This window comes from Corvus moneduloides, chromosome 3 (assembly GCF_009650955.1).
Source record: "Corvus moneduloides isolate bCorMon1 chromosome 3, bCorMon1.pri, whole genome shotgun sequence".
Lineage (NCBI taxonomy): Eukaryota > Metazoa > Chordata > Aves > Passeriformes > Corvidae > Corvus > Corvus moneduloides.
The window spans coordinates 68872336-68989640 of NC_045478.1; the positions used below are offsets into that span (position 1 = coordinate 68872336).

A 117305-nucleotide genomic window follows, 5' to 3' on the forward strand; every position below is an offset into this window, starting at 1 on the left:
TTTACCAATATGTTCTAGGCCAGGCTGCAGCATGGTGGGATCAAGTCACCCAATTCCCCCCAGCATCATGCCAGAACTGTGCCAGAGTGCAGAACAGAATACAAGTTTCATTGGCCAGAGAGGGAAAGCATAACAGAGATGCTGATGGTGAGATCTGGAGACCAGGAGGCTCATGGTTGACAAGGAGCCTGATAGTGTCCTTTCTGCTCTCCAGGATGTTTTTGGCTTGTTAAGGCTCTTTAACATAAATTTCTTTCACATGCTATACAGCTCAGCATCTAGGGCCACATCCTGGGAGACACAGTTGTGAAACATTGTGGGTGGAATTTTCTAGGCCAGTATTTCAAGCCCTGAATAATTGCAATGAGCACTACAGCTATCATCCATGTCCCACCACCCTGATAAACAAGCAGGACTCAGCAACTTCATAACAAGAGGTGTCTCCTCCAGGGATGATGCTAGGCCTCATATCCTGGGCAGGTTGAAGTGTTTATCAGAAGTTCTCCCCAGCTAGGGACAGGTACCAAATTTGCCTCTGACCTCTGATTTTCTATTCAGTATCTCCAGGTGACTCCTCTGTCAATATGCAGATGGCTTATAGGGGCTAGGGACACCAAACAATATAGCTTCAGCTGGTCCCTAAAAGCCCTAAAACCTCTGTGGTTTGATGAAGTTTTTCGCTGGTAATTTAAAAAATTGATTATGAAACTTCTTGCTGTCTGCTCTGTGGCTGGGCTATTACAACTGCAGGTCATGCAGAAATAAAGCTTTGGGGAAAGGGATGGGAACAAGGACTTTATAAGGCATTAGCCATAAACATGAGAACCTTTATTCCTTTAAGTTATCCTCCATTACTTCTAGGTCTTTTATCTGTGCATTTATGCATCAGAATTTTTACAAATAAAATAAATTACCAGAATTACATTAGTACAGGAACCCAGCAGAGCCACACAAGCAATGCTAATGTGATGATTGCATCCACTTTGTTGTTTAAGTACCTAGAAACAGCACTTGATGCTCATAGGAGTTCTACTTCTTCAGGCTCTGCGAGATGGTCAGATAAGTGTAGGTGCTCTTTTCCTTCTTTGTGCTGGTGGCCTCTGACCACAGGCAGTGAAAAAATGGAAATCAACGGTAAGGAAGAGTTAAAAGAATGAAAGTTATGTGGGAATGGCATACACACTTTGTTTAATAACATAATAAGCCAGAAGGTTTTTGAGGCAGCACATAACAAATAGGGATAGGGGGAAAAAGTTTGTCTCAAGGAAAGCAGAGGTTTAGAAGGGACATTTTAAATCTCTGCACCTAAATGAAGGCTCGGAGCAGGGAGTTCTGCTTTAAAACAGAAAAAGATTGGTTTAGCAGAGCTCCACAGCAATGCTGTTGGAGTCCTCAAGCTCAGCAAAGCATTTGCAGGTGAGATAGTGTTCAGGTTTGGTCTAAGGTTTTGTTAATTCCCAGTGGAGTTCATCAAGGGCGTAATATTCTGTTATGTGTGTGCTTAACAGAGCACATGTTCTCAGATGGAGAAGGTGGAGAACAGATTAATTACACTCTGTCTCTTCTGGTATGAAAACTTGGGGATATGAAATGCACTGCAAAACAAACAAAATAATGTGGTTATTCCTCCAGCATGTAGCAGACTCATGGAGCTCCTTGCCAGAGGCCGCTGTGAATACTTGAAGCTTCTGCACACTGAAGACAGCACAAGGACTTAAATAGAGATGTATTCTAGATTACTAAACAGAGAAATTACATCAGCTCTGGAAAACTCTTGAGCTACAAATGCTCAGAGCCTGGGGGCAGCACAGTGCCTTTGATGTTTGCCCTGGTCTCCCCCTGCCCTTGGCTTCTGCTTTCACCCACCATCCTAGTGGGGTGTTGGGCTGGGGTAACCCTCAGTGTGACCTCACACCACTGCTCTGTGCAGCCATGGCCTGCGGGAGAACAGCTTTATTAGCCTCACTTTAGAAGGACTTACGGAAAAATCCTGTTCAGCTGTAGGATCCGGATTCTTCAGTAGGAAGATTTCTATCTATTTGCTATGATTTCTGCACATCTCTTGTGGGTGATTCAGAGCCATGCAGAATCCTCACATAGTTTTTGTTTCTCTCCACTGAATTACAGAACTATGAAGAAACATAGGTGAAAAGAAGCAGCTGTGGCACCGAAGTAGGTATAGTATTGCTTTGTTTTTTGGAAAGTCTGGAATGAATAGTTACCAAGATAGAGTACAAAAGCCCATGGAGAAAAAAATTCCACAAGTCAAAGAATTTTCCTCAAGATTTCTGTAGTATTATCATAGTATATATGTTTCAAATGGGAGGAGTAGCAGGGGGAGAAAGTAAGCAGAAGAGTACAGGAGTAAATGGGTACACACTAGAGAAAATTATGCTCATGCATAACACAACAGAAATATTGCTGAAAAATGCAGACTCTCACCAAGACACTGCAGAGCTCAGTTGCATTTCCAGCCATTATGTATCTGACATGTACACCTCCATTCTTTTAATTTGCAGCCTTGAAAACCCTGATCTTGGGTAGGCTTGCGCTTCATTTTATTTATTTTGCAGGGAGGCATGTGGCACATGAACACAGATGCTCAGAGAACTCTGCTGGTGTGCACAACAGATATTGTCAGACACTGTTTGCTTGAAGAAGTTCCAACACTTATTACCACCCAATATCCTGGAAAATGAAGTGATTTCACTCTGCCACCTTACACAGCTTGTTTGAGTCACAGAGCCACGTAACAAGAGCATGTCCTTAGCCTCACAACTCATGGCATTTGCTGGGGGCATTTTAGTTGCAGCAATGAACTAATTTTTAACTTGTTTCATCAAATATCATGGTGGAGAATGCAACAAAGCACTTGGGCACCATGTGTAAAGTTTTCAACTTGAAATCCCTGTGATTATTCTGGCACTTAAATTTCCACAAACTGTGTGTATTTTGTTAGATCAGTTTGTAGCTAAAGGATGTGACCTGAGCAGAGCCTTTCAGAGCACAGGAGGAGAATCAGCCGATCATGTGCCCAAGTCCACTGCTAAAAAAAGGGAGGAAAGGTACAACGATGTGCACAGATATGTTTTCTCTTTGACTTTAACAAGTTTTTCCAAATCATTTTCTCTCCTGCCTTGCCAAATGAAAAGCAGGTAACAGCAGGATAACAGAAGATTCTCGTAGCTACTGCATTTCTCATCAATGTTTGTTTCACAGGTGTGGGGGTTTTAACAAAAATTTTAACACAGTGAACCTTGAATCTTCAAAGCAATACAAAAACAACAGTTTCAAATATAGTTTTACATTATCTGTGCTATTAAAGAATATATTTTAGTCAGGAATATAAGACAGTTATAAGTATAAAATATATACTGTTGAGTAAAAAGAAGATAAATGCACATTTTGAGTTTAGTAACACCTCAATAAACCAGACCTAAAAGCACAGAAATTACCCTATTGATACCATGTACATCAATTTCTGATACAATTCTTTGGGGGGTTGTTTTTTTTCTTTTTAAATCAGAGTGTCACTGAAAGATACCTTGAAATTACAGCTACTCAGGAAAGCAAAATAAAACCGTGTTTATAGCTAAAATTAAGTTATTGATTTTAGCTCCATAAGCAGAAATACACAAATGGCAGAGCTCAGCATTTTCTAAAGTGTACTCAAGTCATGTTCCCAGCAATCAAGAGAGACCTAATCAGATTTTTTCCTCTCAAAAATAATGATCTTGGCAAATTTTGTTAAATAGCTTGCCAAGCTTTGCTGTTCCCAAGGGTGTTGTGCGCTTATGGTGATTGCTGGGTGCTGAGATGCATTTGTGCCTCACTGCTGCTGAATGAGGTAATTCCGAGTGCACTGAAACCCCAGTGAAGATGGGACGCTGTGACTGTGGCTGCGGCTCTGCTGTCCCCAGGGAATGGGCTCTGCGCGCACCCCAGCCCTGAGCCTCTGCCCAGGAGTGCGGCTGCTTCCCAGCCACTCTTGCTTCACACAGCTCTCCCCGGACTGGCTCCCCTCCCCATCCTCAGCCTGTGCTGCCAGCCTCACTTTCTCCTCTGCTTCTTCTCAGGTGACATGAGAGCTCAGGAGGGAAGGCCACCTGGCCGCTTCCTCTGCCTTATCTCAGTAGACTGCTCATTTCCTCAGTTCACATATTTTCCTACTCCTGTTTCTCCATCTTCCTCTGCTGGCCTAGTATATCTAGTTATTGCCTTACAAAACATTTTGCAGTCCTTTGCATGAAAATTGCTGAAAAATAATGCATTTATTTTACCATACAGGAAGAGTGGAAGACTTCAAAAATTAAGAACAGCATTTCCTGCTTCAGTTGTCCACAGCTGTATGTCTAAATTAAGATTAATTAAAAAAACAAACTAACTAACTAACTAAAACCACCCCACAAATGAGATTTTCAGTGGTGTTCAGAATACCCTATCATGATTGCTTACACTATTCTTTGAAGAGGACACTTAGATGGAAAGTGCCATAAGGCACCAAAAAAGTTACACTGAGTCTGGCTAAAGATGACAGTATCTGTTCATGCATCCTTGTTCCAGGTGAGTAAGGTATCTCAGGTGGGAAGAAGGCATGGTCAGAGTCCTGGTTCTTATTGCTAGACTGTGAGCTGCCTGTGAGTGCCATCAAACTGCAGTACTCCCACATGTGGCAGGAAAGTACATAAGGGTCATGGACAAGTAACTCCAGTGAAATTTAAGGTGGTCATTTAGACCATATTGAGATGGAGCTCCAAAGAACCTAAAATACTGTCTGATCAAGCGCTCACAGGCACCCCCACAGCCACTGCGAGTGGAGGCACTGGGAACAGCAGTTCCCCCATTTAGTTACTGGTAGGGGACTGAGGTTGAATATCCTTTGTGTCATGTTAAGAAACAGAACAACTCAAGCAGAGAGATTAAACAATCCATTTCACCTGCAGAGTGTAGCTGGTGTCAGGGCTACTGCTACTACGTAAGGATTTCCCATTCTGGCTCTCTGGCTATAAGCACAAGTGTTGCAGGTCAGGAGACCTCTAAGAGGCTTGCCTGTTTCAGCAAGACACATGTGAAGAGAAAGACTTCATCAAGACATGTTTTTGTTTAGACTTCCCTCTGGAGCTATAATTTAAGCATATTTTAAGTGGTGCCCTTCCCATTAGCTCTTCTAAAGCACAGTCTTATCGATCCTATTTCCAAACCACACATCTCTATGCAAAGGATTTATGTGACTGCCAAACCACAGGGCACCAGCAACAATTTCTGTGCTCATGAAGCCTCACCAACTTGAGTACACTCCATGAATCCAACTGGTCTGTGTTCTTGAAAGCTTACCCTTTCACTTTTTTTTTTTTAAATATAGCTAATATTGCTAAATATTAGCTAAATACTGCAAACTGCATTTTAAGCCTAAATACAGTCTTTCATTCTTAACTTCTGTGTTTATGAATTTTATTGAATTTTTGAAGATTGGATTAATTTTCAGCATTTGATTTGTTGCAGTGACTTTGGGCTGGCTGCCCAACTTAACCATGGCTGTTACTCTTGGATGATGGCCTGACCATTAATTATTTCCCTGCTGAAACTGCATTACCACAAAATAAATTTTGTTATAATGACATTAAGTGAAGGCCACAGAAACCTGTCCAGCATTAGAAATTTCTTCTTGGCAGCTGTTTTATGGTTTTTCCCCACATTATCTAAATCAAGAATGAGATACCATTTAATATTTTACCAGCTCATGAATAAACAGGCCTTCTATTTTCCTTGATGTAAATATAACAACATCAGCATTGAAGTAATTATCAAATCACAGACATTATCCTGCAATCTTTATAAATTCAATCTCCCAAATAAGACAACACATTTAAGCTCAAAAAGATTGAATGATGTTGGGTTAAGTTAGTTGCCATCTTTATTTTACAGGGTATAACAGTTCTTACTTCGTAAGACAAGTCTCAGTATGTAAAAAGGGTTTAATAAAATACTCATTAGTCATCCTTACAAATATGGAAATTTTTAGCTGCAAAATTAAAAAGTAAACCATTTAGGACTGTAATGAAAGACCTTGAGGTGAAAGGAAGAACAAGAGGAAAATATGTATAATTAAGAATGAACACCCCATAGGTTCACTGTTAGCATAACTGAAGTGCCAACAATATGTATTTTGGCTGCTTGTATCAAAATCATGCAATTATGCTAATATATGATAATGTCATTGCCCTTGAAAATACTGCTTTCCTCTAATAATTTAGGAAGGATACCAATTATGAAGTCATGTGGTTTGGTCTTGCTGGTGGTGATGTCACTCTTGTTGCTAAAAACCATAAAAATTATTAATTCCTTTCCACTTCTACCATTCCAGTCTGCTCCATCAGAGCAGCTCCTTTCCCTTCATGTTATATTCATGAGGAAAATAAACCACAATTTTTTTCCCAGCAGAATATTCTTTAAGAAAGATCTGCAGAGGTGATTTACCACTGAGAATGTAAACAGAGTTGGAGACATTCAGCTATCCTTTGCTGCATTAATCCGATTCCATTTTAGGTAACAGCAGCCTGATGTTCGTTATCCTTCTAGAAGGTAACTCTTCCTTGCCAAATATATGCTTTTCCAATAGTTATTATGCTTGTAAGTATTTTCTGATTGTTTTCTGCTGCATAGTGTATTTTTCAAAAGAATAATTTTTTCTGTAACTTCATCATTGGTTTGAAACATCTCACTGCAATTTAATTGTGATGAATAAAAGGAGAAACAGGGTAATACAGTTACAGCAAATGTCTTTGGCTACTTCAAATCTTTTTTTTCCTCCCTCAGTTATAGACCAGTAAATTCAGTGGGTTTTATATATTAGAGCTCAAAAAGTCCATCATGATAGGTAATGGAATAAGTCTGACTTTTTGCATTCTTGTTTTAAATATGGATTTTATTACCTGCTCCTGCACAATCTACAGCCTTTTTTCTTTACCACTGCCCAAGTGAGCTTGACTGGCAGTCTCAAATTTTAATTTCATTCCAGAGCAGAGAGACTGTTTTGCACATGATTTTGTGCAGCACATAGATCTCAGCTGCCAGGTTTGAGACTTTTCAACCATGGAGAACATCCTGGTATCAAACCTGCAGCCAGAGCTTAATTGTGCTTGATGCTGTACAGAGAGGGAAGATCATAAAGTTACAACATAAGCAAAGGGACCAAAGTTCAAAGTGTAAAATAGCAAGTAAGGAGTAGGGAGAAAGGAAGGCAGTCAATAGTCACACCAGCCATACCCAGTCCCCTTTCATCAGGTTGCATCACCAATCTAAAATGTCCTGCAGAAGATTGTCTCTAGTACTTTTCTGATGTCCAAAGGAAAAAAATACTCACAAAACTATACCACTCAAAGCCTGACCTATCCCTCAAGGGGCTGTGCTTGTTCCAAAATCACTTGTAAGAGAATTGCTTAGCTCCTTCATGTGCACAGCCCTAGGAAAGAATATATACTCTTGTTTGGCCTTAAAATGACACTCAGATACTCTAACTACCTGGAGTTACAGATGTTCCCATTTCAAGCAGCAAATTCTACTTTAATTTAATGGAGGTAAAAACATGGCTGTAACAGGGCAGAGAATACTGATGCTCACAGCATCACAACCGTTTTCCCCAACTGATGCTCTTCTGTGATATCAAAATATTTCTACCTGGTTCCCTTTATTGTCTGTGTATCAGTTTGGCTTCTTGGGCCCCTGTTATAGACAGTAATAACCATTACTGTCTATCTATGTCTAATTCTTTTTGTAGGAGCTGTTCTTCTCTAAATTTTGTAGTGCTTTAGGACTAAAGTAGCAAGGAAATCTACAAGTACATAAACAAGAGCCTGTCTTGATCCTTTCATCCAAATTACATCAAGAGGCTAGTCTGTGGAAAGAGCTAATGATCCAATCAGCCTAAGAACACATTACAAATTTGAAATCTAATACATAATTTCTAGATGCAGATTTAATATGTAATTATACATTTGAAGAAATTGGGTATTTTTATATAGTTGATTTTTCTGTTGCTGTAGTCTCTTGCAATGATCCCTTCAGCATTTGATTTCCTAGTTGCACTCCACAGAGAAGGCTTTGAATGAATGTTGCTTGACAGAGTGTCCTTCAATGATGAAGGCAGGAAGGTAGCAATGAGGAAAAAAACGGATGCTACAAATAGGCTCAAGGGGATTGCAAGCCCCTAAGATCCCCCAGGATCTCTTTGCATTCTTTGTTAACGTGATGTTGGCAAGTTGCTTTCATGCCATGCAGGAGCTAATGCAATCTCTGTGATATGTGCTCCCAAGCAGTTCAGCAGAGAAGCAAACTGAAGTGGCAAGAATCAACAACCCCTTGCTGAAATGACAGTAAACAATGAATTAACAGCCTGCTAGGGCACCCTTGAATCTGTGACTCCTGTACCGTATGAATTCCTGCCCTACAAATGAAACATCAGTTTGCTTCCATTGCCAATAAAAATATAATTAGGAAGTAGCCGGTACAGAGTGGCTGTACTTACTTAGCCATATACTTACTTGTTTGTGTCATGTTATGCACTGCTCAATCCTGAGAGCCCTAAAACACATACATGTATAGAGCTACCTGTGGAACAAGAATCAAATCTATAGCTATTTGCCCCAACATTTATTACAAGTTGCATCTGACGGAAAGGCTGTCAGTGATGCTTGGAAACACATTTTAAGCTTGGGGTTTCAAACAGATCTCAACAGAAATGTAAAACTTAAGCAAGTTGTACTCTCTACTTCTTATGCCATTCTCCTTCTCTCAGCACTTGATTTTGAGAAGAACATGGTAGCAAAAGCTCGCCAATTTTACTTTAAACTCAGTCAAAATGAGGTAACTCCTGGGCAGGCAGCTGTAGCTCTGCACACTTGCACATGAGCCCAACAGCCAGAGAGGAGCCCTCACACACTGCCTCTGCTCTTTGCACTGGGCTAGGAGAAGAAACACCTGTTTTTGTCTTTGAAGGTACCAGAGGTGCCATATGATCCACACGCCTTTGCTGTGCTGTTTTTTTTCTGTCAAACTGACACAGCACAGCAGACAAGACACGGGCTGTTACCATTACAGTGGCTGGTTCCACTTCTGCATAGAAATATCAGTCATGACCCCTTCTGCTATTTGTGAAATTGGGAGACAAAGACATATGACAAAATGGGCTGTTGGAATTGTCATTTTGTCTTTATTTAACAGAGAACTTTTCTCATCCACTTTCTAAACAGGCAGTGTTATTTCAAAAAATCAGAAACAAAGTCATGATCAAAACCACACATAGAATAACTTAAATAAACATTTCTCCTTTTCAAGATTGAAGTATAGGATAAATAAAACTTATTATTTTGGACATTCTCTGTAAACAGTTCATATGTAATAGTTTCTCCATTAAGTATTCAGAAAATCAATATATATTGATATATTGATATATATCTGTCACTGACTGCTTCTTTAGAGAAACAAATTGGCTGGAAAAAAAGAGATTTCACTGAAGAATAAACCTATAGAAATTAGGTTTCTTAATGTTTATGCATCCTTAATCCTCTCTTCTCTCTTGAACTCAACCTACAGCAAATTGGTTTTATCTGAGTGGGACTGGAAGCTGTTGGTGCCACTGCTTAGTTTAGCTAAGGGACCAAGCAGCAATGGAAAACATTAGGGATCATCTGCAAAGCTAACACTGAGGCTGAGCTCCTGAGAAACTATCCTCTGCAGAGTTGCTCTTTGTTCCTATAGAGGAAGGTATTCACTTCATTCAGCCCAGCATTCACTTCACAGCCCAGCATTAGCTTCAACCAGCTAAACCTAACATACACCCACTGCTTGCACAAGGAGAGGCTTTTGCTGTACTGAAGACACTGATCTAGGTCAGCAGCCCAGAGGCTGTGATGCCAGTCATGCACAGACACTTATCACACAATTCCTATAGGTCCTGTCTTGCCCCAGTGGTTACTGCTCAGACTGACTTGGCACCTAAGGGAGCCCCCTGTACAGCACTGCATGGACCAGAGGAGCAAAATGTAGCTTCAACTCCAAGAACTCACAGCCTAGGATCATGTAATAAACAGTGGTCCTTCCCCACAACAGAGCAAGACTGCCACAGCTGGAGCTGTTTCCTCTCTCTGTGCCACATCCCAGCATAACCCCGATGTCACAGAAGGATATAGCTGGAACTCATAATATCTAACATTAACTAGAAGAGCAAATTTTAGTTCACTGCATTAGACATTAGCTTTTTGTTTTTAAACATTGAGTTGAAGAACTGGTTTCCTTCTGGTCTTTCTCATTAACACCACTTGTCTACAGAATTACTACAAAACACTGCAACAATCTAGTATCTGCCTAAAATAACTGAGCAGCTTTGATGATGATCTACTCCATCCTAACCTGAACCTTAATCCAGTCAATCTTTGTATTTTTTTCTTGTCACTGAAATATTGCCCACTCTATTTCACCTCACATCTTGTTTAGTGTCTACCCTAAAACCTCAGTTCCTATAGGCAAATAGTTAAAACAAAATCTTGTTTCACTTTGCAGAGTTTCTAGGTCTCATAATTGCACCAAAAGGCTTGAAAACATGAATCATATCAGCTTAAAGAAAGCAAATAAAAACCACTCAAAGGCACTTTTTAAACAAAATTCTCATCAGTTTTACAAGAAGCTCATAATCTGAAGAGGTGAGGTGGGTGCCTGAGTCACAGAAATTTCTTGGGGTTCAAATGTAAGGATTCCTCTTCTTCACCTTCCTTTTCCTCTTCTGATTTTCTACTCTTGTATTTGGTATGAGGAACGAAGATGCCCAAATTTCTGGTAGAAATCATCTTCAGCACGATTCAGAGCTTCCTCGTCTATGTAGACAGCTGGTCTCCGGGAAACCAAAAAGTACTGCACTTTCCGCAGGCTCCATCCCATCACGTACTTCAGCCAGCCACTGACAGCAGCTGTAGACCTGCCAACACCAGCATTGCAATGGACATAGACAGTGTGTCCATTCTCCAGTAGCCCGTGCAGGAGGCAGACAGCTTGTGGCAACATCTGTATTCTTCCTAAGATTAAAAACAAGACACGTTCATTTGCACTGGACAAAGTCAGTTCATGGCTGAGATTCTGCACAGCCTGATGAACTGTGAAATGTAATGGCAAACCTGACATATATGACTTTTTTCTTTCTTTTTTCAAATGACCTTCTAGGCTATCTTGGTTTTTTCTTGCAACGTAGATCACACAAAACTGTAAAATGCCCCTAGGCTTCTCTAAATATACATTCTGATTAACATCTGGTGTGTGTGGCATATTCATTTTCAAAGGAACTGAGACAAGGCAGCACATTATAGAGAACAGCACAACTTACATAGCGTTAAAGTTAGCAGGCCAAAAATGATATGGTTTTTTTTAATACCAGAGTTCTGTGAAGGTACCTACATACTGCTGATTTCCAAAACATTGTAATGAAGGCCATAAAGTGAGGGAGGGAGAGCAGAAGAACATTTTACTGTACAATTTAAAATTGCTATGATTTCATTGTATACTAAGAATACAGTTAAACAACACAGAATAGCCTTTCTCACTCCCAAAGGGATGAATATACTGTATTTTCTGACACTTTTCTTCCTGCTATCCTGGGAACCACAGCTGCAAACAGCAGAGCCCAAATTCTCCTCATGGCACATATGAGGACTGACATTAAACCCTTTCAAATCCCTGTTTTAAGGTCTCCTGTCTTCCCTGATGTCCTATTGCTGATATGACAGATCTCTATTTGGGGCAGCAGTATTTAACTGAGTTGAAAGCACTCTCTTCTGCTGGCAGGCTGCTCTCTTGAAAACACACTCACTTTCTAACCTTCTGGTTGGAAACAAGACTTTGAACTGAGCATTCCAACCAAGGACTTAAAAGTACTAGTAATTGATGTTACGGATCAGGTGCTATGAGTATTTTAAATTAATTGCAAATTATTATATAAATGTCTCTATGGAGTTTCATCAGACTGGGATACTACAGTTGAAGTATTTGTTGGGAAGGGAACAGCAGACACACAACACTGTTGCTCCATTTTTAATTTGCTAGGGTGGCAAACTGCCCTGCTGTGCAAACTTGCAGTCTTCCACCTACACAGCATATTTATATAGGCTGAATTCAAGCTGAAAGCAAAAACAGGCAAGCAGTTACTGACGTCAGATGGCTTTAAACTCAGACACACATAATACTGCCAGACACAAAGTAATTCAGATGGCCTCTCTGCCTACAAGAAAATATGAATAATTTGTTAAAGACAGCACACAAAGAAATCATGCCTTGTATGCTGGCTATATTTTAATGCAAAATGTACACAGAAACCCCCCCCCCCCCCCCCCCAAACTGTCATGAAAGTGACAGATTAGTAACTCCAAGTGTTTGCTATAATTTACTGCAAGAGTGACATGAGCATTACCTTCAGTACTCATGTCTGCAGTTGGCAGCCAGACATAGGCAAGGCCTTCTTCCTTATACAGTTTCATTAGGATTTCGGGGCTCATGGGTTCTGGGTAGCGGTTGCAGCCCCAGGAATTTTGAACAATGTCAGATTCAGTCTGGAAGTTCATCACAGCTGTAACACCCAGCTCATGCTTCAGCTTGATGGTCACATGCTCCAGCTGCCGAGGGCAACTTCCCAGCCAGATGTTTGGCAGAATCCTAGCATGGAGAAAACACTGCAGTGGGATTGATTACAGTATCTTAACAAGGAAACTGCCAAGTACATCGGTGTTCCAGTTCCAAACCTGCTCGACATCATCACACAAACACTGCTAAGCACAGCCTTTTCATGTCAGGCAGTAAGAAACTTCTGGTTTCATTACAGGTTCTTATTTTGTTACAGTTGAGTTGGTGATGTCTGATGCTGTGGATCAAGTTCCTAGCCTACCACAAAGAGCCAGATGAACTGAGAAAAAAATTCAGAGCATAGTGATAGCACAGGTCTCCAAGGCATCATTCATCACTAAGCTTGCAGTAGAAGCTTACTAATATCATAGATTAAAAAAGAAAACCCTGAAGATCCATGCAATTTGCACACAGACCAAAAAAAAAAAAAAAAAAAAGAAAGAATTCACATGATCAAGATCTGAATTACTTTAGTAATAGGTCAAACATAAAGAACTCTTCCAACTCTTTAGCTACCACCGTAATGAGGGAAGTAGGGAAAAAAAAAAGCAATTTGATCTATCCTTCTGTGATGAAACTTAAAAATTAATGAGTAATTTTCTTCTAATTTTCCTCTGATCTCTTGGAGTCTAGTGGGAATCAAATACAGAATTACAATATATGTCTAGCTATCCTCAAGGCTTGAAGGGTCAGAAATTTTTCAGGAAAACAAGAGGTTTATGTAGGATGCCTAAGTACCAGAAATAAGGTTGCTTATCTAAATCAAACTTCAAGACTTCTATGGTTTTCCCATTGCTAATTATCATGAAACTATTGTATACTTCAACAGATTTTGACATTATAAACTGGATATTAAGAAGATTGTTTTCAAATGAGGAGTTTTAATATGCACATGCAATTAAATTGGTGGTATCCACAATGGATTATCTAGATGGTCAAATTATTAGTGATCTACTTTCTTTTTTTTTTGCTTCCATAAACTTCCATTTTGAAGGTGCAATCCACAAACTACACAAAATATCCCTGCATGTAACATTTAACAACTTTGCAAACATTAACAGCAACAAATCTGTAACACTATTAACTGCAAATTTAGCAAACACTATTAAATGCAAATCTATAGCAAAAGCAAGATCCTCAAAAATAAAATGTCTGCCATGCCTGTCTTACGATCTTTCCCAATTTTAACCTCAGTAACAAATAAGGAAAGTTTTATGTTTTTTCAGGAGCCTATAAACCACTCCTAAATCACCAGGTAGCCATTTCCATTTCACTATCACAGTAGTAAGTGCTTACTGGCATTTAATTAAGACCTGTAATTGACTGTAATTATTAAATCCTGCTATATTAGTACTGAAATATTATCAAAAAGAAAAATTCAGATCCAGGAAGCATTAATTATTATTGTTTCCCGTTTGTCAGCTGCATCCATGGTGAGTTGCACACCAGCCACAAAGACACAGTCTTCGGCCTTAACAACCCCTGTTCCAGTGGGACAACACCCTTCATCTCAATATATGGTAACTGAGACCAATTTAAACAAATATATTACACAGCAAATAACCATTTCAACCATCTTCCAAGTGAGACCACTTGAAAAGATTTGACTTAGTTGTTGTTTCACATACATGTTCAAGAATTGCCCAAAATGCGACACAACCAGCTCGAGCATTCTCACTGATCTGAGGGATGCGTGAAGGTCCACTGCAACAACTGCTTCACTGGCTCCCTTCCCACGTGCCAGCCCCACAGCAACCCCCATCCCAACCTGAACGAGTGACCGCTGTCAGGATTCTACCACAGGAATCTGCCACAATGATTAGAGCATTTCAAGGTGGCAAATGTGAGTTAGAGTGCCCTAGCAGATGCTGACAAATGGCTGGAGATGAGCAATGCCCACAAAACTCCATTCCTAGGAAAGAAAAATGGCAATTTCACTAATACCTTGTCAAATTAAGAGGATATTATTTCAAGAACAAGAACATTAGTACCCTTCCTTCAAACGCTTTCCTGAAGACTCATACATATGTAATTCACTTGATACTCTGTGAAACATCTAATGCACTGAATTACCTTGATGTGAGAAAAAAAGTGTGTTTTCTAGGATTTGATCGAATTAACAATGACTAAAGCATTCCTGAGAGAAATAAAATTCTGGGTAGTACTCTTGCTTACTGATAAACCAATGCTTTATAACTTTTTCCCCCAATGATTTTTTAATGGGAAGACATCACAGCTGTGCTATTATCTGCAAGCCCCTGCGATACAGACCATTTGTTTATTTCATTCTTGTAGCCTAACACGTCTTGTACATGACAAGACCCCCTATATTGCACAACACTAATTGCATTTACTGAACAATCTGAAGAGTTTACCAAGTTTTTACCACTGTCTTTCCCTGTAATTACCCAAACTAGTGGAAGCATTCAGAGAATGACCTAAAAAATGTATTTAGGACAGGCAGCAACTCTTGTGAACTAATTTTATGATCAGGTCCTAAAGTTTAACCTTTGAGAGGATCAAGATGTAGCCTTGACCTTGGTCTCCAAGCCCCTTATCTACCCACTTGCAAATAACTGTAATTAATGGTCTTGCTGGACAAGGCTTAACCACCCTTTTATCACACAGAAAACAGTACTCAGAGCTGTCCTATCAGCCAATTTATGTAATAGTTCTAGGATAATCCTACTGCATAGTACCTATATTTCTATTTATCTAATTCATACCTCACCTTTTTCTGACATCAGAAGGAAGGAATAAAAGGGGTTTGTACATGTGCAAGTACAGAGACTAATGGAGAGTTTAGCAGCTATATTTTATATATTGATTTTTTTGATAGCCCTACTGAGGGTTTCATTATGCTGAGGACCAGGAAAACATACACATTGAACCAAGCAGGAATGTGGTAAATTCATTTTTACATCTCTTTTCTTAATAATATAACTTAGATTTCCTTTCCAATGTGGCCTTTCTTAAGTTGCCACTGTACTTCAGTAGGTAGTTAGACTTAAGCCACAAGACTATTTGACATGGGAAAGAGAACTCTTTTACCTTCCCCTCTAAACTGTCATGTTATAGTGCTCTGAGCTCTCTGATAGCCACTGCTTTCCAGCTCACATGTGGCTGTATTCCAGCAGCAGATTATATGATCCCTAAGTTCAAAAAACATTAGAAATTATTAGTGATCAATAGACCTTTAATCTTTTCAGCCATTAACCCCTTTGATGTTCCCCAAATATCAAAACAGGATGGTGTTTTAGCAAAATTCTACTTGGAATTCTGCTTTAATATAAAAATGGCACTTTGTCATTGTACATCTTAATTCTCTGCATTAAGGATAGTAAAATATGTCTGGCTCCAGAAGACATGGTCAATTCAGTCAGAGACAGTTTATAAATGAAGAAACCACCTAGAGTGATTTGAACATCAACAATATTCAGCAATACTCTGAGATTAAGACGTGCTGATTGTCTGCAACCCCTTTCTTTATAGGTACTTTCTGTCAACTACTTTCAGCCTGGCCTACGTTTCAGTTCTCCACTAGTAATATGGATACATTAAGGGGACTTCCAGGGGTCAAACGGATGAATTAATGTGAGAAGCTTGAGTTTGTGGCAACAAGGACTAAATGTTAGACAAATGTTACTCAATTTACTTTACAGAGCCCAGACTGAAGGCTGACATATTTAAAACCTGCCTTTTGACTTATAAACTGAGAAAACCAACCATTATTTATCATTACCACAGAATAAATACAGAACACCTGCAATCACTTGTACACTTCTTTTCCAGCACACTTAAATTATTTTTAATGATCTAGACATATATTCTATTTGCTGGCTTCCCCCCAGAACCCTGCACAGCCGGGATTAAAATATAACAATTCAGTGTGAATGCATCCAAAATAATAAACGCATTCCATTTAATCAATGCGTATGCAAATCGTCTTCCCATCCCTAAGGAGAAGATGAGTCTGAGGCAATGAAAAATTAGCATTGTAAAACTTTTTTTCTAATGGTGCAGACTAATTTTCAGGCTGGTTCACAAAGCATGACACACTGTACCTTTCAATCCTAGTACAGTACAAAACCAGCCCAGCAACTGTAATTGTAGGGATCTGATTCCCAGGGAGGGTGACCTGACCTAGGGGAAGACACCAGGTTACTGCATCAGGCAGTCAGCTCTTCCTCAATGACACCAGTGTCTACTCTGCTTCTTCAGCAGCTCCTGTCTTGCTTTTGTTAATAATGCTTTGAGACAGATGCTAAATTCAAATTTCCTTAAAATGCTGAGCTGTAAGCTGGGATGACTCAGGTACTGCTTCCAGATCTGAGCAATCATCAGTGTGCTAGGAGGAGGCATCTTAGAATCTACCTTAAAGTCAATCAACCCTCTAAAGAGTCACAGTTCTTATGGAAAAGGATAGGATTCGGCACTTTAGGGACACATTTCATCAGAGTATCTATCAGGTACAGTATTTTAGATGTCCTTCTATCCTGCTAGTTTCCAGCTTTAATCAAAAGAGAGGACTTTGCCAAGCTAAGGAAAAATAGTAGGGTATTTGTCATTGGTTATTGGCAACAGAGTGATCTATCAATGATGCCATTTGTTTGTACCACTAATATTTTTGACCAAGGTCCAGTCTATTATTTTAAATGAAAAGTGATGGATTGATTCATCCCTCAGTGCCAGGTCAAGGTGTAGCCTGTGTTAAAGCTTGCATTTCACTTGTCTACACCAGACTTTCTTAGATCCCGTTAAGCATCTGATGACAGGGGGATGAGTCCTAATATATAACAAAACAGAGCAATTTAGCTGAAACAACAAACAAAATAATGATTAAACTGACTCTGTCCTCCCTCAAGACTCTTATTTCCTTAAGGTATAGCATGCAATCACAGCTACATGGAACTTGCAGCAAAACTTATTCTGCATTCCCAGAAGAGCAACATATATAATTCAGTCAATTTACCCCCAGCATTTTGTGTTGCTTCTGGGCATACAGAGTGGTTTTTTGTACCAATGTAGTGCTCTTACCCTGGTGCCACTACAAGCTAGCAACCCAGAGGGAATATAGGCCTGAAGTACAACTCAGTTACAGATGATTTTTGCAGCACTTGAACTACTAGAGACTGTTTCAAATTACACTGCATTCCTATTTCCTCCCCTGATGGCACTGAAGTAGGAACTCATTCAGAATTTTTTTATAAGGTGGATTTTTAATGGAAAATTGTGATCTGTCTGAACCAAAAGCCTCATAGAAACTTTCAACTTTCAGCCAAATTTAAACTAGTTCAAAGATCAGATGTCTGTTCCCTGTCTCATTTGACACAAAAAAAAAAGAGATTTCCAGAAGTATTGCTTTGGGCAAAAATGAGAATATAGGAAATCCTACCAGCTATAGCTGAGATGTTCTTTCATCTTTTCTGTATTCTCTGCCTTGAGACAAGGCACATCACTTTAAATGGTGATACCACTGGATTATGATGACCCAGAAGTATCATCCTGCATGTACTCCTTCTTTTGCTAGCGGCATCCTTCTAACAACATATAGCAGCTTATTCTGAGGTCTATGTGTGCCTTCCCTGACGTACTGTCCTGGGGTGACGTAATGAAGCCGCTTTATTCCTTACCCACCGCTCATTGCCCAAGGACGCTGTGCCTTTAGGATGGACCCGGGGGCGGGGCCGGAGCCAGGGCCCGAGGGGGCGTTGAACGGTTCAGCCCAAGGGCTTCAGGCTCCGGGCAGGGCTCGGGAGGGAGCGCGCCGGGAGCGCTGTGCTGCTTTTTGGTTTCCTTTGGGTTCCAGCTAGCTGGGAAAAGGTTCTCTTGGCTTTTTTCCTTGTTCTTTTTTCCTTTTCCTTCCCCTTGCCTCGCTGCCTCCCTTCCCTCCTCGCTGGTCCGGGGAGCCTGTGGGGTGGCCCCAGCTGGTCTGAGCCCGTGTGTCTGTTCCCTCTTCGGGAATTTGTTGTATTTTGAGGGGTTTTTTAATCCTGTTCTACCCCGTTTTTTTCGTGTGTTAATAAACAGTTTGGTTTCTTTTTCCCACTTTCACTCCTTGTGACCCATTTGTCTCATTGATGGAGAAGAAGGGGAGGAACACTCATTCCGGAGTGTTTCCTCCTGAAGTTTTGTCTCAAAGACCGAGACAAGTACCAAATTAGAAACCTCTCTTCCAGGCCTTCCTTGTTCTTTTCTCTGAACCTGTGACAGTGAGCACTTGCTAGAAATCAGATGAGGTTCCTGTACTTTCGTCAGAGCAATCTAGAAACATTACTTAGAGTGTTGTCTAATGCCCTGAAATGCATTCACAAACTGAGAAGGATTTTCAAATGACCAAATTCTGTTCTCCAGTAGAAGATCTGAGCATGTTCAAATATTCTTTGATATGTAGAAAACACACTGATTACTATCCTCACCTCAGAAAAAAATTTCTATTGTCCAATATGAATAGTGCAGTCCCAGGTCATAGAGACACCTTCTTGTCTCCACAATGGACACAAAGAACAGATTATTTCCTTCCATTCTGTAGAATCCTTTTACTTATCTCTAAGTTACTAACACCATCCAACACAGCTTTGCATTCTTCACACATACACACACACTTGTCACATATTCAAAGCCTCTGATCATTCTTGTTTGCCTTTGGACTCCCTCTCTTTTTGAATATGTTATGCCCAGTACTGAAAAGAGTACATTTCTGAGAAGAACCAAAGATTACTTACTTCTTGTGCTTCAAAGGCTTTATCCCTCTTTATAGTTCCCTGGCAGTCCTTCTACAGCATGTCATTGCTGACCTACATTCAACATGGAATTCTTCTTTCAAGTTAAGATCTTTCCAAACAGATGAACCTACTCAAGGAGAGACAAAAGTTTGTCCAAACCAGAATTATTAGTTTCAATTGCCAGTGGTGTCAAATTAAATGCAGCAAAGGAGCAGATGAGATTCACAGCTAATGAATGCACCTCAGCAATATGTCTTGGAATAAATCATCTCACATGCACATCACTGTGTTTTAAGATAACTATATACAAATAGAAAGGGAAACAGTACCTGCTTGTAGTGATACTTGGTGAAAACATTGCTTTATAAAGAGGTCAAAGTGGTAATTTGAGCCTGTACCAAGAAGTGAACTGAAAGTAACAGAAAATTTATAGTAATGGTCTAAAAATCACTGATCCTATTCTATGCACTCAAACTTTGAACTTTCTACTAATATTTTATTGTAACAAGAAAGATACAGAAAAATGAAAACATTCAAAACACAGAAGATTCCAGATATTTCTTGTGAAAATACTTTCATATTAGAGCAGACGAAGAATTTAATGTTCTTAAGAGGGAATTGGACCCCTGCTTAAAGATAAAATTTATGGAATGGGCAAATCAACTGGCTTTATCTACATAAAAGAGGTAAAGAATATCAAATTCCATATTGTTTCACCTATAAAGCAACTACCAAGATATGAGATAAATGGCAACATTTTAAAATAATTTTTTTAGTCTTGTGTCTTCTTCCAAAATACAGACAACATAGGCAGATATCAAAACAGAGGAGTCCCTGGTTTGGTCTCGTACAAGAATTCTGGTTTCACTATAGTCTGCTTAAACAAATGACAGAAGAATCTCTCAGCAAAATGCCCCCTTACCAATGAAATAATAAGGTAGAATTGAGGGGTATGACACTGACATTTCATTGCATATTGCATAGAGCACAAGGGTAATGGCTGTGGTCTTAATCCCTTCTCCTATTGACTTACTGATAAAGTCTCCTTGCAGAAGACAAACTGATGGACCCTTCATGATAAGAGACCTGACTTAAGCAGGACTGACTGGGAACAGTTGGATGCACTCGATTTCCCGGCACAGAGTCAAGCAGTAGTAGCCAGAGCAGGAGAGCAAGGTTTGGTGATGCCATGGTCTAACTCCAAGATAGAATAATCGGGCTTAATAAGATCACTCTTTTCAAGAAAGATGGAGTAAATGGCCATAACCTTAGCAGAAGCCATCAAAGAAAAGCACTGATTAATGATAAAACTATATCCTACTGAAACAACACAGCTGCAGGCCTTGTAGAAACTATTTATACTCTTGAACAAAAAATTGCTCTTACCTAAATGTCAAACGTAGAAGGAGCACAAGCCATTGCTTATGAATTTGTTCTGCTTTACCACTGAAAGAGTGCTGTTTATTTTGAAGTTAAGAATTCTACCTCAGGGCTTTAAACAAGGAGAATTAAGCAGACTACAATGTAGTTTCAAGGTGGTTTTTTACTTCTTCTTATTTGGCACTCTGATGAAAAGCAATTCAAGTCTGGCAAATTTTCTTCTTAGATGTAATTTGAACTACTTATCTAGCCTCTCACATGGGAGCAGACTTGGAATGTAAAAAGAAACACCTGCTTTTATCACTTTAGAACAACACTTTGTCAGCTGAGCAATATGCAAAGTTTCTCAAGCCCCTGAATTCTAAGTCTTATGCTTAATAGTATCTTATTTAGTCCATGTTCACAACTCTGTGGCATAAAACTACCTCGTTTGCTGATTGCCATAAGCAAATAAGCCATTAAGGTTTGACCTCAAGCTGACAATGTGCTACAAGTAAAGCAGGTATAGTATCAAACCTGTAACTGAAATACAGTATTACCCAGACATTCAGCTACAAAGTAGTTCCAGTGGTACACTGCCCTCAGGTTCTGCTGTCTCAGGAAAAGACTTCCATAGCAGCAGCTTGATGGTACAAAAGGGCTTGATCGTCCTCACTTTATCCACCAAACTGCTCTTTCAGCAGGCGCCATGGAACACTCTTCAGGTTATGAGGCACTGAGCAACCATCCTAATGCCTAAGCACAGCACAGCTTTGAATTTACCAGGGATACAGGATAAAAAGATCCACGTGAGAAGAATTAGTCAGTCACATAATAGTTCAGTCTAGACAGATCCACAAAATTTTCTCTTTATGGCCCATTTTCCCCTTCCATAGCAATCCCAAACATTCCCTTAGAAGGAGCGTAAGAGCTTTATTAGAAGAAACTCACAAAAAACATTTCACAAGGACAGATGCAGAGATTGAGCACATTCCTAACATCCTATACCCTGCCACAGCAGGGAACTTACTTGATGAAAACACCTAGACAACTGGGAAGTAAACCACATTCCACACTGCAAAAATGACAATAATACTTGGCTAAGCCGTAGCACTATGCTTGAAAGTCACAAAATAATCCTTCTATTGTATTCAGTACTTACCAATACTGGACCATCATCAGGAGAAATAGAACAAAGGAAGAGAAACACCTGGAAAGCCCAGCAGAGAGTGCCAGAATAATCAGAGTTCTAGAAGACAAGTTTTCAGAGAAAAGAGTGAAAGATCCAAGGCCTAATATCAGAATGAACAAACTGAAATATTCCAAAGTCAACCACTCTGCGATTCTGGGAAAAAAGGAGTTTCCAAGCATATATGAAAGGGCTATAGAGAGGCAGGATACTAATTTGTTCTCCAAGTCTTCTGTGAAGAGAACAAGAAGAAATTAACTTAAATTGCACTAGGAAGACTTAAATTGAGGTTAGTAAAGCTTTTTCATGGTTGGAATAGTGAGGTAATTGAATGGAAGAATAACAGGCCTATAGAGCCTCATCACTAAGATGAGATCATATTTTAGATCAGGCTGGATAAACCTGAAATGATTCAAATGTAATTGAGATTAAGTTGGGGCAAGGAAATGGACTGAATACTTTCTGAGGTCTCTTTGAGCCTATGATCTATGATACTATAATCATAAACTTTAATTTCAATTTCTGGAATCACTACCTATATCCATTTATCAAGCTCCATCTTGAAATAATTTAGGTTCCTTGTCCTTCCTGCCCTATTTGAAAGGTCATGCTGGAATTCAGACATCATTCCTTTGATGACAGAAACCTTGTTCTAATTTACACTCCAAATTCATTGAGAAGCAATTAATATCCATTTGATCTTAAAACAGGTTCAATTTCAATATTTCTTCTTCTCCCTTTGTACCAATTCCCGAATGTCTTTTACAAATATTAATAGATACTCTTTCTTAGTCTTCATTAAACTATGCTGTCTATCCCAGGCACCAGAAGTAGTCAAACTATGGTAGCACAGAGCTCCTTTCAAGCCAATTTATCTTGCTTCAACTCCAGTGGCATAAAAGCTATACATCCCATGGAAAATGCACTCATTCATTGCATGTTTGTTCTCCAGACAAAATAATGGATCAAATTTATCTAATTTTGTCTCTAAACTAAGCTCACATACTCCAGTAAGTTCAGTGGAATTGCTGTTATCAACCTTGCAGTACATTCAAATCTATACAATGAAAAGACGCACAACATAAACTCTTCTCCCCTCTTTTTCACTTCATTCCATTAAGAAGCTTAAAGCCAATTAATTTATCTCTTATAAATTTTTATAATCTATTTTGTCTCTACTCTAGATATGATCTAAAATAACATGGTCACACAAGACTTTATGTACATAGCCAAAACTAAAATGTGGAAGATTAAATTTTATCCTCCCTGTATTCAAAGTGAAATATTTTATGTCATATTTCTCTACATATTTCTACTGTGAAGATAAGAAAGAAATTATTCACAAGCACATCAATGCCTTGTGGGACACGGTGTCCAGATCCAGACTTATAGGACTTAGCCAGAATTTATTTCCAAACTCACACACAAAGTTTCACCTGATGCCTAAGGAGCACACTGTATACAGCAGAAAGCAAGGTTTGCCGTTGTAAGAAATGACTCCTCTTGTACCTTCATTTTATAAACATTCTCTGAAAGCAGACAGTATGCCAATTACAAAAATACAGCCTGAGAAGAGAATCAGGTTCCAAGGCTTGTACTGAACAACCTGGAAAGGACTCCTCCATTGGCTCGTGAGTATTAATGCCTAAATGCTCCAATTATAGAATCTTGTCTCATGCAACCGCGGTTGCCAATGGTTACTTCCTACATATGTCTCTGTTAGACTGCCAACATTCCCGTTTGTTTTGAATTAGAACAAATACCCGGAAACACAAGAACAACAGGCTGCTAAACTCAGCCAGATTGCAATAAGCCATGAATCTCTTGGCATTAGGAATGAGAATTTCTAACATTAATGCTTAGCAATGGGAATGATGCCACTGCTGGAACCTGTAAGTTAAAGCATCTCAACAAAATTCACTTAAACTGCTACAAATGAACTCTAAGTTAGTGACCGAGAAGATTCGGGAATCACTGGCAAAAATATATTTTGTCTTCTTTCAGAGTTTACCTATTACCAGCTGCTTAGGAACCTAGACTGCAAAAACAGTAAAAAATAAATCCACTTTTGAAAATGTAGCATTTCAGATCCAATGGAAATACATTTCAAAGCTTCAGAAACAAGTATGTATTCATGAAAATTACATAATTGCAAAGCACAGATTATTGCTAGGTGGCCTTGGGATCCACAGGGCACCATAAGCACATGTACAAACTAATGGAATCTCTCAGAACTCCAACAGTCAGAGGAAGATGCACATTCATCCCTTGTGGTACCATCTGAAAACAGCCTTGATGAGCTCTGTATCCATGTTCATTCCAATTTATCCAGGATTTCTAAAACCATAACAGTTCATTTATTTGAATTTTAAAGAGGGACAGATACATACTAGAGAAGCACAGGCTGGGGGACAACATCTTAAAAATATGGAGAAAAATGGAATTAATGCCTCACCACAGTCAGCTACATAAATATTTAAAATAAGGTGTTCTCACAGCAAAGTCAAATCAAAGGAACGACAGCTGTATAGTGCTACCATAACAAAACTGTCAGAAAACTTCATTTTAGCTAACGTACCTGGTTACTAGATTCTAAACATAAGATTAATAACCATGGTGGATGAGTAGCCAACAACAAAGGTTGAGGCTGGGATGGTAATGGAGCTACTGAGAGGTCCCAGAAGAACCTATGTATGTCTTTTTAATTCAAAACTACAAAGTATAGTGGAATCTCTTGAAAAAGTCTTGGATGACAAAAGGGGAAAAAATCATGAGAGTTAAATTTATGAACAATCAGTGCTGCAGTTTTTATTGGAGCTCAAAGATTGACAAGAATTACCAGGGGTTCTCTGTTTTTTTAAAAATGTCTTTTTTTTTCTTTCCGATTTCTTTCTTTTCCTAGCAGTATCATCACATCTGCTTGGAAATCAAAATTCCAAGCATTTGAACAAATATATTAAAGTGATCTACAGTTACTAAAGTTTGTTTAAATGAGTTTACATTATCAGCTGAAGCTTGACTTTGTAAATTTGTTAAACATACTGGACAGCCTTATTACCAAGACTACAGATATATTTGAGAAGCTTTTTCCTCTTTTTATCTCACCAGATTGAAGCAACTCATTATTACAAGGAAGCTGAGAAATTCTTCTGCAGTGAAAGCAATATTTAACACTCTTTAGGACTGGTCTGCACATGGCTGGCAGCTGGACCACAGAAAGAAGGAACATTAGAGAAATTATTTTATTAGGGAAGCTGCATATCCTCCTTATCAGATCATCACCATGAGAAAATAAAGGCACTGGATATAACCGTTCTGGAGAGTTTTTAAACGGCAGTCCTGGAGAAGTTAGTTAAACTAAAAAATAATAATTAAAAAAGAAAAGGCTCTAGAAGCCCACCAACACCCACCCACATGTACTACTGCCCGGCATCCAGCCCCTGGAATAAATGACGGAGTCATGGAGAGTCTTGCTGCTAACCCACAGCTGATAGATGGGAGGGGAGAGGAGGGAAGGAAAGGGAAGAAAGGGACAAAATAAGCACCTATTTCATTATTTATTTTATATATATTCTACATTTTCTTGTGTCTGTATTAAAACTGAAATGCATATTTCCTCTTTATCCTCTTCTTGATGCTTAAAATCATATATTCTATTACTAGGTTTTCACATCAAAGAAAAAAGACATTTCATTTAAACTTATAAAGCCTGCTGTCTACTGAACCAATAAAGAAGAAATCCACATTTCTTAAAGCTTGGCAATGTCTATGACATTTGACTCAATTTTTATCACAGTTCATGGAAGGACACACATTAAACTTCTGAACAACAGCAGGAATTATGTACCTGACTCCCTGAAATTAAATTTCCCAAAGTACAAGCATTAAAGGAGGGAACAAGAGATTTTCAGTTCAGCCTCTTAATATGTTCCCTGGGAAGACAAATGCAGTTCATTTCTTTGTTTTTTTTTTTCTTACAGAGAGAAAATTATGTATGGGAAAATACAGCAACAATTTGATAATCTCTATTTACTCTTGGGAAATAAAATACTTATGTTTCTGAGACACACTTCAAAGAACTAGAGCTATATTCCAGTTTCCTTTCTAATAAATAATTTTTTATCCTTTAAGTAGGACTCTCCATATTTTCATATGCAGGTGCATTTTTTAAATTATCTTGTAAATATGTAGAGCATTTAAGCATGAAAACTAGCATTTATATCTCTCAGCATTTACAAAAATTATTGAAGATGGAGGTAGAATTCATAACTTAATAGCTTCAGCTTGCTACTGTTTCAAATGAAGTATCTCTAATGTTTTTCCCATTTCATTTGAAGTAACTATGCAGTTGTTTATTTCATATTTTTTTGACTTTCAGGTCACCTCTTTCAGAAATATAGTATACACTGAACAAGTAAGCAAACACCAAACCAGCTGGTGGTAATAAAACATCTGATGGTGTCACTTTTCACATTTGGGGACTAAAAACCCTCTTGTTCTGAGACTTCTTTTTTTGAAGAGTCAGCCTCAGGCCGATTGGGCCAACCTGCCCTAGGAGCTGTGCCTGCAAAAAAATCACAAGAAGGGCAGGCAGAGTGGGTTTACTCTGCAAACACACGTCCCTGGTTAAACAGGTTCACCAGGTGTAACTTACGGAGTTGCATTAATGAAGTTTTTCCAACAACAACTAGAAATCTGAATTCACTCCCTCCTGGGTAAACTAAATAGCAATAAGGATGAATACACAGTCTCTGCTTTTCAAAAAGAGTTCTGCTATCTTTAGATAAACTGTATTAAGAAATGCCAGCAATTACCCGGCACCTAATAAATGCATGTAAAAGCTGGGAGGAAATAAATATCTGCAAGACAACTGGAACATCATCTTCAGTGAGAGAGTGATGCTACCCCTTCCTCGTCATCCCAGCTGTGAGCTAAATTGCCCAGGATTTCACAATCTCAGTCAATTTCATTCACAGCCAGCAACACCAGCAAATTGCTTTCCAATGGAGACAGAACTTTACTTCCTCGCTGACAGCCTGACTGTTAAAGAGTAAAGAGGCAGGAAAAAGGGCTGAAAACCTCCAGAAGAAATATGGACAAGCAGCAGGGAGACACAGTAAAACACACAGAGAAATTAGAAGCAACAATAGTTTCTGCTCCCTAACAGTGATCCCCACATCAAATTCATACTTACTGGACTATCAACATTTTTCTGTTATATCCCACAGAGAAAAACAGAACTACGTTTACTCCTCCAGGTTTTTCCATGGAGGGTTCCCAATCTTCTTTCTGTTTTTTTCTCCCAGAATGACACAGAACTATAAGTTTTTCTTTAGAAGTAAGGAAATCATTTTGTGCAGAGGCACACCTATGAAAAGATCGGTTTTATAGAGTAACAGTGGTTTTAAGTAAATATCATCCATTACCAGCCAATTGACTAAAGGCCTCGTCCTCTCACCAACAGCCAGTTTCTGCTTGCTGCCATTTTATTAATAAAATACTCATTCCTGAACAATCATCCTTCTAAGTAAAAAATTCTCAATCAAACACCCATTGCAAAAACCATATATGAATGGCAGAATGGTAAAGAAAAATACAGAAAAAAACCTCCAGGAAAAAACGCACAAGACTAACCAGACACCATGCTAAGATCCCCTGTAGCTTATTCACACAGGTAATGTACCATTCATGAGACATTACTTCAACTTCATCCCAAAGTCTAGCCAATAATTTGTGTCCCTCAGCCACTGCAGGAGGCAACAAACCTGGCAGCCTGCTGGCTAATAGCCATTCATCAGGTTTAACAGACCAGTCACCGTAGGTAGAAGTAATACTGGGAATTCAAACACTGATGACAGTCATGCAAAAATCTTCAATCTAGAAGCTCTTTGACTTTTTTCTTCTGGCAAAATCACCCTTTCTGAAGGTAGATTTTGCTTGCTACTATGGCACTTACAAGTAATGCCATTAGAAATGAGTGACATCCAGGAGCTTCCATGTCAAGTTCCTTTTGGGTGCTCAGGCCGTAGGTCACAGCAAGAGAGCCAGAGCTGTGCTGGCAAAAGCTATTTGCTAATACTCAGAAAAACAAAATAATGGAAAAACGAGTTCCTGCCATCTAGTTCATCCACAGTATTCAACTTCACGGCATGTGACTGCACTGCTGGCATATCCTAACTCTATTTCAGTTCACATTTCACAAGACTGGGATTTGTAGTTAACTCATCAATAGCGTGGCTTGGGCTATCCCAGCTGGGTGCCATCCTGCCCATGCAAGATCACAAAACTTGGAAAAATAGAATCATTTTTCCTGGTTTTAGCCTTTGTTATGTAGGGCACAGTGTGGGGAGTTGACAAAAGGAGAAGCTTTTGGTTTGGATGGACAACAAATGTGGAAGAAAAATGCATTTGTTACCCAATATAGAGATCACTCAAATCAAATAAATGAAAACAAATAAGGACTAAAAACTGATTGAATTCTAGCCTCATAATTTTTCTTCTCACTCTTGCTCCTATTTCCTCACACTCCCTCTTAATTTTCAAGAACTTAAATAAAAAATTGCCTAAATGTCACTTCTTACACTGATTTGAAACCCATTTTCTTCACAACAGTGGCTAGTAAAAGCATTTCACAGCTCCAGTGAGGGGTGATATAGAAAAAAAATTAAGATTCACAAAGGACAAAAAGTAGAATTAACCTTTAAATCATTCTATAAAAGGTGATTCTCACTGGTAAGTAAACAATGGTTCTAATTTAGATTAGTTTCAGACTATAGCTCAGTACAATAAAACAATATTCAAAGGAGTAGTCAGATATCCTAGTTTATGGGATAAACATATCAAAAATGTGCCTTAGAATATTTTCATTACTTAATGTATAAAACGACCAGATAATTTTACAGTTAGAGCCTCAAGTACTGAAATCAAAGGCTGAACTCTTATTGATGTTAAGTCCTTTCGATTAGGACTATTTCACTAGAAGACAATCAATGAATTTTGTTCCAGAGCTCATTATTTCTTATTCTTTTCTCTAATATCACAAGCATTCTTTAGGCACAGGGGACAGCTAGCTCAGCTTTTAATGTTAACTATGGTAATCTCTGTAGATATCATCACCTCTTAATTGATAATGTAGGCACAAAATATCAGTGCAGCTTTCTATTACAGTAGCATAGGTCACTGCACTCTAGGGGGTTTTTGTGACAGCTTACTCTTTAAAGCCTCTTTTATAATTCAGTAATAAAAAAATTAGTTCAGAATTATATTTAAAACAGAAAGGTATTTTATTTTGTGAATGAATCACAACCAGTCAGAGAAATTAAAGACTAAAAAAAAAAAAAGATGCTCTCTCTTGTACTTTTTTCAAAGGTAATTCTAATTTCATACTGAACCAAATATACTCAACCAGGTTCTTGTTTTCCACCCCAATTAAAAATGCATATCAATCAAGTAAATGCTCATTTTTTCCATAGGAAGAAATTCTGTGCTCCATCAGCAAAATACTGCTCTACTGCCTCCAAAAGGTAAACAAGAAGCATCTCCATTTTGTCCATTTTGGATTATTCTTCATTCACTCACCTGTCTTCATGAACATTTAGTACAAAGCAGGAACACACATTTTATGTGACTCTCCTGATCATTCCCACTTAACACCTAACTTAGGTTATAACCAATATTACTGGCAGTGTTGAAGGAAACTTTCTTACCAACAAGCCACAAAGCATTTGTAAATACTACATCATAAATTGTGTTTCATTTGCGATCATTGAGAAACAAAAATAGTATTTCCAAGCATGGGACACAATGTTCTTTCACCGTTACCTTAAGTCTTAGAGAAAAAAATTAGGGACATAAACACTGATGAGAGCAACATGTTTGTCAACTTCCCAATCACTCCATAAACATGAACGTGAAATATTAGTATTTGATGGCCTACATATATATATATAACGCAAAAAAGCTACTAAAGAAACCTGTACCTCAAAAAATTGTCGTCAGAACCCATGCCTACTCTCATGTAGTGATTCCCCTGATTGTGGATTGCTAATTGTGTATTTTCCTCCAAAATGTTTAGCAGCCATACAATACCTCAGTTACAGATTAGCTATCATTGTTGTCTAAGGAATTCACTTACAGATCCCAGTTTATCTGCATTTTATATGCAAAGCATGTAAAAATTACTTTCCTTTGTCAGATTTGAGAAATATGATTCACACAAAGCACACACCTAAAATCAATCTGAAAATAGGAAACTAACTAGATGGCTTTTCCTATCAGACATATTCATTTCCATATCACCTAATTCTGCCATCAAGCATCACTGTCTTCAATATATTATTTAAGGATTTTGTAATTTCAGGTGTCTCTCCCTCTCTTGCTCTTATGTAATGCCTTTCTTCTGAGAAATGCAGATGTTTTTATATAAATAATAAGGTATACTACATCCACAAATTAGGAACTTCCACCTTTCACAGACGGAACTGAAACAGAGATAATATGGCCCAGATTCACAAATTTTCTGAAGTCATCTTCTCCCAGAGGAGATTACAATAACTCTAATTTACTTTAGAAAATTACTGCATCCTAAGTGAACTCTCCTGCAATTTGAAGCCATCTTATTGCAGTAATATCTAATACAAAAGAGAAACTGACTGTTATTTTTTTTTCTGAGTCAGATTTTGGTTACAGGTGTTATTACATGTTGAAACCAAGTGAATATTAATGCCACAGAGGTATCACTCATGATTCTAGCTGTAGGAAAGCTCCATTTCACATTTACAAGAAATTAGTCCAAATTCTGCTGTGCTTAAAAACCGCATTATATACTCTCCTACCTGAATGACCGACACAAAATGAGTTCTCTAAATATAAGTTTAAATGTAAGTTCACTGACTTATGAGTGATACATCTCTATCAAATAAGAAAAATCTGCTTCCTCAGAGCATTGTCATCAGCCTCAGCATAATGCAAAATTGGTTTTAGCCCCAGCCAGAAGCAGGCCATTTTCATCCTGCAGCAGCCCATTTAAAGCAGAAGCTCATGTTTTATGAAGAAGCAAGATGGCAGCAAAGCTCAGAGGAACTGTTTCTAATTGTGATTCAACAGAGGACAAGTAAAATCAGTCCCAGGGCTCATGTGGGAAGCCCCTTTGACAGAGGAGAACCTTCCTTTCTCATTCATTCACACATGGCAACCCTATTAAGTGGAGCAACAGAAGAGAGGCTCACATCAAAAGTTTTCATTGATAAATCACTTCTTTCCAGCCTCCACCACTCTGCAAAGATCCTACAAGTGGTGACAGGACTCAGAATTTGTGGTCATTACGCTCCCCGCAGCACTGCTGCCTTCATTACAGCATGGAAAAATGTAATCATAGCTGGAAAACCATGATCTGATCATATGCTGAGATTTAACTGTACAGGCAGAGAGACTGGCTTTTTGCTTCTGTTTGGGGTTTTCTTGTTTGGGTTTTTTTTGGTTGAGATTTTTGGGTTTGGTTGGTTTTTTTGGTTTGTTTCTTTTTTTTTTTTTTTTTTTTTTTTTTTGCTTTGGGGAGGATTGGGGGTATATACGTATGGGGTTTTTTTATTTTTTATTCGATTAATATTCGTAGTACTCCTCTGAATCAATAAATCCATAGCAAAATAAAGGCATTTCCATCAGCTCACTTCAGCTGCTCTGCCAACAACAACAAAAAAAGAATCTAAAATAGCTAGTATTTTTGGGCTGCTTTATTATAACCAGCAGAATGATGAATCTGCCCCCAACTGTTAATAATTAAGAAAACATTTAAGGCTGCATATCTTCAAAGTATTAGAAGTAATTATGTGACAGGACTGTTACAGAGTATGCTTACTTAATATAGCTCAAAGAAATGAGATAAGAATTATTGAGATGTAAATACAAGGTTGCCTTTCAATGAAGGTACATGTGTATGAGAATGGAATGAAGGAGAAGATCCTCATCTGCAAAAGACTACACAGCTCAGAAAATTTTCTTCAAATATTCTCTAGCAGAATCTGCAGCTTTTTACCTAATCTTTGAAACACATAGGCATGCAGATAAGGCAGTATTAAATGGATCACTGCTGCCTCTGGAAAGGAAGATAAGTTAGCCTTTGGTACTTAGATATTCACTTTCTGACAGCTGTTCTTTCTCAAAAAATTTCTCTGCCAAGCAAAGATTATTTGGGATTGACAAATCTGTGCTTTGGAATAAACACGATCTTTGATAGGATGTTGGAAACAGATGTTTAAGATCCACATAACACTACAGTCTATCAGGCACAGTATATTACTTAAGGGGGTCTCAGGGAAAAGGTCCCACAAATACCTACATATGCCTGCCCGTGTTTATGAGTCCATGCTATTCCAAAATATATCAAGGGGAAGAAATCTTTCCCTCACACGCTGCAAGTCTAGTGAAGAGAGAATTCTCCTTCCCTCACCCTGTGAGAGGGTGGGGACAAAGAGTACAAAGAAGAGACAAGATGGTGAGGTTGGGGTAGCTGATACAGTGGTCTGGAGAAATTGACACAAAGCAATGCTAAGGCCTAATGAAAGTACAAGGTGGTGTGATTTCTTAAAAAAATACATATCCCTTTGGGATAACCAACTGCTCTGTAATGCATGTGGCATATCGGGACTGTCAGCATTCACACAACTATTATCAATCTACAAACCTGTGGCTGTATCCATTGACTGCAGAAGGGGAAAAAAGCTACAAAGGATCCCACATTCCTCAGTGCCACTTTGTTAACCACCAGTGCTCAGGCTGCTGCTCTAAACACAGCCTGCACTACATCTGTAGCCCTAAAGGGTGGGTGCTCTCCTTGATCTTTACTGTCTCCTAGTTCAAGCCAGGATGATTCACTGGTGGGACAGTGGACTCAAGTGAACACTACGGAATACTAACATTTTAAGACTTGTCTAAGTTTTAGTATTTTGTTAAATACATGTCCAGAAGCAGAAGTCATCTACAGCGGCTGTCACTAATCGCAGTTGCTGCCACACATGAGCGACAACATATCACCCTTAAGTTCTGGTGCTGGAATATATTCTTTTTGTTTCCCAGGACACATTCTTCAGTAAAATCATCCCAAACCAAACACATAACATATTTGCAATTTTACTTGTGTATATACACAAGCATTTGAAAATGACTGTCCATAAACTGCCACAAAACTTTTTCAGATATGATGCAACATAACACACCTCTACAGGGTACAGGTATCCTTGAACTTAGGATCTGCTAAACTGACATCTAATTGCAAAGAGGTGCTGAATCTTTGTTAAAGTTTACTGTTACACACAAACAAGCATTGACTACTTCAAATGCAGTTTTCTGACATGCCAGTTTAGATTTTCTGTTTGTAACATTTGACACCAGCCAAGCTCTGCACATTTCTTTTACCTGGAGTAATGGATAGCTTGATGTCCTGCAATATTAAAATAGAAATCGGTTGTGTGCTTCATCTCATCAGTATGTCCAGAGACTTCAATCCAGTGTGCTATCGGGAGGCAGTAAACTCCATCTACTATGTCACTGTGGTTGTAAACACAACTTCGATCATGATGGGGCCCACTACCTAGAACAGAAGAAAGGACAATTGCAGGCTGTGTATCTGGATAGTCTTTAAAAAAAATTGCTGGGAGATTTGAACTGAGCCTCCAAGGCCTGGAGTAGTGTTTCCTGCCTCTTCAAACTGCATTTCTCGTAACACATTATTAACAACTGAAATAGTGGCAACAGAAGCACTGCCACAAAGCAAATGTTCAGCATTAAAATAAAATTTTGCATATCATTATTAGAAATGTTTTTTAATTTAGTTATTTATCTTAGCCCCCCCCCCCCCAATATTAAAGACTCCTGAATCACTTAAAATTTAAGGAATAATTAATGTCATTTAAGTTCCTCATTTGATGTCTCATAGTATGTGACCTCAATGTTTAACGTTCTGGCTCTGTGACCTCTCTCTAGGGGGTCAATCTTCCTGTGGCTCAGACATGCCACGGCAGCCTCACCTTGGTTCAGGCTGACTTCTAAGGAAGTTGCCAAGATATGGGAAAGACCTCAGAGAAAGTTCAGAGGACAGCAATGCATGATCAGAAAGGTAAAACCACAAAGAGAGTTAGGACTGGTGACACAGGATTTGCTACCAGCTTAAGGATTCAAGAAGAAAACAACAATGTGGAAAGGCATCAATGCCCAAAGCAGGTGGCAGACAGCAACCTAGAAACAATGCAGACTTTTTTAAAGGAGCAAAGAAGGGTGGCCCTCTTCCATTTCATTTGTTATATATGAAATCCACCAAATTGGCCTTTGCATGTTAAGTGCCCTGATTTTGCATGATAAGATGTTAAATGTCCTAGTTTTACATTTTGCATATTGTTTCAATTGCCAAATTAGTCTTTACATACTTAAAATGCCCATCAAACTGTTAAAGTTATTGAGTTAATTCTCAGAATCACTTAATCACACAGTTCCTAGTTAAAAATCCCTGTTAATAAAATATTTATAATAATTAATAAAATAAGTTTAATCCGTTCCTTAAGCTTTAACCTTACAAATGTATTGTTTCCTGCACATACCCAAGTTATTCAAGTTAATTAGTATGTTTTAAAAGTTCCTTAAAGTGTTTATAGTTCAGTTTTAAAAGTTCCTTAAAATGCTTGTTGATTGTTCTGTTTTAAAAGTTGGGGTTTTTTTGAAGTGTTTGTAGTGCAGTTTAATGCTTTTGTTAATTTCCTTAAGATCTACAATTTTCCAGGCCCAGCTCCAAGAGCAGACTTTTAACTGTCAAAAGCTATTTTTAGTCTCCTGTCCATTAACCGGCAACTCAGCTCCACGGCAACATGAATTTCAACGAGGACATTTTCCCGCCTTTCAAGCAAGTGACATCATCCCTAAACTTTACCCCAGACGACAGCCAGCCATTGGCAGGATCAGATGACCTCACTTCAAGACTCCACCAATCGCTCCAGACCATGGGGGCTGGATTGTGGGCAGACCTGGGCAGAGCATGGACACCATAAAACTCAGTGCACAGCACAGGAGCTCTCTTTTTGCCTCAGATTAGCTGTGGGTGAAGCCGAACGCTGGTGACTCAGGCCTCTATCTCCCAGAGAGACCATTTTAATTATCTAACTTTGGACTAGCCAAAGTTAACCCAGCGTTGCAGGCTTCCTGCACTGGGGCCTTGTACCAGTTAGGCCTAAAGGTCTCTAATCACTGTGGACCCGGGTTTTGGGATTTTTACTTGGGTTTCCTTACTAGTGGATTTTCCCAGACTGAATTATTTTAGCTTTAATTAATTTTTTCAAAATTATTCTTCTGATAAAACAGTTGTTAATTTTTAATTAACATCAAGACTAGTCTCATTCTTGACAATTCACAGCTGCCTGGCCAGCAAAGACTCTTCAGATTCCTGTTGCAGACCAGACACATAGGGATATCTAGCCAAAGAGTTCATTAAACCCTACCTGTCTTTAATGTTTGCTGACCAATAAACACTCACTTTGTTGTCTTCAAATGCATGTCACACTTCAAGAGTCTGTTCATACACAGTAGAAGTTGCTCAAGGTGACCCACAGAGAGACGATCACAATTGCAATGGTAAACGATCACAACTACCTTAAACGGCCTAGTTTAAGACTCTTTTTCTTATGATTTTCCACTAATATTCATTACCTCCTCTTCTTCTCTTAGAGCAGTAGTGTGAGCTTTAGTCTGAAAACTGGTTTGTAATACCCTGCCAGAGTAAGCAACTTGAATTTGACATGGGTCATGTCATCAATCAAAAGGTTATCTAGCTTCCAAAAATACAGTACACGTATATTCACCCCTCACCACCATTTTTACATACTTATTGTAATACTAATTGCCATGTAGGAATTATTATTGTGCAGATCAGAAGTGACCTAGTCTATGGCTTGCTTAAGCCTGTTACACTTATACATTATTAATGATGTTAAAACATTTCTGAGCAAAATCATGCCCAAAGGAGTATCTTCAATTTCACATTGCACGTAAATGCATGACCAGTTTTCAAGCACCACAGTTACGGAAATTTGCTAGAACAAGAGCATTTTGGGAGATATATTAATGCAATGATTATAGAGTAAGAATAACATTTAAGAGGAAAGCCCAAACCATCTCCTTATTTCCAAATGACATGCAGCCCATTTTATCGTAATTGTGAAATATTACTATTTACCAAAATAAAAATACTAGGCAGAAAACTATCTTCTCTTTCACACTGCTGAACAATTATGCATCATATAGTTTTTGACTATTTTGATTATAAATAAGGTAAGCAAGATCAGTACATAGTTTCAGAAGCTACAAATCTTATCACTATATTTTTATTTCACATTTCCAATTGTTTATATATTCTTACCACTTTTAAATAATATGAGAAGACAACAGCATAAATCAACACATACAACAGCACAACAAAATCTATGGATGTTCATGACATTTAACTGACTTCATGCATTCAGCAAAATACAACCACAAACACCATATCTTGCCTTCCCCATTCTACCCTCCAGCAACTGTCTGTAGCAACGCACATCACCGTGGCCATGTCCTGCCATCATAAGGCTGTCTCTGACCCTAACCCCCACATGCCCAGGGGCCCATGTCCTGTCCCAGCCTCAGCCTGTCCCCACCCAATGCTCAGGGCTTGGGCTGCCCTCATGCCCCCAGGCTGTCTGTTCCTGACTGCCAGTCCCGTGGGGTGTCCCTGCAGTCCCCAGAGTCGCCAGCCCTCACTTCACCCTGGCAGTTTTGAACCATGGTCTCAGGATCTCTGGCTTTTTTACTACTCCCAGCCTCGTGTTTCCTTGTACTCAGGTACCCACCATGTGCTTTCTACTGCCCCATTTCCAACTGCTGCTGCTTGAGATGCACGCACTTCTGCCATCTGCCAGTTTTGCAGTTCATCCTCCTCCTCCAGCTTTAATTCTTGTCTCTTTTTTGCCTTCCTTCCTTTTCTATGACCTTCTTCCTTCTCTCTGCATTCTTAAAAAGCCGCAACCTCTTTGCCTTGTAACCTTACCACCTTCACCATCATTAATTCCCTTAAATAGCCTACAATCACATATGGAAATGGGGCCAAGAGTAAGTTGCGAAGAACAATTTGTTTTATTTGTTCCCTCAAACAGGTTTGGTCAAATCTCATTCTGAAATGCTTTCTTCTGTAATCAATACTTATCACCGTTTATTTTTCTGCACCGAACAGCCTCAACTTTCCCGCTGTGGCCTACAGTCAAGCCTGAATCTCAAAGGTATGGTTCTGATTTGCCTTTAATAATCAGGTAAACAGTAACAGTTTGCATTCGAATCATATTTCATGAGAATTGCCTAGCTCTTTACTACTCCTTATGTTATATACTGATCTATGAATTAAATAACTTTCCTACTGAAATAAGACATCTGTGCAACAGAATGTATATCAACATATTTTCAACACATATACATATATTCACATGTGATATAGTTTCATACAGGAAGGAGTGCTACCATCTTCAAGAAATACTAATTTAGGGGATGGTATGATCAAAGTGCACTGTGTTCAGAAAGCTGAATTCACTACACTTCTTAAGGGAGTTATGAAAATCTGCAATTACCAAAAAAGATCAGGTTTCACTATCCAGGTAATATCCACGTGATTACATAAGTGCTTCTCACCAAAGTTTGCTTCACAAGATGCATTTAAAAAGTTTCAAAAAAAGAAAAAGTTGTTGTATCAGTTCACATCATGCTTCTGCTAGCACAGTTTGTCACAGAAACTCCATAATATTTTGGATACCGTTAGACAACAATGCAATTTATAAAGCATTTCAACTTTTCTGTTCCTAGAGACTATAGTAAAGCCAAGAACATCAAATGTTTTCCATTCACCTGCTCATCTTTGCAGAAAACAAACACAAATGTCCTTTGAAAAAGGGCTCACACAACAGCAAATACATAGTTTTACAACTAAACCCATTTCTGTATCAGTAGTTTTTTTCATCTTGTTTTTATTCATATTCCAAGTGGCAAAACATATTGTTGGGAAGCAAATACACAATCATCTGAAAACATCTAAAATTCAGTCATAAAAAAGGATAAGTTACGTATTTGAATAGTACTAATCTTCCCATTAATTGATCATGTTGGCTTTCCTAATTGAAAAAGAAAATAATTTTGGAAGAGTTTATTAGAATATACAGGTCCTAGTTTAACTTCTAGGATAGCACTTTTTTTCATTTATTTAGGTCCCTATTTTTTTTTTATTCAAAACCCTTTTTTGCTGTGATTCTTCACTGCAAAAACATTTATCTGAAAGAGAAAGAGATTAAGATAAGTTTCTAGGCAATAAGCTATGAAGTTTTTCATTGCTTTTGCCTTTGTTGCTCTGTACTGCAGATGATTGTGTGGCGGAAACCACTGATGTAGGGAATTGCTGGAGAGCAAAGCAACCAACCAGCCCCACTGACAGCTCAAGCCTCACAGAGGGCTCTTTCAAAATCTGCATGACTGCAGTTTATGGCTCCTTGTTTAATGCATATGAAGGATGATCAAAGTAGTGTATGAAGCGGCTGTACAAATAACTAAACAAAAGAATAAAACCAAAGATCTCCACATAACTGATAAATGGCACTGGCAAAAGAAGGAGACCAGAATGAAGCAAAGGAAAGCTTTGTTTTGATCCTCCCTGAGCAGGAAGGTTGGATCAGATGACCCACTGTGGTCCCTTCCAGCCTGATCAATTCTGTGAAAACTAGATGAAGATACAGTAAGTAATACAAGACATGCAAAGATCTAGACTGGAAGAAGGTAAGCAGAGACTAGAAGAGGATGTTCTGAAATTCAATCTAGTGAGGCACAACAACAAAACACAAAGAAAAATCTGCAGTTACTATTTTTTTACAGCTGTACTGCAGGGGTGAAAGAAGTATAATCCAACAGTCTGCCAACAGCACAGACACATCTTGACACAGCAGAGGACTGCACACAGATTGCACAAAAGAGTCACAGTGGAGAAATTACCAGCTTGATCTTAAAACACAATAAACAAAATCTGGATCAATGAAATTTCTTATCACCATTAAGGGTGAACCACATGAATAAATGAAAAAAATAAGACTGCCTCTCCCACTGTCTCTGCAGAGCTCTTTGCAGCAAAGGCTCTGCTCAGACACTGCTCTTTCAGCTACGAGGTTGCTGCACACCTTGCTCTAAGTTTTAGTTTTTTCTGTTCTGTGTTGCGTAAGGAGACGTATGCAGGAACTCCAGGGCACAAGAGCAGCCATAAAGGTGCTGGGTATCTCATCCGTGCCTTAGCCTGACCTTAAAACACTGATATGCAACTTCCAAGCCTCCAAACCCCAGTAAGGTAAGGGCATTTCTCAGTTCACTGCTACCTCTTTAAAAACCACAGGGCTACTGAGATAACCTTAGACACACACACATTAGCTTCAACAGCAACTAACCAACCCAAACCACAAGCAGCCAGGCAATTTTCAGATTGCCTACTCACAAATCAGTTAGAGCAAAGACTAACTCCTATAATCTTTGTCATAAATTTTGCATGAACAAACACATTTTAAGTGTGTAGCGGGTTGGGTTTGTAACCGGGCGGAGACACCAATTTAGTGTAGTAGTTTGGTCCAAAATACTCATTACTGTTTACCTTCTGTGAGATAAGAATTAGGAGAAATGCAAAGCAGGCACCAATCTTGAAAGAATATAAAGAAGTTTATTAACAGACCTGAAAGAAAAAAAAGTCATACCACACCTTCAGAACTCTTCTCCTCCCCCCACCTTTCTCCCTTCTCCAAGTGACAATATAAAAAGACAACCCTTGAGATGTTCAGTCTGTTTACCACTTCCATAATAACCTTGTTCAGTCCATTTAGGAAGAGGAGTCTCTCTTGCCCATGCTATGAAAACATTATCACAACGAGACAGCCGCCCACTTCCAAATAACTTTGTTCAGTCCATTTAGGAAGAGGAGTCTCTGCTCGCATGTGAGTTCCTTCCCCAACTTGCAGCTTTTCCCACAACTACTTTTGAGGGTCCACTCTTGAAGTTTTTTGGGGTACAATTTTAAGGTTGAGCCGTTCAGAAACAAAAGTTCTCCTCATCCATCTCTGGGAGCATTTCATCTCTAAGAACAGAGGCCCTTCTCCTTCCCTGGGAGCAAAGGGTCTTCCTCATCTTCATCTTTAGGACTATTTCTGGGAGCATCTCTAGGAACTGAGGTTTTCTCCTTTCCCATTTGGAGCAAAAGTCCTCATCGCTTCCATCTCTCCCTGTTCAAACTTCTCATGAAATTACAGCTGCGTCAGCATCTGCCTATCTCAGTGCAGGTGCTTTTGCTTACGAGTTGAACACTCCACCCCCCATATCTTCATGAAATTACAACAGGATACTCTGATATATCATAGCTTCACAACAGAATTTCAGCTTTAAGCATCTCCTCTTTCTCTTCCCTCAGGTTTTCAGCTCTTCATAGCACTAAAAGGGTTAATCTCACCTCGGCCTTGCAGCTGGAATGAAGCTTATTGCTGTTGGTCACATGATCTCTGCTGGACAGCGGTGCAGCTTTTGGCTGAATCTTGGCAGCACTGGAGGTGGGGGGGTGCCAAGCCGGCCGTCTGCCCACAGCAGAGCTGTGGGGAGGGTTCCGCGGCTGGAACAGGACCCATCGGCTCCAGGAGGGCCGTGGCCCGGCCCGGCCTGGCCCAAGCAGGGCCTGGCCGGGCCCGCTGGCCCCCACACGGGGCCCGCAGCCACCTGTCCCAGCGCCGGAAACGAGAGAGAGCTTGGGGGGGAGTTTGTCTATTCTTAAGTGTGGATCACAGAGGTGGTCACAACTTTAAGTGGCTTAAAGACTTGTCCATATTCAAACTGGCCAGCTGATAGGTTCTGTCAGGTCATAGAGGAAGCTGTAAGCACCCCTTTGCAAGAACATCACTTCTGGGACTATGCTTGCTAACCTATAACAAAGTGTCAATTCAAAATTTTAACTATGTCTAAATATTTTAAGTAATTCCATTTGCTGTATCAAATGAGGTCCTTTAACAAGGTAAATGAGTACCTTAAGTTCATGCTTAGAAATTCCCCTGGAAGAGTTTAATTATAATAAGCACTCTGGGGGCAGAGAAACAGAGCATGGAATAAAAGACTTCTTAAAAAAAAAAATAGAACAGGAAGTAAAGAAAACATACCAAAAATAATCTCCAAAATAAAGCATTTAAAAGGTTTAAGTTTTTGCCAGCTTCCTTACCTTTTATACCAACATTACAATGAAGAAAAGTCTCAAATCCTATTTTGGATACAGTTCTCAGTTATCTGAATGTACCACTGCACAGCATTGTTACCACACATCAACTCTAACTGAACTTCCTTCAGTACACTCGCAATATTCAAATCTACTTACCCTTCACACTACATCCTGTCACAAAAGTGAAAAAAATTCAATCTCTGATGTTTTGAAATAGCATCTGTCTCAATCTTGCCAAGGCTGAATTGCTATTGATCCTTAAAAAACAGAAGTAGGGGAGGCTGGATTCCCCTCACTGGAACTGCGCGAGGTCAAGTTTTGGAGAGTTTGAGCCTGCCACAGGCTCAAGAGTCCCACCTTCCTCAAGTCTCAGCAAAGCCTTCAGTAGCAGCCCTTTGTTTTCACAGCTCTGACAAATAGCTCTAATTCTGTATGCTATGTACGAAACCTTACCTGCATGCCTAAGAAAAGCATACTTTGATTTTTAATGCTGTTTTTTTCTACAGTCAGTAAATCATCTTCCCCTTAAGATTCTGTAAATGGTAGATCAATTTACTGGATTACTTAAACACCTAGCATTAATATAAGACAAAACTGTTAATTTGCCACACCTAGTTCAGTAACTCCTTCATAACTGGTTTGATTTTCAGAAATGTTTCCTTGCATTTGCAAGCCCGAAAGAGATACCCAAAAAGCAGAAAACCACTTGCATCATATACCACATGTTTATATTTTACCAGACTTAAAGCAGACTGTTTCAACTTCCCTTTTGGTAGAGCTGATACACAGAACCATGGAAATAAGTTTTAATTCAATTAAAATTCAGGCTGAATTTGAGAATTTTTAGTCTATTCTTATAGCCTAAGAAATTATTTTATGGAACTATATTTTGAAATTATGCCAGAATTAGAACTAAATGGTTTACAAGAAAGCCATTCTCAGCACTCAAAGCTGTTAATCACCAAGGCTTTTTTTCTTTTTCTTTTTTTTAATCAGATATAAGAAAATTTGATTTTTCAAAGGCAACTTTCAAAAACATGTTTTATTTCTCTCTCTAGGTCTGCTCAGGCACAGGTGTTTCTCAGTGGGAACTTCTACTGTACTAAGAGATTTTAACCAAATGCCTGGTTTAAAGATGAAGTCAGAGAAAAGCAACTAAAAGGAAATCTATCTGATGTAAAAGACAGTTTCTTTTCTGACAGATGGTAGAAATAAGACTAAAGGAAATACAGATGAGAGAATAATGGCTGATAGCAACAAAATTATAATCTAATACTGTCTTTAATAATAATACCCATTTGCTTTGACACTCTCTACTGTACTGTCTACTACTGATTGCTACTTTTTATCATACCAGAAGAAGAACAGGCAGGAAACAATCCACATCAAAACAGCAACCATGGCAATACCTTAACCAAAGTATCATCCCAATTCCTTACCACTTCTCTGTGTTTCCTGCCATTGAAAATATGTTGTTGAGCTCTATTGCACGCTACCATCACTTGGAAGTGAGGGACAGGAAAAATGGTAAATACAGGATTTGCATAAGCAATGCATTTATTGTAAATTTGCCATTATAACCACAAGGGCTTTAATTAGACTCTCACAGCAATCAGAACTGGCCTCTGATTATCTCTCTGGGTATGAAAAGATACATACCTGCCAAATCCAGAGGAATGCAAGTATATGTATTTATTTTTATTCTTCTAATTTTGCAGTTTCACATAGGCAACTCTGCATTGTTTTATTGATGTCTGGTTGTCTGCTCAGTATAAGCTGACTAATGCTGATAAGCAGATAGAAAGTAATGAGAAACTTGCTACCACTTAATTGCACCAAAATGCATGCTATGCATATGTCTTAAGGGGGGCTGAAGAACAAAACACCAGGAGCTACTGCATTTCGTAACCAATTTCTTTCAGCTCCTTAAAGAGGTATTGGGTTGTAGAATTCAAAGTAACCCACTTCTACTCATTAAATTTCATCGCATCTGAAAGGTGTTAAGGTATCTAGCACTGTCCAGAAAGTAACAGCTTTGCAGGAACAAAATGTCTATGATGCACAATTATTCAACTATCAACACCCAACTGTGCTTTATGTTAATTTCTAGTTACCACCTACTTCAGAACAAGACTGGGATAGGCAAAATAAGTAAAACTGGATTACTTTCAAAACCAGAACAGATTACACTTAAGTACTCATGAAACTTGCAAGCAGCTGCAAGACACTAGGCAGCCACTGGCTATACACAGGGAATATGGCACCACCCAGTGGGAACAGCACTACATGAAATACCTGCATTAAAAGAGAGATGAAGAAATGTAACTCTTCAGAGTTTGCCGGATTTTTTTGTTTGGTTTTGGTTGTTTGTTTTTAATAATGGAACTGTTACCTGTTTTGGGGATCTGTAGATTAGCTTTGGAGAAAGAAAAAGAAAAAAAAATGGATCTCAGTTACAGAAATTAGCACTGTATCCAACTGTACTTCTTAGAATGGCCTCAAGAGAATATCTGTGTATCCTGCTAAGGCTTAGCACCAAGTATTTTTCGTTCTGTTACAGTATCTCCATTGCAAACAGCAACGAGGCCTTACCTTCTCATACAGCCTTGCAAGAATCTCCTCCATTAAATTAAGAAATTATACCTGTTTTTTTCAAAGAGCTGAAGCCAAGAAGTCAGATTGCTTGAAGTTTCAACACACTTTAAAAATGAAATTTTAATGTGTTTAACTACCACTGATGTTTTCAACCAATCGGGTGCTCAACCCTTGAAACCTATTACCAGAATTTACTTCTGATATTTTCACTGACTGTTATTACAACAATATGTAAATCTTTATTACTTGATAAATGTACTGATCCTCAGGTTTATATGAACAAGCTCACAGGAGCTGGAAATGTTGGAAGGCCAACATACCACAGGCTGAATAACATAACTGTTTCTAAACTGAACTGTATTGTACTGCTTGTTTTGTCTTGCCAACAAGACACATCCTTTTCTCTCCTCCTCCTTCCCAAAACCAGAGATGGGGTTTTTTTGGAAGGATTAAGGCTCTGCTCACCTGAACAAATTACTAGAATACAGGCTGATCCTGCTTTTGAGCTTTCATTGGCCATACTGTATCTGTCAAGCTTCAAGCAAGCTCCATCTACACCAAACTAACACCTACATGAAACTCACAGAATCACAGAATGGTTTGGGTTGGAAGGGGCCTTAAAGATCACCCAGTTCCAAGCCCCCCACTTCCTCCCCATGCAGGGACACTTTTCACTAAACCAGGTTGCTCAGGGCCCCATCTAAACTGGTGTTCAACACTTCAAGGAAGGGGAATCCAGAACTTCTCTGGGCAACAATGAATCAGCATTTTACAATACAAGTATATGGGTTTTATATAATTTATTTTTCTCCTTCTCAAAAATATAAAGTGTCAGCAGATAGTATTCCATCATTTCAAAATACAGTTTGGGGCATAACCCTAGTAAATTATCTGTCCTTTTACAGAGCATGTTTCTTGATTAGTACCTACAGTTTACTTAGATGAAAGTAAGGGGATAAAGGCACAGATGAGTGTTCCATCATAAACTCACAAAACCAAATTCAAGTATAAGTTTCATCTTGCATTTATTTAATTTTGACAGTTGGCACAAAATACTTTTAGTTTCCAAGCTGAGAGACATTGTGTCCAGTTTTGAAGAATCACCATCAAAAACAAAGTACACAGACAGACACAGGTACAGTCAGGGGAAAAAAGGTATATACATGAATTTAGGGGTTTTTTTTCTAAACCTGCTCCCAAATTCTAAACCTCAACATAACCAACCTGCTTCTACAGATACCACAGCATATCACAAACCCTCCTGGATAGCAGGCTTCAGCTTTCACAGCAGGTAAACAAGTACTCCACACAGCTCACATGATCTGAGCCAGAAATGCTCAAAGGCTTTAAGTGACAAGTCCTGGGTGCAGTCCAGCAACATCTCCCTGGGACAGCAGAGGTAAGTATCTGATCCTTCAGGAGCACAGGGGAGTGTCCTCTCCCACCTCCTCCTGCTAGGGAGGGGAACTTGTTCTCTCCAGGCACAAGCAACAACCCAGCGAATCTTGCACAGGCCAAGCCTAGCCTGAAAGCTTCCTACCAAGAGCCACAGAACACTGGCCTGTGACTTTGACCCTTCCAGCCCACAGAAATAATTACCCTCACTTTATCTTTCAGTCTCCCCACAGCACTGGAATGGCTGCAATTTGTACTCAAAATATATGATACGGTAAGTACTGTACTATTATAAAAACAATATGCACTGCCAGTAGAATTCTCACACACATACATGCCTTAATAAAAAAATTGAAGTAATTTTCTTAAATACAACACATGATTTCAACATCCAGTATACGTAAAGATCTGACATCCATAACTGGAGTAGAATTTCTCTGGTTACAGATGAATGCCTCAACTCATAAACTTAGAGCAAGTATCATTCTGCACTTTCCTCTATCTCTCATAACCACATCTTCAAAATTGCAGATGTTCTGCAAGTGCTAAATGTTTCCCAAAGCACATTTTAATTCTAAACACGCAGGATACTAAAGAGACAATGCACACCATTTGTTTAGCACAAAAAAAAAGTTCTTAAAAAAGGAAGTTGTCTTTTCAAATTGTGATTTTTATAAGAATAAACAGATGACAGCCAAAACTTTCATTGATCAAGAGTTACAAAAAACAAAACCCAAAAAACGTTAAAACAAATTAGATAAAAAAGAACTGCAAGATTGCTCAATTATTGGATACGAAAATATCCTTAGGCTCCTGTTGAAACCCTGGGTTTAGCAAATTTAGGTTTATGGGATATAGCGATACATATATGTGTAACAAGATGGAGGATTTTGGGTGTGGGTTTGTTCTTCTTTCCTCCTTCCTCTCCACAAATCTGGGAAGTTTGGTATTGGTTAAAAAAACCCACAGTGTGGATCATAAATGAATAGTTACTGGGTTATAAGTAAAAATAAATTAGTTGGCATTCCATAATTGGATAGTATGGACTTTAAATGGCCTTGGAAGTTAGAACTCGGGGCCATTTTCCACCTTGTTAACTAAGAAGCACATCCCGTGCAGTTGTACCATAATAAGAAAATAATAAACATCTAAGTCCAAAGAACAACTCCCTGTCTTCTGCGTTTCAATCCGAACTCTGAGCAAAAGAACTCGTGAAACAGAGGCAAAGAAGAAAAGAAAAGAAACGGGGAAAATTAACAATTGGTGCCCGTGTGTGAGGACTCAGAGTTTGGACTCCCTGAAGAAAACGAGAGAAAAGAAGAAAAAGCAGCTTAGAGCTGGAAGAGGAAAAGGAAGAAGAATATTCCCTGGGGAAAAAGGAGCTCAAAAACCCTTTTCACCCTTTCTGGTGAAAGGAACCAGAACTGGACTGCTGAACAGACCCAGAACACAGGCACTGAGGAAGACTTCTGACATCAAAGTCAGGTATGATTTATATGCTTCAGGGTTAATCTTAATTCATAATGGGAAATGTTATGTCAATATCGCAGAGAGACATACTTAGTAAGTTAGAATCTATGGTAAAAGAACACCCTACAGCTCTCCTGAAAGAACAATTAAGAGATCTCAGTATCTCCAGGACTCTGTACATCTAAGACAATATAATACAACCTCTCTTGGAAATAGTCGCGCTGCAAGGCTTCTTCCCATTTGCAGAGTTGTATACGAAGTTATGGCAAGCAAAAATCAGACAGAACAGCGCAGCGAGATGCCAGCAGCTTCTCACAGTGACACGGCTCACGCGGAGCCTCTGGAAGGAGCCCCGCCTCCTCCTCACGTGGCGGCAGCTAAAACTCCAGAACAGAAGGAGTTTGTAACGGATTGCGAGCTGCCCGAAATGCTAAACACAATTACCAGCGCAGAAGATACGGCAAAAGCAAAGCAGATAACATCTGAGGGAGTGCAGGGAAGCCCGGGTTCGTCCCTGGTCAATTCACAAACTGTGGCACGGGCCGACCCGTGACTGGAGCAGTCAAAACAACAAAAGCTGCCCCAGACAAGTGAGAGAGAAGAATAATGTGATACTTTACCCGTCACTGCGGTGCGTGGTCCCCCCCGGTTGCCTGCTTTTATGCAAAATCCTATAGAATCCCCCCACCGCGGCGGTGAGCATGGGATTTTTCCTTTCGCAAAATGGCGCATCCAGCTTACTTCCGCCGTACAAAATGGTGCCACCCCAGGTCACGTCCATAAACAATGCCTACGTACTTCTGCCTGGGCCATCTTGTAGCCAACAAGCTTTTCATCCTCCAGCTGCGATGCCACCTGTAGCTGCTTCTACTGTTGCACCCTCAAATATATATGATAAACAGACACAAAGACAACCAGATTTCTGCACAAGGGAAGAAAGCATGAAAGCAGCTTTGAAGCCAAAAGGAAAAGCATCTTTACAAGGCATAAATCTACAAAATACAAACAATCTACACAGTACAAACAGAGAATTAGTCACATATTCTCCTCATTTAGGAGTATTTTCAAACAACAATCCAAGTAATTCTTCAGAAGATACACCTAGCTTTACCAACTGGGCAGACAAGCCCAAGAAGACACAACAACATCAATGAGATACAACGACACAACATCAAGCCACAGAAGATACAACTTAGAACCTGTGCCAACAACCTGCAGGATCTACAGCAGCTCTTGGGAGAAATCAATTGAATCAGAGCAATTTTGGGGATCACCAATGATGAACTTGCTCCAGTTTTTCACTTGCTAAGAGGAGACTGGGACATCATGTCTCCCAGGATTCTTACTCCTGAGGCTCAAGAGGCTCATGACAGTGTCAAACAGTTATCACCAAACAGCCATTTTTTGGAAAATATAAAAATATTCATCTGGCAGTGGATACATTTTTCCAATGTGCTTTTTGCCTCCTTGCACACAGGAGAAACAGCGAAACATGCACGTCAGCATTTTCTGCAAGCATTTGCATCATTAGGTGTGCCTCAAGAAACAAAAACAGACAATGGTCCATCTTACATAGCAAAAGAGCCACATAAATTCTTAATTAATTGGGGTGTGCATCACTCCTTCAGTATTCCTCATTCTCCTACAGGGCAAGCAATCATTGAAAGAACACACCACACCTTAAAATCCCTTTTGGATAAACAAAAAGAGGGGGAAGGTAGAGGCTATGCCTCAAATGCGCTTGAATAAAGCGCTGTATGTTTTAAATGTTTTGAACAGCTCTTTTGCAGAACCAAATCTGCCAATAATCAGACGTTTTTCCAACACCACACAAGCAAAGTTAAAGGAAAACCCTTTAGTTTTGATCAGAAATCCAGAGATCAGGAAAATTGAAGGCCCATTCCCACTAATAACCTGGGGCAAAGGGTACACTTGTATCTCTACAGGTGCTGGTCCAAAGTGGATTCCTTCAAAAAATGTGAAGCCCTACAAAGCACAGGAACACCCAGACACCCCCAGAAGCAAAGAAGCAAGCACGCAGACACGAACTGCAGAAAGACCACAGCTGATGATAAACATCTTTTATACCACATGCAGAAGCTGTGAACCTTGGGTTTTGTGCCAGTATAATAATGTTGGTATCGTAAAGCCTTGTTGACAAGTGCGTGGTGTGGATCGTGTTATGATTGAGAATTACATAAGAAGTGTAAGGCCACTGAAATTTTAATTATATTGGGTCACGAGGAAGGAAATAGTCCTCGTCTCCATAGTAATTGGAGAGAACTTTAGAGAGAATTTAAAGAGGTCCAAATTTGCAGAATTGAATGCAAAAGAAATAACTTTTGTGCCTTACGCTTGGCTTGTCCCAGAACGAGACTGAGAAAAGAAACCAAAGAGAAGTATGAAACTAAATCAGATATCGTACTTGTGCCTTATTACTTCATTGTTTGCCTTAAGTAACGCGATCCTGCCCATGAGTCAATCAAAAACCAGTGTTTGAGTGACCTTAGCCAATGCCTCAGGCCTGGATACCATTTGTTTGACTTACTCAAGTCCAGAAAAGCCATCCTCAATCTGCTTGGTTGGTTTACTGGTAGACAATTGGCCAATACCAAAAAATGTCTCTTCAGATCTTTCAGGATTCCTCATGAATCCCACAGAGGAATGGGGTGTTTGGACTAAATTTCTCCCTGAGACACCCTATGAACCTCAAGAATTGGAAATCCTTGGCTCAGTAAAAATGGATTTTTACATAATATTTGATTCTCCTGAGTCAGAATAAAAACAAAATCACAGATGTCACTCCAAATCATGCATTGTACAAAAATGCGACATCTTGGTGCCATTTCACCTCAGTCTCATAATCTGAAGTTCGTGAGTTCGATCTTCACACATGCTTTTTTTTTTGAATGTGTTGCATGAATCTTTCTGAGCACTCTGAGTCAGTCTTTGCTGATATCAAAGAACTGCAAATAGGTTTTTCAAAATTAAGAGAAGATGAGTCCGGTTGGTTTGATGATCTGTCTGGTAACTAGCAAATTACTAAATGGATCAAAGATCTCATAAAAATGGGAGGTGTAATTATAATTGTTATCCTTCTCATTTTCTTCCTTGTGCCACGTCTGTTCTCCTTTCTGCAAAGGGCCCTCCAGAGGACCACAAACGCTGCATTTCTGGTTGAAAAACAATTAGAAGAAGGTTTCATCAAATTCAGAGTTGAAAGGGCATCATGGTTGGATGATCTGTTTGATTGGTTGAGCCTCGCTCCATTATGGAGAGAGCTTTTGAAATTGGGCATGTATGTTTTGATTGTCGTTATAGTCACCATGGTACTTGTACCTTGTCTACTTCAGTGTATCCAACAATGGTTTAACAAAGCAGTTAAATCAGGGTTCATGGTTCAAACAGGCTCCCTTCTTGTAATACATGAAGAACAATAAATGTTCAAGGTTTAAGAAAATTTGTTCTTTCCTGTAAATATCAATTTAGGAAAAAATTGATGATATGAGTGACTAATTACAAAACTCTTCTGCATTTGGATGATATGCCCATTTGATATCTATCATTCCAGCTAAGCAATGAGCTCAAAACCCTGAGCATTCACAATGACAAGAACAAAATGCCACACAGGTTAATCCTAAAACTGCAAATCTGCCAAAACACAGTATGTTTATTACTCTGTCTGCATTTCCTAAATGTGCTCCCTGGAACAGACAATAATTTGACCTACCACTACTTCCAAACCAGACAGTAACCATCAGCCTTACAATTGCTGATTCTCTGTAGTTATTCTCTATTATTTCTCTAGAATTCTAATAACTTCTATTATTATTTCTATATTCTGTGTGGTGAGGACAGCTTTATATACCACTATCATTGTCTTATTATATACAACTTGGCACCTTCAAAAGAGACCCAATTCTCCTTTCTTGAACAGATGTAAAGATTTTTATCCCATAAATTCACTTTTCCTGCAATTCTGGAAAAGAAAAACATGGTTAAAACAGTCAGAATATACTATTTTTTTTAGCTGCTAAATAAAACAATTACTACTGCATGACATACTTAGTCCTTCATGATGTAAACGTCTGTGAATGTAGCATTAACACGTAGTCTTTTATTAGCATAAAGAAGAACAAAAAAATGCAACAGTTATGACAACATGCATGTTTTAGTTTACATGACAGAAAGGCAGCTCAGAAGTGTGGTATGTATTCTTAAAATGGGTGAAGAGTAACTGCTCTACAATGGGTTATTTTGGTACATGGATTGTAAAGCTGAGTTAAAAAAACCCCCTCACAAATTACCTAGTGATCTTCTTCCTTTCATTAGGTCAGATCCATTCCTCAGTAACAAGAGGTATATTTAGAGCTTTATTTGACTCAGCAGACAATTGTCTTGTATTTAAGATACTTAAACATACTAGAACAGCACATGGAAACTGACTAGAGTTATTCAACGCTTGACAACACATAGCAAGAGAAAAACACGGTGGAAGTACTACTGAAAGAACAAGAAGATTGGAAAAGCTGTAACTGAATTTCTCCCTGGGTTTTTCTTTACGAAATCACAATAGTAAAATTTACCAGCCTGAAAATGCCATCATGACATTTCACCTAGTGACATAAAATAACAACCCACACCATAGTGCATAAGATCCTGAATTCTGTACTTCTGGGGGAAGAAAAAAACCAAAACATGATGACAATGGATGCCTAAAATAAGGGGGGAAAAAATAATGAAACCGTTTCAAATAACTTTTACCAACCTAGAAGGGTAGCTTCCTTCTGCATTCACCCGCCTCCATCACGCGGTTAAAAAATGTTTTTGTTTGCAAGAACTCACGTCACGCCACGACAGCCTGAGCGGCTCCACCTGCAAGCACAGCTCAGGCCGCCGCTGTGCCGGAGCATCGGCAGCACCCGGCTCAGGCACGGCTCGGCCGACCGGGACACCCTCCCGGCCCCGGCAGGAGCCAGGCGGAGCTGCCGGGCTGCAGCCAAAGCCATCCCTCAAGGAGAAGCGCTCGCAGCGCCGCTCCGCCCCTCCCGGCAGGGCCGGCGGGCGGGCACCTTCTCGCGGCCGGGCAGCGACGCGGGCGGGAGGGGCGGAGAGGGGGTTCCAACCTCCGTTACCTTCCCAGAGGAAGTGGCCGCCCTCCCGCCGCAGGAACTTGTACCAGAAGGGGCTGGCGGCGTCCTCGTCCGGCACCGCCACCTCCGCCAGCCACAGCGCGGGCTCCTGGGCGGGCAGCGGGGCGCTCGGCCGCGCCCGCCTCATGGGCACGGCGCGCCGCGGGTCCCACTCGCCCAGCTCCGGCCGCGACCCGGCCACCAGCAGCTCCGCGCCGCCCTCCGTCACCCGGGCGGGCAGCACCACGCCGAAGCGGAACAGCATTTTACTGCCGCAGAGAGAATGTGGTTTAATGAAGAGTTCTGGTACTGCTACAGGGCGGCTGGGAACGGGGCCGCCGCTGGGAGGCCGCCAGGGCCCGCCCTTCCGCCGGGGCCGGGGGCCGGACACCGCCCGTGCCCCTTGGCTCGGCGGAGTGCGGGCAGCGGCGCCTTAGGGCGGGCTTGTTCCCGGTGCGGTTGTGTCGGGCCCTTGGCTGCCGCACGCACGTAGCCGAGGGAACTCCCCCTCCGAAAGTACCGGCTGGGAGTTCAGACAACACCGACCCCCGATTGCCTCCTAAAGTGCGGACTGGGATGGAAAATCCTCCCTGCAGCTAAACACTGGCTCTCCTGGTTGCCAAAGGCTACGCATCACGTATGCTGACTTTAACAAGGATTATTGCTGCATTAAAGGAAGCCACTGCAATTACGTTGAAGAGCCCAGGCTTAATTTAGCGCAGCAAACACATCATTAAAAATTGCCATACGTGCACCTACAAACAAGGACTGGCTGCAAATAATGCTTTAGTGTTCATGATGTTTGTATCTTTCCTGCTGACAGCCAGCCAGTCGTGGTGAGAGCAGAAATGTGAAATTCTGAGGGAGGTTAGAAAGCTTTTTAAAAAAATCTGGAGCTCACTGCACGCATTCTGTTTACAAGCAGAAGGGGAAAATTTGGCAACTCCTACGTGTAGCAATATTCAGGACTTACAAAGACTGACTGAGGAAGAGGATGCAATCCAACCATTATAGGGTGGTCCCTGCTTGAATACACGCATTTCAGAAGCTTTTAAGGACAGAAACAGAGGAGTGGTAACTTTATTTAGGTCAAGTTCTGGGAACAGGATGAAGGCCTTTCAGTGAGTCAAAAGAAATCCTGCCTCAAAAGATGGCTGTTTGTTTCCTGTGTTCAAGGGTGACGACACTGAAGTGTATATGCTGCCAAATTTATTTTTAAGAGTGCTTTAGCTGATTTTCGCTGATACTCATTGAACTTGTGCAAGTGATATGCCACCACTTTTCCAGACGTAACCAAAGCTAATGGAATTCTTGCTGTCCTCCATTTCTGCTAGCAGCCGTCTTCACTGTAGCACTGCTGCCATTGTGGAACAGTGCATTACATTTTAATCTCTGTTTTTGCTCAGCCTTACAGTTGAGCTGCCCATACTCTGTCTCATAATTGTCTTTCAAATATCTATCTCTTTACCATACACCATCTTAGCAGCATGGACAAGACAGAATGTAACAAGTTTGGGGTTTTATCCTAAAGCTCAAGCATGACAGGAGTGCTAAAACCACCCCAGCATATTGTGTCTACATAAAACCATATGCTTCTGTTCATTCCAGTCACAGTCTCAGCTAAGAAACTGCAGGATCCAATAGTACATCTGATTGACAGTTTAGTTCCCGGCTGTTGTCTAAACCTCAGTGTAAAGACAGACCAGCAACTTTCATCTTACATGCTTTATGCCTGTAACTGTTGAGTCCTCATATTAGAGCTGTAAGCCTTGTGGAACAATAAAAAATTGTTGCATAGACTTTGATGTGTCAAGTGCTATCTTTAAAAAAAATTCAGTCAATTTCTTCTCCGGGATCTGCCTTAATCCATTTTGTGGCAGTCAATATTGTGTGTTAGATTAAGGTTAAAGATGACAGAAAGTTGCCATCTTGATTTCCTGTGGTTTCCTCAAAAACCCTAGTGCAGATTAGGATTAGGTTGAGAGAACAACAGGAAGGGCTGAAAAACTGGATCTGCTGATGGATCCTGCAAGACTGAGAAAAAAACTAGAAATGTAGATTGGCGTGGGACATCCCATGGCTGGGGACAGTGGGAATAGAAGAGCAGTTTATATTGGTGAAATTGCAGGCTGAGTGAGGGCTGTAGACAGGATAAAATTCATTAGTATTAGATCTGAGACTGAGAAGCTAAAGGTGCTGTAAGGTTTGTGTTTAAGGTTAAGAAGCAAAGGCAAATGTATGTTTTTGCCCTGTTAGATTTGCATAGTCTGTGATTTGTCATCTTCTAAACTGGAAGTTCAGCTGGAGTAAAGGCAGGGGAGGTAGGGAGGAGTTACATTTACTGGTAATATTTGGGATTGAAGGAGTTGATGAAGTACTTCCACAGTTGAGCCATTGCCATAACCCTAAATTTAGCTTTAAGTGTCACCCTAAGCCTCTTAAGGAATTAACAATAGTTTCCTTTGCCAAAATGACCTGTTATCCTAGTACTGCCTGGCCAGTGCTCTTCCCCTGCAGTCCTCAACACTATTCTGAAACCTAAAAGCTTTCCCTATAATCCAGTCATCTTTTACAACCATGAATTAAACATGACTATTTCCTTTTTTGTTCCCCACTATCGTAAGTCCTCATTCCAACTTGGCAAGCCTTACGGTTCCCATCAAAAAGCTGTGGCATAAAGGGGCCAAAACCCTAATAATCAAGTTGCTTTTAACTGTCACAAAAACTGTTGTCAGTTGTTGATTCCTATGGGAACAAACTACCATCTTAGTGGTCTGTCTGAATTGTAATAATAAATGTTGTGCATTTGTGTCTCTCACAGCTGTTTAGGATCTCTCAGTATACTTAACTTACAGCAGCCTCTTGCTGACTGGAAGCCTTGATTGACCTCAAATCAGTGAACTAGCAAGACAGTGAGGCTTAGAGCCAAGTTTATTTTAAAGCCTTCAGTTTATTGTTGCTGCTACCATCCCAGGCATTTGCTAAAGCTGTTTCTAACTGGCAAAGGGGGAATTGTATGAAAAAGAAAAGCTTATTTTTTCACATTAGTGTGCAAGAACAGACTCTAGAGAATCACAGTCTCTGCAAGAATCAATTGCTTCGTGGATTTCGCCTAAATTGTGCCAATACATAGTAGCCTTATGTAATTTCCAGCTAATTAGCTGGTTTATTACCCAAAAATTGTGCAGGTGATGGGGATCTCACAGGAGGACTCACCGAGGCTGTGTACCAGCTTAACATCAACCCAGAGTTATGCCTTCAGTTTCTGCCTAATGGCTGTATCTGAAAAGATTCTAGGGAAAAGTTTGAATGTCCAGAAATTGGAGCTGTGACTTTATTTGCAGACATGTAAAACACATTAAAGGCATTTTCACTTGCTGTGCACTAAACTTTTGCAGAATCACAGTTCTAACTTTCTGCAGAAGTCCCTTTAATTTCTTATAGTGTCTCTTCCAGGCATAAAATTGTCATGATATTTTTGTGAACCTAGGAGTTTTGAACCATTGGTTACAGACAAAAAACTTGAGTAAAGTATTGCTGGCTGAAATTTTAGTGAAGACAGTAGTTGAGAAGTTTGACAATATACAGCAGTTCAAAATTAGCTTTCCAAGTGGAAAGTAATATTTTTCTTCACAATTTTCTTATTTGAAAAGTGTCTACTAGGTATAGAGACAGCACACAGTTACCTGATCAACGTGAACACTACTAAAATGACAGATGAACTTAATAGTTCCATGTTGAGGTAGCCTGTGTCTGCAGTGTACGTGTTCTTTACTGATTCCAAACTTTTACCCCATGGCCCAGTTTGCAGCTTGGAACAGCTTTATCTGTTTTTGCTGTACAGTGATCTCAAATGATAATATTTCCAAGTAGGGAAATCTGTAGTGAAGAGAGAGAGTTTGAATAACAAAAACAAAACACAAATACAGAAAGGATCTGGTTGGAGAAGGGAGGGGGTGTCCCTGATTGCAAGTTGTGGGTGATGTTTAGATTAGCTGTGCTCCTTCCTAGACTTGCCTTTCTTCCCTTTTTAGGTCATTTTCTTTCTTGTAAAGATACAGAGAAAGTGTTACTGCAATTTCCAAATGTTTCTGCTAATTATAGAAAAGAGAAAGGCAGCACATGGTATGCAGTCTTGCTTGTAAAGAGGCAAACATTTATATTATGTGATAAGCTGATTTAGATATATTAGTGATTTGGGTAAAATGTTCATTGCTGAAAAATTTAGACAGCCAGTATTTCTTCAAAGAGATTGAGATAAATATAAAAGAAACCCTATTCTAGTGCAAATCATTTAAGACCACTAGTTTAAGTTAAAGTTAATTATGTTGATTAATCTAAAGTAATCAATCTATGGACCCAGACCTTCTAATTGAATTCTAACTGTCCCTCTCATAACAATTATGATAGAACTATGAACTAATGCTCTCACCATTAGTTCTAATTTGACAATACAGCAGCTAAGAAATACTTTTATAGTCTGAAGACTGAAAGAAGACTGAGAATTAAAGAACTTGTTACCAGATAAGCACTGCTATTCATAATTTTTAGTTTTAAGTTGAGCTATGTGAGAGCAGTGATAACTGCATGAACCATTTTAGCTGCTTATTGCTAGGAGTAGCCTTTTGTGCAGACTAAGCTCCACAAGTTCTGTCAGGACTGACCATTTTAGGAATTGTGCTGGAAAATTATACTGCAACAATAGGTAGGACACTACAGGAGATGGTTTCCACTTTCTGCATGGGGGTTTATGCAGCATGTTTTAAAAAAAGTATGTTATTTTTAGAAGTAACTAGGCAGTATAAATATGCAATAACATTACAGTAAACATTACAGAAATACATACAGGAATAACTCATCTGGTAGGTTTCTTTTTTCAACATCCAATAAAGCCATCTCTGCATCCTGCCCAGCCTCGTACACCTTGGGAGCTGGAAAAAGTCCCAACATATTTCAGCACAGGGCCCTTTCAGGATGTCCTATCAGCCTTATCAATACCCAGAAATCAACCAATATCGCAGACTAGTCCAGCACATGGCTCCTTTCCTGCTCAGAGTGAGCCACACAGTTTTTGGAGGGATGCTCCAGGCCATCTGTGGTGCATTTGCACTGGGATGCTATGTCCCAAGCAAACCCAGAGTTCTGGTAGCCCCAGCAGGAACCTGGCTCTTCTGCCGCACACAAAGGGATGAGAAAGGCCAAGTGCTTACTTGGAGATCAAAGCACCTTGAGCTTCTGGAGTGAAAAACAGTATGTAGCAGTAAATCATTACTCATTATAATACTCATCATAAATATCAACTTATTATAAGCTTCATTTCTGAAACCAGCCTTTTACCACCAATGTTTTATCAAGCTTCTAATTAAAACATCTACATCAGGGAAAAAAGAAGTGTTTTGGCTGTTTAGAAACAAGACGGTGTAAAAACAAATACTTGACTGTATGGAATAGCAAAACTTCATTTCATTAGTTAGGAGAATGCAGTCTGACCCAAAACTTACATGAAATATGACAGATTAATTTTTAAGTAGAACAATGTGCCTGCCTTTTCTCTGTGGACGCTTAAATAATACTTCCACTTTCAAAAGCAGATGCTCACAGATCCTAATAACTGTGCTCCAGTCTAATGCACCCTCTGTACCTGTGCAGGGTTGCAGTGTTCTTGGGATCCCCAGCAAATTACTGATTGATAGAAAGTTCCTGTGTATTATACTCCTGGGACCATTTTAAGAAAAATTTAATTGTTTACTTTTCATTATGCAAACTTTTTAATTGCAATTGTTTTATGCATGACCAACAAAATTTCAGGAAGTCACACACAGCATTAGATATTGAGTAAAAGGTCAGAGAAGCAACCATGGGAAAGGAAGTTTGACAAGAAAACTTTCTCCTCAATATGTGCTTAAGCAATAGGTTTCTAGCTCCAAAGCTGACTGGAATTTAATACACAGCCTAGAAAAAAATTGTAGTCTTGCTGAAAAGTCTGACTAGATTTTAGGTAACTTAGAACTGTTTTATCGTATAATGATTAAATGGACTTGGAACAAAAGCTGCTTGGAACAGTAAAGAAAAACCTTTACTGTTTTTTAAAAAATTAGGCACAAACTGAAGGATATTATCCTTCAAGCCATGGCCCTATATCAGAAAAGGGAACAGAAAAAAATGAAATGTAGAAACAATTATTCATTTAAGAATACAATTCTCAGTGGTTATTTTATGCTCCTCATAGTGCAAGAAATCAAACTTACTGGTGACTGACTGCAGTTGGATCAAAAAATAAATCCAGAAGTTACCTTTAGAGCAACACATTATTTTTAAGGTCTAGGAAAAGTGGCAGCAGAAATAAAAAAAAATGTAATTCAGAAACCACCTTGCTCCCTACCCAGTAGTCCCACCACATATGAAAAATAAGAAGAGGTTATATCACCAGCCAAATCTAATAAAACAGAGATTTAATGCTCAAGTATATAACAGCATACAGAGTATCTACTCTCTTATCTTCTTTCCATATATGAATCTGTTGCTGTATCACTGTATCAATACAACACATTGCTGCTGCTTATATTCTTGGTTTCATGTATTTACCAAATTTTCCAACGCACATCTCTTTTATTTTAAAGAAACTTTATTTTGGCTGATTTGGCAAGCTTCCCTAAATTCATGTACCTGGCACACAAATAATCCTTGCTAAGAAACAAACACTACTTTCATCCAGATATAAAGAAACCCTTGGAAATAGGAATTGCAGTCTAGAATGAGAGTGTAAACAGCCTGCAACTTGGCAACCTTCCACAGGCCATGGCAACAGCTTGCAGCCAAGAACCAGATGTGTATGACATACTTTGCAGACTAGATCATAGACAGGGGACTCCTGCTACTTAATTTGGTGTGTGTATGTTGTTGTGTACCATAGTAACCTGTTTCCACTTGAGCTCAAGTTCTCACACAGATGCCTCCCCATTAGCACAGCCATTCCTCAAGGTAATGCCACAGAAACCACAGCTGGCTACTCAGGAGCTGTTCCTGGCCCCTAAGTCAGCAGTCGACCACTTGGTTTTTTCTTCATCTGTTTTGAAGGAATAATGGATTTTGAAGATCAGCCCAAAACCATTTCAAGTCATGTTAATGAACAATATTACAACAGCCTCTAAGTACAGCACACACTTCAAATATTCTCCATGTAGAGCTACCCTTGAATTACACATACATTGTCTTGAACAGCTATGAGAACACTTGAAGTTTCAAATGAATCTTTCTCACTGTTTACTTTTTATTCCTTACTGAATGAAACTATAATTATACAAGCTGTCTGAAACTTTTTACATCTGCTCCCTCTAAAGTAGTTTTAAGTCTGCTGAAAAATAGCACTGTGATCTAATTCTTAGAGATTCCTTCTTGGTTTACTTCTTTACATTAAGTAATCTGCACTCTTCCATAAGCACAAATTCTCAAGCCAAGATCTTTAAGGCTTAGTGCTATATAAAATATTGTTGCCGAATACCTTTCCTGTTCTGAGATAAATCTAAATAGAAAAGTTAACAAATTCATATATTAATAACAGGCATTAATTTGGCCAAATTTGCATAATTCTCAAGTATTACCCTCATGACTTCAAATTCCAGGTAAGTGGAATTATTTTCTTATCAGAATTAGTTTTTGCTTGATAGCAAAACCCTTGTCTGTGAAACTTGTAGAATAAATCCTGATCTGATCTCTCGCTTTTTAGGTTCCTGCCCATAGAACAATAAAATGGAGTTTTTAAAAATATATTGATACAGGAATTGTTGGAACTAGTTCCATGCAAACTTCAAGCAGTTTTGAGCTCCTGTCAGCCAACTAACAATTCTTTGTAGCATGTACTAGAATATCATGTTCCAAGTTCCCAAGAACTTAAAGAACAGGTTTTTTACACTGCACACGTTTATGAGTAATTTTAATTTTTTACCAAATACAGCTATCCCAGTGGATAAAATGTTTCTAAGAAAGAAAAGGCAAAGAGGATAAAGCTGTTAGACTGGCAGTCTGGATTGACAGGGGCAGCACAGTGAAGCACTTGATGTGCCACTATTAGATTTCCTTTGGAAGCAGCCACATTCTAAATGAAAGCAACAATTCAACTCTGCATTTTCATTTTGACTCTAAGTATGAATATGCAAATAAAATAACCTTTTTTACCTTAGTGATCAATGATACTGATATTGTTAGTGCTCACTACCCTGAACTGCATTAAGTGACACATAAAATAAACTATCCTTCAGCATTTTGCAAAGACTGTGGTGTGATAACTCAATCTGTTGCTTCCATAATCAGAAATTCTGAGAGTATCACTCCTGGCCTAATGAATGTAACTGTTGTGTTATTGCACAGTTCCTCCTCACCAGGAACAAGAGTTTATTACTTGAGGTATTGACTCTGGGTTCCAAGTACAACAGAGCACTTGTCTTATCACCTTTGCTTTCTGAATTACCTCGCTTTCAGCTGTACACACATTGCTTTCAAACTACATAAATTCTATCAATATAAAATAATAAGCTAAAATAATTGACAGGGTTTCCTTCAACTCTATTTCTAAAGAGTGATTATGCACACAAAAAGCACATTTAATATTTGCATGTTGATCTCCATGCTCCCTTAGTCACTGCAGATACTTGTTTGTCTCTATCAACCATCCTCCTGTGGGCTGGAAGTAGAGAGTCTGGCAAGTTATTAGCGTCAATAAAAAAAAACCAAGCCTGTTTCCACGTGTGACCAGTGGAACAATCCATGCTACAGCATGGTTAAAGCCAAGCACTGCAGAAGATGTGGCAATCACAGACCTATCCACATCTGTATAAAACAACCATCTGCAGCACAGCAACATCGGTATTTGATTCCAGAAAGATCTTATGCCAAACAAGCATAAGACTTAGACTTTTTTAGATCTAACACTGCAAGAGCTGAGCCCATCATTATTTGCCTCCAAAAACTGAGCCAAGGTGGCATATTGTGCTGTAACAACTCAATTATATCTACCTTTTAATGCTTTTCCTTTTAATATTTTTACGGAGAGAGACAAACCAGTATTCATATCATTCTGGTCTCCATGTCTTTGTAGGGAAAGTTAAACCAACCTTACTCAAATGAGGTTCTCTAACATTGTTAAAAACTAAACCGCAGAAGGTAGGTTTTTCTTTCTTCATATTTAAAAAGCATGAGATAAAAAGCACTGTCAGTGCCTTCATTTGCTAGTAGAAAGATTCAAAGTGACTTTAGCAAAACCATTATTTTTTGGAAGTTGAAAGCTAAGATTTTATGGGAGGTAACAGATAAATCCATATCCTCCTTTGATTTTATCACCACATAAAGAATTATGTACCTCTGGAAATACATGATTTCATTTTCTGTGCTTTCAGACCATCTATTTTAAGCCATGGGTATTTAACATAGGTGCAAGTTTTAACTTTTTATTTTATGAAAATAAAATTGCTGTTTATAAAGCTATGCAAAATGGCCTTTTACATATAATTTATGCCAATATGACTGCAGATTAAAAGGCTCAGTGGGAACAGCCAGTGAGATATTATTATTTTTGGAACAATGCCAAGAAAATAATAGAAATTAGGAAAAAAGGTAATATTGCAAAGAAGCTGTTCTCTCTCTGAACTACACAGACACCAAGAGAGACCGATTCTTTTTCTACTGCTACCCTCAGCCATGTTTTCTGCAAAGCTCTGTGGATTTCATGAAAGCTCACAATCAATCAGCTCAATGTAAAGGGGACTATTAAACTTTAGCTACTGATTTGGGGTTTTTTTTTGAAAATTGCAATTCTCTGCCATTCAGAAATGCTTGCAAATATAACAGCTTTTTCTTTAGTGACATGTCATTGACTAGAGACCTATAAAAGGGAAAGCTACTCAATTGTTTCATGGCAGTGGACTAGAGTGATGGATGAATGGCACATTATTACCTAGAATGGCTTATTTCAGACCTGGAGAGTTAGTACTTTGGTTTAGAACTGAGACGTATTAGAAGCAGCAACCCATGTGACCTGGATTAGAACAGCCTGAAAATTGCATGGAAGTCAAATGAATCCCCTCATTTCCCCACAAACACCTCTTTATGTAAATTTAGTAAGTGTTGATATATGACAGAACATGAATATGTACAAACATCTATGCCATGAATATGTATAACATATAAGCTAACAAACTTCAGATTGTTCTACTGAGACCAAAAACACTCAAAAACCTGTGAAAAGTTGTTATTTACATAGTAAATCCATCTGGTATCACTTTTCACAAGTTACTGGTAGTCTTTCCTAAGTTCTGTTAAGGTTTATGTCCATACCACTAGAGAATGAGTGATTTTACATTTATTATTCTGTATTTATTAATATTTGCTTTGCTGTAGCACATCTTTGTTCAAACATTACTACCTGCATGAATTCAAGGAGATAGAAACCAACTCATTTGATACGTTGATTTAACTAAGCATAAAATTAACTCTACATGGATTTCAAAGAATTACTGTAGTCATATAGCTTTAGCATCTCACTTCACTTAAATGTGACTACATCTATATGATCCATATAGCAATAAATAGTGATTTTTCTTTTTTCCTTACACAAGTTGCATTATGGTTAAGTTCATGAGAACAATTGCAATTACAAGCTGTGGGGTCACATGTGTCTGGGGGCCGGTTACCCTTACCATGGGCAAGTCCCCAGATAATGATCCTCATGATAGTTTCAGCTTGAGCACAACTCTAAAAGTTTACCTCTATGGGTACAAGTAGTCACTCTAACCTGGTCAAAATATGGAAGAAAAACATGCTCATACGATCTTCATGCAACCATAAGGTACTTTGCTCAAGATCTGAAGTTGCATAGCATGCATCAGTTGGCCACTTGTTAACTTTTCCCTGAGCTCTGCTAGGTCACCACAGCTGCCAGGGAATACTCATTCACTTTGTGTGTTGTTCTCACTAAGTACCATAGTTAACAGTAAGTTGCTCAATTTCTGTCAACCAAGAGTGGCTTTAAGTTCAAATAGAATATTCCAAAGGCAGGCTGTGCCCTATCTTTAGAGCAGTAGTTTTTAAACCCACTTTTGCTGAGAGCATACCCGTGGTCAGAGCAAAATTAAAGACAACATACAATTTATCTTAACCGTCAAAAACATAAATGATTCCATATTCTCCACCTATTTCAATGATTTCTTACTTACATTTTATTTCATCTTTGGATGTTCTGACCAACCTTATTTACCACACCTCTGCAGAAGGTAACTAATTCATACAGGTTTCTGTGTGTTATTCTGGGACTAGTTAATGTAGTAGAAATGTAGTAGCCACAAAACCTGCTCCTGCATGGACTCCCTTCCATGGGCAGAATCTCCTGCCAGAAGCCTGCTCCTGTGGGGGCTTTCCACAGACCACAGCTTCCCTCAAGGTAGGTCCACCTGCACCCCACATGGAGTCCTTCACTGCCTGCAGAGCTGATAGCTGCTCCTCTGCAGTCCTCCATGGGCTAGAGGAATGACCCAAGTTACCAGGGTCTTCTCCACAGGTTGCAAAGGAATCTCTGTTCCCACATCAGGGACCTCCTCCCCCTGACCCTTTGTGAACAGCAGGGCTGTTTCTCTCACATTTTTGTCACTCTTCTCTCACAGCTGCTACTTGGTGTTTTTCACATTCTATTAAATGTTTTCACAGAGGCATCACCAGCTTCACTGATGGCATTGGCTAGCAGTGGGGCCACTGCAGAACCATCTAGACCCAATTGTGACCAGCATGTTCGGTCTTTTCTCACAGAGCTTCCTCCTTCCTAGCCCCCTGCTACCAAATCCTTGCCAATCCTAAACCCAGCAGAGTCCTGCTCATGCTTTATACCCTCAAGAGGAAGACCTTTGTTAATTTAGTTTGTGATGCCTAACCTGGCACACGTTCCAAATTACTTACACATAAGAGTTTTAAGTGTTCCGGATTTTTTCGTGTTAACTTCCCTGCTAAGTATAAAAGCTATTTCTCCTATGAAACCTGGACAACACTTGAAATAAAACATGAAGTGCAAAACATAAAACAGTGACATGAGGTGAACCTCCTGTAGATTCAATACAAAAATACATTTTTGTACAATTCAATACAAAATACAGAAAACAAGAGCTTCAAGATGGTATTGAGGATCATACAAGAACCATGCTTCCCCTTGATCTTCAATATAGGGTTGAAAAGATGATCTCATTGCATCTGATGTACACAATAACCACCATCTTGGCAAAGACCCCCTACAATCATGACAAAGATCAGGGGTACAATATTGTACTTTAAACTGTCTCAGCCCAATAAACACCTATAAAAGCCTAGAGATTTCTTTTTTCCCCAGCTATTTACATACTTCAACTAGTCAAAGAGAATACAAAAATCTGGATGGTAAAATTAGCAAAGCTGGTATCATTTAAGTTTTACTTGAAGATTAGAAGGGCAGTAGAAAAGTTATATTGCCAATCATACAGCTTTTGTAAATGTGTTTTGTTTTGGCTTTGTTTTTCATTAAAAAGATGCACTTCCTTGTCTACATTCAGGAGATTTCATTTGAACAAAATATAGAAACTGAGTGTTCTATTTACTTCCCAGGCTCTCCTAACAAACATTAATCAATGCTGTTTATACACTGAAAATACATTGCTGAGAATTTTTCCAGTTGTTGGGGTGGGTTTTTTTTCTTGGTTGGTTTGGTTCTAACCTTTAATATAAAGGCTTCTGTGTGTATCCAAAATGGCATCAGCTGAAAAATATGATTACCAGTTGTAATTCCATTTAACTGATGCCAAAGATGCAGGTCACTTGGACAGAACCCAAAACAGATTTTGTTTTATCACAAAGTATGGAAGCAATTTTTGTTGCATGCAATCCCATCTACTCAGTAGTCTTACTACATTGTTAATTCAAGTACATCCTACCCATCTGCATATTAAAAAACACATGCCCAGTGCCATATCATATAAAAATCTTCTTGTTTGTAAGTATAGCCACCTTGCTTAGGCAACAAGGCATCCAGTCATCCCTTCCTCTTCAAATACACAATGACGTGAAACTTGGAACAGCTGATGCTCATCAACAGCTGTCACAGTTCATAGCACTGATATTTTACCTTAACCAAGGTTCAAATCTCTTTAAGCAGCACATTATTTCCTGTTTGCTGCAAAGGCCTCCGGAATCACATGTGGAACACAACTATATAATTACAATACTAAAGAGAATACAATATTCAGAAGATTACACAACACATAACAATCAAACATTAACACTTCTGAACAAAGTCCAACATAGGGTCACACCAGGTCGTTGATTGTTCATTTGCTAACCAGTCACATAATCAGATTAGTTTTGTCCTGCAGCCTACCCCTGTGCTATGAATACTAATGCAACCCAACTTTCATTTTACTAGCAGAATTGCCTCCATTTAAATCGCAATAAACTTGAAGGTAGCTCTACTGTTACATACTTGAAAACATCCGTTAGGGGGAAAAAACGGAAAATGTCAAATGAAAAGCATGTATCAATCTATTTCTTCTGTTTCGTTTGTTAATGTCTCTTAAAATTCTCAGTTCAATACTACATTATGATACTATGAAACTGAAACAATCTTGTAAGGTCATTTCATCTTTTCCTACTACTGTTTGCCTGCAGCTCATTCATTTTATGATTTAGTTAAATATAAAAATGTCAGCTGAGTCTAAGACGAAACTAAGCACCAGAACACTGAAACATCCTTAAGGCAGAAATTACATTTTCCTGATTCATTGTACAAATCTAGCCCTATGTGAATTCATACCCAATGAAATTCTAGCTTTCTTATATTTTGCAGTTAAAATCATATATATTTATTCTGTATACATTTTTTTTTTTACTACCTGACGCTGTAAAGTATACCTACTACTACATGTGTCACAGAATTTAGCTTGTCAAAATGGCAGAGGTGTGGACTTCTCTCATCATACTGCATCTAATGATGATTAATAATGTTTTCTTGACTACTAAGTTATTAGTGAGCTACACTGAATGCTATCAGTCTTGCTCCTTGCATTCCCTAACACATTTTTCGTCTCTTTTTCTGGCAAATACTGATAAAAACCAAGCAGATGAATCCTCTTGAAGAACCTTATTTTTCTATTATTCTTACCAAATACTGCCTCTGATACCACCGTCATGTAGAATCTACATCAAATACATACCTTGCATTCAGTAGAGAGGACTGCATGCAACTAATATTTGATTCAAGAATGCAAGCAGTGCTTGGAGACAGTTTACAACTAAAGCCCATTAAAGCACAAGTAGCAGCAGGAGTTGTTCTCCTATTATGGAAAAACTGATAAATCGCCACTGAAACACAGCTGCAGCATGCACAAGTCAAACTCCCAGTATTCTCACACAGTGTCTAAGAAAAGTCTCTATATGCTGGGACTTGATGCCTGAGTTATTCTATCTCTTCATTCAGTTTCTCTCTCCAGTTTAGATTACTGCTTCAATATTCACATGCCAAAAGGTCACAGTATGAGACTCCCATTCTTCAAACTCTGCTTTACATGCCATAACTTTTTATAAATCCTATCTGAGTACTACTTTTTTCCTCAGTGCTGTAAACAACTGCTACCTTCTGCTCATCTGAAGATGATCAAAGCTGCCTGAACAGATATTCTGACTAAAGGAATTTAAATCTGATATTACAGCAGGTATTGAACTCTCCACTGAACGTACATCTCATTTTAGAAAATTACATGCAGAAGAGTCAGGAAGATAGTTTCAGCACTAGTAATCTCAAAAAAACAACCTAAACCGTACAGGCAAATCCTCTAGAATACTTTAAGCATCAAGGAAGGTAAAGTGAAAGAAAAATATTTCCTTACACAGCAGAATATCTAATCCAGTTATGGAGGGAGAAAACCAAAATGTGGTCTGTCTAAAAAGTGAAATAGTCACAAGTTTTTAAGGCTGAACTTAGTGTAGTATGGGTACCATTTTTATTTGTAAAGACTATTAGCATGCCAGTATTAGCAAATGCCAGGGAAAAATGTCAATTTCTGAGCAGTCTTCTATTTTAATGATGTTTTATGTTTTGCCATTCCATAAGCAAGCTGAAACACAACCATTATCTAAACACCCTACATTTTTGTTTCTGTACTATTCTAACCAACAACTTTCTACAGAAAACTTTACTCACGAAACAACATTGAAAATGTTCTTTGCAAACCAGCAGCATATCATATTGATCAGATAATCTTTCCAATTTATTATTCAGAAAAATCAGTGAGAACAAACCTACAAGCTACAATATATGTCTTCAATGTTATGTACTCAAATCTTTAATTGTGGAAGGGAGTCTATGCTGCATAATAGACCAAAGCAATAGAAATGGGTAGATAATCTAAAAATGACTGACCAATCTTCATACTGAAATGAATGTGTATAAATATTAATCACTTCCAAATTATCCAATGTTTGAATGTTTGTAGATAGTTTCCTGTATGTAACTTTATTTTTTGAGTACTTACTGGAATCCTATAAGCAGACACTGAGCACCATGCTTGAACACCAGAAGGCAGGGGATATTTTCTTTAAAGAAAATACAGTCATACTAAAAGAGAAACTCCAAAAGTTTTATTAGAATTTCAACAGACATTGAAAAAAATATTGCATAATGATTGAAAACATAATATTTTAAACAAAGCAATGTGGTATCAAGTAAAAGAAAGACTGCAACAGCTGTCTATATATGCTGTATGGAACATGTACCAGGAAAGGGATAGGACATTTTTAAAATTCAAGGGCAAATCTGAACAAGTCACATTTTGATAGACTGACTATACACCACAGATGTTTTACAAACTGCATAGCAGTGTAAAAAAAAAAGTTTTATCCTAAGTATACTGTATTCCTGCATTTGGAGCAGTTTACAAGGCAGAGATGTTGTTTACAACATTGATATTTTAATAGCTCTGGATTCTCATAAAAAATAAACTAATTTAACAAAAAAGCCTGTATCTACATTTGAAAATAAAAGTGCATGTATTGAGAAATAGTGTTATTTTTTAAGAAGAGTCTTAAAAAGTTCATTTTAATAGATCGACAATTGATGATACTTTAGATGCAGTTCTGCACTGTGCTACAAGCAAAGTTCTAACACCCGTTCCTCTAACTGAACATCCTCTTTTCCGTAAGCACCAAGACACGTGCCTGCCTACTGTACTCATCAGGGTTCTGGGGAGTTACAAAGAATGTAGAGTACCAAAACCACCACACTGCTCACTAAAAAATACCAGTAACCCAAGACAGGATGTTTTAAAGTAGATTTAGCCATAAATGCAAGCATTATCTCCTCAACATTCAGGATCCTTCCAGTCACACAAGTACTTTTAAACATTGGAGAGCAGCAGCAAGGAGCCATTAGAGCTAAAAGACAAGAACTGAAAGTCTCTCTCCTGCCTTGTACCGAAGAATTTGTGGGTAATGAGCACTTCAGTGCATTCAAAGAACTGGGCTGCGGGTGTAAGATTCCTACCTAAAACCCAGTTGGTATAGTCAGATCTGTACTTGAATCTAGATTCTCCCTTCCAGATAACTGTGGTAACAGCTAAGAATTACTGCAAATGTTGCTAACTTCTGTAGAAGGTTTACTCCTTTCTTCTCTTCAAACAAGAAAGAAGAGAAGTTGTGGAACGAGAACACACAGTTTGAAGATCCAGGCAAAGCTTCTATTTGAGCTCTTATAATTTCAACTCATGGCACTGAAGAACTAGATTTTTTTTTTCTGGGCACCTGTAGCACTCTGAATAGCAAAAAGGCAGTGAATGTTTAGCTGGACTGAATCCAGAATGGGAAATGCACAGATACCAAAGTTGTGAAGTGCAGCCAGACTAGCCATAAACAAGTGTCCGGTACAGAAATTACAAGTAATAAATTTAGCCATTTTTGTAAACATCTCCTCCTTACTAATCTCTTTTTTTTTCCCTATAATGGAAATACGTACTGTATTTACTTGTTCCAAGCTCTGGTCTGTTTCTGTTTTAGCTTTGTGGCACAGTTGCTAAGTGCAACAGGCTAGAGACACCGACAGGAATACAAACAAGTTGGAAAGTCAGTTCAAGTTATTACAGTTTTGCTATACCAGGCCATTTTTCATAGCATGTATTCTCTGTTCACAAATGCTTTGTAGGATCTTTTTTTATGGAAGACTGGAAGCAAATTGAAGTTATTGGTTTAACAAATGTGGTTTAACATAAGATTTCTGATATGCCTTATGCAATTAACAAATCATGTCTCATCTTATGAAGATGATACATTTGCTATACATACCAGTAATTTAAAATGCTCCTTAAAAAAGCAGCATTTTTAGAGACGAATTAACAGAAAAGGAGACAATACATCTCACAATACCATAGAACAAGTAAAGCCCTTTCATTAGCTGCGTTGTAAATTCATAACTGTTCATCACATTGAATTTCTAACTTCTCAAGCAATTTAACCCTCAGCCAACTGCAGGACAAGGAAAAATTTTCTGAACATTTGACATTGATATCATTGTAGGTGCGAGAGTAAAAACTAGTATTCCATGGTTTTAGCTCTAAAAGTTTTGCTCCCAGAGTTCAGAAGAAAAATAGCAATTGTTGACATGTCAAAACAAAGTTGTACTAAAAATTAAGCTGCTGTAAATCTGAGTTCACTTAGATCATTCCTAAAAAACCTTTATTTTAAAAAAGCTGATCCTAGATCACTTGTTAACTAGGAAGAGCAGTAGAACACTGATTTCATGAGAAAAGATGTGCTTAAAAGCTGTGTTTGAGACATCTATTATAAAGTTTTGAATTCATCCTTATCTTTCAAATATTTGGATTATAATCTGTTAAAAAAAAAAAAAAAAAAATAGACCAGATACAGAAGGTACAGAATTTGGATAGGACTTTTCTCTCACTACAATTCAGTGTTTCCTATCCAAATGCAGATACCATTTAGAGACCATTTTTGAAATGTTATCAGTCAACAGCAACATGGGCACCAGTGAATCAGAAAACACACCTTAGGATTTTGTTCTTAAATTATATAAGTTAGATAAAACTACCCTGTCCAGCAAGTTCCGAATTTTTCAAACATTAAGGCAACTTTCATTACTTTCCAGCTAAACAGTACTATAAAAAATAAATGTCACTTCAAACCTTATATACACAGTGACAGAGTAGATTTAGCTAGAAAGTATCTTTAGTACATTAATAAAGTGTCTCATAATATTACCGAGGTTATATCAGGTGCTTGAGTGTATGTGCAATTGGAGTGGCTGCAATACTTAAAGTACTGGTTTCAAAACAGAGCGCAGTGAACGTCCCTCCTTCGTGAGCTCTCGCGTCACACACATACATGGCAGCGGAACAGCCTCCTCTCTTCTCTCCACAGCATTGTAGCTACACTTCTTCAAGTGGTCAGCCATGCTCACGATGTCAGCAAACTTCCACTCATTTACAGTACAGAATGCTGTACTGAAGCGCCAAACCTAGAAAATAAGCTGCACTTAGGTTCACAATGTTTTGAGGTACCTGAAGTCAGAGCAAGAAATTACATCCTTGTACTATAAAACTTTCAGGTAATGTTGTCTATAAATCACACTAAAAATCAACATGACAAAAATACACCATACAGAATTTAGCATTCTCAGTCCCAGGCTGATTCAGGCTCCAAGAAACTCTCTGAACACTGGGAAGAAACACAGGCAGTGTTTTTTGTGTCTACAAAATAGATACAATCAGAAATTAAATGACAAGGTATTGTAAGACCAACCACAACAATTTATTTCTTATCAACTTCTGCAATTCCAAATGAGTGTTGCAAATACTCTGCAATTTTGGGTGGGGAAAATGGTAAAAACTGTATTACACAAAGGTCATCCAAAGGTTTTAAATTATTTCAGTATTTAAGGCACTCAGTACCAAGGCAATAGATAGGATATCAACAGGTTTGAAAAAAAAAAATTGCTGTAAACACTACACAGACAAGAAAAGCAAACTTTGCAGGCAGCTTTCCCACTTCTATGGAATATTGATCTTAAAGCAAATCATGAAGTAATCTTTTAACATTTTAAAATATTGGAAAAAACAGAAGTAAATTTACAATTTTAGCAAAAACTGGACAGACTCTACTTCTACTTCTCCAAGTATGGAAAAGACTGAGACAACCTGCAGCAATTTTCACTTTTTCTATACAACAATCTCTTTCTTGAAGGGTTATTATACCAAAATCCAGTGGTAACAGATATAATATTAAGAGAAAAAGCAGAAACAGGACCAATGTAATACTTTCCCTTTCACCTTCAAGATAAAAAAAACCCCAAACTTACCTTCTCTTTTACCTGCCACGAACTTCCTTCTGGGTACTTTCTCTTCTCCCAAAGCAGTATCACCATTCCACGTGCTTGAAGCAAGCTTCCACATACATCTCTCATTAAACGTGACACTCTTGAAAGCTGACACAAACTAAAGCCATCTAGAAAGCTAGCAATGTGCTGCAGCACCTCAAAAGGTAGACTACTCAGATGATCATTGTGTAGTCCAATTAAGCAGCTTTTTGCTGGTTCTACTAATACTGTGGATATACAAGGCTGAACTCCAAATGACCTTAAGTGGCGGTCATGAATAATTTTTGCCCCTTGTGTTGAAGGGCAAAACCTTCGTTGAGAATACGTACACCCATAATATGCCAAAGGACACCTCTGCTCCATCCAGCCATTAAGGCCAGCATGAATGTCTCCATGCACATTCTTAAAATGCGATGAAAATTCATTCCTTCTAAACAACTGTCCACAAACAAATGTAAACATTGAACGCTGTTTTGTTTGGTATCTAGCCACATATTCCAATACCAAATCCAATCCAAGAGTCTGGAATGGACTCGGATTTGAGAGCTGTGGGTTGGCATGATCACATGCAGAAGCTGAAGCTATTTCCCCCACCATTGTATTTGTGGCCAATATAGCAGATGGGAGAGAAAATGTTTGGGTCCCAAAGTCAACGTGATACACATCGACAGCGCGACTTTCTGATATCCCCCTGCCTCCAGGAGAGTCTCCTAGGCAAAACAACAGAGCTGCAGTGATTAGATCAATTCCCTGAAGACCCATAGGATCTTCTGTTATCTCCAAATCTGATGTATCAACAGCTTTGTCTTCTTTTGGTGTTGACCAATAGTGGTTAACAAGGAATCTGTACGATTGATGCCGTAAAAAAGCATCTATGTTTCTCAATCTTTCTTGCTCCACTTGTCTCTCTAACATTTCTTCTTCATGAGCATTATGGGGAAGTAGTACATGATTAACATTGCCATTAACTAAGTGATCAGCTGATATTACTTCAACTTGTGCTGTTACAGGGAAGGAGCTGCATGACTGTAATGCTTCATCATCATGAGATGCAGTACATTCACCATTTGCTACACTGGACGGTTTTGAATTAGATACACCAAGATCTTCACTGTGGTCCAACACCTTTGAACATTCATTGTCTACATGAAAGCCATTACACAAAAGTGAGGAGTTACTGAGGTTTAGATTTAAGTCATGGTTTTGCACTACATCACAACAAATACCACTAGAACCATTTTGCTCCATTTGTGAATTTTGACTCAGGCTATCAAAGTTAATTCCCCCAACTGCTCCGACATTATCTTCATCTGGATTTTCAGAGTCAGACTTTTTATCCTGAATAATGCCACTAGAAGCTTGTTCTTTAATCCTGGGATCTTCTTTCATTTCATGTGGTGAAATGCAGAGGTTTGAACTTAACATACCAATGTCCCTTGTAGCAGTGTTCAGGATATCCAAAGCAGCAGCTAAACTCCTCGTTGTTTCTACAGTAGCTTGATAAAGTGCACCATAGGACTCTTCATCTACAGGCATCAAGCCATTGGTATGCACTGTATCAGGGGCACTTGATTTGACAGATGTTTGCTCTCTAGATTCTGGTATTTGATCACCTGCTTTTGACATCATAGTTGCTACTTTAAGTGATTCTAATAACATGCGCTGGTCTTGAAGAGCTAAAGCCATATCTAGCTGCTCCACTTCATCAACATCTTTACTCAGGTTTTCATAAGATTTTCGGTCAGCATAACTGACTGGCCATCTATTCCACTCCATGGTACAACATACCACACTTGCAGGACAAACTTCTAGATGATCAGCAATTTTATTTCGGGCTACTATGAAGGGACATCCAAAGCCACTATTCAAACAAGGCACTCTTTCAAGTGGACATAGCATGCGATGTTCCTCAGCTTTACATGAGTGAAAAACTGCTCCACAAACCAAGGGGCAGCCAATCAAATCACAGGAAATGCCCGGCTCTGGTCTGGTCATACAACGACGGCTGACACAGTTCACACAGTGTAAGTGTTGCTGATGTTCCTCCATGATTGTAAATCCAATTCTGAGCAAAGAGAAAGGAGACAACAGCATAGAATGAATATTAACTCAATATTGTTAATATTTACTAGCTACTATTTGCAGTTTTGCATCCTTGGTCAGTTGACATTCTAAGAAAACAAGTATGTAACACCTTATTTCAAAGAAATGGTGCTTAAAAGTTCATCTGAAAATTAAAAACACACATTTGTATCAGAGTTCAGAACACAGTCTACACGTTTATTTACCAGGTCTAATACATGCAACTTAAGTAAAAATGTTGTATAATCCTTCACTCTGGAATAGCCCTTTTTCCCTGCCCACTGCAAATAGATCATTCCATGAAAAACAAAGCATTACCTTTGACTATATAGTCTACTACCTAAAATCATAAATGATACAATTGCACAGAGTACAGAGACAAAATGAAGGAATCCAGATTCATCCTCATGTCCGTCCAATTCTCTAAATTAAACAGAGGCAACCTGTTTCCCAGGCTACCTGCTACCACCTAAGCTGCTGGCACCCTCTTCTTGCAGTTCTGCTTAAGGCAATCTGCAGCCTTCAGTGAGTATCTCAATTCCCTGTCATGTGCCATTCTCTCCCCACTGTGTGCTTCTGACAGACTGCAGGCCTTTACAACAGCTCTTCACTCTTTTTCTTCATCTATAGCCTTTAGCCCCTCCATTTTCTACAGTTGTTGTTGTACAAGGATAGCAATTATACTACATAATTACACTACACATTAAATAAGTCCTTTTATTTCACTCAAACCATTTACATAAATCTTAAGTTGCCAACATGGTCCTATCTATATGTCCAGTTCAACCCACAAAAGGTAATTTTTTAATGCATCCTCTGGCCGCCCTGATCACAATACCAGCAATTCAAAGTGTAAGGACATCAACAACTCTACATAACAAGGCCAAACAGCAATAAAAATCAAAATACATATACATCCATGGTGCAATCTATAATAACACATTGATACCAACAAAAAATTCAATTCTTTGTTGTGGCATGGAAAAATAAATAAAAAAGAAAAAAAAAAAGATAAAAACAAGAGTAAACTTTGTGTCTTTGTATCATACTTTGAGAAAGTCTGGAACTGCTCTCTAGCTGGAGTGCAGGCCCACACAAGTTACCAAGCTCTCCCCTATGCTCTTACAAACTCCTTCTCGGAAGTGATACCAGTAGGGATTGAAGTTCAGAGGTATCACAGAATGACTTGCACAGAGCAAAATCTCAAAAATACTGTTTCAAACATATGTTGCTCAGTTCCATCTTTTCCTTACTCCTCACCCTCTAGGCATTTTCTTGAGAAATAAAATGCTCAAGGAATTTAAGATTAATAAAAATGGTTCCTTATTCTGCCAATAAGTGCTCTCACACATTGTCTTTAGACTAAACACTTCAGTTTTCATGCATTAAACCTTCTTAAATTAAAATTACTCTAAACTATAAAAACAAAACTGCTTAGTATCATTTCTTCTCTTCAAACTGAAGGTAAAAGGAAACAAAAGTGCCTTTTAGACACTCCACTTTAAATAATTTAAAGCATTTAAATAGAAATCTGTGTGACACTTCACTCACTTGTATTCTTTTATAATGCTTTGAAATTCATGCCAACTTTAAGTAGCAATCAGTGCTCATCCCCCATCCGTCATAATTTGGATAACTTAAATATTTTAGCCACCCACTCTCCTGAACACTTTTAACTAAAAAACATATGTGCTACACTTAGCAGGCAAAACACAGCTGAATTTCCCCCACCATACCTTAGCATTTATATACTGAGTTACAGTAAGTAATACTGAGTAATAGTAAGTTTTGAGTATCAGTCACTGGACTCAGTGACTGACTTACTCAACATTCTTGCAAACCTCTCTGGCACACAACCTGTTTTCAACTTGCAAATTAAGTCAGATGGAATCTACTACAAAGAGATGAAACATGTTCACTAAAGAATGAAAAAATTATTTGACTTCTCTGAAAATATTTTTGGTTCTTCCAGCAAAGCCCTCTCTGAGTAATTCTTGCCAAATACCGCAGCCTGTTGCTAGGCCAAAGAAAATCTCAGAAATTGCCATCACTACTGAAACCAAAATACTTCTCCTCAAGTCAACAGGTGAGCAGAGATCAAAAGGAAGCTCTCAGGTTATGTGTGTATTTTAAAGTGCATAAGACAAAATGGAAATAGCACTGAAAAAGACAATTGCTCGTTTATAATGCCAGGGCCTTTACAGAGCCCAGCCCCTGCTTCATCTATCTAAACAGAGTCCTGTTGCTCCCATAAAACAATGGCCTGCTCACTTCAAGCTGGCCGGAAGTGAGCCACTTGGAGAGCAGCACGTGGGTGCATTAGGGGCAGGAGTACCTATGACTCTCTTAAGATGGGACAGTGTGTTGCTAACTGGGCTCAGCTGCACAGGTCACACCTACCTGTGAGGGTAACCGAAATGACCTCTGCCTCACTGTGGGGGTTATGGATGCTCTCACACTATCACGCAGCTTCACTATCCACTTGACAGGATCCCAGGTGAAAAGAGGGCACTCGTGTCATGAGCTGCCAATGCCCTCTACCCACGGGGTGAAAAAGCTGGGTACAGTGTGACAGCAGCCTGGGGGGTAGTGCTGTCAAGACTCAGAGGATGCCCACAGGAGCGGGTGTATTCCTCCACAGCAGCAAGGGCAGGCCTGGGCTGCCCTTTGCGCTGCCACCGCGTGGCTCCGTGCTGGGCACAACCCGGGCACGTAGAGCAGGTGGAGGCACACATCCATTCCAGACCCTCATGACTGGCTGCAGCCCATTCCTTATCAATTGTGACACTTGGACTTCAGTGGCAATTTCACATCAACACTGTCAATCATGTCAAGGTGTGTCTCATGACAGCAGTTTGGGCCAAAATTTTACTGATTTTGAGCAAGGCAGACAAGCCACCTTCACTTAACCCAGAAAGGGGACATATGTCAATTATGTTGGAAAAATAGCACACGCTGCTAAGCCAGCACTATTCTACTGCTTCTAGGCCAAAGCTGGCTCACATGCAGCAGCTCAGAACACAGTCAAACTGAGCTCGTGTTTGCCTGCACCATTTCTGTAGACATAGCCTAAGTTAGTCAACCATCATTAAATACTATCTTTAAATAGCATGAGCTTACACAGAACATTCTATTAAGACGGTAAAACATCCTCCTCCCCAGCACACTATCTTGGTCTTTAAAAGTCAGATTGTGAAACCTGAGTTGCACAATGATACTGGCTTTTCTCAGGTTCCTGAACTCCTTTCACACATAATATTCAAAATTTTATTATTTCATATAAGCAAATGACATTTCAAAGTAAGAAGGAAACCAAATCTGGTGAAAACATCAAATATCACCAACAGACAGTGTATGAAAGACAAAGCTGACACTAAAACCCCAAGTCTTATCAATAGCTAGATGCTAATTTGCTCTGTAACAGATGCTTCAGGTTGTTTTCATCAAGAAACAGTTATGCACAAAATCAATTAAATAGCTGAAGTAACTTATGCTCTCAGTTTCTATAAATAAGAAACTGGTCACCAAGAAGCCTGATATTAGCTGCCATTTATCTTAAAATTCAAATCCTTTGTCTCATTATCTAAATATATAATTTGAAATATCTTCAGACATCCGTAGACCTTCAGCAGAACATTCACTAAAATTCTGCGTTCTGCTTACAAGCCTTAACTCCTCAGCACCTGCTGCAAAACTTCAATTTAGTCAGAATGTCACATTTTATTTATAGGTTACTACAAAGTCTCTTTAAATATATTAAATGTCCTTTTATGCATTTTTAATTTTAATACTTGAGCTTCAAACTCAACAGCTGTTTTGGGCAGTCATGAGTTCCTAGACTGCTTGAACTACTTAAGGTTTCTGATATAATTCCATTCTTAAATTGCCAATTATTTCCAAAGGAAAAAAAACAAATGCCCCTATCAAACTGGTGAAATAAATGGATAAGACCTCAAGAATTAGCACACTGATTAATCAGCAAATGGCCATGACTCACTCTATTTGGTAAGCTAACTTTGTAAACTGCAGAACTTAGCACCTCTTTCATTCAGAGATTAAGAGCATTCACATATTAATAATTTCCCATTAAAGAACCATAACCAGTATATCATCAGTACTATACTGAGAACAAGAACTACCCTCTTCCCAAATATTTCCTTGTAAGGATAAAAACCTGTTGGGTAAAGGGGAGATAAAGAACATTTTCGCTAGAGGTAACAAAGTCCTTTCATTTCCTCTAATACAGCAAATTGAAAAGGCTAACAAAGAATGTCATTGCTGACCTAAAGAAAAATACCTGTCATTAAAGCATGTACCAATAATATTTACAGTGTTTATATCCCACTGTGTTCCTTGTCACAATATGGTCAGAAGACAGTGTCAGATCAATGACTACAGCAGGAACGAACAGCTGTCCTTTTCTAATAGTGTAGTGTCAGCAACCAGCTTCAGTTCCTTCAGTTCAGGGTGCCTAAGTACACACACTTGACTGTTACTAGCAGAGAAACCTAAAAATACATCCCGTTCCACTGAGGTGACCACTGCTCTCAGAATTTGTGCAATCACTTGATGTTATTGTACATAACTATACAGTCAGCTGACCAAATCAGCCAGAACATGCCTTGAAAATCTGTCATAATTAAAAGGATTAAAATTCCAGCTGCTACAGCCACATGATTTCCAGTTGCTGTTGTAACATGAACATTAAAATAGCATAATAAGAGTTTCAGACTCACACAATGTTTCTGCTGCAAGTGCAAGCTCTCACCTTCTTCTATACCACAAAAACACTATACTTAGTATTATCAAACCCAAAGCCTGCTTGCTCACTCTCTCCTATAGGAATTCTTTGGGGCCAATAAGACAGGAAATCACAGCAACCATTACTGCTATTGGAGGCCTCCATTATTCAGCCACCTTTTATTCACCAAACCTATAAAGCTCAACTACTTTTGAGATTTTTCTATCAAATTCAACTGAATAAGCCAACAGGTTCTTAAATTACTGCTTCAAGGATGTAGAAGACTAGAGACACACAAGCTGTACTACAGGTTTAAACTCCCAGGAGCATCCAAATCCAGCCACAAGCAAATACATGCAAACCATACAAAAAAATTCCCTTTTGTTTTGGACACTGTAGAAATGACAGCTGTATTTCTAAATCTTCCATCTTTTATGCAGGTTTCTGTCAGGAGCTTCTCTTTCAGATGCCAAACTTAAATTCTCAACCTTAGAAGATACTAATTACTGCCCCCCACCCCTAAGTTCATCAGGACAACCCTGATTTCTGTTACAACAAGGCAGACCAGGAAAACTAAAACTATATTCAAAACAGTTGGATGAGTGTTCACTGCATTGTCAAACATAAATTTATCCACAACAAAGATGAAAGCATCTTCCTTGGCTGGTAGTGACTGCACATACTACACATACTAGAACGAGTCTACATTAATTTATTGTTAATCACTGAAATCATGAGAAGAGCTCCAATTACTAAAGCCCAAATGACTATATAACTAGGATGCAACTTCAACCATTATCATCATAGTCTACAGCTATTATTATGTACTACACAAAAGTGGCAGAAAAAGGTTACACTCAAAACATGGCTTTTTGCTGCAAGAATAAAAACCTCCGGGGGACACATACTTCCGGAAAGATTATAGTTTTATCAGTGGTCTAGCATCAAAGGAATATATAGCTGCTTTTTTAAGCACAAATCAAAATTACCTATCCACCTCACAAAAAAAAAAAACAAAAAACAAACAAACAGACCAAAGAAAAGAAATCTCTAACTACAGCAAAAATAATGAGCACTGGAATTACAGGGAAGTGCAACCATTTTTATGCCGACCTTATAAAGAAGACTTTTCCATGTCTTCCCCGGCCCCAAATATCCTTTCTTTTTAGTGGCAAACCATCTTCCTACCTTTCAGAGAATACAAGGAGATTACTTCCTCCCAAATCATTGCAGCCAATAAAAAGAATAGAATTCAAGGGGAAAATGACCCAAAGCAAAACACTGCTTTGACTGAAGAGGACCTTCCGCTGATGCCCTACATGTCTGGCTTTGTTCTATTTTAGAATAGAAGCTCTGATGAAATGACAGAACACTTTCTCCTATCCCTGTTAAAGTCAGTTAAAGGAATGTTAAAAATCAAAAGCAAAACTACTAGGCTTTTCTTTAGAGTACTTTTGTGACAGATCTGCCATGCATTCTTGCTTCCTTGACACATTCCCCAGAGAAGAAACCCAAAGACCTCAATGTGCCCTTGGCCACACACTGACACAGGACAACCGCACAAGGAACAGCTACACTTGCTGCATGGCTCAGGCACAAAAGCACTCTACCTGTTGAGATGGTGACAGGGCAGAATCAGCTAGAGAGCCAGTAGATTTCATGTGTAAAGCACTTCTGAACTTGAACACAGTGTGACTCCTCGAATGCTGCAGATTCTGCAAGAAATGAGATCAGAAGTAAGGTTTCATTTCAGGTGTAGACATTGCTTTCCATATGTACAACCCCCTGAAAAGGCCATGTTCTTACACTATCTGGGGCTACAAACATTGATTTTTTTGGTAGCTTTTATGGGAATATAAAAAAGTTTTTAATAAGACTTCCCAAGCACAACCTAAGTTCTGTCATTTTAGCATATTGCTAGCTGTTAGTCACACTGGATGGTAACCTAATTATATTTAAGGCTGTAAGAGATTATTAAAAGTTATTATTCTGACCTACTGCACTTAATCCACTGCTCTGACCACTTCACAAAAAAAAAAACCAAACTCGAATGAAAGATTGCAACAGATGGAGAACTAGAAAAAATAAATAAAGTTTGATTCTTTTACAAACTGCATTTTAGTCTAGTTAAAATGTGTCCATCATCAGTCTTCATACATGGGAACTTACCAAGCAGTTACTTACTATTATAAAGCTTTTTACTGTTACAAGATGCTTTTCTGTTCTTTCATGCCCAAGGATTATCACTAAAACTTAAGAGAGGTGAAACTGAGGTGATATGCCCAAAGGAACAATGACATTCTTATCCCAGTACCAACTCACAAATCTTGCAGAAAAGCAGAAAAAATTCCTCAGAAACCAGAAACAGAACTACTGGAAAAAATAATGCATTCTGTATTACAGTAGGTAGTTTTCACCACCCAAAAGAAACCAAAAATAAACCCTTCTTACGTAATATTTTAATTCATACATGCTGCTGCCGAAGAATTCCTGACCTCTGCATACTTACAGAAATCAGGCCAAACATCTCATTAATATACTGTTTCAGGTCTTACTACACAAGTTTAACCAGGTCCCATAGCAAAATGAGAAAACAACTTTAAAGTAAATAGACTATGAAAGCCACTTCTCTCCAACATCCTACACCGAAGTGCAATCTCATGTATTCTGTACATATCAAGTTATTTTTTCTGTTAAAAATACACTCTTGTTAGTAGACAATGGCCTAATACACACCAAAACAGACAGCACCCAAAAAAAATTAACAGACGTCCCCACACAAATACCTTATCAGATTAAACTGAAGTAGAAATGATGGGAGTTTGTCCCAAATTATTTTGAAAGATTTGAAGTAAAACAATATTATAAGACAGACAGTTTTAACAACTTTATTCTATTTTCAGGTATTTCCCTTTCTTATCAAATGAAAGGCACTTTTTGCAGCAACAGTTAGGCTTTTCCCCCTTCCAAGCTGCTTGGTTTTAAAACCAACAAAACAGAGACAAAAAAAATAAACAGTAAAAAAAACAGACAGTTTTAAATAAAACTATTGTCTAAACAAAACCTCACCTATCTCAAATAGTTGATGACAGAAAGCTGGGAATACATCTCATAGTGAGCATGTTATACCAGCTATTTCAATATGTTTCTAACATGAATGAAGAACTGGAATACAAGAACATCTTCACTACAAGTTTGTGCAGGGTTTTAGGACATACGATGATTCATCGATTTGTTATCTCTAATATCATTTAGACTGCCTTTTCCAAATGTCAACAGGCTTGATGCTATTTCTTTTTACCCAAAGACTCCAGCCAAACGATCCCATCCAAACACATTCCTTATCTGGTGACAATAGTGACTCAGCCAAAACAAGGTTTTGTAAGAGCATTAAAGCTTTGCCAATAAAGCACACTTCTATAAAGATCCTATTTGCAATGAATCTATCACACCAACAAATTTCTCTGTCAAACAGGACTTTTGGAAAACTACAGTTTGTACTAGAGATGTTTCTAAATAGACAAATAAAAGCCTGAATTTCAACAAAATACCACCCACCTTCCAGCACCTCTGTAGCCAAGTCTGAACCAGGTATCACAATCAGTCTGAAACACTACCTAAAGTTTTACATGAACAGCTGTAACTACACCACTCAGAAACTTACCTCACTATGCCTCTCATTCTCAAGCCTTAAGTTTAGACCTACCTTTTTTTTAATCACGATTTCACATTAAGAGCTTAGATCAATGTTGGACATTTGGTAAGAAACAGCACAATCTACTCAACTGGATGTTCTACCGACTGCAGCCGTTTGCAGGGTACTGAAGCTTCAAACAGCATTAACAGATTACTATAAAGTTGTAACAATACACCAAGTGTCACATCAGAAACTATTAAAAACAGTAGCTTGCAAAGTAAGTCAGAATCTAGAGCTCCCCTGCCATTTCAACTCTCTTGGCCTGTTTCAGAACAGTTTATATGACAAAACTTTTCAGTCTTCTGCCTTCATTCAATATTGAGACTAGACAGTGTCCGGACATTTCAGACAGCTTACACAGATTTCTCTGCAACCATCAATAATGTAAATATTTGTTTATTTGTGGTCTGTTCAGGAATACTTACCACCCCTTATACAATCTAACCATCTCACCAACAGATACATTATTTTTATTCTTATTATGCAGATAAGGAAACTGAAGGGAAATTGTCACCAGTACAATGATGACTATATATGATTCCCTGCTCCCATCTCTATACCACTGGATCTCATTGCCAGAGGCAAACAGCATTTGCATCCTTTTAGACAGAGCCCACCAAAGAAACAGGTCTATCGATATGAGGAAAATTTTGTTACTTTTAGTGCAATTGGACTGAATGCAAAACAGGGGTTTCTTACACAGGTGAAATCTGCAACAGCTACAGGAACTCATCTAACGACTAATAAACATATGCTTTCTTCTTCACAAAGTTGTAGACTACACCCTCTGTTGTAGACACTCTTTATGACCTGAAAACCTGGCTGTCCAAAACCATGCAGAAATCTTGTCCAGAAAGTTTCCAGCCAGATACTGCTTGTTAAACGCAGCACTTATCTTGCCCATTAGACTTCTAACATCAAAGTAGGAGGCAAGGGAAAGATAACCCAAATTTGAGAAGTTAATTGAGTAAATGCAGAATTTAGTGCAAAAGAAAGAATGTTCAGGCAGCGGAGTAAAAACACTGCTTTTGCCTAACTTTTGCCCATTCTGCTGGGATTCTCCCGTTCTCTAACATCTTCTAACTTTGGAAAAAAATGAGACAAGAGACCCCAAAAAAGTCTCAGCTTGCAATACAATCCCAACTCACCCTCACTAATCTATTTCTTCTCTCGATGAAACTTGACCACTATGGAGAGATTACACACAGATATTTACATGCATACAGAGTGGAAGACAGAGTAAAGCTGCCAGTGCATTTTTCAGTATTGCAGGTACTCAACTTGCTTACCAACAAAGTTCTTCTAATATTTTTCTAATACTTCTGGGAGAGGGGTGCAGAGGGGAAGGTCATAAATACCTAACATCCTCATCAAACGGGATGCATGAACCTTAATCCCCCAAATCACAGCACAAGTTAAGGTGTATCACATCAACGTGCAGCAGAAGGCAGCAGGTGTCCAGGTGAAGGACTTAACCATCAAGTATTCCACACCAATTCTAGAGAAAGCAGAAGTAACATCTTGCCTTAAGTGCTAGCACAAGCAAGGTGAGGCTGTTACTTCTGGGATACTGGGTTTGGACTAGTATGCTAACACTTATCTGGCATATTAACAACATAATCAGCAAAAGGGAAACAAGGATTATGAAAAGCTCCTCAGCCAAATCCGAGTAGAGCTTTACAGAACAAAAGAAAGCCACCTCACCAGCCCACAGGTTATTTCCCTTAAGAATCTGAAGACCTACTGCGAACAACAGCGACGCTAGAACTTTTGGAAGTGAGGCCACGCAACTGTTCCAATACGCGAGCCGTTGAACAAGCTGCTGTCATCTCCCTGTATGCTTCTGATTGCCGACCCGTGGGGTTACAGGAGTACAACCACACAATCCTCTTTACCTTCATAAAGGAGAGAAACAAAGGCTCCACCGCACGTCAAAAAACAGCCATTAAAAAAAGGAACTGCGAGACAAAACACCACCTCTTACATAGTCTGAGCACATCTACTCGAAATAACACAAACACGGGGGATTAGAGAAGGATTGCAGCAATACCTCTGGATTATTTGCTCTCTTCCCCCTCCTTTCACGCAGAAAGGCGACTCTTCGACTGCGGTCTCCACAGCACCAGGCAGACGCCGGCCCTATGCCCTTCCCACGTGCTATCGCGACACCCCGACAGCGCTGGCAGCACGGCGGGGTCAGAGGAAGCGGCCGCGGCAGAGCTCAGTCCGCCACCACCCGTGGGCCGGCGCGGGGGCGGGGCGGCAGCAGCCATCCTACATGGCCCGGCACGGCCAGCACACACCCGGCGCTGCGGGCCCCGCGGGGCACGGGCGAGGTGGAGGCGACGCCGCCGGAGCCGCACACCGAGCTCCCCGTAGCCTCTTCCAGCCGCCACCTGTCAGGGGTGGCGGCGGGGAGACGCCCCCGGGCGCTCGGGCCCCCGCCGGGCCGCCATTTGTTTACCGCCCGGCTGCCGGGCAGCGGGCGCGGCCCCAGGGCCCGGCTCTCCCCGCCAGTCGCGGACAGCAGCGGCGGCTCACCCGTCTCCGTCGCTCCGCAGGCAGGCAAGCAGGCGCGGGAGCCTGCGCTGCACCTCGCCCCTTCCCCCCGCCGGGCTCCGGCCGCCGCCGCCGCCGTGCACGGTCCGCTTCGCTTCTCTTCTCTTCGCTTCGCTCCGCCTCTCCCGGCCCGGCCTCGCCGCCCGCGGGGCTCCCGGCGCGGCCCCGCTGCGGCCGCGCCCCCGCCGGCCGCGCGCGCGCGTGCCGGAGACAGGGCCAGCGAGCGCGCGCGGGGCGGGGCGGGGCGGCCGCGGGGCGGGGCCGAGGCCCGGGAGCGCGCGCGCGCCGGCGGGGCCCTTTTCCCCCCCGGCGGCGGAGGGGGCGGGGCGCCCGGATGTCGCGCGTGCTCCGCGGTGCCCCCCGCGCGCGTGCGTGCAGGCGGCCGCCGCCGGGGCCGGCAGTGGCGGGGGCGGCCGGGAGGGAGCGGCGGCCTCGGGGCTCCGGGCCCTGCCCTGCCCTGCCCTGCCCTGCCCAGCCCATCCGGGAGCCAGTCCCCGGCCGTGGGGACACTGCTCCTGCAGCTCTCCCGAGTCCCCCGGCGTTCGCTACCGGCGGTGGCGCGGGCGGAGGGCACAGCGAGAACGGCTGCTGTCTTGGGTCCAGATAGCCGCGCTCCGCTCGCCTGGGGCTGGATCACCAGCTTTGGTTCCAGCATAGATCCAGCACCACCACAATCCATCCCGTAACCACAGTCACCCTTTCTGGGCCTCTACAGACCCTGGGCCTTGCTAAAGCTGTCACCTCAACAAAACCTTTCCTGCTAGCCATCACAGGACGCCTTTTGGTGTTACTGGCAATGCTTCTCTAACACTTTTCTTGGAGTGTGTTACACTTACGGTCCAGAACTTTCTTGCCAGAAACTTGGCCATGCGCCCACAGGTGCAGGTTGTTGAGCCTTCCTTTGGAGGTTCTGGCCTTCAGCCTATGGAAGCCAGTACTTTAAGAGGCTGTACCTAGGTAGGAATTATACAGGGTGTTACCCCTGTAAAGGTTCTTACTCCTGATATGCATGCCATGTTTTAAGGGACTGCAGTGTGTCTTACAGTCCTGAGGAAAAACAGTTTGACCACGCCCTTTTTTCAGAAGGAAAATACTAAAGGTAGAGATAGATAAGTCGTGGCCACAGAGTATACAGAGCCGGGAGATTAGTTTGTTAATTCACAAGAAAAATTACTCTTTCTTTAAACTTCCAGAAAACCTTGTTGGCCTGCTCCCAGTTTCTGAAGACCTTATTTCCCTGCCATCTCTGTAGATTTCTGTTGGAGAGAGGTAATGCATGTTTAAGAGCTAGCCACATAGATCCTTTTAAGCCTCTCAGCATCTCACCCATGTGTGGTGGGGAGTAAGTGAAAATGTGACTGTTGCAAGTTTGGACATTTATCATCTTAGAAGAGTCTTTCTTACTCTAAGAATAAGAGAGTATGAAAGAAAGATGTAAGTAATCATTGTCATGTTAGCTATGTAGACATAACGTAAGATGACCTTAATATTGAGGCATCATTGCCAGCACTTCCTATAATAAGCACTCTTAGATTTGCCCCACCCTTACATGACAGCCTTGGTCTTCCTTGATCCTGAGGACAGGCCCTTTTTTCCCTCATAGGTTTGATTATAGGATCAGTATATAATAATTAGCCAAGTGAGCTCCAGAAGATGGTAGGGATTGGCACCGTGACTCAGAGAAGCCAAGCAAAATCATTTCATCTGCTCAGCAGACAATTATATAAATTGCTGGGCAGAATCCATGTAGACAGTCACTGGTTTTCACAACTGCCTCTTACTGGCAATGCCTGCTGTGGGACAGGTGAGGTTACTGTGCTGCTTACTCTCACCATAGTGGAGTGTGCTCACTGGCTGGCTGAGGTATTAATTACATGGGGTATTGCAGTGCTTTTGTCACGGGCTGGCTCTGTGCTGGAACTGGGCTTCTATGACAGAAGTGGGGCTTTTTATTTTAATTGCTTCTTTTGAGTGAGGAGAGTGAGTTTCTGTGGCTTGGACTTCTGTCCTCATACCTCAGCTGAGACTTCCCTGGTCATTCAGGGAACAATCTGCTTCTTCTCTAGTGCTTTGGTGTATCTACTTGCTCATGGTCCCAGAGCTATCCCATTGTACGCCCCCCCCCCCCCCCCCGACAATCATCATCATTCTCATGAACTGCTATTTAAGGTAAACAGGCAAGTTTTAATCATACAATTTGGCTTAGTACCATTGATCTACAAGACAGGAGGTCTTTGAGGATTCACTGGGTGAACCACTGAAGGGGTTATTTTCTACTGGCTTAAATCCAAAATGACTGAAACTTCATTCTGGTTGCTCATGAATGGAAAATGAATATCCGTGTCTGGTCCACTATTGTTCTGTACATGACACTGTCACTGAAGCCAACAGGAGAGTGAAGTGTAAATTCATTCTTGAGGCAGTGTGATTTGTGTCTTTCCCCTTATCTGAAGCAAAGTCTACGTCAAATGCCTAGGCAGTTGCTGAGGTGTGCAAACAGTCTCCTGCAAGTGGGTGACTGTGTATGAAATAAACCACATTTACTCCTAAGGTTGCAGGCAGTGCAATTTGTTTGCTGTCACTTTCTACAAAATGTGAATTATTTAAGCACTTTCTAATTTCAAATTCAATCTATCACAGTAATTTTTTACTGATGGGTATTTATGTCTGGAAGTTCTTTCGATGTGGAGATATAGAGCGGGAAAACAAATTACGAGTGTTTCCGAAATGCATTTGCAAGTAGATTTACTAATGCATGGGCGTTCATATTTAGCAGTGTGTAAAAATAAACAGCTGAGATCTGCCCACAAAGCCACATATGCAATTTGCACTGCATAGCTTTGACAGCAGGATGTTTCCAAACAACAGAGACCTCAAAGTAAGTTTTTTGCAGCTCTTGAGCTTGTGTTTTCAACCTAGGCCGATCAAGAGGTCTGATACTTTAATGCCTTTATGGTTATACCTTTTCAAGAAAAGCCTCTCCTCTTTTACAAGGTACTTCATCTGTCATTAAAGAAAAGGCCAGTAAATAGCCCAGAGACTTGAAGTAGAATAAGTTATCATAGTAATCTCTTTACTAAAGCTTTTTTATAGTAGTAACAGTTGATATTTTAGAACATCTGGAACATTGATTGTACAAGAAGCTGCTAGATAAGCTAATGAATTTGGGGGTTTTATCTTTTTCCGTCTTATGTCTTTGGCATAAGAAGGGTTTTTGGTAGGAAAATCTACCCTCTGAGGTCAGATGTTTCTGTGTCAGCATGATTGCCCACCTACCTAGTTACAACCACTAAAGCTGCAGTGGGTGGTTGCTACAGATGTTTTGTGGGAATTCTTGGCCTCTGACTCAGGTATTGGGATATAAATACCTTCAGAATCGCAGAGTGGTTGGGGTTGGAAGGGACCTCTGGAGACCATGTAGTCCAGCCCCCTGCCAAAGCAGATTCACCCAGAGTAGGTTACGCCGGATTGCATCCAAACAGGTTTTGAATATTTCCAGAGATTCCACAACCTAAAAAGTCAACAATTTTTTAATCCTGTCTGTCTTGGTTTGAAAGATAGGTGTCTGCTAAGGAAGGTAGGAGCCTCCCTTGGAATGGCAGATGCAACCCCCCTTCCCTCCGAGTTACTATAATTTTGAAATCAAGGGGCTTTAGGCAAGGATGTGGGAAATAGGAATAACAGTTCTTTACTATTATGTATATAACCAGTCAAACAAACAGCAATAACTCTGGCAGTAACAGCAAACAATCACAAAGCCAGTGCCAGCCTTCTCGGCTGTCGGGCCCTTTCCCCTCGGGTGCAGTTCCGCTCGCAGCCGGCAGGGGCGCTGGCGGCTCCCGGTGAGCAGGGCAGGTGCGATGGTTCCCCCGCGGCTGCAGGGGGCGCTCCGGAGCGAGCTCGGGGAGCGCGCGGCACTGGCAGCCTGGGATCCCGGGAAGGGATGGAACAAAGGCTTCACAAACCGCTGGGCAGCCGATCCCAGTGTCCGGCCGGACCCTCGGGAACAGCAGGCTGGAACAGCAGGGACGAGCACAAATCCCGGGTGGCAGATGAGATGTATCCAAACTGCGGAGCTGCGGTGGGAACCCCCCGGAGATCTTGGCGGGCAGGGCACGGCGGGGCTGCAGAGCAGCGAAGGCTCAAAGCAACAGTGGGGGCAGGCTGGCCATGGCCCGGCTCCCAGCGGGGCAGGGAAGGCGGGTTTGGGATCCTGGGGTTTCTCTGGTAGAAGGAAGGCAGCCGAAGAAGCAGCCTCTCTCTCTGTCCAAACGCCAGGAACTGACTGCCCACAAACCCAGGTGAAAGAGATGCACCCCTCCCGCTATGGCCAGGTCCTTTGTTTTCCTTAAGCACCCAGTAATTTGCCCCCCTGGCAACATGTAAGGGGAAAATTCCTTTAAGAGAAAAACAGGAGGAGAACTAAAACCCCAACACAGCCAAATTGGACTCCCTTGGTTGATTGTAGACCTAGGACAAGGAGTGTGACTGTTAGAACTAAGCATCACAGTGATGGTCTTCTAAGCAAAAGAAACTCAAAATGATTGAGTGCTATACACATGTGTAGGGTACGATTTTCTGGGATACGATATTGGCTCTTCAACTCAGGAGTTGCTTTCATGGGGAAGAGCTGTTTTCAGCCACGTGGGTCTCTCCTATGGTTTCACAGGGGCTTCATCCTGTCTTCATCAGTCTCCAGTCTGAAGGGAAAACTGTCCGTGATGTGGAGTTGCATCTTCCATTATGGATGGCAGCTAGGCTAGACAAGACTTTAGGACTGAATTGTTCCTGAAGTTGTTTAAATACAGCATAGGCCTAGCGAACCTAAGGGAGCTGTGTCTTGATTTGGAGTAGTAGAAAGAGGTAACAGATGGGGCCTCTGACACCACATTTGAGAGGAGCTGTGTGTATGGCTGAGTTTTACATTGCAGCATCAGAAGACCTCTCTCTGAGCTCATGGCAAGTTTGATTTAGAAGCTGCAGTGCTCAGGAGGATCATTGCACCTCCTGGGCTTAATAGCACAAAACTGGGTTTTAGCGGAGATGGAAGTGCCCCTTAAACAGATAAAATAACAGTGATGTAACACCTTCACTGGATTTAATTCTCCTTGGCACTAGCAAGTTCTTTGTATAGCTACACTTCAGCAGTTTTTATCTGTTAGTATTTTGGTTTTTTCCATACGTTTGGGAATATTCTTACTATACAACGTTGCCATACTGTGTGACTTCTGGTTTTAGTGATTCCAAGCTACATCATTTGTTTTAAAAGTAAGAGAAAAAAGCTAGCTAGCATTGACATGGGTGATTAATTCAGAAGACTTAGAAAGATTCCATCAGCCGCTAGTGCTTTTCATTCCTTTTCATTTTTCCCTTTACAAAACTGAACTGGTAGTGTGACAAATGTTGCCCCAGTGCTTTATCTGAGGGGTAAGGACCTGAAAGTCAAGTCGTGGAACTACTGAAATGTTTGAACTTGGGAGTGCCATGCAGGGCTGCAAAGGAAGCAAGGGGTGAAATATCATTTACATACTACTGCCTGCTGCACAACAGCATAGCTTATTTCTGGCTTTGGCAGTATCATGATAGGTGAGAAGAAGAGTCAGGACTATCAGGAGTGCACTTAGAGCTCACTGATCACCCAGTAAACTATAAACCATTTGTGCCTCAAAACATCTGGCTTTAGTTTTTACCAAAGCTTACTGACAGGGAGGCATGGTAGCTCCCAGCCCTTCGGAATGATCAGGAAGCAGTGTGTTCATTAGTCATACAGGAACATGTGGTTGGGCTGGGCACACATGTGCCAGTCCAAAAGAGTATAGTGGCAAGGAAAGCAAGCCACATCATGACGTGTACATGAATATATTTAAGTTCTTTTACATTTTGAGTCTCAAGACTGTGATAAGAATTCAAAGCAGTGTCACATTTTTTACTTCAAAAACATGATGGTGATCTGCAGTAGGCTGCATAGAACTTTCTTGTTTCTAGTGAACCGCTTAGTTGGAGTTGCTTCCCTGTTGCCTGTTAGCTTTTGTTTAATAGGACCATAAGAGACCATGTGAATGGGAAATGAAGTTGAATCTTTTATTTCTGATCATTCTGCCATAATTAGTACAATTCTGATAAAAAATGGCAAATTATAAGGCATGCATATGCTTCTCTAAAATGAAAATTAATGCACAAACCTGCTTGCTTGGGAACAAAAACTGAACAAGAAGAGGAAGGAACAGCTCTACCAGGTCTATGAGGCCGTGTATAGGAGCTATCTTCTTTCAAGAGAGGGCTCTGACACCTATATATACAAACCAATACATCATGTATTCCACAGGCACAAGACAGCTTGTCCTGCAGCCAAAGCAGGACTATCTGCTACTTAGAGGACTTGTGGTGGAACACTAACTTTTTTTGCAGACAGGCTCATTTGAAGTCATTTGAGGTCAACAGTGGCCTGAACCTGCACACAAAGACGTGGAGCTGTAGACAGCCCAGGGCAGCTTGCACAAGTGTAGCTGAACTGGAGCTCATTTCCCTCCATTGCAAATCAATGCATTTCTTGCAAAAGTTGTGGGGTTTTTTTTGCTGAAGTATTGTTCATAAAGAGGTACTAACAGTCTCTGAGAATTAATTCCTAATCAAATATGATTTTAGTCATACAAGGGATACACCCAGCAACAAGAACAATGAAAGTAAGTTAATAGGGCTTTATTGACTCTCTCAATTGTACTTATGGTTCAGAACTGTTATCAGCAATGCTGATCACATCCAAAATGGGGAAGTTATTTGTACATATTAATGTGAATTACTAGGATGGTAAAAGACATACTAGAAGATATGTTAGGATTTGAGCTCAGGTTTGAAAGATATACTTTTAATTAAGTGAGCTTGAAAGATTTTCTTGGTCCCTAGTATTTGCACATTTGACAAGAAGAAATATCCATATTTTCTTATATTTCTGTCTATAATATATAGAATAATACATATTTACATATAATACCTTTAAATATTATATTTCTATATGACAGATAATTATATGTAATTTTTATATATTATATAAAAATAAAATTATTTTCTTGCCAGACCTTACTCTTACATGGAACAAACTTCCATGTATCTCAGAAAGTCTAAGTTTTGGTGACTTACAGATGCAAAGACAAGTAACCACTGTGGCTGTTTCAAAGAATGGCTAATACACTCTTGCCTCTTCATGACAAAATTGACAGATGCATCATAAGCAGGTAAATCAGAGGCAGTTTTGGCATGAAAATGAAAGACACAGGGCTGTGAATATGATCCTAAAAGGAAGAATTCTGGTAGGATTTAACCAAGAGATTATGAAGAATGCTCATATTTAGAAGTATATGGGCAAAATGATGTACAGTAACAGCTTATTTTTAAGCTATTTGTAAAATTTGCCTTTTACAGTAATGTCCTTTATGCCACTTTTTTTTTTTTTCTTTTTCTAAGCGGGTTGATTCAATTGAGACTCTCTGCACAGAGAAGATAGGCTATTCCTTCATATCAATTGCTTGTGCCCACAATGACAGGTTAAATCTGGCATCCTGCACACCCTTTTTCCAAGGACAAAGCCTTCCCTCCCCCCAAGCCCTATATACAGAGATCAAGTTCTAGCAAATGATGCTGGGGAACTCCAGTGAGCAATGCTAGTGAATCTCTCAGCCTCTTGGTTGGAATGGGGAAGGGAATTCCCCAAGTCCTCAGTCATCTGGAGAGAGATCTTGATATGCATGTCATTGTCTTGATTCAGTTCTGCAAAAATAGTGAATTTCAAAAACAAGACTGCAAATTAAGGAAGAACTTTCACCATCCATAATAAAACAGATCAGGATTCAGAAATTCTACCCCTTTCACACCCTTGCAACATAGCCAGAACTGAACATCCAGGTCAGCTGCACAGACGAAAATAAAAACTTGCTTCACTGATTGGGCTCTCAGCCCGTAACTCCCTCTTGTCACAGCTGTGCATGGAAGTTACTGGGGCTGTAGCTAGCTCTTCTGCTTCATAAACACACATGCTGGAGGCTTGGGAATGTCCCAGTTAAAGATATTTGCAATACCAAAGAAAGAGGTCTGCAGAAGGATTAATTAGGCAGAACTTTCATTTCTTGCCTGGAAGCAGGGGACTGAATCCTGTCAGATTTATGGACCTTTGACCTTGTAAGCGCTAACAACTGCATAAGGCTGAGGAAGACCACTTGCCATTTGATAGGCTAAGAAATCATTGTCACTTTGTTCCAAAACCCAAAAAATTGCATGGCAAAAATCTACCCTACTCCACAAAGAGAAGATGAAGTTAACTACAGCAAATAGATGCTGATGTTATTAGGCTGAAGATTTTGAAGAAGATGAAAGGCCAGCAATGCATTTTTAAGGATTTCTTATCCTTCCCCATCAGTTTTATTCATACGGATGAGTAAATGTAAAACAGCTATAGTTTATAGTAATAGTCACAAAAGGAAATTCAGGTCCCTTTAAGATAACCTCTAATGGATAACCCCCTATGATGAAATCAAGACCCACTCTGTAGATACATCCTAGGTGTCTTTGTTCCTCACATGAGCAATAGTCAATATGGAATATGCCTTGTCCCTTATGGTGCCATGATCTCCTTTTCTTTCGAATTAGATGAGGCTAGATTAAGTCCTCCTAGGAAAAATAGAATAAATCAGATGCAATGGTGAATTGCTTATTTATGCCCTCAAAAGGTATTTTATGATGACATTGGTTTTCCAAGGTTTTGAATCCCAAGGTGAACTAACCACTGGTTTAACAGGATCACATGTTCCTAAAGTTTTGGGGTTTTTGTCTTTCTAAAGGAAGTCCATGTTGTTGTATGGAAAACTTACATAACAAGGTCTGAAGCAGTAACTGACATTTATATCTGGAAGCCGAAGCAAACCCTAGTACTGTTTTTCTAAGACTTTGTTTGTTGAGTGCATTTACAATCTTGTGACTTTCAGAGTTAGCATCTGTTTTGGAGTCCCTTTCCAAAATGTCACAGTGTCTTCTCTTTGATTTCTTCACTTGTTTAATGTCAGTGTGGTGACTTTCAGATATATCTTTAAAGAGATAAACTAGTTCATAAAACCTTGTTGCCATGAGGCAGCTGCCATTAATGACTAAACCTCTACCACCTGAAACCTATCAAGTAGATATTGTATTTTGTGTCATGGTATCTCATAAGCACTAGGAACATGGTATAATATTTTCTCCTCTGATCTACAAAGTATTCTCCCTCTGGGCTTTGAATAATAAATCTTGCTATTATCATCACTATAGGATGCCCCAGCATAAAACAATCTGTTCTTCTGGAATATTATAGTGCTCCCATTAGAGAACTCCTGTTTCAAGACCCCATAATTCATTAGCTGAATGCTTGTAAATGTCACCTAGTTATAACTCCTGTAGGAGCAAGTACTGTCGTGTGCTTTCTGGCACTACATACCTTGTCTGATCAGACAGAGACAGATTCTTTGCTGTTTTCCTTCGAGACTACAAGTGTGTCACTAAAGCTGTAAACTACCATCACTACAGAACTTTTTTCTTTCTATGCACATCACTGGACAGGCTGCTCTAGAAATAATATAAAGTATCAGTCCAAATAATCTAGACAAAACACAAACTGATTTTAATGGGATTTTTGCCTCTCTAATCATGGTTAGTTTGCTATCTAGCTGTAATAGTAATGCTAAAGTAAAAACCTGTGGTGATTGCTCCTTAGTTTCATTTCTGCCAAGTCATTGCAGAGGGTTGCTGCAAGAATTACTGTTCTTGTAAATGAGGATGCTAAAACCCCATGGCTGAACACTCTGCTCTGGGCTGAGTATCAGCTAAATGATGGCAGCTGGGATTCAGAAACTGCCATGTAGGAAACCTGCTCTCTTGGCTCAGCAGCAATGTAACTTCGTCTTTAGCCTCACATCAGACATGCAAATCTTACGGGCTTGCAAGCAGCTGCTGCGACATATCTGAATTCTGCAATGCAGAAAAATTTAATTGTAAGAGACACTGACAAATCTGAACACCTGGATCCTAAACACTGCTTTTGCTCCTTTTCCATTTATCGGTATAGACAGGGTTTCATCCTTAGCAACTTAGCAACTATATAAAATAAAAGCTACGATGCAGTTAGATCCACTAAACTTTTTGACTGTGGAACTGGTTTTATCAGACATTGACATGATTTAACTAAACAGCAGAATCCAGTGACTAGATTTGATATTCATGTATCCCACAAAATAACCTAATTGTGAACTGAAGGAATAAAAATCAGATTGAGAAAAGCCATGAGAATTTGCTAAATTTCAGTAATAAAGTGGTTACTTATTCAGAAGACTCTTTAGAAAAAGGTACTAACTCAATTTCCCATTTAAAGTCCCAATTTCCACTTCATTTTCAAATAATAATTTTAAATTTTCACACTAATTTTTAAACGTTTTTAATTTTTCCAGATTTGCCAGAGGATGGAAAAAGTAAAGGACTGCAAGGAAAAGCATTTATCTTGCTCTTTTGTCTGCACTTTCTTCTGTGAGTGTTTAAATAAATTCAAAAACCAAAAGCAAAAAATTCCTGGGATGGAGTGACAAAACCTTATTTTAAAAACAAGGAGGTGTCTAAACAACAGTGTTGGCCATTGTGCTGCATGTTGTACAACTTCAGGTGTGTCTTTACAACATTTCTTGCCTCCCCTTGCCCATGCCTGTTGTTTGCCTGGTGCTCAGAGATCCCTCCCAGGCCCCGGCGTTCTCTTTGAGGCTGGATGACCAAAGGGGCTGCCGCAGGAGCTGGAGCAGGTAACGTCTCTGCTGTCATTCCTGTGACAGATGTGATTTAATGTTAGGAGTGTACAAAGACCTCCAAAGTATTTTAATGCTTGTTCAAAAAGTTGTTACAGGGAAATGCTGGGTTTGTTTCATCTTCAATCAGTCTTTGTGTGTGACTTCTTGCAAACGTTTGACTGTAGAGTGAGGCATATTTGATGCCTAGAGAAGAATGCAATATTGTAAGTTCTCAATATCAATGAAAAAAGGAGGGTTTTCTTGTTGGGCCAATTTGATGGTCGCAAAAGAAAATGAATTCCTAATGGGAGCTGTAGATCCAGCTCCCTATAATCTGGATACTCTGGAGACATTACAGATTTTATGATATCTTCTGTATTTAAAAAAAAAAGAAAAACCTTAGCCAGAAAAACTGGTAGAGGAGAATTGGATCATAGAGTAAGTAAACTCTGACTCCAGGGAACATGGCGCCATCCTGAATCAACATGGTTTGGATTTGAGTTTTTAATGAAATATGCAAACAGGTAGTGTACTTGGAGCGGGGCAGGGAAGAGTGACTCTGTTATTGTAAATAAATTTGCCTCAATGAAGTTTTTGACTAGCTGAAATGTTCAGTAGCTCCTATTTCTTTTTATTTATTTCAAGCCTTTACACGTGTTAGTTTTTCTGCACACTGTAAGATTTAAAATTGTCCCTTGAAGCGAAAGCTGTGATGATCATTTTATTGAAAGATTTAACTTGAAATTGCAAGACAGACTACCCTAAAATTACTGGCATGCCTGTTTCTGGATTCGTTCCAGAAGTATTTGAGCGCTTCCACCAAAAATTGCATGAAGGGTTACATGCATCCAGCTGCAGTCCCGGAGGGAAAGGGCATACAGTGTAAAGGATCCTGCTGGGGGGGACAGCTTCTGCTAACTTGCCCATTTGGCTCATAGTCAGTAATCTGCCTCTGCACAGTGGTCCAAATTAAAACCTGCTGCTATGTGAAATACTTGCTTCCCTTGGTAACCCAGAGCTCTTGGCTGAGCTGGCAAACCAGCAGAGATTGAGGATTTAGAGAGGAAGATGTGATGGGCAGCTGGGAGACAGCAGTTTAGCGATATCTTAACCTGGATCAAGAGCAGCTGATGGTTTGTCAGACCAAAGCCCATGTCTCCATCCCTGCAGTCTGAAGCACCAGCTATTGCTCATCATGGCTTGTCATTCCATTTATTACTGGCAGATAAACACATTATCTTGGTGTTTCTGCTCAGATTATCATCAGCAAAAAGGCAATATATTTAAATTATGGTCAGTCTTCATCTTAGTAATTCACAGAGACAAACTGCAAACTCCTCGCAGAAGGAAGTGTTTTGTGCAGGTTTACAGAGGTATCAAAATGCAAATTACATTTACTTAGCAAGTTTTCTTTTCCACCTGCATTAGCTAGTGACTGTTATAAAGCTTTTCTAAATTCTGGAGTAAAATTACATGGGAACTTACACAAATAAGAAAATATGTATGACTTTATGGTCAGACTGTACATGGTGTTCAGCTAATGATACTGCAATAGAATTGGTCAATATAGAGAACTCCTCCTCTGTGGTAGATTTCTGCTTTGACTTTTCCTTTTGACCTGAATTGAAAGGAAAACTTAACATTTTTTTTGTTCCCCATGAAGTAAGAATTCAAGAAATCATTATTTTAAAATTTCAAACAGCTCTTTTTCAAGTATTTCATCTCATAAAGACCTTTGTTTGGAATAGCTTCAACCTCATTCATAACCTGTTAAGTCCAAATGAAGCACACTGAATTTCTTCAAGGCATTGATTCTTTCCATTATTTTCTTATAAAATTCAATATATTCCTGTGGAAAAATATTCAGTTTCACTGCATATTTTCTCTAATAAAAATATGCTGTTCAGAAAAATTTCAGTCAACCTTAGATTCAGAATAATGTTTACTTATGGTGTAGGAGTACAAGCCTTTCTTCTATAAAGGAGTACTGGACAGTATGGGAAGGCTCTTTTGTTGGTGTAGACCAACAGTTTTCAATGGGAATTATTACATGTCCCAGAACCTGAAGGAGACAGATACAATTTTGTGATGATTATAAATCCTTAGCTTCAAAGCTACTGTTTGTGCCTACATCTAATTGGTGCTTGTGACAACCTCAGAAGTGAGAAGTTATTGTTGGGTGAAAATTTTTGTAGCATTAACTGATTCAGATTTCAATTGTGTTTACATATTTTTAAATACGACAGTTCTTTATAATAAATTCCCTTCAAATCCATTGTGGAAGGAGGCTTAACACATTTCAGTTAAGCAACCAGTTTTGTCTAAAAGGGAGAAGGGACTTTGTTGAAATATTTTTTCAACATTTTTTCCAACAGTTTTAACACAAAAATTGCCAACTCTCAAGTTTAAAATAATACTTTTTTTTAGAAATCTACATTTCACCGAAAGTTAGAATGATTTAATAACCTGGAGCTAACTAAAATATTTTCAGTTAAAGCAGATTTTTGTTGGTGTTTTTTTTTTTTTTTTTTTTTTTTGAGGGGGGGTGTTGTTTGTTTTGTTTTGTTTGGGGGGTTTTTGTTGGTTTTGGGGTTTTTTTTTCCCAGTGGTTTCATCTTACTTTGAGAAAAAGAAATCCACTGAAATGTATCAGCCTTTGGAAGCTGCATGCCACAGGTGTTATGGTTGGAGGCAGGCTGCTGGGGACAGAAAAGCTGTGGGAGCACAGGGGCAGTGGTGGCAGTCCATATCCAGGGAGGGTCAGTGAGTGAACCGGAGCAAGTACACAGTGAGAAAGTACCAGGTATGGGCACAGGAGAGCAAAGCTGAGGTCTTCTGTGCAGGAACATCTCCTTCTCAAAAGTAGGAGAGCCAGGCAGAGAGCTCCAGAGACAAGAGAAAAGATAACCTAGGAGAAAATGAACCACAAAAGTAGTGAAGATGCTGTTTGGCCTGAATCTGCTACTGACTCATGGCAGCAGGGATGCCTGTTCCATTGGTCAGCTACAGCAGGTGAGTCAGACGAGGCTTCGTGTTTCTCAAGCCTCCCACTCTCTGTGATCTCCTCTCTTGACCAAAAGCCATGCATTATGTACCAGCTAGGTGAGGATACAACCTTTCTGGTGGCATCCTTTATGTGTAATACCCATGAAATGCATTTTTCTTGTGAGTTGTTTACTTTCCATCCGCATCTGGCTGCCTCCGTCATTATGGGGAAACAACAAAGGGTGCCTTTCCACCAACTCAGGATAGGAAAGTCAAAGGCTCAAAACCTGATGCAAGCCACATCACTCCATCACTCATTATGCTAATCTAAAGCATGATCTAACTGTGTGATAGATCTTTCCTATGAAAAGAGAAAACTTTAGGAACCAGAATGAAGCATGAATAGGGAAGCATAAACAGGAGTCAAGAGAAGGACCCGGGGCTTACATCTCGGGGTAGTCATAGTGGTGGTCGTCACTGTGACAGAAAGGGCACAGAACCGCATGGCACAGCTTTTTTTTCTTCTCTGCTATCTCATTGTCATTTCAGCACTCTGGCCTCAGAGGAAATATGGTAGTCATTGTCCTTCAGTGGTTTTTTTAATTTAATTCACTATTAATGAGAATATTTATGTTAAAACCCCCTGTGCTTAACAACTGAAATTATTCCTTTGTTACGTCATTAAACCTCTTCCCTTGATTAAACGTTGATGTTTATGAAGTATCAGTGAGACCACTCTTTTGTTCACAGTTGGACTTGATGATCTTAAAGGTCTTTTCCAACTTAAATAATTTTGTGATTCTGTGATTGTGAAGCACAGTAGTGATAATAGCTTTTTGGCATCAGTGTCTGTCTTCCAGCCTTCACCTCAGAAGTATTTAGAAAAAAAAATCCCTTTGATGAATTGACCCTGGCTGACATCATGTGCCCAACAAAGCCACTCTGTCACTCCCCTACTTAGACAGACAGGGGAGAGAAAATGGAGTACAAGGCTTATAGGTTGAGATAAGGACAGGCAGAGGTCATGTACCCGTTACCATCACGAGCAAAACAGACTCGACTTGGGGGAAATTAATTGAATTTATTACCAATCAAAATAAGAGTAGAATAGTGATAAATAAAACCAAATCTTAAAATCACCTTTCCCCCACCCCTCCCTTCTTTCCATGTTCAACTTCACTTCTGATTTCTCTACCTCCACCCCTGAGCTGCACAGGGAAAAGTAGAATGGGGGTTTGCAGTCAGTTCATCACACGTTGTCTCTGCCTCTCCTTCCTCCTCAGGGGAAGGACTCCTCCCACTCTTCTCCTGCTTCAGTGTGAGGTCACATCCCTGAGAGACAGTCTTCCATGGACTTCTCCAACCTGAGTCCTTCCCATGGCCTGCGGTTCTTCGCAAACTGTTCCAGCGTAGGCGCCTTTCCCTCTGCACAGGGCCACAGGTCCTGCCAGAATCCTGCTCCAGCATCCCGGGGAGTCACAAGCTTCCTTTGGGCATCCACCTGCTCTGGCATGGGACTGCTCCACGGGCTGCAGGTGGATCTGTGCTCCTCCATGGACCTCCATGAGCTGCAGGGGCACAGCTGCTTCACCATGGTCTGCACCACAGGCTGTAGGGGAATCTCAGCTCTGGTGCCTGGAGCACCTCCTCCCCCTCCTTCTACACTGGCTTTGGTGCCTGCAGAGCTGTTCCGGTCCATTTGCATGCCTCTCTCCAGGTGTTGCTCTGCAGCAGGGTTTTTCCTCCCCTCTCAAATACATGATCCCAGAGGCACTGGCACTGTGACTGATGGACTTGGTCTTGCCTGCTGGTGGGTCTGTCTGGAGCCAGGTGGCATTGACTCATTGACTCTGTCAGACAGAGAGGAAGCCTCTGGCAGCTTCTCACAGAAGCCACATCTGTAGCCCCCCACACAACAAAGAGCTTATCACACAACCAAAATATAAGCACATTACTTACCAAATTGATTCTAACAAAAATGCTGTCCTTCAGAGTTAAAAATGCTGTAACAGTTCATATCTCCTCAAATTTGCATGGACAGAGAAATTACCATCTTCCGTATTTGGTGTAATTGTTCGGTGAACTATTCAGGTCAACCACAGTTACAGTGAAACAGTCCATGAACAGTTCATAAAAAGCATGTCTGAACTGAAAAATCACTCTTTGCATGCATTACAGATATCCATATTTTGGTACTTTTAGTTTTTATTTGCCTTCTTGTGTCTTTGAATAGCCTCTTATTTTAAGAAACAAAATTACTGCTTTTGAAATAACATAAGCCAGTATATTTTCCAAACTTTGGTGGTGCCAGACACACCATGCTTCTGATGCCACTCTTTGTCAGATGACAGATGAAACTGAGTTCAGCAAAGCCAGAAATTAAACCTCAAACCCTACTCAAGTCACTGGGGCACAGGCACAGTAACTGCAGCATGAGCTCAGTGCTCTGCTGAATTGGGATCTGTGGTGTGAAAAGCTACACTGAACTTTTCACAGGAATGCTGAAGTTGGCCCAGACCTGCCCACACTGTCAGATCAGACATGGTACCCTGCTGCCCCTGTGTCACTGCTCTGTGCAGGCACACTGAGGTGCTTGGGCTCAGTGCTTCCAAAGCCCTTGGTCCACGTGGGCGCATGTCCCCTCCACGTTGTTGACATGGGGTGATTCTGACATTAGTCCAGTGCATGACCCAGAAATGCCCCACTCAAAACCATGGGACACTAGATTCCCACAAAAAAGAGAAGTGGCCAGTCCTGTGAATCTTCTCCCCCCAGGTGGGGGAAGCTGTTTGTAGGTGTTTGTCACAATCCCTGTGGCAAAGTAAGGCATTAGCTCAAGAGCTTTCTGACTCCAAGACTTTTATCTGTAGGATCCCAGTAAGGGTACTGAAAATTTGCAGGGCGTCATGGCCTGAGGAGGGGCCACAACTGCAGTTAGTTATTGTATGTGTGTAAGTTAATCATATGATCTTACAGTTTGAAGCAGACCAGAGCACATTCTGCCAGCCTCGTCCTTTATTACAGAGGCCATGTGAAAAGGCACTCTTTCAAGGTGAGGAACATCCCTAGACCTTTTCTCATACTGGGTCTTTAAACAGACCAGTTTATTAGCTCCAGTTAAGGGGAAAAATAGAACTACCTGATGTCAACACCAATTTTATTCTACCTGTCAGGCCATTTTGACATGTAACTAACAGGATGCGTATTGGCAAGCAAACACAATACTGATAGAGGTTCTTGCAGTTTTACTGGAGAAGTTGCTCTGTATTGTGTTTGTGAAGACAATATGTGCACTAGCAGAAGCCTGAAGGTTAATGAAGAAATATTAGGAGACAAGGAGACTTGTCTGCAGCTGCTGTTTTGACAAACCTTCATAAAGGGAACATTTCCCTCTTTATGCACACACAGCTCCATTAAAAGCAGTCATTATTAGTAGCAATTATGGTTATTTTGTTAGCACTGAGACATGAAGAGAGACCTCTCTTCTCCAGAGGAGAGGTCTGCTCTGTTCCAGAGTCTGGCTTTTGGAATGGGATGGTTTGAGGGGAGCCTTAGACATGTGCTCCAAGCATTCTTTTGCTCTCACCCTAATACCACCCTAGTGCCTCTGAGGGGGCACTTCAGTATGTTGCAGTGAGGCACCCAGATGGGAGGTACAGGGAGTTCCCAGAGCACCACACCCTCTGTTTGCCAGCACAGTCCTGGCAGCTCTCGAGCCTACAGCCCACGCTCAACCACATTTGATAGAGGTGTAGTTGCCAGGGACAGTAAGGTCCCACACGTGTCACACGTCAAAGAATACCCAGATGAGAAGGGAAAACTTGTCAGTGCTGAGAGGGAGAAGGGCCAAATCTCTCCCTTCCCTTTCCTGGGAAGTGAGCTGCTGGCAGCCCCGTTGGCACACTGGCCCAATGAACATGTGGCTCACTAGCCCCAGGCTGCCTTCTACCCAGCCACAGACCATGGTGGGGTAGGTGGTGAGTGCTTGGAGGCGCTGGTGAAGGACCAAAAGGGATGTGACGGGAGCTAGGGGCATTACTGTGCAAGTGTCTAGGGGAAGGAACACTCCAGGCTTGGGCTGATGAGGTCCTGGATGAACACCAGCTTTCAGCAGTAGCTGGGACCACATGGTCTCCAGGGTCCCTTCCAGCCCAGGGGCTCTGGAACAGATTCTCTGAATGCTTGGCAGAAGGTAGATGCTCTAGAAAACTTGAAACAAAACTTTGCGGTGGAGGGGTTGACAGAGGCTGGTGCCATGGCAGCGGGGTGAAGGCAGGAGGTGACATGCAAATTAGTAAGGAGACAGGCTTTGTCAGCTGTCAAAGCAGAGTAGATTAAGAGGAGAAAATGAACATTCATTAGTGTAATTTCAAACTAACAGCTGGTGCCAGACATGATTAAACTCACACTGTGTAAGGCAGTGAAGCCAAAAGTACACATCACCTGTTCTGCAGTAGGTGTTCAAAACCTAAAACTCAGGCAGTCTCACTCACATGTCCTCTCCTTCCTTATACAGAGCACCCTGGCTTCTGGGAAACTGTTGTTCTTCTCATTTCCCCAAAGTGCACATCTATTTGTCATGATGTTTTGCACATTTTTAATAACTCACATTGTGAATTATAATTATGGCTATTAATCCAAGGAATGTAAGGTAGAAAGCCGCTGGACTTTTTCTTCTCAAATTATATAGTAAATCTTCTATAGTAAATCACCTATAGTAAACCTTCTGAATTTGATCTTTCTTTGTAGTTGTGAGGTTCTTTCTTTAATTTCTCTGATATTTAATTTCTCTAATATTCTCTGAAACTGCACACATAGCAAGTTTTCGTTCTTGTCTATGCAAAGATATATTCCCATGGATTTTGAGCAACATCAGCTTCTTGCTTAGTGTCTGTCAGTCTTTTAAAGAAAATTTACAGTTTTGCAGAATAGGCATACTTGCTCTTATTGCCTAATGCTGCTAATATCTTACTAATGATATAAGTTATTCAAATGATGCATTAAATTTACAAATTCTTCATGGTCATAAAATTTTCTGGAAACATCAGGAGGCCTCACAGATGTTCAAATGAATAAAAAGAAACTAGGACAGGTCAACAGTGTGAAGAAAAGACAGAGAAGGCACAGAACTGTGTGCCTAATCCTCAAACATGTGTGCTATTCTGCAGTTTAAGCCATCCCATCTGCAGCACCAGAAGAAATAAACACAGCATTTAGGGAAAAATAGGTTTCTTTTTGAGACCAGGCCATTGCACATATTGCCACTCTTCTTCCTCATTTGGTCAAATAGTTTTTAATGCTGAGCACAAAGATTTCCCTTTTCAAAACTGTGGCATTTGGGGTCATTCAGGTATAATCTGGATCTGGAATGAAATAATAACTTTTAGCAGCTTGTTATGTGTTAACATCAGGTTGTTCTGTAACTAGATTATATACACATATTCCAGGCTCTGAAAGAGAAACACTTAATTTCTAAAGAATAAAATAAACAAGAAGCTATTAATTATAGCTATGCACTACAGCAGAAAGACCACAGGTTCAAAATATCAAAATAGGGGCTTGGGTCTTTTCTTAGAATCAAGCTTTCAGCCATGGCACGGGGGACTCTGAACTGCACACCCACAGGATGCACAGTTGATATCTAGGAGCTGTACTGATGGAGGATGCTGAGTTGCAGCAGATTTATATCCTCATTTACCCAGAATTTCTTTGGTAGCTGAGCAGAGCTCCCATTTTGGCTCTGTACACAGCCCTGAAATAATGCAGGCAGGAGCACTGGGTTTTTTCTTGCAGAGTTTTGCTGTTGAATTGTGAGAGGCCAATCTCTTGTGTCTGATCATCTGCCTGGATCATCTGAGTTGGAAGGCAGCCATAATAAAATCCTCTGAGCTTGATTTAGGGAGCTCCAGTATAAGTCTTGTTGCACTTTTACTCTTTGATTTTTGCTGCAAAACATTTTCTTACTGTGCTGGTTTTGGCTTGGATAGAGTTAATTTTCTTCAGTAGCTGGTGCAGGGCTGTGGTTTGGATTTTTGCTGTAAATGGTGTTGATAACACAGAGATGTTTTTGTTACTGCTGATCAGGGCTTACACAGAGCCAAAGCCTTTTCTGCCTCTCACCCCACCCCACCAGTGAGGGGGCTGGGGGTGCACACAGGGTTAGGAGGGGACACAGCTGGGACAGCTGACACCAACTGACCACAGGGATATTCCAAACCATACAGCATCATGCTCAGCATATAGAGCTGGGGCAAGAAGAAGCAAGGAGGGGACATCTGAAGTGATGGTGTGTGTCTTCCAAAGTAATCGACACATGTAATGAGCGCTGCTTTCCCGGGGATGGCTGAACACCTGCCTGCCCATGGGAAGCAGTGAAGGAACTCCTTGTTTTGTTCTGCTCATGCACACAGCTTTTGTTTTCCTGTTTGACTGTCTGTATCTCAAGCCACGAGTTTTGTCACTTTTCTGATTCTCTCCCCCATCCCACCAGCGGGGAGGAAGGGAGCGTCTGCGAGGGGCTCTGTCGGGAGCTGGGGTTAAACCACACACTTACATAACAGATGACATTTCCCAGAGCTTAAATCTAAGTTTAGACAAATAAACACTTTTTTTGAATCAATTGCCAAACTCAAGAAAGAAAACAACAAAAAATTGTCTGGATGGAAATTAAATGGATGTTTATCTCTGATAAAACAAGCAGCCCAACAAACAGGAACATTTTGAATCAATTCAAATGTTCAGCTTTTCCCGTCGGTTAATTGCAAAATGAGAAATATGATTTTGAAGCCAACTAATATATTTCTTTCTGGAGGCATTGAAATAATTTATTTACTTTTCCAACATGAAACAATTTGTTAAAGTATCAAATATTTCAGTATTTTTATAATTCTGTCCTCTTTGGTTTAACTGGAGCACATTGCCAAATTCAACTTCAAATGGTATGTTTCTGCACCCCCCCCCCTTCTTACCACACAAAAATTAATTTTTCAACTAGGTTTGATTAATGGTCTGAGAGAACAGTAAATTGCTTAGCATTATGTAAGAAGTCAAAGCACAACAGTAAACACCATGTAGGTGCTTCCTATCCAGTTCCAGCAGATGCATGCAAAGAACAGCTGGATTTTCTTGTATTCATGCTATTTTCCACATTACCTGTTCTTGTACCCTGAAATGCAAGTCATTGTACACTGTTGACTGTAGGCAGGCAACAAATATGAATGCAAGTCTCTCAAAACAGGTCAGCAAAATACATAGTAAAGTGAGAAAATAGAAGATTTTTAACACATTTTCATTTGACTCAAATAGGACAAAAAATGGATTTTCACATGACGAACTGAGTTGAGTGTAATTTATATCACTTGTCATACAGGATGTAAAGATTGTTACCTGTTTATGTGTAAGTTAGAGAAAAGAGACAGATGAAATATTCCAGGATGGGAATTGCAAAGCAAACCTTTGCTCCTGTAGAAATTTTCATAGAACTACGATAAGACCAAGGTTTCATTGCAAGCTCTCTTGTATTTAAAGACTCCTGATATTTTTTTAACATGCTATCCATCAAAATTCACAGTGAATGAGGCAAGATTCCCAGCTACTGATGGAGGGGACAGTGACAAAGGACTGATGATTCCCTATCAATTCTTCAGAAGCCCATGACTGAGTGACAGGAATAACCTCTCATCAATTCAGGAAAGAGCCTTTAGGAAAGATCTTCCTCATCTGACTTCTCTGTGCCTCTGCTGATTTATGGCAGATGGGAAACAGGTCTTGTGTCATGTTAAGTCCTTGTAATGATCAGACAAAATTCAGCTGAAGAGGTTTGCAGCTGAACTTATGAAAGGAATGGCATAGACCTTGTTTTGTCATTTTTGTTCTAACATTCTGGTCTTTCACCATATTGATGGCCTGGAGTTGTCTCTTTGAGCTACCACCACTATTTATATTTTCCAAAAATAAAATTTATATTTTCTTTACTCCTGAAAGAATTATAAAGAAATAAAGAGAAAATGGTTTCTCATTTCTGCTCTTTCCTCTGACACAAGGATGCCTAGTGAGTCATCTAAATTCAGACTGAAGTCTAGAGAGCCACAGCAGCAGCTGTTTCTAATGACATTCACTGTCTAACATTATCTGTCTGTCCGAATTTGGTAAGTTTGACATTATTCAGTGAGTCTGACTACAGGAATATGTAATTGTCACTGAGATCAAATGAAATTATACAGATTACAAGGAAAAAAGCCCATCAGATGAAGGCATAAAAATAACCTATTTGTTTAATGTGGATGAATACTTTCTAGAATTTGAGGATTCTTTTTCAAAAGAAAGGCACTTGGAATCTCCACCTCAGTCAGGCCTTGGCACAGACAAGGATTTCATTGATTTCTGTATAAACATTAAAATTAAGCATTTGCATTCATACAGCCGAGGCCAGTTTGATTCTTCATCCTATTAATCCTAATTCAGATTTAACGTAACCCTCTTACCTAAAGATCTACAAAAGATTTCTGGATTGAAATTTATGTAGAAATACATCTGTTCTGAGGCTCAGTCACAAAAAGTACAATGAAAGAAGTACAGCTAAGGAAGAAAAGTCAGAATATCTATTTCTCATAATTTCCTAATACTTTGAGCTTTATGTATATCCTGAATAGAAAATGGTGTCTTCTCCATAAAACAGGTTTTTGAAAATGCCGATTCAAAAATGTAAAAAAAATTAAATATTTTGACATTTAAGAATGAATAGTTCTTATTTCAAGTCAATGGGAAATAGAATTGTGAAATTCTTGCTCAAACTCTTCATGCTTCCACTCCTTCCTGCAGCCTGTCTTCTTCCCTGTAACACACCTCTTGCCACTCACTGCAGCTTTCCCATAAATCCCATAGTGCACCATGAAGTAAAGAACTTGACCCCTGGGATATGTGAGGCATTTAGACTAGCACTCTCAAAGGAAAATGACTCAGGGAAAACTTCTACAGAAACTGGGTATTGTATTTTAGGTATATTTTTCTTAGAAATCCCAGGTCAGCAGAGCAACCAGAGCAGAGGAACAACTTTGCTCTCTACTTACTGGTATTGCCTTGTGAGCCCCTAATTAATGTGTGATGCTGTTGGTAGTACAGAACTAGTCCAGCTCATACACAGGTTTAATTTTTAGGAAAATATTTCTTCTCTTTGACTCAGGTTCGGATCAATCTTTTAGCCCAAGCATGGACTTTCATGAAGAGCTCTGCATTGTTCTGCAAAGGTAAAAGGTCCTTAAAGCCTGTGTGTGCCCAGCTCTCAGCAATAGTGTAACATGCACTCCTTGAGGAGAGCAGTCAGCAGTTCTTAGGGATACTGCTTGGCAGCCCTTTCCATTAGGAGACTAATGCAGTGGGGATGGACATCTCGGGAGACAAAGCTTGGTCTGGAAACTCTCATCCCTGGTTGTTTGAGGGGGTGACTCAGACCCCCTTCATGAAATATTATCATGCTCTAATCTAATTTAGCACTTCCCTGACTCAGAGATCACTGGAACAATATGTCTGAAATACAGTAATTACTGCCCCACACCTTGTCACACAGGGTGATTAATGATCACTGAAATTAGGAACCAGCCCAGCACCTTTTCCACTGGTAGCAATAGAGACTCAATAAATCTTTTATTTATGATAGCAAACAACTTCCATCATTAAAACAATTCTGTTAGTCTTTTTTCTTTTACATAGGCCAATTTTTTCAGTTGTGAAATACATTGCAATCTTGAAAGACTTCCTTTGGGAAAGAATTTAAGTAACTATTTGGGCCTGATGCCTTCCTTTTTCTTACACAAGTCATCCACCCACAATTTCCTTAATAAATGACATCACATTAATTCATAGAAATGCAAACCTCTCCTATACCAGTGTCTCAACAAGAGTGACAGAAGTCTTCTGAGTGAAGATTGAACAAGAAACCAAGCCTACCCTATGCTCCAGTATTAGTAATACTACAGGTTTCTCTTCCTGAGGTTTACCAAGGGGCCTCACAGCCACAGCACAGAGTTAGGGTCGAGACCAGCAGCTGATCAAGGCATGGCTCCATTGTCATGTGGCCCTGGAATTCAAGTGAGGGAACCAGTACAGCAACCTGGAGAATGGTTAAAGGATTAAGAAAAGAAAAAGAAGTCATCTGTTAAATGCAAGCCAAGGTGTTTATTTTAAGTTTCATTAGTGCTGCTAAACATAGATTTTGGAGAACTGGAGATAGGCTGGTGGAGATCCAGAATATTTGTGTTGTGTGCAAGAGTTGAAGCACCTCTTCCCTCACATCTGTGCCTAGCACACAGTGTCTCCAGAAAAAAAGACAGGAATGGAAAAGAACATCCTTTGTCAGATGCAGGACCCTTCCGCTCAGGTCTCAGCAATCAGTGCAAGGAACAAATCCTGATGTGGAGTTTGCATTAGGGCAAGTGTAGCTTGTTTTTCAGGTTCTTGTTTGCAATGACCCTCTTGGTGCTGATGGCAGTGTGTGCCACTTACACAGCCACTTCCAAAGGCTAATTGGGTACAAGCATAGACACTGGGATGTACTGACACCTTTGGATGGGGTAGGGAAGAGTGGAGTGGTTATCACAGTCTGTGTACCAAAGAGGCTTTCCTGCCTCTCAGTGTGAAATGGTAATTTTGATGAACTGCCCAGCAAGGCTGCTGGAACCAGAAGGCTTTGGAGGCGTGTACTCTGACACCAAATGATGGCTTGACAGCACTCCACCCCAGTGTGCAACAGTCCTGAAAGTTCCCTTTTCCCATGCACAGCTCACTCTGATTTACAGGTGCACTGGCAGCAGAGCAACTCACAGCCAAGTACCAGAGGAGCTGATCTGAAAAACACCTCCTGAAGCACCAGAGCAGTGACCCACAGACACATCCAGGGAAGACTGTAGTAATCTCCTCCTGTTGGCAGTGTGGGAAGAGCAGCCCTCAAGCCGAAAAACGACCTGATAGAGGAAGGTCCAGCTTTCCTTTCCTTTAGTGTGTATATGAACTCTTTGGGAAAAGTAACAAGGAAATGCTGAGTATTGCATTAGTAGCAGACAGGTGATATTCAGCTTCACTTTGCTGAAACAGCAAATCTAGCTGGTGATGTGGAAGGGATGATCTCCAGCCACATGAGATGTTTACTTGAATATGACATCCTCTGGGGCTCAGTTCCTGACCAAGTGAAGCCATGCTGGTAGAGTTGCTGAAAACAGCACCAGCGAGAAGTACTGAACTTCCCCCTCTGGTAAACGAGGGACAGAACTCCAGCAACACCTCTGGTTCAAGGCTGGTGCAAAGATCCCAAGAAGGTGATCATGTCAGGGAGCATTTTAATTATATTGGCCAGGGTGAAAAAACCCTGATATTTTCTATCCAACTTTTGCAATTATTTATACAGCCTCTGGTATTTTGCAAAATGAAGGGAAGATTATTACTTGTGTTTGCAGAGTTTGCACAGGGAGAGTTACAGCTCTCTGTTTACCACTGAGTCACCAGCTGAACATCAACTTGACCAACATTAAGCTGCAGCCAGTTACTTCCACCTCAGCGCCAGCAGTTCCCTCTCACTGCCAGCTAACCCTTGACACAGAGCTCTGCAAATGCTCTTGCCACTTTGCAGACAAAGTTCCTGCTGGTTTAGGACCAGTTCTTGCTGTAACTGAAGCAGCTTATGAAGGTTTTTATGTACTAATTGTCATCCAAATTCTCATGGTGGCTGTTTAACTTTATGTGCTGAAGTAGCTTGTGAGCTGCAGGACATAGAAAAATAGGCTATATCAGTTTCTGCTTTGAATGGATGATTTGTATTTAAGAAGGGGTCTAACTGAGAAACAGAAATGTAACCATACAGTGTATTTACCTCAGAAAATCTCAAAAAATTAGGTTCAGGTACAAGAGAAGTGCATCTAAAATAGAGCTTTCCCTTTCTAAATATTCACCATTTTCATCCTCAATTTTCATAGTAGTCACTTACTGTTCTCTTGGAACACAGGCTGAGACTGTAGTTATCAAATGATGCATGCCCTGGCTCAGGGTCGACTGAGGCTGTGACTCCCAAGGGATGGGAGACAGTTGCTCAGCACCCATTACCGTTTCACTGACACTTAGGAGAATTAGTGCAATTGGAAATTGCAAGACACAGGAAATTCTCAAGCTGACTCTCCAGGAATCTACAGAGGCTAATTTTAATCTTCCTGAATGTAGGTTTTCCTGCAGAACAGAAATCTGGGAGCAGATGCTGCCCTAGAGAGCTGAAATATTCTTCTTGGAAGAAACTCTATGCTCCTATCAAATAGTTAGCAAGAGTCTGATCCATCTCTCCTTTCTGTAAACATCCTAGTGTTTACAGCAACATCACAATGTTAAGTACTACTGTACCAAATCCAGATGTCCCAACTCACGAAAAACTTCTATGAAGGCAGCAGGAATTCTTCTGTGGATAAGGCAAGCTGCAGCTTGCTCTAGATGGATGTAACCAGAGCCAAAGTTTACTCAGTTGCACTGGCAGGAGCACAACAAAACTCCATAAAGCTCCAGATTTACAGTGGACTGACTGACAGCAAAACATGTCCCTAGATACTGAAACATACCCAGAGGAACCAACCAGTTTGAACATCTCATTGGAAATGGCCAGTAGCACACCTTACCTTTTGACCTTTCGCTCCAGCTGTGACTCCTGTTTAGCTTTTAACTGCCAGAAATCCGGATTTTCCCTTTTCCTTTGCCATAAGAATGCCTAACAATTTTTGTTCTATTAACACACCATCTTCCTTATTCAGGATACAATGGACAGCTAAGCAAAGGAAAACTAGATGTAGCAATAATTTCTTATTGTGTGTGCTAGAAGGAAAAAGTTTCTACCCCCAGGCATTACCTGTGCACTCCCACTTCTCTTATTGCAGTTCTACTTGACACATCCCTGTTCCCATGCTCCCTGGATGAGGATTACAGGTCTCAGTCATCACCAGCATGCACTCACAGTTCCTGAAGGCAGGGGCTCACTGCAGGGGCTTGTGGAATTGACACAGGGACCATCCTGTGCAGTATCAGCTAGGAGGGAGTCAGGAGCCAGGTTCTGACTCAGCCTTCAGTCATATGCCATGGGTAACACATCCTCACCTGCCCAAAGCCAGAGGGGCTTTCTGACTCCTTCCCAGTCAAACCTCAATAGGAAATGGATGTTTTCAGGGTGATTCCATTGAAATCCTACCTTTCATTTCTCACCCTGTACATCCTATTACAGTATTTAAAACGAAAGGGATTTCTCTCTCTCCAGCAAGGTGGAAGTGTACTTCATGAGTGAGTGCTAGTACAGGTCATGTCATAAGATGCTCTCATCATAACATGATGTAATGAAAGCCTACATGTCACCCACCCCAGCTATTGAATCAATGAGATTCCACTGAGGAGTTTCTGTGCAATCATCTTTTAATAACTACACCCCAAAGAGCCTTGGTGCCTTCCTCTTACATCCTTAACACCTTGCTATTTGTTTGTTCCCAAGTGTAACAGATATATAAAAGCCTTGATCAATGCATGCAGCATTTTTGACTGGTGTGCTGCCTTTTTGATAGGAAAACTTTATCTCCTGCCTGTTTACACCGTAAGTACTTCTGCCTATCAAGTCATAACATGCTCTGGTCTGTTAACAGATGTGGTGTTTTTCCCAAGGTCACACTTTTTTCTACATTATTGCTAGAACTGACATCTCTCGAGGAAGACTGGCTGCTCAGTGCAGGATGGCTGTCAAAAGCTGTCAGCTGAGTGTGGGGGACATGGAAGACAATCCTGCTCTGCCTGCACACAACACTCAGTAGCAGGGAGCATTGCAAGGAACCCAGCAAGTCACAAGAGCCTTTGTGGAGCTGCATCAGTATACAATAAATACCACAGTAAGAGCAGGAACAGGATCCCGTTGTGTGCCAGCAGGCACCATGCGCGACAGCTTGTGCTGAATGGCTCCAACACCACTGTGCCAGCAGCTCTGGGCAAGGCAGGCAGCCCAAGACCAGCACTGTGCCAGTGCTGGCTGCCCCCAGCCCAGGTGGGTGAGCCTGGTCCCCCCACGGGATGGGGGAGGCTGGGGCTCCATCTCCACTCCGCTGCCATCTGGCTTTGGGCTCTTCACCCTCACATCCTTTGCAGCTTCTGTGCAGTGTGGTTGCAGGTTGTCCCTCCCTGTAAAACTGCTCCACAGACCATTTAACTCGACAGAGAATATCCCATTTTAGATTTGTACTTCGGATTATACCCCAAGCACTTGTACAGTGCCAGAAGAATAAGGCCCTGCTGGAGTGATGTATGAAACTCACATAAGATACCTTTTCTCAATATAATTTCTTGTGCTTTATCAAGAAGTGTGGTTTTATGAAATGCATCTGCTATTTTCTTTATTTTTTAGGTTCTATCTAGGTATAACTAAGTGCACATTTTTTTATATTTTATTAAATTTTTAAAATCTTAAAAGGAATTATAAACAGTAACACATGAACTGCAATACACCAGAGGGCCAAAGAGGTCTCCTAATTATACCACTCTCTTAAAAATAGTTTGTATATATTGGGATTGACCAGGGCTGATTTACAGTTCCAGGAAGGAAAATATGACACAACTGATCCAACAGATAACTTTATCGAGGAGATGTCACAGGCCTGGTCTCCATGGAGCAGGAGACTGTAATGAAGAATTGCTGTAGGGAAGAGTCAGCTGTTTCCAAAAGTCAGCAGTTTTGGAGCTGGCTTCAACCAACAACACTGGAAAGAATAATTATGGACCCCTGTGCTTCTACACATACTGTAATTGCAGTTTTAAATAACACTTACTTACACATGCAGAGCATTCCTATCAGTTGATACTATTTAACAGGTAACATCTATCAGACAAGTCAGTTACATTATGAGGAACAGGAACACAAATGATTAAGCGCTGTCTCTCAGAAGAGGCACCAGCTATTTTTCCACAAAGCAGGAAGATGGAGAGAAAAGGTATTGAATGTTACATCAGTCAGTATTATTTCAGTAGCAGGATAATTTAAAACAAAAATTTATATTCACAAAGGCTTTGAAATAGCTGCAAAGCTCAAGAGACACTACGATGTCATTTTGAGAGCAAACTGTGAGTGCAAAAGAAAGGCTATTGACGGAAATGTTAAGTTACTCAGACACCAAGGGAACATAAGGTTGTGCATTTATCCATACCTGATAATTTTCAAATAAAAATTTAGCTTTGGTACTTTCTAAATAAATGATTTCACTGAAATTACAATAGCTATATAAAGCAAGGAAACATAGAGGTAATCAAAATACACTTTTCTTGGCTTATCATCCAGGAATTTCAGTTTTGGAACACAATTGAAATCTGTTCTATTCTCTCCTGTGAGTGCTTTCTAGAAGTCATTAACTTGCTGCTGCAAAAGCTGATTAGTTTCAGTGTTCTGTTACTAGAACAATTAAATTACACGACATCAAATCGCTTGCAAATGCCTGGCAAAGTATCTGTTATAATATGCAGTTATATGAAAGAAAACATTTTCTATCAAAATGTGTGTAATTATAGATTTAAGTCCAGGGTCATGGCTTTGGACTTTAAAACCTCTCCACAGAATCAAGTGCCTCAAAAAATGGTCAACGGCGTCCTGTGCCCAACAGTAGGATTCCTAAAGTGCAGAGTGAGCAGGAACTTTACTCAGAAAACCTTTCCTCTCTATTTTAGAATCAAATCCCCCAGGACACTCCTCTCTACCATTCCCCCACTCTCACATTTGTCTTCTGTGTTACAGGAGCAGCAGTGTGCCCTTTAGTAAGCAGAAGTTCATTCACTTCATTCACTTTTTCTACCCCTTTGGTGTTTCTTGTCCTTTAATTCTATTCTAGAGGCTTTTAATGAGAGTTGTAAATGATTCAGGGTCACCCACCTTTGTTAAGAACAAGTAACAGGAAAGAAAGACACACTCCACAGGGAAAAAAGTAAAGTCCTACTGAACAGTAGTAGTTTGTTGATGAAGGAAGCGTATGTTAAGAATTCTAGAAACTTTACAGAAAATCTATGCTTACAAATGCTTGAACATTACACTATACAAAAGGAGAGATTCTCCAGAAATATCCATGACATGTCCCTCATTTGACGCAGCAGGCTCAAACCTCTGGCTAGATTTCTCAGCACTTGTTTCCCTGCACAAGAGGGCTGGCCTTACTGCCGTTCACCCGTGCTGCAGAAACGGACGTTCATGAGGTGCAGAATTTCCCAAGTGACAATTACTGAGTCCAGTGTCTTGCCCCTTCAGAGACACTTGTTAAATTTACAGCAGAAGTGATTAATCACCTTGCCTCTATTAAGCAAAACCTTCCTGTTTGGTTCAGTAAGGTTAATCTATAAAAATATATCTTACAAGTTTGAACTGTTATCCTTAACAAATCCACAGCACTTGACTAGGAAGTCCGATGACTTAGGTGCACATTAGGGGCTAAAACTTTTCAATACTCCCATTTGTTCAACCACTGCACAGCCCTGTATGTTCATAGCCCAAGAACTTTCAGTAAGAAAGTGACTAACATCTCAAATCTGGAACACAAAAATGTGCCACTGCATTTAGATGAACATTTAGCTCCAATGAATAGGCTACACTTACAATCTTTCACCCTTTGTTTATTCATTGCTTGTATCAGTGACTCATTCCTCCCACAGAACAATCAGCAGAAGGGCACTCACATTTTACAACTATTCTTCATTTTTTGCCTTCAACCTCCTCCCATCTCCTCCAACTCCATCTAGAACAGATTCCACCTCTACTGCAGCATGTACAACAGCAGCAGATATGAATGGATCGCCTGGTCTCAGAGATATCCCCCTCCATCTCTCTTCTGGCTGGCGGTGAAGTGCTCTGGGCTTTCTATGTCTGTGACAGGAACTGTAGGATAGAATGTCTTTTAACCAGATCTGCTTAGAAGATCTAACATTGGGGGCAGCAGTTACCACGGGGTAATCATGTCCACAACTCCTACATTGCTGCACTAAGATTTTGTAGAAGACTAGAAGTGAAACAACACATATATATGTTTTTCAGTAATACTTGGTATAATAAGTATAACTGAGGTTAGACTAGAAGTCTGTAATTTCCTGGGTCTTCCCTCATGTCCTTCTGGTAAACTGGAACAGCATTAGCTACCTTCCAGTCAGCAGGGAGCTCCCCACACCTTTGGTAGATGATCAAGAGGGGTTCTTCCATACCATACACCAGCTCCTTCAGAATGTAGGGATAAATCCCATCAGGCTCTATGGACTTGCGAACATTCAGCCAATACAGCTAGTCCCTTACAATTTAAGCATGCACAAATGCAAAGTCACCATTCCCACACTCATGAAACTCCATCTCAGGAGACTCCAAGAGTGACAAGGCAAAATTCCATCAAGGTAACAAGAAAGGCAGTCTAGATGTTCTTCCTCAACCAAATGACATAGTCAAGAGGAAGTCTGACACACATAGATCATCCATTAGCATAAAGAAGGGACAATTCCTAGCAACATAACATGAATCCCATTAGCTCACTTGCTTCGACAGGATAGAAGGAAAAGCGGCATAAAACTCCTCACAACTATCTAAGCCAGCCTAAACCAACAATTTACATTTTGAGACACTCTATAAGCAGTCAGACCTTATACTTGGTAGAATTTGGAAAGGTAGTTTCTACCCAGTATGAAGGTTGCTATCAAACCAAGAGGTATTACATCACGGAAACAATGGCACCTGTTTCTAAACTGATAAAATTTGGTTTGTGTCCAGTTCCGTGAATGGGGTTGGGCACTTACTTGTGTAAGCTCTACAAATACACAGAACAAAGGAACTTGGAAGTTAGCCCTGGAAGGCTGATATCTTGAACATAGAAGAAAACCAAACCAGAGATTTACAGGTATCTCACAATCCAATTGCCTAAGAATTATTCTAGTACTTAGAAACCCTATGTCATCTACTTCTACCCCAGGCGACTTAACTCCTTAACAACATTTGGAAGCTACAATTTCAATTAACTGTCCTCTTTACACAGTGTATGACTGTAGAATACAGTGTGCCTACTTGGGACTTGAATGCAGTACTACCATGAATCAGTAGTTGCCTATTCCTTCTTCCTTCTCTTAAGAAGAGAAGACAGTGGATACACTGTGATTTGTGACAGTGCTTCAGGTGCACTTTATGAATCCTGAAACTATAGGCTTGGCAAGAAAAACCTGTAAGCCTCACTGCTTACTCAGTAAATAGATTACTGGGGTCCTTTTTGTATGTCAGATGTATGACATAAAACCAGATATATAAAAGTTACCAGACTGAAATTCAGTATCTGCTGCTAGAGTGGTGAAGAAGAGGGGTAAATGAAAATATTATAGGTACAAAAAGGAATTTGTAACAGGCTAAAATTCCCTTTACCTCAGATAGTTTTCCTGTGATGCAGTAAGCTAGTTTTACTGCAGCCATTTTTTGGATTATAACTCTTTTACTCCACTTCCACTGACCAAACACAAGCATTCTTTGTAATAAACTGAGCAAGCTGGGGGTAGGAGGAGGGTGGAACGAGATGACTGACACAGAAAAAAACACAGGCGGAGGGAAAGACAGATGTCTTGCACCTTATTTTTTTCTCCATTATGAAATCCATTTAATTTACATTTCTAGCATATAATCTTGTAAAGACCTCACTTGTTTCAGGCAACCAAAAATGGAAGAAAAAAAAGCACAGGCACGATGGCTTTGTAACTTGCCTTTCAGCCTAAAGAAAAGCATAGCATACAGATTTTAAGCAGTAAGTCTTTAGATTAAGCTTCAGAAACAGGCTTTATTTACAGCTAGAAAAACCCTAGATTTCTAGGTTTTCCTCAGAAACTCATCTAATTGCTTACCTTGGGAGAGCGATACATTTCAAGGTTAATTTTTTTCTTATACTGGTCAATGCAAGATTGATCAATACAGACTTTTTTTCCCTGCAAATTACTGAAGCACAGTTTTAACTGAACAAATAATTCTGTGACTCCTGAAAAAGGTAATGTAGTCATAAGGACTGCAATAATGAATGGAAAGAGGACAGCACTGTTTGTGTCAAAAAAGACAGTGGTAGAGAGCTGTTAGCTGGTGCCCAGCTACTAGTCCAGACAGAATTTTACAGGAGGATGTACATCTAATCATGGATTTAACCAGATACAACTATTTTTTTTTTATTTCTGTAGGATGCTACTCACAGACTACTCTAATACATCTGCACACACTGGCTGTTTGGAAGA

The 117305-nt window shown here is 40.0% G+C and overlaps 2 protein-coding genes across 7 annotated transcripts; both read right to left on the reverse strand.

Annotated features, from left to right (window-relative positions):
- Window positions 1–9183: 9183 nt before the first annotated feature.
- On the reverse strand, window positions 9184–52149 carry EPM2A (EPM2A glucan phosphatase, laforin). Of its 3 annotated transcripts, none has more exons than XM_032102127.1 (4): window positions 51805–52149; window positions 33346–33520; window positions 12452–12693; window positions 9184–11066 (listed from the first exon to the last, which is right to left on the reverse strand). In XM_032102127.1, the coding sequence occupies exons 1-4, from the start codon at window positions 52064–52066 to the stop codon at window positions 10786–10788; spliced, it is 960 nt and encodes a 319-aa protein (XP_031958018.1). In that variant the 5' UTR covers window positions 52067–52149; the 3' UTR covers window positions 9184–10785. The 3 variants fall into 3 exon arrangements, with proteins under 3 accessions (XP_031958018.1, XP_031958020.1, XP_031958019.1); XM_032102129.1 differs by lacking the exon at window positions 51805–52149 and adding an exon at window positions 51438–51736 and having other exon boundaries at window positions 33346–33516; XM_032102128.1 differs by lacking the exon at window positions 51805–52149 and adding an exon at window positions 51438–51736.
- Window positions 52150–67418: 15269 nt separating this feature from the next.
- On the reverse strand, window positions 67419–84419 carry FBXO30 (F-box protein 30). 4 transcript variants are annotated; one of them, XM_032102130.1, is made up of 4 exons: window positions 84244–84357; window positions 79616–79720; window positions 71165–73247; window positions 67419–70324 (listed from the first exon to the last, which is right to left on the reverse strand). In XM_032102130.1, exons 3-4 carry the CDS (start codon window positions 73229–73231, stop codon window positions 70121–70123), a joined length of 2271 nt encoding a protein of 756 aa, XP_031958021.1. In that variant the 5' UTR covers window positions 73232–73247; window positions 79616–79720; window positions 84244–84357; the 3' UTR covers window positions 67419–70120. The 4 variants fall into 4 exon arrangements, with proteins under 4 accessions (XP_031958021.1, XP_031958024.1, XP_031958026.1 ...); XM_032102133.1 differs by lacking the exon at window positions 84244–84357 and adding an exon at window positions 83753–84211; XM_032102135.1 differs by lacking the exon at window positions 79616–79720 and having other exon boundaries at window positions 84244–84419.
- Window positions 84420–117305: the final 32886 nt, after the last annotated feature.

Coding starts and splice junctions, on each gene's coding strand:
- FBXO30 (XM_032102135.1), bottom strand. CDS start 73,231: ATGGAGGAACATCAGCAACACTTACACTGTGTGAACTGTGTCAGCCGT. Junction 70,325..71,164: donor CGTGGCAGGTAAAAGAGAAG/GTAAGTTTGGGG, acceptor CTTATTTTCTAG/GTTTGGCGCTTCAGTACAGC.
- EPM2A (XM_032102127.1), bottom strand. CDS start 52,066: ATGCTGTTCCGCTTCGGCGTGGTGCTGCCCGCCCGGGTGACGGAGGGC. Junction 33,521..51,804: donor CGGCCACTTCCTCTGGGAAG/GTAACGGAGGTT, acceptor CTTCTGTTCTAG/GTAGTGGGCCCCATCATGAT. Junction 12,694..33,345: donor CAAGCTATCCATTACTCCAG/GTAAAAGAAATG, acceptor TCTCCATGCTAG/GATTCTGCCAAACATCTGGC.